A 141863-nucleotide genomic window follows, 5' to 3' on the forward strand; every position below is an offset into this window, starting at 1 on the left:
TGGGCTCTGCCGCCACCTCTTCCTAGCGGTTTCGGGGAGATCATGTGTGACAGGATATGGATAGAAGAATTTAGACTAGCTCCAGGTTGGGGTTGCTACGAGATTGCCTCTCCCTATGGACGAGGAGGAATGGCTCCTGCGTGGGGCCCCCCGCCTTGCGGGAGTGGTCCAGCCCAGAGGCGGCCCTTCCCGGCGGGGGCCGGAATGGTGGCTCCGGCGGCTCCGCCCCTCCCCGCCCCGCCCGGGAATGTGGAGGTTTGGAGGGAGCGCGGTGGGCGGGCCGGAGGGAGGCGCCGAGGCGCCGGGGCCGCGGCGGAGGAGGCGGAGGCGGAGGAGGCCGGCGGCGGCGGGAGTGCCCGGAGCGGCGGCGGTGGGGCAGCGGCGGCGGCGCTCGGCCAGGCTCCCCGCGGTGCGGCCGCTCCGGCGCGGGGCGGCGGGGAGATGCCCACGCAGCGGGACAGCAGCAGCATGTCCCACCCGGGCCCGGGCGGCGGCGGCGGCGGGGGAGGGGGCGGCGGCGGCGGCGGGGACCACGCGCACCAGGTCCGGGTGAAAGCCTACTACAAAGGGTGAGTGAGCGCGGGGGCCGGGGGCCGGGGGCCGGCCGGGGGGCGAGCCGAGCGAGTATCCCGGGGAGTGGAAGCCCCCCGAGGACAGGGGCCGCGGCTCCCTTGCGCCCCTCGAGACTAACGTGGTGTTTACGGAACAGGTTATGTACGACCGGGCCGAGGGGGCGTCCCGGGGAGTGGAAGGCCCCCCCCCAGGGCAGGGGCTGTTTTTGTCATTGCCCCCTCCCCCCCAACGTGGTGTTTACGAACAGGTTAAGTCTGACCCGGCAAAGGGGACATCCAGGGGAGTGGAAGCCCCCCGAGGGCAGCGGCCACTTTTGCCGCCGTGTCCCCCCCCCCCCCCCAGACTAACAGTGCCCTTCACAGAGTGTTGGCTGCTCGGGCCGAGGTCGGCCTGGGCAGAGGGACTTCAGGGGGAGTGGACGCCGCCGGAGGGCAGGGGCTGGCTTTGTCCTTGTGCCCCTCAGAACTTGGCACTTAGAAGTTTGTCTCATTTGGATCCGTTTGGAGGAGATAGAATGTCAATTTCTTGAGTCGATCACGTGACAGACATTTACTCAACACCCACTCTGCGCTTGGGTTAAGAACAGAGGCAAGAGAGGATCCTGCCCGCAAGGAGCTTACACCTCTATTGGGTGGGGGGGGCAACATGCAAAGAAGTATAAGCAAACTAGTTACAGACAGGTTAAATAGGTAATAATCATGGGGGGAAAGCTCTAGACTTAGGAGGGGTCAGGGAGGGCTTCCATAGAAGGGGGGGGTTAGTTTGGACTTAGAGGAGTGGAGAAGTTCTGTGTTCTGTCATTCTGTATCTCTTTGTCAAGAGGCCACGTGGTGTAGATGGTGGGTGGAGCAGGTGGTTACAATCCCCCTACGCCTGACCCATCTCCTTATCCAGATCCAAGAACTTCCTGACTTTTGTGGAATTGAGTGGTCCTCCAGGGATTTGGGGTCAGTGGCCCTGAGTTTGAAGCCAGTTCGTTTTTTTAGGAACTGTGTGACCTTGGTCAGGTCATGTGACCTCTGGGCCTCTAAAATGAAAGGGATTGGACTCCACACTTCTTCTCAGCTCTGGGTTTAGGATGCTGAATTCCCCAGTACCTGGGGTGGAAGTCCTTAATGAGTGTAGGCAGAGACCTCGAATGCTAGAATTTAAGCCTTTCAAGGGTTCGCTTTCCCCCCCTATTGCTGTTGATCCCCTGTGCCTGGCTTATAGGAGATGGACTTGGTCGAGTGATGGAATATGGGGGAACATCTAGAGGACCTTGGCTGCCCAGCCTGCTTCCCTTGGTCTTCCTTTGCTCTCCATATGGGCCCTTGATGAGTTCTTGTTGGGTTGGGTCAACTAAGTCCCAGCAGACAAAGAAAACTTCAGTCTACAGTTAAGGCTTCCCATGCTCCCAGTAAGCTGTTAGGTCCTGGAAGGTCAGCTTGGTCTCGCGTCCTCGGCATCTAGCAACCCTTGAGGGCATTAGAAGGCTCCATGAGTGCTGGTTGGTTTGTCTCCCCTTGGCCTGGCTGAGGGATGCCCTTTTGGGGGAGCTGGAGGTGGCTCTCAGAGGGTCCCCATGGGGCTGTGTGGCCTTGGGGATTGCCTGGATACAGTTGGTGCACAGATAGGCTTTGCTTTGGGCTGGCATGTGGCAGGAGGTTAGAACGAGCCCTGTGAGTTAGGCTGTTTTCCCTTGGCGATAGGCTGCAGGACCGATTGTGGTAAGCTGAAGCAGGCAGGCCTGAAGTCATAAGGAACAAAAGAAAAACCCACCAGGTTACGCAAGTGGCCCTTATCTGGGCACTGCCCATAGAACTTCATTACTGTTTGGGCTGCCAGGGATTTCAGACCAAGCAGTTAATGGTGGGATCTCCCCAAGTTTAGGAGAACGGTTATTTGTGGAGTCCCTCCCTTGCTGGGGTTCTGAGGACCTTGGTTTAGGATGGGAACCCTGCAAGATGAGAAGAAAGCCATCCCACACCTCCTGGCACCGAATGTAACATTCACTTGGGCTTTCCTCCTATCATCACCTTAGCTAATGTTGCCCCATCTCACCCCAGGCGAAAAGAGCTCAAGCCAAGATATTTGATTAAAGGATATTTTAATTTTAGAACTTTTCTTCTCCCCCAAATTGAAGACTTCCAGTTGTTCAGTTGAACAGCTTTCACTCAGTCTTTGTTTTGTGCGGTTGAATGCCCTCTGTGGTGCCGAGACCAGTTTGGGGGTCAGTACGAAGCCTAGGGTTTTCCAAACAAACACCTTAAGCGTGCTTGCTGCCTTACCCAGGCAGAAGTAAGTGGCTTTAGGGGAAAAAAAAAGTTAGACCGTGCTAATGCCTACATTCCTGAATGGATCAGTGAGGATTGTGAATGGTGAGCTTGTAAGGGAGTGGCTGAAGGTGCCTGCCCCTCTTCTCGCCTGTGTCCCCACAAATGGTGATTGCTGTTTTTAGTGATTCTTAATCGAATTACTGGGTTTGTCATTGTATTGGATTTGATGATTTCTTGCCTTTGGAGTTTGTAGGGCTTGGAGTAACTTAGGATCCCGCTGAACAATTCACATTATGCAGCTAGGGGTTTGTAGCTTTGGCCAGAAGTGTGGGTGTTATTTAATGGGCTCTTATTATTAGGGTAGTTTGTGTGATTTTGAGGGTTCTGCAGCCAGCCTTGGCTCCCACGGAGCCCTGTGGGAAAAACATTTTTGTGTGTACGTGTATCAAAATTGAGAAATTGATTTTAAGTGTTTTTATTTAATAAACAGTTATAAAACTCCAGGTTGTGTTTTTTTTTTCTTGGAGGCTTTTTTCCCTTTTTGAAAGAAACAGTGGTGGCTGTACTTAACAACTTAGGTGATTAGTATCCGGTTGGAATTATGATCCCTTATTTTTCTAATCATCAGGGTCAAGAAGGAAACAGCTTATTCGTTCAGGAATGTCTTTGTAAATTCCAGACAGGTTACAAATATGAGTTGTTATTATTAGCCTGTGACTTCCGGTTTTTTCTAAGAACCCCCAAATTGATGCTTTCCTCTTCATTTAAATAATGGTGACTTTTTGCCAAAGTAAGCCAGGAAACCTGGCGATGAACAGGTTTATCCCACCCCAGCTCTAATTGTCATGATTGAAAGCTTCACTCCTGAACATAAGAAGCGTCCTCTCAATTGATCATTTCTCTGCTTCCCGCCCTGACATCAGACCTACTGAGGACTTCATTTTTATTAGCAGTATTCTCAGCCGGAGGTTGTGCTGTGACAGAGCTGCTTGTTGTATTACAGATGAAACTACAATGAGTCACTAAAGGAGTTGGTTAGTAAACAGGTTGGCTAACTAGGACACCTTTGACCTGATTTTCATATTTTGAAAATCCTCTTTACCAGAAGACATTTTATCGGGAGGATGACTAACGCTCATTCTGAGCCCACAGGTTGAGAGATCAATGCCCCCCCCCCAGCCTTTCTTTGTAGCAGCTGGGGTCATTTTGTAAAAAAAGGACCAACAACTCCCCCCCCATGAGAACCCTTAAGTTCCTTTAAATTTGATCTTTGTGAAAATGTGCCCTCTCCAGATAAAGAAACTTAAACCACACACTTAATTTGATTAGTTGTTCTAGTATTTGGGTAGCAGATTGGCTTTTTCCTTTGTTTAAAAAACACTCTGGGAGCTTCTCTTTGGATTTCCTCAGTCATGACTTTGTTAGTTTATAGAAATGGAATAAAAAGTTCTGTGGGTTAGTGAGAGATTAACATCGTGTAAGCTTTTTTATGGTGAGCTCTGGTTTAGTGGGGCAGGGCTTATCAGTTAAATACTTAAGGAATCAAGTAGACTTCGTCATAAAATAAACGGGGGAGGGGGTTACAGAAATGTTTTCCAAAGTGACATTTCTCAGAGTACTATTTATTGAGCCGTCATAATTTTAGAGATTTTACTGTATAAACCAGCATCAAAGAATCAGTAAAACATTGTTGAGTCACTTATTTGTGTTTGAAACTAGCCTCATGGGGAAATATGTAGAATTTTTCTCATAGTTTGCAAGTCTTGGCAAGCCTGTTTTCTGCTGGTGCGTTTGTTTTCTGACTGCTTTAGTAATGGCATTAATGGACAAGAAGTTGTGTCTCTGCTGGGGGTCTCCCAGGCCCTTCTGGACCCTCTTCTGTCTCCCCCTCTCCTGGTGATCTTGATTCTTGGGGTTCCAGGGTGTCACCTCTTTGGACATGACTCTGAGCCTGGGATATCCAGCCTTTGATTCCTCCCTCGCTACTCTCCCTCAAGGTCTGATTCATGGGTAGCTCGAACTTGACATGGCCAGTGCCCCCCTCCTTTCTGCTTAGGGCATTCAGGTTAACCACCGCCGGGTAGCCTTGACTCTCTTAGCTGAACGCTTTCTGTCCTTGGCGAGCAGCTCTGATGGCTGGCCTGTCCGTGACATCGCCTCCCACCTTTCAAAATCACACTATGTTACTTTTAATATATGTATGTTTTGGAGTGCTTGACCCCTCAGTGACCCAAGCAGCCCACTTAGGAGAGAAGATGCCACCTGCATTTGGGGCTCCCCACAAGCTCCTGCCAGCTGGGAAATCATGAGTCTGGTAAAAAACAACAACGGGTCTGTGCTCCCCTCCCCTCCCTTCTCCTTCCAGGGTGTCAGCTCCTTGGGGCCTGGGGCTTGGCTTTGTATCTCTAGGACCTCCCACTGTGCCTTGTTCAGAGTTTGTGATGTTAAAAGAACACACCCAGCACTTAGCCTAGTGCCTGGCACATAGTAGGCACTTAATAACTATTTATCACCAGAACACAACTGAGAAGCAGCCTAACGAGCCATTGCAAAGCTCCCATGAAAGGCCCTCACTCAAAGCCTATTTACTCTTTTTTTTTAATGAGGCAATTGGGGTTAAGTGACTTGCCCAGGGTCACACAGCTAGTAAGTATTAAGTGTCTGAGGCTGGATTTGAACTCAGGTCCTCCTGACTCCAGGGCCGGTGCTCTATCCACTGTGCCACCTAGCTGCCCTACCTATTTACTTTTTTTCAGCCTCTGTTTTGTCCACAGGTTGTGGGTCTCATTCACACCAGACCCTCCATTGAGGGCTCAGCCCCCATGATTCTTATCTAAACTTGGTATCTCTTCCAGAAACTAACTCTCGGCTGTGACAAAAGAGAAATGCTTAATAGATGCTTATTGAATTGGATTTACAAATCCTTTTCCAAGCCTGTAATTAGAAGAAGGGAGTGAGATTCCTCTGTATGTAGGCACAGTGACAACCAAGGAGTAGATGGGAACAACCAACCAACCAACCTCTGGGGCAGAACTATGGGACTAACAGTAGAGAGGCCTAGAAGCCTTTAAAAAAAGTTAAACTGTCATGAAATGGACAAAAATCAATCACTGCATTACAAAAATGGGGCCTGTCGCCTTCAACCCCTGTAGATGCAAGGATGCCTTTGAATGAAGACCCAGTACAAATGTGAAGAGATGCAGAAAGCGGTCCGGCCCCCCCATCCCTCTGGTGGGAGCTCAGGACTCCTGGAATCATCAGAGGTGTGCGCCGGGCGCCTCTCCCATGCCAGGCCTGGTTTGTCCAGTGAGGTCTCTGCTTCTGACTGCCCCCTTACTGAGGAGCTTTGCTTAGGCGGGGGTCTGTGGGGACCCTCTAACCTAGAGCTTCCGAGGCCAGCCTGCTGCCCTTGGAGAGTATGCATCATTCTATACAGGGCGGCCTTGGAGATGGACAAAGTGTTGGTACCTCCCTGCCTGACCAAGGGTCCCTCAGGCCTGCGGAGAGTGGGAGGCCTGACTATGACAGAGCTTGTTCACAGCAGATCGACGGAACTGTATTCAGCACTTAACAAGCCGAGGGCTCGTCCCTGTCTGTGCCCTTCAAGGACCTCTAGCTTCTGATCTGACATGGGTTCCTACAATATACATGGATGGTCACCATCGATGTGGGGAAGTCATCTACTTGAGTGATACCCGGCCTTCCACCCTGCCCAGCACGGCTGTGCCTGAAGGGGGAACTGAGTGCAGGCCTCTCATTTTACAGAAGAGAAAACTGAGCCACTTGTGGTGTGAGTCAAGTCCCAACCAAAATTCTTCTGTTCTACCAGGACCCTCTCCAATCCCCCTTAATTCCAGGCCTTCCCTCTGATTGTTTCCAGTTTATCCTGTGTCTTTTTGTTTCCACTGTTAGACTGGGGGCTCTGAGACAGGGACTGTCTTTTGCCTTTCTCGCTATCCCCAGCACATAGTAAGTGCTTGATAAATGCTTATTGACTGACTGACTGACTGACTGACTGAAGTGACTAGCGGGAGGTTGCACAAGTAGCAGAGAGCAGATTCCACTCCAGGGGCTCTGAGTCCCAGTCCAGGGCCTTTGCACCTGTACCTGCTGCTTTGTGAGTGCTGACGACTCTGGAGAGCCATGGGGAATAGGCCTAGACCTGTAACTTCATGGGCCTATGGGCCACTCAGTGGAGAACACTCCCCCTCCCAGAACAGGCTGCCCCTTCTCCATAACCTCAGGTCTCAGGAGGATTGTCTGGCCCACAGAGCCAGCCCATACCCGGGTGGTGCCAGCTCTGAGGCTGCCCTCACTCTGCTGCCGTGGCAGTCGAAGCAGACCAGGGGCCCTTTAACTCTCGCTTTTCCTCAGCGGGCACAATGTTTGTGTTGGACACAGTTATCTTGGGTGTGGGAGCGGGAGTTCAAGACCAAGTACAGATTTGAAGTGGATCTTTTAAAGTTGAGATTTCAGGTCTGCCCCTGATGCAGACTGGCTGGTTCTTTGAGCTTGAAGGTCCTGAGAAGGTGCCAGCCCTCACTGGGGGGGGGGGGGCTTTCCTCACCTGGAATTTCCCCCCCCCCATGGCCCAGGGTTGGAGGGGGGTGGGTCTGGAGGGTGCTCAACTGGAGCCCTAAAGGAAGCTGGTAGAGAGAGGGGGGTGTTTCACACATGAGGGACCCTCTGTGTCCTTTCTGGGGACGGCAGAGAAGCTTGTTTGGTCAGAAGTAACTCCCAGACAGGTGGGCCTGAGGCTCGGTGAAGGGCTCTCCAAGGCCATCAGGCCCTGCAGCCGGTGTCAGGAGGGTGGGTCAGAGAGGAGAGGGCCTGGGGGCAGGGAGACCACCCACGGTCACATAGTCACATACATAGTGGGTGATTTCCCATTCAAAGAGCACCAGAACCCAAGGCGTGGCCATTAGCCAGGAGAGTGTGGCGACTCTCAGCTTGCCAGCCGTCCCGTCAATAAGAGTGAGAGAGAGGGATGAGGTGCGTCCCAGCTCATGGGGGTGTCCTCTCCCAAAGATGAGACAGCAGCAGTGTTTGGGGGGGAGGTAACAGGTTCTGTTAGGTTGTGGTGAGTCTGAGGTGCTTCCCACTGGGAATGGCCCCTGGGCAGTTAGTGATGCCCGTCTGGGAGTCACCCACATCAATATGAAGGGGGAGCTGAAGAGGTCATTGATTCAATGCCTGCTGTGGACCGGATCTCTGAGAGACAAAAGAGAAGAGGACCTAGGGCCCAAAGGCTTCAAGGCCTGGACCCCAAATAGCCCTGGTGCTCAAGCAGCCTCCCTCCTGCCCCCACGCCCCCTCCCCCACCGATCCGGAAGATCCGTGTAAAATTGTTTGGCCCTCCCTTCACACCATAGAAGAAGTCTTCCGGCTTCACAGAGTTTCTTCTCTTTTTCCTTGAGACCATACAATACTATTCATCTATTGTATGCATTTCTGAGTTTCTAAATTTTCTGTGTAGTCTGCTGGCTTTAGTCTGCCATCTGTGGCTTCCGCAGAGCTCCCCCAAATTTCCCATTCGGTTTCTTATGCTGACCTGCAGTCAAGATCTGGAAGGGATAACTGGAATAATTGCTTGGGTGCCAGGATGGGGAAAGAGACCCCATCCCGCTTTCCCCTCCTCGCTTCTGCATCTTTGTGTGGTTCTGGTGGGGGAGGGGAGGCAGCAGGTCAGCATGTTTGGACTGGAAAGGGTGATTGCTGTTGGGGGTAAGGTATAAAGAAGGCGGCCTTATCTCTCTTCTCTCTTTCTGCCAGCCTATGGTGTATGGAGGTCTTCATTAGATACAGGAAGTGGCCATTGGACCACCCAAGAAACCGGCACGTTCTGGACTTTGCATGGGGATGCTGAAATTGTGGGAGCACTTTTTGGAATGAATGGGGCAATGGGGAGGGAGGAGCTCAGTTTCTGGTTTTTCTACCTTCAACTGTGAGACTGACCCTCTTCAAAACATTTTGTGAATGAAATATTTCTCATTCAGGAGAGAAGTTAGACCATGTTTCAGTAGATCATTTTCACGGAGTTCTTTTTCAAAGAAGTAGCAGAAGAAGGAATGAATCCTTTTAAGGTCAAGAACACAGAACCTAAGCATGTGCCTCTTGAAGTATTTTGAGATTTAATGGGAAAGCTGAAGATTCCTAGTGTTTTGCTCCTTAAGATTGTATTGAGAGGGCTGCTAGGTGGTGCAGTAGATAAAGCACCGGCCCTGGGTTGAGGAAGACCTGAGTTCAAATCTAGCTTCAGATACCAGATACTTACTAGCTGTGTGACCTTGGGCAAGTCACTTAACCTTCATTGCCCCACACACCAAAAAAAGGGGAAAAAAAGATTGTATTGAAATGTGTAATTTTAGGGAGCTTTGTGGCTAAGCACATCTTGATCTGTTTAAGGCCATTGGGAGGCAAAAACATGCGACTGCAGAAGATGGAACCAGAAATCAAAACGGGGGCTTCTTAACCCAGGTAGGGGTTGTGACATTTTTAAATGAATCTTTTCAAACTTCTGGCAACTGTATTTCATTGTTGCTGTTTTTTCCATGAATCCCGAGTCTTTTATTTTCTGTAGATACAAGTACCTGACTCTTGAAAGGGTCCCCAGACTCCTGAAGGGGTGAGCCCCAAAGAAAGTGAAAACCTCGCTTCAGGCAAGCTGCTGGGCAGCTGGGCCTTCTGCCCTTTTGTTCTCATTAAGCCTTAGTTCTCCAACCAGGATCTGGAGATAGTGAAGTGTGTAAACACGGCCTTTTCCAATTACTCAGGGAAAATGTTTATATAAAACCGCCTTGCATGCTTTGGTTCCTGGGCCTTAAGGAACTTCTGGGAGGGAGGGAGGGAGAACACAATGCTGACCTTGTCTCCCCAGCCCTGTTAAGGATGCTGTGAGGAGTCCTTCTCAACCCTGTTTCCCAGCAAATGCATTCTGGCACTTAGATGGTGTTGTGACCCAAAGCATTTGTATACACATATCCTACCTAAGAATCATTTTAATAGCTCCTTTCTTTACACTTAGAAAAGGAAATGGTTGGTTCACGCGCAGTCGTGCTTTGTTTTCTTGGCTTGTAAATGAAAAACTTTAACAAAGAAAAGATTTTTTCTTTGCCCTATGTCCTCTACTGGGCTTCTTCTCTGGATTTTTTGTTTAAACAGGCAAATCATCTCACTCCCTTTTTAATGCCTCATATGAGGACAGGGATTCCTTTTTCCTCTTTCTTATTAAAGAGTCCATTCCTTTTCTCCTCTCTTTATGTGAAGGGTGATTGACAGTAGTTTCCCCTTAAGTGTAAAGAAAACTTAGGACCTTCAGAGCCTTTTTAAAGGGTGGACTACTTTGGGTTTTAGGACTGCAGTGAGATTTGATTTTTTAAAGGGGACCAGTTACAGTGTTTTCATGGGAGGGGGGACACTTCCCTCTCTTGTTCAGTATAAATTAGAGTTATTAATTAAATACCTGTGGTGTGCTTGCTAGTGCACTAGGCAATGGGACAGTGGAGACAAAATGGGAACGCTCATGGGTCACTAAGAGCTAATATTCTTCTTTTGTTTATGTTAATTAAAATTTTTTTGAGTTCCAAATTCTCTCCCTCCCTCCTGCCCGTCTCATACTCTTTGAGAATGCAAGCAGTTCAAAAGGGATACATGACCTAGATGTAAAAGAGAAGTATTACAAGAAGATTTGAAGAACGTGGAACATATCACTTTATCAGACTTATGGTTAGGTGAACAATTTATGAATAAACGAGAGAGAGAACAGTGAAGTATAAAATGGATAATTTAAATTACGTTAAATTAAAAAGTTTTCATACAAATAAAACAAATGTAGCCAAGATCAGAAGGAAAGTAGAAAATTGGGGGGGAAATCTTATGGACAATTTCTCAGATAAAGGTCTCAATCTCAAATATATAAAGAATTTTGTAAAAATCTCTGAGACTATGAGTCATTCCTCAATTGATAAATGGTCAAAGGAAATGAACAGGAAATTTTTGGAAAAAGAAATCAAAACAGTTTATAGTCATGAAAAAATTATATAAATCTAATTATTGATTAGAGAAATGCAAATTAAAACAACCTTGAAATATCATTTTATACCTAACAGATTGGCTAAAATGCTTGAAGGGGAAAGCAACAAATATCGGAGGGGATGTGGAAAAATTGGGGCACTAATTTATTGTTGGTGTAATTGTGAACTGATCCAACCATTTTGAAGAACAATCTGTAATTATGCCTTAGGAGTTATTAAACTGCCTATATACCCTTTAACCCAGTAATACCACTACTAGGTCTATTTCCAAAGATGATTGGGGGAAAAGGAAAACAACCATATGTTCTAAAATATTTATAGTAGCTCTCTTTGGGGTGGCAAAGAACTGGAAATGGGGATGTCTGTTAATTGGGGAATGGCCAAGCAAGTTGTGTATATGATTGTGATGAAATACTACTGTGCTATAAGAAATGACTAAAAAAAATTTAAAAAAATAATAAAAAAAAAAAAGAAATGACTAGCTCAGTGATCTTAGAAAAACATGGAAAGACCTGCATGAAACAATGAAGACCAAAATGAGCAGAACTATAAGAGACTTAACAATAGTTTTAAGAATAACTTTGATAGAATAAGTCATTTTGACTATTATAAATACCCAAACTAACTACAAGAGACATGAAAGAAGTTATCTGCCCTGGTTTCTTATCATGGCTCATAAGTCTACTGGTGGCAAGGTGCCCCGTAAGCAGCTGGCTACGAAGGTTGCCCATAAGAGCGCATTGGCTACTGGGGCTGTGATAGAAGCCTCACTGGTACTGTCCTGGTACCACAGCGCTGCGGGAGATCCAACGTTAGCAGAAGTCGACTGAGCTGCTGATCTGTAAGCTGCCCTTCTAGTGGCTGGTGCTAGAGAAAGAACTGGTAAATAGAAGTATGTATAGAATGATTGTACATCTTATACACATTTATGTCTAATGAATGATAGGCATCTCTAGGGTAGGGGGAGAGGAGGAAAGAAAAAGAAAAGAAATTTATATGATAACTTTATATTTCCAAGGAATAGCAAGTTGCATATAATAGATTTGCAGTTTCATATACATTCATCTTTTAAAAAATTATATTATGGGGGGGCAGCTAGGTGGCGCAGGGGATAGAGTACTGGCCCTGAAGTAAGGAGGACCTGAGTTCAAATGTGACCTCAGACACTTAACACGTACTAGCTGTGTGACCCTAGGCAAGTCACTTAACCCCAATTGCCTCACCCCCCCCAAAAAAAGTTATATTATGGGAATGCTTGTTTTATTCCATAAATTAAAAAATACATAAGTAAAAAAAGAGAAGGCAAGCAATATCAGTTATACATGTGATGTTTTGAAAAATGTTTCCATATTATTCGTGTTGCAAGGAAAAACAATAAAAAGCAAGAAACAAGGTGAAAAAGTGTGTTTCAATCTTTCTCAGAGTTCATCAGTTCTCGCTTCGGAAGTGAATAGCATTTTTCATAGTGGGCCCTTTGGAACTGACTTGGATCATTGTCTTGATCAGAGTAGCTAAGTCTTTCACAATTGATCATCCTTACAATATTGCTTTTATTCTGTACAATATTTTGCTGGTTCTGCTCACTTCACTTCATATGCGTTCATATAAAGCTTGGGTTTTTCTGAAATCATATTGCTTGTCATTTTTTTGTACCATAATGGTATTCCATGACTTATTTGGGCATTCCCTTAGATTTCCAATTTTTCGCCACCACAAAAAAAAAGCTGCTATAAATATTTTTGTCATATAGGTCCATTTCCCTTTTCTTTGATCTCTTTGGAGTACAGAACTAGGAGTGGTATTGCTGGGTTAAAGGTTATGCACAGTTTTATAGCTCTTTAGGCCTATTTCCAAATTGTTCTCCAGAATGGTTGGGCTACGTCTCAACTCTACCAACAGTGCATTACTGTCCCCATTTTTCCATATCCCCTCCAGCATTTATCATTTTCCTTTACTGTCATGTTAGCCAGTCTCATAGGAATCAGGTGGCACCTCAGAGTTGTCTTAATTTTCCTCTGATAAATAGTGATTTAGAGTATTTTTTATGTGACTATTGATAGCTTTGATTTCTTCTTCTGAAAACTTCCCTGTTCACATCCTTTGACCATTTATCATTTGGGGAATGGCTGTTATCTTTATAAATTTTGTGCCATTCCCTATGTACTTGGGTAATGAAGACTTTCTCAGAGACTTGCAGTTTCCTTCTAATTTTGGCTGCATTGGTTTTGTTTCTGCAAAAACTTTTAAATTTCATGTAATCGGAATTATCCATTTTTACTTCGTGATTCTATCTCTTTTGGGGGGGGGCAGGGCAATAAGTGTTAAGTGACTTGCCCAGGGGCACACAGCTAGTAAGTGTCAAGTGTCAGGCTGGATTTGAACTCAGGTCCTCCAGGACTGGGGGTTTATCCACTGTGCCACCTAGCTGCCCTGATCCTATCTCTTGTTTAAACAGATTATAAACTCTTCCCTTATCCATAGATCTGATGGGCAAACTATTCCCTGCTCCACTAATTTACTTGTGATATCAGCCTTTCTGTCTAAATTATGTACCCATTTTGATCCTATCTTGGTATACATTGTGAGATATTGGTTTATAGCTAGTTTCTGCCAGACTTTTCCAGTTTTCCCAGCAGTTTTTGTCAAATAATGGATTTTTGTTCCAAAAGTTTGGACCTTTTGGGTTGATTAAACACTAGATTACTATGGTCATTTGCTACTGTGTGTTGTGTTCCTAATCTATTCCACTGATCCACTACTCTTTTTCAGGCAGTACTAGATTGTTTCAATGATTACCACTTTGTAATACAGTTTGAGATTTGGTATGGCTAGGCCGCTTTCCTTCACATTCTTTTCCATTAATTCCCTTGATTTCTTGACCTTTTGTTAAGAATTTTGTAATTGTTTTCTAGCTCTTTAACATAATTTTTTTTTTTTTGGCGGGGCAATGGGGGTTAAGTGACTTGCCCAGGGTCACACAGCTAGTAAGTGTCAAGTGTCTGAGGCCAGATTTGAACTCAGGTCCTCCTGAATCCAGGGCTGGTGCTTTATCCACTGCGCCACTTAGCTGCCCCAACATAATTTTTTAATAGTTTGATTAGCATGGCACTGAGTAAGTAAATTAAATTAGGTAGAATTGTCATTTTTATTATATTGGCTCAGCCTATCCATGAGCAATTAATATTCCTCCAGTTGTTTAGATGTCTTTATTTGTGTGAAAAGCAATTGTGTTCATAGAGTTACTGGGTTTATCTTGGCAGATAGACTGCCAAGTATTTTATACTCTGCAGTTATTTTAAATGGAATTTCTCTTTCCATCTCTTCCTGCTGGACTTTGTTGGTAACATGTGGAAATGCTGATGATTTATGTGGGTTTATTTTGTATTCTGCAACCAGTTTTTTAGTCGATTCCTTATAGTTCTCTCAGTATACCATTGTATCATCTGCAAAAAGTGATAGTTTTGTTTTCTCATCACCTATTTTTAGTCATTCAGTTTCTTTTTCTTGTCTTATTGCTATAGCTAGCATTTCTAATATGATGTTGAATATTTGTGGTGATCATGGACACCTTTGCTTCACCCCCCGCCCCCGTCTTCATGGGAAGACCTCTATAGGAGCTTACGTTCTTACAGGGGATTTGACATGCACACATATGGCCAGGGACAGAACACGGGTACATGCAAGGCAATCTGGCTGGAGATGGCACTGACCGCTGGGCTGAGGTGGGGAGGTCTCGGAGAGGCCCAGGGAGGAGGTGCTGCTTGAGCTGTGTCCTGAAGACCAGAGGGTCCAGGGTGAGGAGAGGGAGGTGGGAGCCTTTTGTTTGGGGAGGAGGGGTCTGTGCATCGTGCAGAAAGGGGCTGAGTTCTGGCAAGTTCTCAGTGTGAGAAGAGCTTACGTGTGTGTGATGCTTCCGGTGGAGGGCTGAGGTGGCCAGACCTGTGCCTCAGGATCGGGACTCGGATGGATGATTGTGTCATAATATTCTTTTAAGTACCTACTCCGGGGTGCTGGGGATAGACCAAGCCCAAAGAAGTCGTCCCACCCTCAAGGAGCTCTCTTTCAATTTTTATTGACATAAAACCAAAAGACAGCACCGTCATTTCTCAACAGATCCCTCCCCTTCTCCCACTGAAAGAACTCTCCTTATAACAAAGAAGAACAGAACCCAGTACAGCCAAACTGACGGACACATCAGTCAGATCCAGCAATATCTGCGGTGTCCATCCCTTTAGTCCTTCACCTCTGCAAAGAAGAGAAGGAGGAAGATGCCACCCCATTATCTTTGCTGGGTCTTATGATGACACAATGTTCAGTTTTGGGTTCTGTTGCTGTTGGAATAATTACATGTATTGTTTTTCTGGTCCTGTTGACTTCTCTTTGCATCAGTTCATAACAGTTTTCCTAGGTCTCCCTGTAGTCTTCATATTCATCTTTTTTAATAGTCCAGCAATATTCCATCCCATTCACGTATTTCAATTTATTTAGCCAGTCCCCACTTGGAGGACAAAGGATGATGATCCATCAGTGGGGCCATGGAGGGACTGTGAGGTAGGACAGCAGAAGCAACAGAGAGCAGTGGCAGGAGGGCAGGGAGGAGAGTGTCCAGGAGGGACGCGTGCCCGAGAGTCAAGGAGAATGAGGGCCGAGAAAAGGCCGCTTGATTAGCAGGTAGGTGTTGGGATCTTACAGGCTTCTGAGTGTCGCTTCATTGGTAGGTGAGGGGAGGTGCTGAGGGCCTGTGATAACCGTGGCAGAAATGGGGCGTTCTGGCCCACACAGAGCTTCCGTTCTGAGTCACTACCCTCCAAAATACACACAGAATAAATGGGGTGAGGGGGGTATTGGGAAGAGTCAGGATGAAGGGAAATGGGATTTCAAGTGACAAGGAGGTGCACTAAGGTATAGAGGACAGGCAGGGTATGGGCAAGAGATGCCAGCAAGGAGGCCAGGTTGGCTGGGTCTTAGCATAGAGCCTGGCGCAGAGTAGCCACTTGGTGCATTTATTGACTGACTGACTGACCTTAGAGTGAGGGAAAGGGCATAATGTAAAGAAGTAGGAATTAGATGGGGCCAGGCGGTGATCCACCAAACCCAAGAGCTCCCGTCTGATCTTAGAGGCAGCAGCAAGCCGCTGGCATGTGACACTGTCAGACCCTCTCTTTTAGTCACTTTGGGTAGTTTTCTTGTAGGGGACGCTTGATAGGGCCGGGAGACCAATTAGGAGTACGTTGTCTTAGTCCAGGCAAGAGGTGATGAGGAACAGAGATAGGGCTGTCAAGGGAGGAAAGAGAAGGCCATGGATGCCAGAGGTGGTGTGGAGTTAAAAATGACTGAGATTGGATGGACGATTGATTGGCTGTGTGAGGCAAGGGTTAGGGAGGGGTCCAAGATAACGGCAAGGTCGTGAACCTGGGGTCTTCTAAGGCTGATGATCCCTTAACAGAAATAGAAATGTTCAGGGGCGGGTGGTTGGGGAGGGAAGATGATGAGTTCTGTTTGGAGCAGGCCGAGTTTGAGGTACCTATGGGACACCCAGTTTGACATGGCCGTTAGGCAGACAGTTGGAGGCTGGTCAGTGGTGGCCGGCTACACAGTGGTCAGTCACCTCGGGGAGGTCCCCCTGGAGTGCAGTCAGAGGCAGGGAGATTTGAGTGATGAGGAAGAGTGGCCTGGCAGCCAGGGGGACCAGCCAGGCCACAGCCCTGGAAACCCAGGTGGGGGAGAGATTCGGCAGGAGAAGAGCAGTCAGTGTTCTAGGGGCTACAGAGAGGTCAGAGCCTAAGACATCCGGGCACCTGTGGAGAGGGCAGCTTCCGTTGAATGATGAGGTTGGGGGACAGCTAGGTGGCGCAGTGGATAGAGCACCGGCCCTGGAGTCAGGAGTACCTGAGGTCAAATCCGGCCTCAGACACTTAACACTTACTAGCTGTGTGACCCTGGGCAAGTCACTTAACCCCAATTGCCTCACTTTAAAAAAAAAAAAAAAGAAGATGAATGATGAGGTTGGAAGCCAGAACACAGGGTGGAGGAAGCAGGGCCTGGGGCAGCACTCCAGCCTGAGGGAGTGGGAGCTCCTCTTCTGGGACTTGGGAGGGTGAGGGGAGCTCTGCTGGTGTTTAGGGCCTGCAGGGGTGGGGAGAAGAAGGAAGATGAGCCCAAGGAAGCCTGTGCTGGTGCAGAGCAACCCAGCAGAGCAGGCCTCCATGTAGAGGGGCAGGTCTTGCTGAAGAGAAGGGGCCATTTTTCTCCAAGAGCGGAGCGGAGTTTTGAGGAAAACGGGAGGCCAGAAGGACATTGGGATATGTGAGAGGACGTCGGTGTTATACACTGAAGTCTAGAAGGGCAGACACCAGGACGGAGAGATTCTCTGAACCAGACACTCTGGAGTGTCTTCCAACTCTGCCTTTCCTCTGGCCATCCCCCATGCCAGGAATGCCCTCCCCTCCCCTTCTCCCCACCTTCCCCTCCCCCTCCTCGCTGGCAGACAGCTGCTTTTGGGGTCTGGGTCTGGTCATATCTGGATTGAATCTTTTTTTTTTTTTTTTTGCGGGGCAATGAGGGTTAAGTGACTTGCCCAGGGTCACACAACAAGTAAGTATCAAGTATCTGAGGTCTGATTTGAACTCAGGTCCTCCTGAATCCGGGCAGTGCTTTATCCATGGCGCCACTTAGCTGCCCCCTGGAGTGAATCTCAAAGGAGGACATGAAATCCTTGTGAAAAATCATGACCCCATCCCTCCCCAGGCTTCAGCTCCACCAAGATGGCCTTAGGCCTCCCCAGCGCCTTAGACCTGTCCCAGGTCACTGCCCCTGCCAGATGGTGTTGGCAAGAGCTTGGAGGGAGTGACGGGGTAAAATGAAGGTTTGGAGGGGTTAGGTTGTGTTTGGTTTTGAGTGGTGAGATTTTGGGCTGTTTGTAGGCAGTGGCAGAGGAGCTCTGGAGCTGGCCTTCCGAGTGGGTGGGGGTGAATAAGATCCAGGCCCCCCCCCCCCAAAGGACCAGGAAGGGCCTGAGTTTAAAGACTCAGAAACAGGAGGAAGAGAAGTGAGAAGTGGGGGCGATAAAGGGGCCCATGACCCTCTGGTGTCTTCTCTTGTCTCGCCACTTTGGAGGCCGGGAGGGAAGAGGGAAGCATTGGAGTTGTGGCTGTGAAGAAAGTTAATTGGCTGAGAATAAAAACTCTAGTTATGTTTCATTGATTAGAAAACCAAAGGGTGGAGACTATGGTGACAGACCCAGGGTTTGACTCTTGGCTGCTGTTCTTCCTACATTGTAGCTGTTGTAATCTAGTTTAGTAGCTGTTTGTTAAGCACTTTCCCCCCTTCTTTTTTGCTTAAAGCCCTTTGAATAGATTGGTAAAACCACATGCGTGTATTCTTATCGGCCCTTCGAGGTTCCCTGCACAGCGGCCAGCCCAGTCCTGGACCGTGCATCCTGACACTGACTCAGCTTTCTTGGGCCCCATATGGCTCTGTGGTGCACCCACATGCATAGGAGCTCCCAGGCCTTCCTCCCCCAGTTGCTGTCTAGACTTGTACTGCCTTGAACTTAAGATGTTAAGTTTGAATTCATGATTATGTGGCTAATGCATTTCACCTTTGTCCTGATGTCCTGTCATTCAGCGGCTCTATTAGCTCTCCCTCCCAGGTTAGTGTCACCTGCAGACCCGATGAGGCACTGGTAATGACTGCGTTTAGCAGTCATCCATTCACCCACCTGTGCATCTGCTGGGTTGTACTCCTGCAGAAAACTACATCTTAACAGCGTCTCTGTTGCATTGTATTTTTATTTATCTTGTTAAACATTTCCCAGTTACCTTTTACTCTGGTTCCAGGGGGGATTTTGCTGGTCTTGGAGATTCTGACAGCCAAGTTTGGGCATTTCATCCAGCTTCCTGAGCAAACTAGCCCTGGAAGGAGGTGAAGGGATTTATTTGCTCAAGGTCACCCAGAGAGGAAACACACTAGTACTTGAAGATGCAGTGCATTTGACGGGTGACTTAAATTCATTGAGGGAAGTTAAGTGTTCACTTATCTTTTTATTTACCTTGGCCTGATCTGCCTCTTTTCCCCCAGAGGGCCCCCTAAAGCCGGAGGCAGCCTTAGCCGTCCTTACTGGCCTCAACTCTAGCTTCCACCACACAGTTCTTAGAGGAGCGCGCTTGTCCTCCATCACCCATCCTTGGATCTAAGTCAGCGAGGTCCCTGTGCATCCACATTTGTCCTGTCTTTTAGATAGCTTTCTCTTCTGTTTCCTTTGTGTCTTCAGAATTTCATTCTTACAGCTTTCCTTCTTCTCGTGGATTAATTTCCTCTGTGGAATTTTAGTCCATAGGAACTCACCCATCTTTCCTCAAAACTTTCTGAAATCTGCCCTTCAGACAGGGAGGTCTGAGGATCCCTGGCTTTCTTCTCATCCTTTCACAAGGGCTATGATGGAATTATAACTTCCCACCATGTACTTTTCACCCCAATCTCCAGTTTTCCCTTCTTGGTCAGAATCAGACCAGGATGAAATTTCTCCCAGTTGGACCTAAGTCCATTTTTGAAGAATGAAAACTGTCATGAAGGCAAGATAATGAATTTTTAGTGTGGTCTAGTGAAAAGGGTGAGGCGGTGGATAGAGGCCTGAACCTGGAGTCAGGAAGACCTGAGTTCAAACTCAGCCTCAGATACTGACTGTGTGACCCTGGGCAAGTCATTTCACCTCTGTTTGCCTTAATCCTCTGGATAAGGAAATAGCAAACTGCTTTCTTTGCCAAGAAAACCACACGGACAGTGTTGGTGTGCTATAGTCCATAGGGTCATGAAGAATTGGACACGACTAGGAGTAAGAGGGCTGATGTTCGATGTCTGGCTGTGTGACCCTGGGTGAATCCTACACACTCTGTGTCCTCCTGGAGAATGCAGGGTTTGGGCAGGTTCACTGGGTAAGATCCTGTCCAGAGAGGCAGGCACTGTACCCTAATCATGTACTTGGAGTCAGGAAGTTCTGAATTTAATCTTGCCTCAGACACAGATTAGCTGTGTGACCCCAGGCAAGGAATTAACCTCTTTCAGCTTCAGTTTCCTTATCTCTAAAATGGGGCTGTGGGAAAGGTCAAATGAGATCCCGTCAAGTATTTAGCAAACAATAGAAACATGAATTATTGGTTTATTGCCAGGGTGGGATTCTGTTTGAGGGGTGATCTGTTTCCTGCTTTTGTCCATTTCCTCTTCTGGTGGTATGTAAGAGCTTCTTCCTGCCCTCCATCTCCTCCTTTATCCTTGACCCCCTTCCATGCCTCAGTTCCTCCCATGACTCTACCTTCCTGATAGGCAGTGCTTCCTGCCCACTCCCCACCAGTCCTGCAGCCCCTTGCTTCTCCTGCTTCTTTTGAGTAAGAGATATCCTTGAGAGCCGTTTTCACCTGAGTTCAGATCCAGCTTCCAACACTTCCTGGCACTGTGACCCTGGGCAAGTCACTTCCCTTCTGTCTGCCTCAGTTTCCTCCTCTGTAAAACGGGGATCATCGCAGCGCCAACCTCTCAGGGTTGTTCTAAGGATCAGATGAGATCATGTTTGGAAAGTGCTTTGCAGATTTTAAATGCTGTATATAAATGCTGGCTATTGTTATTATCGGCTAATACGATTATTATTTCCTTTACGTGATTGGAGTTCTGGATATTGTGCCGCTCACCTTGTTCTGTCTCCATAGGTATATGAAAGGTTGCCCACGTTTCTTTCCCATCTGTTGCTTTCCAGGGAGTGATCAGACTGGTTCTTCTCACATCCTCCTCTGTGGTTTCCAGAGTGGTCAGGAGCCTCAGCTCAGCAGTCATCACCCCATTCTCCAGCTTCACAAACCTGCCTTCCTCTTCTGCCTCCCACGGGGTTTGGGGACAGCTGTTAGAGACGCTGTAGCTGCCTCGGGGGGCTTTGGTCCTAGGTGGGATTCTCCTCTTTAGCACTGCTTTCTAGGTGCCTGCATTGGGGCCTCTGTGTCATCGAAAGTAGTCAGAGAAATTGAAGGGCCTCACATGAGGGAACTGGGGCCCTTAAGCAATTTGCCCAAGTTTACATGGGCAGTTGTAACAAAAAGAAAAGGTCAGCAAGACTTTAGGGTGTATGGATGGAAATAGGATAAACAGTACTCTTTATTAAAAATTAGTCCGCCTTTGGAATCTTGTGGTCAGTTTGGCGGGGTGCCATTTGAAGAGGTGCATGAAGCTCGAGCCTCCGGGATAGGAGGGGGCTGGGACCCTTGTCACCATGAGAGGGGATACAGAGCAGTGTGCGGCTCACTGAGCACTCCGTGTGTATTCTCTTGTTTGAACCTTAGAATGGCTCTGTGATGTAGGTGTCTTATCTTTTCCATCTCACAGATGGAGAAGCTGAGACACTGGTGAGGTTAAGGGATTTGTCCAAGGTCATAGCCATGATAAGCAGCAGACCTGGAAGGGGGAACCGATAAGTTTTGCCTTCGAGTTCCATGTTCTTTAGATGACACCAGATGGCCTCTGTCACAGAAGGGCCCGGAGGGCTTAGCCTAGAACACAGGAGCCAGAGGCACGTTCTGCACCGCCTTTGTCTGTGTGAGTGGCAGATAGCAGAGAGCAGGCTGTGTTGCAGCAGAGTAAAGAGCCGGTTGTAGAGAGAAGGATTTTGATTTGGTCCCAGGAAGAATTTTCTAACAACGTTAAGTTGTCCTTCATGGGGCTGCCTACCCTCATTGGAAGTGTTCAGCACAATCTGCGTGACTGTGTCTGTCAGAGATCCTCGAATAATAATAGTGAACATTTACATAGCCCTCGGAGGTATGAAAAGGTCTTCCCAGATGTGGAAATTGAGGCAGACCGAGGCCACAGGGTTGCACAGCTGGTGTCTGAGGCCTGAATTCAACTCAAGGCTTCCTGGCTCCAAATCTAGGGACTTACCCACTGTGGCTTCTAAAGAATGTCTGCATTGGGTTGGAGGTTGGACAGAGGCACCTCTGAGCATCCTTTCAGGTCTAAGAACCTGCGGTTAGCTTTTATCATAACTGCAGCGATAAAAGCGGAGCAGGTTCACTAGCAGTCCGAATTGTGCATGTCCTCCACCTCAGGATCCAGAGTGTTGATGTTTTATTGTGAAGTTTACAATCCCTTTCTTTTTTTCCTCAGGGACATCATGATCACACACTTTGAACCGTCTATTTCCTTTGAGGGACTGTGCAGTGAGGTTCGAGACATGTGCTCCTTTGATAACGAGCAGCTCTTCACCATGAAATGGATAGATGAGGAAGGTGAGTGAATCATTGATGGGCAGCAGCATGGATTATGCACCTGCTAAGTGCTGGGGATGCAGATGGAAGCAGAAGCCCCTCCCTGCCCCAAAAGAGCTCCCAGTCTGGTGGGGGAGACGCCAAGCCAGCAGAGACGTGCACGCAAGCTCCCTCTGTCCAGGCTAAATAGGAAACAACAGAGGGAAGGCACCAGAGCTAAGAGGGCTTGGGAAAGGCTTCCCATAGAAGGTGGGGTTTCACTTGGGGCTTAAAAGGAAGCCAGGGAGGGCATCGACTAGAGTGGAGGAGGGAGGGGGCAGCCAGAGAAAAGGCCCAGGTAGAGAGCTGGAACAGCCAGGAGTCCGGTGTCAGGGATCAGAGGGTCTATGTTGGGGGGTAAGGTGTGAGAAGTTCACTGGAAAGGGAGCAGGAGGCCGGGGTTTGAAGGGCTTCGGATGCCAGGCAGAGCAATCAGGTAGGTCTTTAAAAATTTTATTTCTGTCTTTAAATTTTCTCAATTACATGTAAAGATATTTTTTGAGTTCCAAATTTTTCTCCCACCTTTCCTTCCCTCCCCGCTCCTGAGGCCAGCAAGCGATTTGATATAGGTTATACATTAGAATCATGTTAAACATATTTCCACATTAATCAGAACAAAAGGGGAAAAACCGCAAGAAAGAATAACCAAGAACAATAACAAAACAACAAGAAAAGTGAAAATTTTATGCTTCGGTCTGCATTCAGACTCCACAGTTCTCTTTCTGAATGTGGAGAGCATTTTCCACCATCAGTCTTTTGGTGTTGTCTTGGATGGTTGTGTTGCTGAGAAGAATTAAGTCTCTCATAGTTGGTCATCACAAAATGTCATTGATACTGTGTACAATGTTCTCTTGGTTCTGCTCATTTCATTCAGCATCAGTTCATGTAAGTCTTTCCAGGCTTTTCTGAAATCCATCCAGGCAGGGCTTTTTGTATTTGATTTTGGAGGTGATAGAGGACTGACATGGTCAGACCTACACTTTAGGAAAGCCACTGGTGACTGAATGGAGCATGGACTGGACTGGCAGAGACCTGCAGCAGCTGCTGCAGCTGTCCAGGTGCGAGGGGATGGGGCCCTGCACGAGGGACCTATGGGAGAGGCATTGCAAAGGGGAACCGATAGCCCGGGGCAGCAGCTCGGCTATGGGCTGAGAGACAGTGAGGGGGTCCAGGATGACCCCCCTAACCCTTTGTCATAATAGGGAAGGCCGCCTGTTGTTTAAGATGCCTACTGGACATCTGGTTCAATGTGTCTGAAAGGCAGCTGGAGATTTGAGAACGGGTCAGCCCAGAGAGTGAGGCAGGAGAGGTCGATTGGGGAATCGCCAACATTGAGTTTGGGCAGAGCTCCTTGGGACACCTGTGGTGAGAGGCAGCGAGCTGGGAGAGGATCCAGCCAAGGGACGATTAGGCGGGTGGGAGGAGAACTAGGAGAGGCCCGTGTCAGGAAAAGCTAGAGGGAAGAGAGTGTCCAAGAGAAGAAGGTAAAATGATGAAGTTAGAAGCCAGATGGCAAAGGGGTTAAAAAAGAGGGAGAGGAGAGACGGGGGAGGCACCAAGGGCAGGAGAGAGGGCAGCAGGCCAGTGAGTGCAGAAGGCTTGAGCAAGGGCATGTGCAGGCAGGAGGGAATGAATGAGTCGAGAGTGAGAAGCTGAAAATAAGTGGGGGTGATGGAGGAGGCTGTGGGATGGAATGGGATCTCTTGAGCAGGGAGAGAGCTTAGCCCTGGTCAGGAGCAGAGCAACCTTCGTGTCAGTCAGGCGGGGAGGAAGAAGGCATTGGTGCGATGGGAAAGAAGTGGGAAGAGGGAGCTCGCGGAGCCGGCCAGTTGTTGAGTAGAATATGAGGTGGGAATCTCAGCAGAGAGAGGAGGGAGGAAGGGTTGGGAGAGGCGCTGTGGGCAGGCAGGCAGCATTGCCGAGTCCAGGGCCGGTGGTGGCCATGGAACGTTCTTTGTACTGAGGCTGGGCAGGGTACAGCTGGCAATAAGATAAAGGGGGCCTGGGGCTCGAGAAGAGGACAGGGTAGGTTTGGATTGGTTCACCAGAGTGTCAGGCTGGGCTTTGGGGGAGGGAAGGCCGGAGATCGAGGAAAGCCAGCCGGTGAGGGGTGGGTGAGGGGAGCGCGGAGGTGGTGCCTTTGTGGGTGAGGATGAGGTCAGTGCCACGTGACTGTCCAGGTGGGGCACAGGTGGGGCGCAGGTGAGCTGGGTGCTGGGTGCTGGGGGGAGAGTCAGCACGGATGTCTGCCGAAGCCCCCTCTTGAGGGCGAGCGTTGGGGAGGGAAGAGCAATTGTGAGCAAAGGAGCCAAGTTGGGAATCGGAGGTGGCTTTGCTTCGAGTTCAGCATCTGCTGCTTGGGCATGCATACACTGGATGAGAATGAGTGCTTAGGCATGGTTGTGATTTATACATCCATACGTGCACACGCACAGGAAAGTAGAACAGAAATTGGATGCCTTTAATTCTTGGGAATGAAATGAACCAATTTGATTTGTTGGGCAGTAAAGTCCTACTGTGCCAGGGAGCTCCTCATGTCGGGGCAGACGTGACCCATGTCTTCTCCAGACTTGCTGCCTGTGCCAGGCTTGGCCAAGCTGAAAAAGCTTTGGGTGTGGTCCCATTAAAGCCCCACCCGGCTCAGGTTTGAGACATTCCTCTTCAGGCTGGTCACAGAGCAGAAAAGTTTGGGGCCACAGCCAATCTCAGAGACCACATATTGAATTATGTCGAGGGGTTGTGATGTATAGATCTCTGATTGTGGAGGAGTGGCCCCTTGATGCATCCGACATCCTGGGGAACGCTGAAGAAGCTGCTCTGCCAGGATTTTATAAAATGCTTAGATTTAATGTTAGAGAATATTCACTCAGCAGACATTTGTGCATCAGCTATGTGCAGGGTACCAGAGAGAGATACAAACATAACTGAGACACTTCCTGCCCTCAGAGAGTTTAAAGTCAAGGGCTTAAGACATGTCAGTGATGACAGATGTGCATTAGTACAAAAGAAGACTCTGGGAACCACTGACAAGTCTTACAAGTAGAACACTTGGGGAGTTTGAAGGAGAGACCGAGGCAGAAAGAGAGAGGGAGACAGGCGGGGGAAGGAGAGAGAGACTGATGGGGACCAAAGGGGAGAGAGACACACACACACCTGGAAGGAGAGAGGGAGACAGAAGGAGGCTTGAGTGCACTTACAGAAGGTAACTCATCATAGGGAGGAATCAGTTTCCAACCAGAGCCTGGGGGGGGCGCTGCCTCCTCAGAGGCAGGAACCCCGAGAGCTGAGGGGCTCCTCATTCACTTTCCAGCAGTTAACATGGGCTCTAAGTACAGATTGCTTTTCTGCAGTAGTTGAGCATCTCATTGAACAATCTGAAAACTTGTAGTAATCGTAAAGAGAGAATTCCACTTTAAGGAAGCCTCTTATATCTTCAGCCCCATAGAACGGGCTCATTTCTGTCGTTTCTGAGCTGCTGGAAGGCCCCTCCCTCAGGCAGCAGGCATCTATTAAGCACTTTCTGTGTCAGGCCCTGTGCTCCAGGCCACGGGGAGGCCGAGCCGGGCTCAAGCAGGTGGCTGCCCTCTTTTGGCTAATGCAGGAAGCCCATGCCCAGCTGGCCAACACCTCTAATCGAGCCTGTCTCCTGTCAAGTAGATCCCCATCCCAGGGTGAGCCTCCGCACCTTCCTCTCCTTTCGGCCTGCTGGTTTTGCTTAGCCAGCCCCTCGCGGGTCGCCAGGCTGCATTCTGTAGGGGAGGACGTCAGCAGCGGACGGTCTCGTAGGATGATTGTGGGATAAATGGCCGATTTCTCTTTTTCCTAAAGAGGCACTTTAAAATTTCTCAGGGTGTCTGGGGGCGGGGCGGCTAGGCAGGGAATGGTGGCTTTGAGTGTGACTGAGGTTTTTGTGGTCCTTCATTAAAATATTTTAGACTGAAGGATTATGGAGTCCATTCATTTTGGCTTCTTTCTCTGAGTCACAGCCATAATTAAAATAACCTGATCCGTTAGTCAGTCGAATGAAACAGACACTGAAGGGGAGGGCATATGGCGACTTCTCACAGTGCCTGGCATAAGCACAGACTTCACTCTGAAGGTTATAGGGGCTTTGAATATGATGGAACTGGTAGGTTCTGCCCTTCCCAGAAAGTGCTGAATTTGGCAGCTGAGTGGGATTTTGGGTCCTCCCTTCACCCCACCTTCCCTCGATGGGATATTTGTGTGGTTGGAGCAGAAGGCAGGGCCCAGGGCCTCCAGGAAGCACTTCATCATCATGGGGGCCAAGGCTATCCTGGGTTTTCCCTCTGTGTTGGCCTTAGGGTACTTTGTGAAGTTCTTTAACAGTTTTTCCCAAGATGGAGTGGAGGCCCAACTCCTAATTAGAGCAGAAGAGAGGGCTGGAATCGATTTCCCAGGCAGCTCAGAAAGGCTGTTATCAAGAGAAAAGCCAGCCATCTAATTGTGGGACTTCATATTAGAATAAACAGAGAGTTTAACTGTACTTAATCTCTTGAAAATATTTAAGAACATCTGCCTCTGTTTTTTTTTTTTTATTTGAAACGTTCCACAGATTTGTTTTGATGTGCATGTGGAAAAACTGGTTTATTTAATCTAAGCAAACAATTTAGAACAAAAATAACTGATTTTTTTCCCCTTAAGTAAGCATTTATGTGAAAGGATAGTTCTTATTCCCCCCCCCAAAATTTAGTCTTTTAGATCATGCACCACTGAATTCTGACTCGTGATTATATAAACACCATGATGTCATAGAAGTGGCAAAGGACCTTAGTTCCCCGCCCCCCCCCCCATGGAGGAGGAGACAGACCTGTGGCCTGAAGGGACCAGCCCACGGTCACCCAGCAGTCACACCTGGATTCGAAGTGGTTGGAAATCCGGCCGACTTGGCCACGTCTGAACCGAATTCTCCTGATGAAGGCTCCCACGGGAACATATGACTCAGCTTCAGAAAGAGCTGTCTAATAGTCAGGATTGGAACCGCAAGCCCTGGGTTTTGGAGATCTACCGGATGCTAGGGAGATTTTCAGTCTATTCTACACAGATCTCTGACCGTGTAACTGAGGAACATCTAAGAATATCTTCCAGCTAGCCCCCAGTTATTTGGGGGCTCCTCATCGGGTTTAGATGGTAGCCTTTGAGTTTCTTCTGGGTAGCATCGAGCTTTTTAGCTATTCCTGTGTGTGTCCGTGTGTGTGTGTGTCCCAGAGAGTGATCAGGAAAAGAAGGAAGTCCCATTCCAGTCGTTGAGCTGTTCATTAACCACCCCAATGAAAGGTGTGCTAGAGGAAGTAGAAACTATAGATAAGGGGTCTGTGGGTGGGGGGAGGTGTGCATGCATGTGTGTATATGTGCATATGCATTTGTGTGTCTACATATATCATGTTGCATGTGTGTGTGTCTTTTAATCACCCAGAATTTTTCACCTCTTTCTTTTCCCTAACCAGCCATGTCAGGTCAGTTGCCAAGTCTTGTTGATTCCATCTCCACATGTCTCCTGTCCAACCCCTTCTCTATTCACATTGCCACAGCCCTGGTTCAGGGGCTTATCTGGTCGATCATGGTGCCCTCCCAATTAGTCTCCCTATTTCCAGTCTCTTCCCTTTTGGATAATAACAATAATAATAATAATAATAATAATAATAATGAGAGCAGCTGGCATTTATATAGGACCTACTATGAGCCAGGCACTTGCTAAGCATTTTACAAATATTATCTAATTTGAGCCTCATAACAACCGTGGAAAATAGGTGCTGTTGTTATTCCCTATTTTTTAGATGAGGAAACTGAGGCAAACAGAGTGAAGTGACTTTCCCAGGGTCACACAGTATGTCTGAGCTGAGATTTGAACTCTGGTCTTCCTGACCAGTGCTCTAACCACTGCGCCACCTAGTGGTCTGCCCCCATCAGCCCCCTGCTCAGAAAGTTCCAGTGGCTCCCTCTTGCCTTTAAGATAAGGAACAAATTCCTCTATTGGGAATGTCTAATGTCAAGCCGCTTACAGTGTGGCTTCAGGCCGCTTTTCCAGACTTGTTCCACCCAGACTTACTGTCCCTCCCTTACTGAGGCCTCCCTCTCTGCATCCACCAGACCTGGAGGCCTGTGCCTCTTCCTCCAAGGTCAGCCGCAGCTTCCCGTCCAGCTGAGAGGCCTTTCCCAATTTGTTTGTGTGTTTAACTGAGGCCTGTGGAGTCCCCGTAGGAATTCCTTCTGTGCTGTGTGGTCCTGGGGAAGGGTGTGGGCCCTGGCCCCCACAGGTTTTCCTGGTGAGGAAGCCTGCTATCTGGGCACCGCTCCCTGAGGCCCCTCCTGTTCGCTTTTTCTGTGGCCTGCATGTCTCATCTGTGCTCTTGCTGTTCCCCAGCAGAATGGGAGCTGCCCAAGGGCAGGGATGCCTGGCTTGCACTTAGCATAGGGGCCCATAAATGCCGGTTAATTGTTGCTCTTCCTGCTGTCATTGGTGCTGTGGGTATTTTTTAAGCCCCAAGTATATCTTTGCTTCATATACAGCTTGTTGCAGAAATGCTAAGATTACTCTTGACAAGCCATCTTTATTTTTTTCATCTTTATTTGTAATAAATATACTTAACGGGGGCAGCTAGATGGCGCAGTGGTTAAAGCACCAGCCCTGGATTCAGGAGTACCTGAGTTCAAATGCGGCCTCAGACACTTAACACTTACTAGCTGTGTGACCCTGGGCAAGTCACTTAACCCCCATTTCCCTGCAAAAAAAAAAAAAACAACCAAAAAAACCCCCGAAATAAATATACTTAACTCGGTTCTAGAGCTTTAATGTTTGTAAAGTATCTTATCTCCATTATCTCATTTGATCCTCTCAACAACCATTTTACCATTTAATGTGACCATTTACAGATAAGAAAATTGGGGGCAGAGGGGTTATGTAGTTTGCCCAAGGTTAGAGGAAGCTTTGAAGCAGGATCTGAACCCAGGTCTTCCTCATCCTAAGTCTAGTTAGTACCTCATTGGCTGTTGTTTCATAGTAAGGTGGTGTTTTAGAGAATTTGCATACAAACTGATTTCCAAGAAATGGTGTTTTTCCCCACTGACTTCCACTGTAAGGCCTGATCTGTGACTATGGGGAAGAAAAAGGTAAAGCCCCCCTGAGAAAGGCAGCAAGAGTTATTATTCCCCCCTCCCCCCATATCAGATATTAACAGAAGCCTTTTCCCAGATATCCCTGGTTTGGCTGACACATAATTTGTAAAGCCTGTAAGTAACTATTCTCCTTCCCCCTGTTATTGGGCAAGGGAAGGGGGGTGTCCATGTGGAATTGGCTTGACATGTGTATACTCCGCCACCTTAGTGAGTGGCTAGGCCGTCTCAGCCTTCTTCTGGCCTGGAGCTGTGCTTGACCATTGTGCTGCTCAGATCGCTGTGGAAACATGTGAGAAGGGGTGGAAGAGTTTATTTTTTAAGGCTGAAGCTTTTACTAAGCACGTGCTGTGGACTCAGCACCGGGGACCCAAATGGGCACTAGGACAGGCCTGCTCCTGAGGGGCTCCCGTGCTCATGGGGGAGACAGCAGACCGGCAGAGAAATCCCCGGTCTTTAGGGTGTGGTGGCAAAGCCAGGGTCAGGCCATTTCTGCAGAGGAAATCTCCGGTTCTGCTGTTGAGCCGCTGGATGGGGCCCGAGGACTTTGGTAGCAGGACCCAGGAATATGGTCGAGATGCTCAGAAATTCACAGGAGACAGCCCGTGGCTCACGCCTGCTCCAGACTTACCAAGTAGGAGCCACAAGTCAGGCAGCAGGCATCTATTGCGTACTCACTGTGTACAGGCACCATTTTAAGTGCCGGGCATACAGAGAGAAACTGAAACCGTCTCTGCCCTCCTGGAGCTCCCTTTCTGATGGGGGAGACAAAAATGAAAAGTGTCCACATAGAGTGGAGGGAAGGTCCTGTCGGCAAGGAAGACACTGGGGGAAACTGAGCGAGGCCTTGGGGGGAAGGCGGGATTTGGACCGAGTCTCAGGGGAGGTTGAGGTGAGCTAGAGGAGGGGTGGCAGTGTTGAAATGGCAAAGGAACGTGGTCATTTCTGTGCCCAGGGCCTGTGCCCGCCTCAGCAGCCCCGAACATCTTAACAGAGCAGCTTCGGGGATTACAGGATTCCCTCTTACTGTCTCCAATCCAGAGGGGCGTAGTGTGCGTTCTGGCCGTCACCAGGCCTGCTCCTCTGGGCACGAGCATGCGACATACGCCATGTGCAGGATGTGTGTGTTTGCATAGCCCTGTCTCTGTGTGCGTAGAGCTCACAGTTACTCTTAGGCCTTCATCTCGCTACAGGCAGGATGGTTGGTGTGATGCCTGTGGAGATTCATAGCAGCAGGCCCCGGAGCACACAGAAGGATGGGCCGACTTTGTCTGGGATGCCCTCTTATCTCCTCTCCTGCATTCCCTCCTTATCTGCACTTCTCCTTTCATCCCCCCACGCCTTCTTGAAGACCTCTGCTTGCCCCAGTTCTCTTCTCCCCCGCAGAAGTGCCCTACCAGCCCCTAGAATGTTCTTTCCCTCTGTGAAATCCCCCAGAGGTCTGCACCGAGCTCCCCCTCCACCCAAGGAGGCTTTTCACTTTTTATTTTTTGGTGAGGCATTTGGGGTTAAGTGACTTGCCTAGGGTCACACAGCTAGTAAGTGTTAAGTGTCTGAGGCCGGATTTGAACTCAGGTCCTCCTGACTCCAGGGCCAGTGCTCTATCCACTGCGCCACCTAGCTGCCCCTGCCCCATACTTTTTAAGATGAATGTAGGGATTCTGTGAATTTCCACTTTGTAGAACCTGCAGGGAAAGGAAATCTTTTTAGTTGAGCAACTTCCTTTGTTGCCCTTTTGTTCCTTCCCTGTCTCCCCAAAAGAACAGGAGTTGGCTTTGGAAGCACAAACTGCAGACGGTGTGCATCCCCCAGCAATTCTGGAAGTCGGTATTTTTATTCATTAGGGAATTTTGCTTACTCTAGGCAGAGCTGGGGCGTCTTCTGAAGCCTGTGCTAAGGTTCTCACCACTTTCTTTCAGTCTGATTCTTATTACAGAGGGACTGGTGGTTTGAATCCACGCGTGGTTATTTATGTGTGTGTAATTTCCCTCACCTAGGCAAAGGTGGGCCGAGCACTTGCTCGTGAGTGCTCTGAGGCAGCTCAGGTGTGGAGACGAAGTAGGACCACCGTCCCATGACTGCTTTCCCAAATTATTCAGGCATTATCCCAGTGATTCAGAAGTTGACAACATGGCGGTGCACATGGGAGCCAATACCTAGACGGTGACGACTGGATTGAAATGAACATATGGCGGCTTAGGCAAGGGCTGGTTGCGTGGGTGGTGAGTGTCTGGCAGAGAAAGGGCTGACTTCTTTTTCTTTTTTTTTTAAATACTTTTGGAAGGGCTTAATTTATTTCATTACATTAGTATTAACTCCAGTGCCAGTTATTTCCTTTTTTCTTCTAATCTTTTCTCTCTCCTGATCTATTTACCAAAGAGGCACACACACTCATGTTCTTTGAGTTTTTGTTGTTTCTTTTTAAAGATTATTCCCCGGCCACCCCCAGAGCAGGTAAACCCACAGTCCTGTCATGTGCTGAACAAGAATTCTGGACTAAATATCATGTGGGAGAAAATAGGCATAAGGTGACAGTGATGATGCCTCACGTTTACAAAGCACTTCTTTAAAACAACCCCATGGGAGCATCAGTGCAGATAACAACATTGTAGGGATAAGAAAACTGAGGCTCTGAGGGGTATGTGACTTGGCCAGGGTCACCAAGCTAGGACTCAAAATGAGGTCTTCTGTTTCTGCTTCTTTCCCATTATACTGTGTTTCCTGTTTAGGCAGCTGTGTAGGGAGGGAAGGGGGAAATGGAGCCATTTCACCTGAAGATCTGTTCTGGTTCTTTCTTCTCATTTCTTTCTGCTGATGATATTCCTTTGGTTTAATTGTGTATTACAATTCTGTGCACACTTTAGTGGTCTTGCTTTTGAAACATTCTGTTAAGCTAACAGTCATTGTAACATCACTGTTGTGGGGGCCAAATTTAATATATGGAGAGTTAATTGGGTGGCTCACCAAAATATTGGGGTCCTGGAAATAATGAGGGACCTCTAGGTTCAAAGCTCCCTCCCCTCCAAACTGCCTTTTTAGATATTTCTTCCAGACCAATAAGAAAGGAGCCGGAGATTTGGTACCTCTGAGCCATGTGCTTTATGCCAAATCTCCCCATGAAAAGTCTAAGGATCTCTTTCATGGTTTCCCTCCCCCCACCCTTCCCTTCCCTTGCTCCTAAATAAACTATCACCTTGTTCTAACTAAAAAAAAAAAAAAAAAAAAAAGAAAGGAGCCTAACAGCTTCTGTTCCACATATGAATCAGATTTTATTAATGAGAATAAAGTAAACAGCAAAGGTGAAATTAATAAAATCAAAAACAAGGGAATAGGGGAAAGAAATATGGATAACCCTCCTAGCTCTAACATAAGTCTATTCAAAAGAGCAGCGTTCGTATTTTAACTCACCACCTGGGGCTCGTAGCTTCAATGGAAAGAAGAGCTTACAGCCAGACCTGAAGGACTCTGCTGCTGCTGCTGCTGCTGCTGCTGGCTACATCGCTGGTCCGGGAGAGAACTTCAGAAGAGCGTCGAGCTCCCCTCAGCGAGTGTTTCATCTTCCTCCCCCAAAAGGGGAGGTCCTTCAAAAACTGCCCAGGAGAGTGGTTTCTCCTCCTGACCTCAGCGGCACACGTCACTTCAGGGCAGGCCAGGCCAGGCGGAGGCCCTCCGTATGAATAGGCCAAATTCCAATAATCTTAGCACACTGTTTATGTAAAGAGGAAATACAACAATTTCCATTTACAGATAGAGAAACTGAGGAACCTTAACAGTGAAGTGATTTACATAAGGTTGCCCTGTAAGTTAATGACTTGATTAGATTTCCAAATATCTTATTGGCCTCTGATCTTTCTTTAGTCCAGTTGTCACTCAAAATTTGAAAGTCCCCAGATTGCCTATTTTTTGAAACAATTTAATCTTTTTAGATTTCTTTGGGATACGTAGTAGACTTGGATTTGGAGTCAGAAAGACTGGGGTTCAAATTTTACCTTAACACTTAGTAGCTTTGTTACCTCGGGCAAGTCACTTACCCTCTCTGTGCCTCAATGCCTTCATGTGTAAAATGGGGTGATAACAATGCCCACTTCATTCAGTCGTGAGGATTGAACGTGGTTATGGTTTGCAACACGTTTTGCAAAACTTACAGTGTTATGTCAATGCCTGCTACTTTTGTTGCTCCTGCTTTAAATTCCACTGAAAAACGACAGAGACTGAGGATATGAAAACAGCACTGCATGTGTCTGGCAGAGTTAAGCCTAACTTTCAGCTTTTGTCGCATTCATATTTCATAAAAATTGTACAAAGATCCTCTAAACCAAGTCAACACTGGTGTTCAGCGAATTCACTTAAATGTTCAGATGCTGGCAGCACACAAGGTCTCAGGTTGTGTGTTGGGAATACAAATGGGCCCTGCTTTCAGAGAGCCCCAGTTCTGCGCCATGGTATAGCATGGAAACAGGCAGGCAAAGCTGCATTCTGGTTGTAGTGTCAGCTCCTCGAAAACCTTTCAACAGCTGCAAGAAATGCTTCTACCTCTACCCCCTGAGCTCATCTGAGCTGAGCTTTGGAGAAAGCTCCACAGGGGGAGAAGGGAGGGCAGCTTGGACAGATGCCGAGTCCAGTTTGGCTGGAAGGTGAGGGTCTGAAAGCAGACAGTTCTGGACAGGCAGTATTAGAAGGGCTTTCAGTGCCATGCTGATGGGCAGCCTGTAATTGATCTTGGAGATAGGAAGGAGGGGCCGATGCTTTTTTGAGCAGGGAGGGACATAGAAGATGATTTTGGCTGGTTTGGAATAGAGAGAGACTTGAGGCAGTGAGACCGATGAAGGAGGTCTGTCTCCCAGTAGACCTAGTGAGGTGGTGACGGCTTGAACCAGGGCTGTGTCTGTGAGTGCAGAGAAGGGGACAGCTGGGAGAAGCATTATGGGATCCCTTAGGTAGAAGGGGTGAGTGAAGAATCCGGGATGACTCTGAGGCGGTGAACTAGGGTGACGAGGAAGATGGTGGTGCTCGGAAGGCAGAAATCAGGAAGTTTAGAAAAAATCAAGAGTTAGGAGGGGTGTTCGTGCAGTTCATATCTCGAGGAATAGCCTGACAGCCAATTACCAGCTTAAAGTGAACTCTGCAGGTTCACTGAAGAATATAAAATCAGCGAACCATGGACGGTAGCACCAAAGGGGTGCAGGTGCCACTCAGCTCTGTCAGCTGCCCCATTCTCCACTGTTCTGGCCTCAAGAGCCAGTGTGGCCCACACAAGGAGTGGGCGGCCCTGGCCCTGGCCAACACAGTGTAGAGCTGAGCAGTCACTGGTTGTAACCCAGAGGGCAAAAGCAGGGGACTCACAGGGACTTCTGGGGGCCAAGGTGAGTGTGAGAGGGGATAACCTAACACATTTTGGGAAATGTGGCTCCAGGTGAAGGAACAAGATGCTCGAGGCTCCTAGATGATTCAGGAGACACATTTATTTTTCTTGAATACTTTCTCCAAGAAGGAAGAAGGAAGGCGCTGACCACAGAGAGCCCTGAACACTGGGAAACATGAGATGGACAGTGTCTCAAGTTGAATTCTCAATGGGAGTAATTTCTGAATCCACTCTTCATGAATTAGGACATCAGTTGCTACTGATCCATGTGCTCACCTTCTCTGTAAACTGAATGGGAGATGAGGATGAATTGCCTTTGGTGAATCAAGAGGCCCTATCACTGATCCCAAGCTACCCCTTGAAACAAAAATTAATATTTTGACACGCTGGTATTTTTCCAAGTATAGCTCCGAATCACAGAACCCCATGTTCTCCAAAGAAACTGTTTCAGCTGGTATAAAGGCCGGTAGAGAGAGGTCTGATGTCTGTGGCCAGTGAATGAATGCTTGCTCTCAGGGCCTGTCATAAAAGATGCCCAGGGAGAGGAAGATGTGGACCAGCTGTGGCACAAGCAGAGGAGGCACAGATGCCTGTTACCCACAGAATGAATGTTGGCCGGCCTGGAGACAGGCGTCTCTGGGCACTGGGTTGATCCTCTGTGGAAGATTTATGGGGGAGCGGAGACAAGGCTTGCACACGCTACAGAGAAGCCGAGGCCAGTTTGGGATCTGCAACATTGGCTTGGTGAGATCACCGCTAACCAGAAGACTACATTTTCCTGACCTTCTTTTGAAATGAAATTTCTTTAAATTATAAGTGAAGTATATTTAATTTAGTCCTCTTGGTTTTTTGGTTTCTAGTTCCACATTTCTAAAATGAGAGCATTAGACTAGACAGTCACCAAGGCCCCTTTTAGCTTTCCAGTTCTTTGATTTGTTCAATTTGATTTTTTCCTTAAACAGAAGAATATTTGAACATTTTCTCAAACTTTTAGATTTTCTGTCACTCTTTTAAATATGTTTTTCAGTTTCTAACTATAGCTTGTACTTTGGTATTCTGTGTGGGAAGAAGTTTTAAACTTGAGATGGTATGAATATTTTAGGACAGAAATGGAATCTGGTTATGTGTGTGCAATAGAGTCGGAAAAATCTGCTTAACTAGAGCTGCCTAATTCTCTATAAGAAAAAGGGCTCCGTCTGTGTTCCTTGGGGTCAAGATAAGAGAGCTGGTCCAGGGATCCCCTCTGCAACGTCGCCATCCAGTGGTCATCCAGTGGTCATCCAGCCTTTTCCTGGAAGACTCTAGGCCCGGGGAATCCACCCCCTCCCAGGGCAGTATCTTCCATTTTCAGAATATTTTCCCTGTTAGGAAATTGGCCTCCCCGTGACCTCCCACCTCTTGTTTCTCTTTTTCTCAAGTCTAATCCCTTCCTGATAACCCTGTAGGTACTTGAAACAGCTAGCCTGCTCTCCTTAAGTCCTCTCTTCTGCGTATTCGGTACCCCTGGTTCCGTGATTCACCCCCCCCCCAGCACCCTAGTTTCCCTCCTGCTGGTCAGTGTCCTTAAAATATGGCCCCAGAACTACAACCATTGTTCGAGATGTGGGGTGACCAAGGCAGAGAGTAGTAGGACTGCCCCCCACTTCCCCCATGTTCTTAACATTGTTACAGTATCAGACTTGGGAAACAGGCTTCTCCTTAACACATTAATGTCATTTAAAGCAGTGTTTGAGCGCTTAGCCTAGTTCTCAGCACGTAGTCCCTGCTACACAAATGCTTGTTTCTCCTCCTCCCCCTTAAATTCAACTCAGATGTTTATTGAACCACATAACCAGGTAATTATAAGCAAGTCAGTGCCTCTAACATGCAGAACACTGTCTGGGGCTGAGAAGATTGGGATGAAAAACAACTGCTAGTGCTCCAGGAGCTTTCGAGCTAACTAGAGAAATAAGACAGAGATGCACACCAGCACAGTACCAGGTAGAATAACTGTGCTACGGGCACAATGAGGAGGCCAGGTTTGACGTCTGGAGAGTCAAGACTCAGTCCCCACAAAAGGGTGTGGACCTGCTGCTTTGAGGGGCGACCTCTTACAGCTCAGTGGTGTGCAGGTGCACACTCCCCTCGGAATGCCTGCTCCCGGGATCGGGCATGAAGGAGTCGCTCTCTTCTGCAAGTGCGGCCGGTCTCATCTGGGAGGCTTTTCACGTCATTTTTGGTGGTGTGCCACCTGTCAGTGGCAGGATTCCCAAGCCCACAGATACAGTTTGATACCTTTACTTCTGTCCCACAGATGGGCAAGAGAAAAAGAAAGGCTTCCTTGTAGAGGATGTTGGACTTGGAGCCCGATGGTTTGGCTTTCCTTGGACTTCAAAAACAACTTACCGGATACATCGATATTCACTGATTAACTGGCAGTGGGTCAGGAGACTTTAGGAGGGTGCGGGGGAGTGGGGAGCTGCAAGATCCCCGGATTCCAGATCTAGAGCAGAGGTCACCGGGTCCACCCCTCTCATTTTACAGATGCAGACAGAGACTGAGATTAACAGAGTGGGTCACCCAGAGCCACCAAGGGAGCAAATCCAGGATCTTTGACCCCAAAGCTGGGGCACTTTCTCTTCCTGTTAATTCTCAGACTTAGAGCAGGTGCTCTTAGCCTGCAGAGACTCAGGTCCTCCAGATAGGCAGCCAAGTAAAAAGCCTCTTTAAAGTCATCTGAGAGGGCAGCAGGAGGGTTTATTAGGATGGGTGACCACGGAGTAAATGAGACCCATCTTGGGTGGGAGTTAGGGAAACGGGAAGACCCAGAAATATGCTGTGTGAAACACATCCGTGTTTTGGCCCCATGGTTAACGTCCTTACTTCGGACCGAAATGACCCATGGCCTGCCAGTGCTTTAGACTGGCATGAGAAATTGGCAGAAGACTAGGAGAGGGGTCTGTTTGGAAATGCAGTTTCTCTATTAGAGTATTCTGCTTGAAGGGATGTGACCATCCTGCACAAAAGGTGCACCCTGATCCTGTAGCAAGTCAGTCAGCAAGCATTTCTTAAGTGTCCACTGTGTGCCAGACACCACCCTAAGCCTCAAGGCTCTGAAGAAAGGTCAAAGCTGATGGCAGCTTCGGGAGGGGTATGGGGTAAATCAGAGATAATCTCAGAGGCCCCAGGCTTCCAGCAGAAGGCATGACTTTCACTGAGACTTGAAGGAAGGGGGGGGGGGCAGGGTGAGACAGTGGAAAGTTCTAAGGTGAGGGACAGCCAGAGAGAGTGCCAGGAGCCGGGATGGAGGTCAGACTCACAGAACTGTTGGGGGGCTGTGTCACTGGACCACAGAGGATGTGGTAGGGGGTGTAAGGGCTGAGAAACCCGCCAAGGCAGGGGGAGCCAGGGCCTTGATCCTGGAGGAGTTTGTTGAGGAGGTGGGGAGTGTGGTCAGAGCTGTGTCCCAGGAAGATCCCTCTGGCGGTCAAGTGGAGGCTGCGCTGGAGTGGGGAGGGCAGCCCCCGGCTCTCCAAAGCTATCCCAGCAAAGCAGTGGCTCAGAGCGGCTCTGCCATGCCTGCAGACTGGGTACAGCCCTGCAAGCGTGGCACTGATGAGCAGAAGCCGTGGCTTCTGATGGCCTGTGAGGCCCCGTTTTGTGGCTTCTTCCCATAGCGTGAGGGGAGGTAGGGGCTGAGCCATGTTTGGGCTTGATCAGGCCCGAGACGATGTCAGGACACGAGAGCCCTTGGCATCGGGGCTTGAGCCTGTGTTGTTTTGTGAACGTTGCTGTTAAATAGGCCTGGGGGAGAGTCCAGCGTGGAAGAAGGAGCCAGAAGAGGAGGCATCTCCAGGAGGGAACCAGTGGTAACCACACCTGGGCTTAAGAGGAGTTTGCAGCGAGAAGCAGCTGGAGCCTTGGCCTGGACCTGGGCGAGGGGGGTGCAGCTGATCTGTGAGAATGAGGGAGAAGAGGGAGGCAGCAGGGGCATCTCCGCCCTCACCTTACTTGCCCTCCTCAGTCTCCTTCGCTTGGTTTTCATCCAGGTCGTGCCCGCGCCCCGTGGCTGCCCTCCAGGACTCTGGTCTGGGCCAGCTCCTCTCTTCTCCCTCTCAGCTTCCCAGGGTCTCCTTCTCATCTCTGTGCTAATGATTCCCAGGTCTGTGTCCTGAGCCCTAACCTCTGATGAGCTCCGGTCCTGCGTCTCCAGTTGCCTGTCGGACATCTTGAATCAGATGTCCCATAGATCCCTTAAGCCCGCGTTCAACACCGGACGCGCTATCTTTTCTCCCCTCCTCTCCCCTCTTTCTGACTTGGCAGTTATTGGTGAGGACACCATCCTCCTAGACTCCCAGCTTAGGGGCCACCCTGACCCCTCACTCTCTCTCACTCGCCCAGTGTCCAGTCCGTTGCCAGAGCCTGTCAATGTCACCTTCACCACATCTCTCGCGCCTGCCCCCTTCTCCCCTCTGGCATTGACCGCACTGCCTGGACCATCGCAGGGCCTGCTGGTGGGTCTCCTGCCCCAAGTCTGTCCTCACGAGTGGCTCCGGTACCTGTTTGTGCAGAGCCCTTTGCTCATCGTCTCCCCTGCAGCTGATGGGCCTCTGAGGCCTTAAGGCTTAGTGCAGCGTCGGGTACACAGTGGGTACTTAATAAATGCTCACTGACTGACTGACTGCCTGGTGCTCTGCTAGGCTTGGGGATCCACAACCAGAAATGAGGTCATCCCGCTACTCAAGGAGCTTGCCTCCTCTCTGTAGCAGGCGGTGCAGTGCACATGTGGACGTGTAAAACGGATACAAGCTGATTTGGAGCAAGAGGCCCCAGCAGCTGGGGGGGCCCAGCTGGTTTTGAAGGAGACGGAGGTGACCGTGGGAGCCCGTTACAGACCTGGGGCAGGCCCGTGGAGAGAGGGAACATTGGATATGAGGGGGAACAGCGGGCAGGCCAGTTTGACTGGCCAGGAGTGTGCCGGAGAGAGCCATGGAAAGGGGGGTGAGGGGCTGTCAGCGCCAGAGAGGAGCTTAGAGTGGATCCAGAGGCAAAAAGAGAAAGGCCAGAGTCAGACCTAGAGACAGGATCAGGGCTGCTGGAGGGAGTGGCACAGCCGCATCAGAAGTCTTCTTTGTCTTAAAGAACAAGAATCTGCTTTCTCTGCCTGGCTTCCTCGGGAGGCCTCTGGAGAGGCGGTCCGTCATTGCACGGATCACCTCAGATCATTCAAAATGGCTTGTTTTTATAGTACTGTGGTCAGCACTTAAATCAGTGGCCTAGAAGGCTGATGGGAAAGTGCCCTGGTGGTGACCCCTGGGTCACCTTGGTGCTGTCAGCTGGCAAGAACAATTCCATCGAAGAAAGTCCTTGCGTGGCTCAGGGGTTCTCAACCATTGTGTCACGCACCCCCTGGTACTCTGGCCAAGCGTCTGGCCCCTTCTCAGAACAACATTCTTACCTGCCCAAGGGTTACAGAGGAAACCAGGCCTATTGAAATACAGTCAACACAATATTATCAAGCCCGGTTAAGAAGCCATGGTCTAGATAGATGGCGGGACCGAGGGTTATTGATCTGGAGGAGGCCTCAGAAACCATCCAGCCTCACCAGCTCCCTTTACGGATGGAGAAACTGATGCCCAGGGCAGGGACCGTGTGGAAATGGCCCAAGTCTGCGGGCTAACCTTAAGTGAAAGATCAGGGAAAAGCAGAGCCACATGCTCATGGTATATGCCAGTTATGTGGCCGCAGGCATCTTGGGTTTTTCATTTGCTTGCTGTGCTGGCTGTGCACCTCAGATACAAGGGCAAGAGAATGCAGGGTGTTTGATGGTTCTTTTGTATAGACTTATGTGTGAGACTGTGGAGAGAGAGGAATCAGCGGGGTTTAAAAATTCTTTTATATATATATATATATGTATGTATATATATGTATATATATATATATATAAAATCCTGTGTTTATGTATCCTATGAGACACTGGAGAAATAGGAGTCAACGGGGTTTTTTAATTCTTATATGTCAATCTTATATTTGTATATCCTGTGAGACATTGGAGAAATAGGAATCAACGGGGTTTTAAAATTCTTATATATAATCTTGTGTTTGTATATCCTGTGAGATATTGGAGAATTAGAAATCGACGGGGTTTTTAAAAATTGTCTGGCTTGTTTCAAACAGAGAATCCTTTAAATGAGGCATCTCTAGAGAGTCATCCACATGTCAATAATAGTTTTATGTATTTTCAGAGATTAAAAGCTATTTTTCTGAGAGCATCTCTCTTAAGGAAATTGCTTATTACCTATCCTGTTGTCGGTTTTCCCCAATTAACCTTTGCTTTTTGTTTCATCTTTTTAGGAGACCCGTGCACCGTTTCATCTCAGCTGGAGTTAGAGGAAGCCTTTCGGCTCTATGAACTCAACAAAGATTCGGAGCTCTTAATTCACGGTAAAGCAGAATGGGTCATTAGCCACACTGCCAGATTATCGGTCCTCCCTCTTCTCCCTGTTTATCCATAGGCTTCTTTGGCCATTGCAGTTGTTTGCTGCTCTCGTTACAGCAAAGCAAGGCTTTTCCTCCCTCCTCATGACTTAAAACAGCAGTGCTCTGTCTTTCCTCCTCCCTCAGTCCTTCCATGGATCACCTCTTCTTCCCCTCCCAGCCGAATGCCTCCCCTAACACTCAAGGCCCGTCTCTGTGAGCTCCTTTCGTCATCTCAGTACATCTTGACGTCAGCCTCTCCTTCAGTGCAGTCTCTGATGAAGCCTCCTGTTGGAGCCAGCCCCCTACAACTACCCTTGATCCCACCCCCTCCCGATACACTGATTGTTCCCACAGTCATCTCTTTCACCTCGGTCTCTCCCTGTAAGCTGGCCCGTTCTCTGCTGTTTACAGAGATGCCCAAGTCCTCTCCCCCCCCCCCCCATCATCCTTTCTCCTTTTCACAGCCAGAGTTTGAGGGAAAAGCCACCTACTCTCTTTGCTTCAGCTTGCTGTCCTCTCATGTGTCTCCAGGTCTCATCATCCCATGTTGGTGGCTCTTGCCAAAGGTGCCACTGAGCTCTTGTTTGCCAGTTTTAACAGCCTTTTCTCATCCCACCTTCTGGATGTTCTCTGCTGTCCGTGTTGTGAGGCACTGTCTCTCGCTTCTCCTCCCTGTCTCCTGAGCTGGATCATCAGCGGCCCCGCGGGCGTGTGCCCCCCCCCCCAGCTGCCTGAGGCCCTCTCTCCGACCTCGGTGCTCACATGCGTTTGATGCTCCTCTCTCTGCCGATGACCCTCAGGCCCACATTACAAACTCCCTGTTGGACTTTTCGGACTAGATGGTTAGGAGGCATCTCAATGTCCCCAGCCCTCTGCCTCTCCAGACTGCCTGGGGCTCCTCCCTCACCCCACGTGGCCCGTCAGTCAGCAGCTCTCCTGCCTGTGTCCACACCTCCTCCCCCATCTGTCTTTCTGCTCCCGAGACCACCAGCCTCAGCTGGGCTCTCCGGAGCCCCGTGATTCTGCCCAGACTGGCAGGGTTGTTCTCATGCAGAGGATTCTCCTACCCATGATGGCTGGGTGACTCGCGCCCCCTCCACAGCCCGACCCTGATCTTCCTGGGGCGTGACAACGAGCACATTGACCATTTTATGGCTTTACAAATGCTGGCTTAATCTCAGTTTTTGCTCGTTTTGTTGTTTTCTTTCAGTATTCCCATGTGTGCCAGAGAGGCCTGGGATGCCGTGTCCTGGAGAAGATAGTAAGTTGATGTGGGTTTTTTTGGTTTGTTTTTATTTTGTTTTGTTTTGGTGAGGTAGTTGGGGTTACATGACTTGCCTAGGGTCACACAGCTAGTAAGTTTCATGTGTCTGAGGCCGGATTTGAACTCAGGTCCTCCTGATTCCAGGGCTGGTGCTCTATCCACTGCGCTATCTAACTGCCCCTGATGTGTTTTTATAACCTGTTGTGGTATAAAGTGTTATTTATCATGACAACCATGTAAAAACAAAATGAGAGAGGGAGGCCCTTGCAGCAATTTTGAAGTTACTTTGTTTGGATTCAGTGGAACAGTGTTTCCACCTGTTCTTCAGCTTTTAAGAGTCTCCCTTTCCCCTCATCAAGTTCAGGTAACTTTTTTTTTTTTAAATTTAAATTTAAATTTTGAGGGGGGGTAATGAGGGTTAAGTGACTTGCCCAGGGTCACACAGCTAGTGAGTGTCAAGTGTCTGAGGCTGGATTTGAACTCAGGTCCTCTTGAATGCAGGGCCATTGCTTCCTCCATGCTACCACCAGCTGCCCCTCAGGTAACTCTTAGCATGTCTTCCTCATGTCGGGGGACTCTACATACGAGGAGTCCCCTCATACATTCTTTTTATTTTTTAATTTTTTTTTTTTTGCAGGGCAATGGGGGTTAAGTGACTTGCCCAGGGTCACACAGCTAGTAAGTGTCAAGTGTCTGAGGCCGGATTTGAACCCGGGTACTCCTGAATCCAAGGCCGGTGCTTTATCCACTGCGCCACCTAGCCACCCCCATACATTCTTGTAAAACAGAAAAGAACCCGAGGCCGCTTCATTTTCAGTGGGGTCAGAGCTGGGGCTTTTCCTGCAGCCTGAGTTGTGTGTTAACACGACGGGCTGAGCTGTGTGGGTGCGTTGTGTGCGGATGCTGAGTCTCATGTGGTCTGTGTGCAAAATTAAAGAGATTCTGTGACTAAAACCACTGGCTTCCCATGGTGTGTCTGTTTGGGAAGAGAAGAGGAAAGGAGTTTTTAAGTTGGTTGGTTGTATGTGAACTTGAGTGTTGATTTGACTTATATTGAGCTGGATTGGGGAGAAGCTACGAGGGCAGGACAGAGGACGTGGGGAGAAGAGCATAATGGGTGGAAGGCCAGAGAATAAGGACGTTTGCATGGGGATTAAACCAAGGACTTAGAAGGGCCCTGGGTGGACAGACCAGAACCATCCGGCTGAATGGATGGAACAGAGATGTGGCCACTGAGGCCTGCCAATTGTGGCCCAGCATTGGCCCATTCACTGCTCACGAGGGACAGTATAAGGCTGTAGAAAATCACTAAAAACCAAGTGCTTGTCTGACGTTCTGGGTGGCGGGGCAGCTAGGCGGCCCAGTGGATAGAGCACCGACCCTGGAGTCAGGAGGACCTGAGTTCAAATCTGGCCTCAGACACTTAATACTTACTAGCTGTGTGACCCTGAGCAAGTCACTTAACCTTCATTGCCCTGCAAAAAAGAAAGAAAGAAGTTCTGGGGGGTGGGGGTGGGCGGGTGTGATAGTTTAGGGAAGACAGAGCCCCAAGGACCCCACAGGGTCACTCCCCATCAAGGGCTCAAATACCCCGGCTTCAGGAGAAGAGCCTTGCAGGACTGTAGGCCACTATGTTGTTTGAGATGTGAGGTCACAGGGGCTTGGCGACACTCCGAGTCAAAGGGAGAATATCTCATCAGCTGGTGAGGGGGCCTTGAGGACCCAGGCGAACGAGTTGGGACTTAATCTCCAGCAGAAGAGGGATGGTTGTGGGGGGGGGTGTCCTGGGGGGAGGGGGCCACATGAGGGCCTGTGCCTGGGTGGTGGCAGTGGGAACAGAAGGGGGGAGGTGAGAACACTGGAGGTGAAACTGGCCCTTCCTGTGAGCCGACCTGCTGGAAGAAGTGCAGCAGGAGTTCTTGAACATGTTTTTGCAATAGTTGGGTAACTGTGTCATGGTAATTGGCTTCCTTGGCATTGCCCTGTATTTTATTGTGCCCATTTAAAAAGATGATGGTCAAAATGTCCCTAGGCTTCAGCAGACTGCCAGAGGGGCCCGTGACACAAAAACAGTGAGGAGCCTGCCAGTAAAGGACAGGCAGGCAGATAGACAGACAGATGGGCAGAGAGACAGACAGGCAGACAGATGGGCAGACAGGGAGGCAGACAGCGATGGGCAGGGAGACGGGCAGACAGAGAGATATCCAGCTAGAGCATTCATTGAGCTCTTACTGTGTCAGGCAGATAGGAGAGAGAAAAATCCAAAGATTCCTCCAGATGACCACTGTGGATGACGAGGGGCTAGTGCTGCGGTGCAGAGAAATGGTCAGATCAAGAGAAACAGCTGAGGAGGCAGGATGGGAGCCAGGCTTGCCCTCTGAGTCTGTGGTGCCAGGGGTCACTCGGTTTGAGAGGCCCCGGATGCTTTAGGGATATGGGTCTGGAGCTCAGCTCTTGGGAATCATCCACATTGAGGGGCTGGTTGAGGCCAGAGCAGTCTGGGAGAGAAGTGAAGAGGACTCGAGATGGGCTCTAGGGAGGTGTTCACAGCGAGGCCTCACAGAGAGCCGAGGAGGGAGCCTGGGGGGCCGGGGAGGCGGGCGCTTGGCTGGCTTGGCAAGAAAGGCTTTTGCTTCCTCTGTGATGGCCTGGCTAGGTGTCTTTGGAGGAGGCAGTGTTGGGAAGAGAAGCCTGACTACACATCTGCATGAAGGGGCCAATGAGGAAGAGGTGGGGGATGGAGACGGCCGGTCGCAGGTTCTGCAGTAAAGGAGAGGGGAGGGATGGGGCGAATGCTGGGCCTTGTAACCCAGATCAACGGCCAGTACAAGCCCCGTGGAGGAGCAGAGGGAGCACCCAAAATGAGGGTGCTAGGAGAGACTTCCCCGGAAGCAGTCCTGAGCTAAGCTAAGGGACTGGGGAGCCCTTCCAGGCCTTGGGGAGATGAGACTGTTGGTGGATAGGTCTGCAGTGAGATGCTGAACATGCAGGAGTGCAGAGTGTCGCACAGGACGTTGGGGGGCCCGGTTGGCCCTGACTGCATTCGGTGAAGCATTTCTTTTCAGTCCTCAGCTGTTTATCTTCTAACTCCAGACTGGTGCAGGACAGGCCTGCGGGTCATTTTCCAGGCCTGGCCTTCAGCAGGTTGCAGACTTTGTCACTCTCTCATCCTTTTCCTCTTGTATGGACAGAACATTTAAAGGCTGCTCATCAAAGCAGAATTCATAGCCTGTCTCCCACTGTGTCTCTGGTCCGGTCCGAGTCTTCATTTGACCTGGCCATGAACAGATTCCAGGTGATCTGGGAACGTGAATGAGAAAAAAGAAACCACATTTTTCTTTCAAGATAATTGGTTTTCTTTGTAAATCTCTGCATTTAAGAACAGCACTTTGAGGCATCCCTAGGCTTCACCACCCTAGGCCGACCACCCTTGGCATCCATGAGAGACACACACACACACAAAACGGCCTGCAGGAACCCCTGTGTGGAACTCGATCCCTGTGTTCTTGCCATACTTTCCTCTGCGTGTTGTGACCCCAGAGAGCCTGGAGAGTCCTTGTCGTGAGGGTCGCTTGCTAGCACTGTTGATGGCACAGGACCTCCACATTTGAGATACGTGAAGTTACCAAAGAGCGAGGAGACTTTCCAGGGTCATCTGGAGTGTGAGAGAGTGGAACAGGGCATTCACCCCATTCATTGAAAGTCCTTGCCTGGTGTACTAAGAATAAATTAGAAATGAAAGCTGAAAAAAGAATCAACAAGCCTTTTCAATGACCTGTTATGGAGAAGGCGTTGTAGTAGGTACCAGAGATTACAGAGCAGTGAGAAACACGGTGCCTGTCCCCAAGGAGGTGCCATTCTGCTGGGATGCTGTAAGCCAGACAGAAGAGGATGTTGAGGAGAGGGAGCCCTCACAACCCAAGGAATAGGAAAGACGGGTCCTTGGGGGTGGCCCTGAGCTGAGCTGGAGGAGGCTGGGGCCTCGGAGCGAGGGAGAACCCTGGAGGCTGTGAAGGGAGGCCACATGCAGAGAGGTTGGAAGGCAGTCTGGGCCCCACTGAAAGGTTCCTGTTTGAATTGAGGGAGAAGGTGTGTGTATTGGGGGGGTGGGGAGTGACTTGAAGATGTGTGACCGGTAGGTCTGACCGGCTCTCACTCTTCTAGCTCCAGGGCCACTTGGCTTCTCCCAGGATAGACCTGGGCTTGGTGGCTAAAGTGTGAGAGGATTTGCAGAAACAATGAGATTAGGCCTCAGGGTAACGTCAGAGAGACAGGACATATCAAGGATTCGCTTGCCAGAAATAGAGATGAGGGCTTTGTAGCTCTGTGTGTGAGCAGAAATGTCCCCGTGTTCCAGCTGCGGCGGCCACTCCTCAGCGCAACCTCATCCCTGGGTCCCCTTCCTCTCCCCTGCCCCCACCACTGGCTGAGGCTCATCCCGAGCCGGCGTCCTCGGGCTTTGCATCGTCTGCTCAGGTGCTGCAGCAGCCTATCAGCTCTCTGTTCTTGTCCCTTCTCAGAATCCATCTACCGTCGAGGCGCACGCCGCTGGAGGAAGCTCTACTGTGCCAATGGTCACACTTTCCAAGCGAAGCGCTTCAACAGGGTAATGTGGCCTGGGTGGCTCATTGTTGGTTCTGTGACCGCACCTCGTTCCCACTCTCCTTGTGCCATGACATAGCCACTTTTTTTTTTTTAAAGAATAAAATAATAGTTTATTTAGGGGCTGGGGAAAGGAAACCAAGTGAGAAATCCTTGGACTTCCTCTCATAGGGAGAAGGTGTGGCACAGAGCATGGCTCTGAGATACCTGTTGCAAGCAAGAGACAGGCAGACACTTACAGAGGACCGATGGTGGTCCGATGAGGTGATCATCTGATGACACGGTCACTTTGCTTGCAGAGAGAAAGACTCCATCTTGCCCTTTGGTTGAATGTGCAGTGTCTGGCAGAGTCCTTTCTGGTCTATCCCAGAGACTTGTGCACATGTAGACTCTTCCATGAAGGTTCCACATGAACTTTCTAGATGCCACACATCCCTGGGCTTCCGGCTCGGGGATTGAGTGTAAGGGCAATCAATTCACACTTGTAAAGTGGAGTTTCTTAACCTGGGGCACACAGACACCCAAGGTCCCAGTGAAGAGAATTCTTTCAGTGTAGTTGGTTTCCTTTGTAATCTGATACATTTTATTTTATGCTTCTAAGAACATTCTGAGAAAGGGTCCATAGGCGTTGCCAAATTGCCAGAGGTGGGGGGGGGGCCGGTCTATGACACACAAAAGGGGATGGACCTTTGTTTTAAAGAGAAGGCCTTGAGACCCCCACTGCTCTTTGCTGGTGCCCAGGGGGTAGCCGCAGCCCTGATACTTGCCTGGTGGTCAGCTGGAAAGGCAGGGCTTTTGTTTGACCTGGTTGGGGTGGGCTTCAGAGGGCCTCCATGGCTTTCTCTCCCCATGGGCTTTTCACATTCAAGCTGAGCTAGCTCTTCCTGCTGACCCTTCTCTTAGCTGTCCAAGGTGCATAACCAGTACCAAGATGGCGGCCCACTTCCCTTTCATTAAAGGCTCCATCTTTACTTCATTTTATCTCGGACTTCATACGGCATTAGGAAAATCATCGATGGGGGAGGATGTTTCTTTATTGTCGTATGGGAATGTTGATCTTAAAGGAGACTGAGATGAGGAGGAAGGAAGGGAGTCATCCCCGTTCCATGGGGGACCAGCCCTATTTGTCTGAACACTGTTCTCTCCTCCTCTTTAGCGAGCTCACTGTGCAATCTGCACCGACCGAATCTGGGGCCTCGGGCGCCAGGGCTACAAGTGCATCAACTGCAAGCTGCTTGTTCACAAGAAGTGCCACAAGCTTGTCACCATCGAGTGTGGGCGTCATTCCCTGCCCCCGGTAAGATGGTGGCTCCATGCTTTGGGGTGGGGACAGGCCTGGAGGGGTCTCTGGGACCAAAGATAGGTGGGTTAGAGTGGGCTGGTGGGACTCTGTGTGTGTGTGTGTGTGTGTGTGTGTGTGTGTGTGCGCGCGCGCGCATCTGTAGATGCGTAGGGTACATACACTTACACACACACAGCGAGGGGCCACTGGGTCTAGGTTTGAGTGCCCACAGTCATGTTGGCTCATTTATTTTTGGTGGGGCAACAGGGGTTAAGTGACTTGCCCAGGGTCACACAGCTAGTAAGTGTCCAGTGTCTGAGGTCGGATTTGAACTCGGGTCCTCCTGAATCCAGGGCCGGTGCTTTATCCACTGTGCCGCCTAGCTGCCCCCGGTCATGTTGGTTTATGAGAGGGATCTAATTTTTCACAGAGTCTGGAATTTCCAGGTAGGTGTTTATAACTGGGGCCAGAATGAGGAGAAGGTCTCTTTAGGGGGCCTGGCAGCAGGGGCCCTGCCGAGGGAGGCCACGATGCTCCAGCTGAGGCTTGAAGAAGGCCACAAGGTGAGGAAGGAGCTGTGTGCTCCACAGGTGTGGGAGAGGCCAGCGAAGGCCGGGCTTTCCTCTGAGAGTCTGAGCCTCGGTCTCTGGAGGAAGAGAATGCTGGCTGGCTGGGTGGTGTGGTGGGAGGCCTAAGAAGCCGTACACACGGTTCTTACAGAAACCGAGCAGCGTCTGGCTTAGATGTGCTCCCAGCTATGCCAGCCTCAGGTTTTCAGGGCCATTTTTCTTCCTATGGAAGCACCTCGACAAGGGGCTGACAGTGCCGGGAGGGGAGAGCAGAGTTGGGAAGCGAGAACTCTTATGTTGCTACAGTTGGATGAGACTGAAAGTGCTTTCAAGTCCATGGGTTCTCGATCGGAGGGGCCTCAGGGATCATAGAGTCCCACCCCACACTTTACAGGGGAGAAAACTCAGGCCCGGACACTTGAAGGCACTTGCCTAAGGTCACCCAAGTAGCAAGAACTTGGGTCCAAACCCAGGACGCCTGACTCGCTGTCTCCACTCAGCCGGGCAGCCTCCCGAGGGCCGCAGTGAGGGAGTGTGGGGGTTAGCGTGAGGAGGATCAGAGTTTGAATCCTGCCTGGGACACTTGAGTGAGCCTAGGCCAGTCATTTAACCTCTCAGTCTCAGTGTCCTTATCTGTGAAATGGGGATCAGTAGGTCTCCTACATCACAGGCTTGTCAGCAGGATCAGTCGAAGTAGCTGGTGTAAAGATCACCCTCAGTTACCAAAAGCTAGAGTGGGTGTGAAATGAGGAACATTCATTTGTTTTATTCCTTCCTGCTGGTTTTTGTTAAACTTGGGTCTTAAATTCTCGTCAGCCGACAGTTTGGACTGTTAGTCGCTAGTTTGGGGGAGGCTGTTTAAAGTTTCCATTTCCCAGAGAGGGCTTGGGGGCAGTGAGGCTCTGTCACAAGTCCGTGTTGAACGCTGACTTCTTCGACGAGGGCTGGAAATTCTTCATGTGTCCTCTCTCTGATCTCTCAGATGAGCATAACGTCCCCTCATCCTGGGGGTGCCGTCTAGCTTCATTCAGTGACACCTTGTGAAGGTAATAACCCTGCATGGGGTAATCTGGTGTCTCAGCCATATTCTCTCCAGTTTAGTTTTCCTATTCTTTGGCTGCTGGAAATGAGACATTTGTCAGAATGTGAGAAGGTGCGGTCTCTGAACCTGTCGAAATCTTTATCCAGGAACCACTGATGCCTCTGGACCAAACCTCTGTGCACTCAGACCACGTAGAGACAGGTGAGGTGATGCCATTCTCTTTCTCAGGGGCAGAGCTTCCTGAAGAGGGGCTGGGGGAGGGGATTAGCTGTTTGACTTCGTGCTTGGAACACAGTTTCAATAACTTGGAGATTCTCTGTTAGATCGAGAGCCCTAGACCAAGAAGGAACCTTAAGGATCCACTCCCTCATTTTTAGAGCCAGGAGACTGAAGCCAGGGCCATGACCTTGCTTTGGAAGCGTCAGTAGAAGACATTTTTTCTGGTGTACATTATACATGCCCTTAGTCTGTGGGTGGCTGTCACCCCTGGAGAAGGGCATGTGGAACAGGGTCTTGAATTGGGAAGGGACCCAGTAAAGACTATCCATCCCCCTTACCTCTTTTTTTTTTTTTTTTGTGGGGCAATGGGGGTTAAGTGACTTGCCCAAGGTTCCACAGCTAGTAAGTGTTAAGTGTCTGAGGCTGGATTTGAACTCAGGTCCTCCTGACTCCAGGGCCCGTGCTCTATCCACTGTGCCACCTAGCTGCCCCTCTCTCTTACCTCTTGAAGTAGAGTCATCCAAGATGGAGAAGCCCACGTTGACCTCTTTGTAATTTCACACCTTACGCCTTATCCTGCTCTCCAGAGCTAAGGCAGACAAATCCGATCCTTTATTCACATGATAGCCCTCCATGTGCTTGAACACAGTTGACATGCACCCCCAGAGAGTCTCTTCTTCTTCAGGGGTTAGACTTTTCTCAAACGATCCTCTTGTGCTCTGACTGGATGCCATCCAGTTTACCAGTATTCTTCCATCAGGATTCTCCTCCTTGGTCCTGGGAATTCTGCCTCTCCTAACCCAGCCCAAGATGGAGTTCACTTTCTTGGGAATCATACCCCATAGGCCAGTCATTGGGTTTGGGGTCCAAGAAAACCCTCCCATCTTTAGGTCTCTTCCTGAGCCTCTGTTGCTCTCGTCCAGTCATTTTTCAGTCATGTCTGACTCTTCATGATGTCATTTGGGGTTTTCTCAGCAAAGACCCTGGAGGGGTTTGCCATCTCCTTCTCCAGCTCATTTTACAGATGAGGAAACTGAGACTAACAGGGTGAAGTGACTTGCCCAGGGTCACACAGCTAGTCCATGTCTGAGGCCAGATTTGAACTGAGGAAGATGAATCTTCCTGGCTCCAGGACCGACACGCTAACCACTCTGCCACCTAGCTGCTCCTTTGTGAGTCTTAGCTTATTTCAAACCTCATTTTGTTTTTAGATTAAGTCTTTTACCATCAACAAGCATTTATTTTCTCCCCTCTTTTCCTTCCCACTGGAAAAAGAAAAACACTCGCTGTCCATCTTGTTCCCATAAACTGTTTAGCCAAACTGAACCCAAATGATCTCTGTTGAATTTTGTTAGAATCAGCTTCATGTTCTAGCTGGTCGAGGTCCTTTTTTTTATTCTGACTCTGTCCCTTGTTGTGTTGGTTGTCACTCACAGCTTTGCATCTTCTGAACTTCTGGTAAGCGTGCCATCTGTGTCTTTGTCCCAGTCACTGATAAGGAGGGTCAGCCGTGCAGGGGCCAAGCCCTCCTACTGACCCCTCCCAGGGTGACCCAGAGCCCTTTACGACTGCCCCGGGGTCTGGCCAGTTAACCCACTCTGAATCTGGACCCCCATGGGAGCCCTTCTTCAGGGCTCGCCTGAGATCTGCGTGAAGGATCTTTTGTCAACTCTGTCAAAAAAGGAAGTGAAGTTGGTCTGACACAACCTGTTTTTGACACGGCCGCACTGGCCCTCGGTGGCAGCTGTTTCCTTTTGGGGATGCTCATCGGGTCATCGCTTCCTGTTCTAGAGGTTCTAGGAGTTTTCAAGGAATCGGAGTTGAGTTCAGTGACCTGGTTTGCTGACCCAGCTTTGCCGTTTGTGAGCATGGGGACAGGACCTGGCTGTCTCCAGCCTTCTGTGCTATTTCAGAGATGACTGACATGGCCCAGCCTTGACATCAGGCAGCCCCTGGACTGGATTGGGATTGAGTTCATGTGCCGGGAGGCTTCCCTCCTTTGGGGTAGCGAAGTCCCCTCTGTCCCTGGACAAGCCAGCTCATTTTACATTTTCTCCATCCGATTCATCCTAGTTCTGCCTCCCCCTTCCAACGATCTACCTTCAGAGTTGTGTTTAGCTTTCCTCTGGCTTCCCATCATCCTGAGCCTCAGCGGGCCTGCAGCCCTTGTGTCGGGCCGGGCGGCAGGTTGTGTTTACGTACCCTATTTGTCTTCTTAATCAGTGGCCCCCCTTTTCTTCCTCGCTGAAATTGTGTGTTCAGAATGTCAATCTTGAGGGCATCTCATCATCCTGGGCGGGCTTCCCCTTGTAACAGTTTAGTCTAGGGGATCCTCCTTTCCTTCCAGTAAAGCCCCCATCGTTTGCACCCCCCCAGCTGACAGTTCCTCTTTGTTAGTGAGAATCTGACTCAGAGTAGAAGTTCCGCTGCCTGGTTTCTCCACCCCGTTCAGGGATGAAATTATCATCATGACAAGGCAAGAAGCTCTTGGCGCCTCTCCTTTTGGCAGAGAGTCCTCACAGATGTCTTAGAGAGGCAACAAGCCCCGTTCACAGAGGAGACGGGCAGATAGAAAGGGTGAAAATCAGAGCTTGTCGGCATGGTGGGGATCAAGGTTTACCTCACTTACATCTTGAGATTTGGGTCCTTTATGCCTCAGTGACTCGTCACTGTCTTAATCCATTTCTATGGTGTCTTTTTTCCTCTAGTGATTCCATATAACCCTTCAAGTCATGAGAGTTTGGACCATGTCGGGGAAGAAAAGGAGGTAAAAATCACTGAGCCTGTCAGATCTGACAGGTCTGCTACCAGCTTTGGGTGACTGAATGGGGGATCACAGCGTCATCCAAGAGAGCAGGAGCCGGGGGGGGGGCAGAAAGTCTGGGGACCCCGCTGGGGAGACTGGAGGAGGTGGATTCTGGGGCCTTTTCGGCTCCGTAATTACAGGGTGACATCTCTGGGATCAGAGTTCAGAGGTCTTTGCAGAAGACGTCTTCGACTCATGGTTTCCTTCCAGAAGGATGGTGTTTTAGCCACTTGGGCTCATTTAAAAAATGTGTTATTGATGCTTCTGTCATTTCTTAATGACCCCCCACCCCACACACCCCCTTAAGGAGAACTCTCCCTTATGATGAAGAAGAAGTTAAAACGAGCCCACCTTCTGGCTTTTGCTGGTCCCTGGAGCCCAAGAAATGTTGTGTGTGTAGAGAATCTCCATCTTCAGTGGGGTGTGTTGGAGGGGGCTCTCCAGCCATTGCATTTAAAAATGACGATTCCACCAACAGGCGATGAACACTCGGGACAGTGGCAAAGCTTCGTCCAGTCTGGGTCTCCTGGATTTCGATCTGTTGCGTGTAATAGGGAGGGGGAGCTATGCCAAAGTACTGTTGGTGCGACTGAAAAAGACTGAGCGCATTTACGCCATGAAAGTCGTGAAGAAGGAGCTGGTCAATGACGACGAGGTGAGCGGGCTGTGCGGCGAGCGCTTCCCGGCATTACGGTGGAGAGAGCCCCGCCCCGTCAGCACGGGCACTTCATGCTCTTTGTCCCTTGTCCGTCCCACTAGGGATTTGGACCTGTCCTAACCCGCTGGTCCAGTCTGCTGTGCCCTGTCCTGTCCCCAGGGAGCCTCATGCTCCTGTTTAAGCATTTCCTCAGGGCTGCTCTCTGCAGCCCCCTCGGGCCCTTCCCCTCTAGAGGCCTGTGCTTCTGTGATGGATATTTGCAGGGCACTGTTAACTCCTGTAAATAAAGTATGGCTGAGGGGCAGCTAGGTGGCACAGTGGATAAAGCACCGGCCCTGGATTCAGGAGGACCTGAGTTCAAATTCAGCCTCAGACACTTGACACTTACTAGCTGTGTGACCCTGGGCAAGTCACTTAACCCCAATTGCCTCACCAAAAACCAAAACAAAACAAAAAAATAAAGTATGGCTGATTTCCTGACTTTTGTTGAGAACGTTGCCGAGATCGGGGCTCTCAGGCTTTGACTTTGCTCTCCTGTGCTTTATCAGGACATCGATTGGGTGCAGACAGAGAAGCACGTCTTTGAACAGGCATCCAACCACCCCTTCCTTGTGGGCCTGCACTCTTGCTTCCAGACAGAGAGCAGGTGAGAGGCAGGAGGAGGAGGAGGGGGAGGGAGGGTACTGCTTGTGACAGTTCCACACCAGGACAGCCACAGGCTGTGCTGCTGTTGCTGTGCCAGGCACTGGGGCTGACCCGAGGACTGCTCTAGTGTCAGTCCGGGTCTCCAGCATGTTCCTCACGTGGGTCCCTAAAAGTGATCACCCTGTGTGGAGCCCGCCACAATTCAACCGACTGACCTTCAGGCAGCAGGCACGGTCTCTGTCCTATTGTATGCAGAGCCATCCCACTAGGGGGGCCTTTGAAGACCCTCGTGCCCCAATGGGCCTCTGGACCAAAGCTGGAGAGCAGGGTCCCCTAGGAGGGGCCGTGGCCGTAGCAGGAGCTGACAGACATTAGGCTTCTAGACCCTCGGGATGATCCCGGGAATGGAGGGGGCCACATCAGAGGGAGAGACTTCTCTAGGGCTGCCCCTCTCACACCATTGCTGGCGGTTCCTCTAGTCTGTCAGCGAGTTCCCACTGCCTGCCAGGAGCCAAGCGATGCGTTACACATAGGAATAAAAAGCAAAGCTAGCCCCTGCCCACCCAGAGCTCTCGTTTTGATGGGGGAGAAACGACCCGTGCAGCACAGACACAAGATACAGTAGATAGACACGAGATCCAGGTGCTGCCGGCCTAGGTTCCCAGCTCTCAGGCTCGGTTGTCTGTGAAGGGAGAGAAGCACCAGTGGGGCCTCTGGAGGCCTGGCCATGGGCCCCACTTCCTCCCTCCAGCCCCCTCCTCCTCTCCACTGCTCCTGTGGGCAGCCCATGCTAAAGGAGGAGTAAGTGTTTGTATTATCTGGTATTGGAATGAAGGCCTCCTCACACGTTGAAGCTTGAGAGATGCTTTTCTTTTCTAGATTGTTCTTTGTGATCGAGTATGTGAATGGAGGAGACCTCATGTTTCATATGCAGCGACAGAGGAAACTCCCAGAAGAACATGCGAGGTATGTCCCACCAGGGGTGGGAGAGCCTTGAATGTCCCACGCGCTCCTTTGCGGTTCTTGTTGGATGAAACCTAGACTGGCCTAGAGCTCTTAGTTCTGCCTTGATATTTATTAAATCTCTTACCGTACATTCATGTATAGTTTCAAAGGGCTGCTAAGCAAATGAACAGCACAAAGAACATTTTGAGGGAAATTGTTTTCAGGGTCCATTGACAGAACATGCTCATCTTCCACCTTTTTTTGGCGTTCACCCAGGAGGGCCCCTTGTTGGCAGCACTTACCTTCATTTGATGTATATTTTTGAAAGTAATTACAGTACATTTCTATTATTTAAAAAATCCTCCTAAAGCCTGGTCTGCCTCCATGTATTTTTGCATTGACCAGACTTTAAATCAAGGTGGGAAGGTATAGGAGGGGGAGAGATAGATAGTTCTGTCCTCAGTTAATGAACAGGTGGAAACTCCTTTGATCCTCTTGTGTTTTGTAACTTTGGTTTTGTATCCGTTTGGGGAGATTACCTGTATTGACCTTTCTTGAGAACAGGTCGAAGGGCTAGATCGGGGATCAAGAGTGGAGTTTCAGGCCTGGTTCTGCTTTGTATTACTTTGGATAAACCATTTCCTTCCCATCAGTGGCTCAGTTTTTTCTTTTACCATTTGTCAATCAGCAATAATTCCTTTATCTTTTTCTTTACAAGGAAAGCAAAAACCAAATGGATACAGTCTCTAATTAGTGCCATATTTGTAGTATTGTTATCAGTTGTGATAATTTATTTGAATGGAGAATGTCTTGTGGTCATGCTTGCTGGTCTGCCCGTTGGACATCATAAGCTTGGATATCACAACCTTATGCTCAAAATGAGGTAAACTGAGGCATAAAGTCCCAGGCATGATCAGTTTCTTAGTAAAGCCCAAATTTACCAATGAATAGGATCTTAGCTAAGACCCTGGGTCGAGGAATGGTTATCCTTGTTATAGTTGACAAGGGAAACAGAAAACAAAGAACGGGACTTTGTAGGCAGGGAACAAGTTGTGACTGGTTAACCGAGTCCAGCGTCCTAAATGGCTGGATCAGTAGTTCCAGAGCCGAGGTGTGGGGGATTATGTCTACGGCTAGAGATTGGGAATGTGGGGCCGGCAGCCACCCTCTCCTCCTCTGCCAGGACTAAGAAGTGTTCCTTGTTTGTGCCCATCTGCCAGGTCAGAGAGAGTGAACCAGACATCTTTGGAGGGTAGCCTGGTGCAGTCAAGGTACTAGACCAGACTCTCTGGTGTCCGCCTGCTTCCTTCAAGGGCGACAGATTTCCTTGACATGAAAATGGAGCAGTGATTTAAAGAGATCTGGATTCCTAAGCGGAACTCATTACGGGCCAGCTGAATTCTGAACTAAGTTCAGAGACAGAGAACCGTGACTTAGGCAGTTACAGGACAAAATCAATTAACTGTCAATAGGATCAGTTAAAAAAAGACTGAATTAATCTGATTATTTCTACAAGAAGCAGTAACTGATGAATGGTCCTGGGCCCAAATACAGTATTTCCTGCTGGTCTGGGTCTCTTAGGCCCTTTAGCTAATCAAGGATGACCTTTTCTGGGAATGCTGCAGACAATGAACCTAATTAATGATGTTGTTGAGGTCTGTTTCATCTTGAGAGTGTGTCCAGTGAGGGTTAGAGCAAGACTCGGCTGCTTTGCTCTGTTGACAACACGTGAGTGTTTTCCCAGTACTCTAAAAGACCCTGTCTTCGTTCCTCTGTGGGTATGACCTCGACCAACGGCTCTCCTGGCCTCCTTGCCCTAGTGGACAATTTCATCGGTTATCGTGAAAAACGCGGACAGAAAATCACCGATGTGTGCCCTTCCAATTAGGAATTACTTTTCACTGACAGTTGGGTGTGCTTCATTGGAGATCATCACGCGAGTGGCGCAGTAGCCACTCAAGAATGTTCTCCTGTGCTCCTCTGCATATAAACCCGACAGCCCGGCCAGCGTCATAACATAAAGCAGCACATCAGGGCCACCGTGACTGCTGAGCCTTTCTGAACGTAGCTGGGCGGGTCCTTGGACTGCAGACAGACCGCGTGTCACAGCCTGTTTCCCCCAGAGCCTCAGAGAGCCCCGGCTTACAAGCCCAAGCCCAGCTGAGGCACCACACGAGGGCTTTTGGGATACTACATTACCTAACGGCAGAAATGTTTTCTTTTCATTCTCGTTCTGAGAGTCCAGTGTGAATGGCAGATTTTTGTTGGAAGGGTTGGTGGTTTTAGGTCATCCGCTACACTGTTGGAGGTGTGAAAAGATTTCTGTGAATACAGGCTTTAATGAAAAAACAGTATTTTAAGACACTCTGGGGTGCCGACTGTGCTTGCTCGCTGCTTATGCGCCGGACCTGGCATCTGGTCTGAAAGGACTGTTTTACTGTGCTTGAGGTATTTGGCCTCCTGAACAGAGACAAAGAACTTCTAATGTGATCCGAGTGTTAGTGACCTTTGTAAAACAGTGCCGTGTACATGACCTTGCCAGTTAGGCGCTAAGTAACTTAAGGTTTAGCCTACATTTCTTTTGAAGCAAACCAGTGACCTTTTTATCTCATTCTAGATTTTATTCTGCAGAAATAAGTCTAGCACTAAATTACCTTCATGAACGAGGGATAATCTATCGAGACCTGAAGCTGGACAATGTGTTGCTCGATTCCGAAGGACACATTAAGCTCACTGACTACGGCATGTGTAAGGTGAGGGAGAGAGGCGCCTCTTGGGGAGGGAGGCTGCTGGCCCTTCAGAACAGGCGCTGCCTCCACTAACGGCCAGAAAAGGGGAAGGAGACCTGGGGGGGGGGGAGAAGGAGGAGGGGAAATGGCTGCTCCCAGCAAGGTGCTTTCTCCCCAGCATTCCAGAGGGCGCAGTGTATGGCTCAGCTCTCTTTCTTCTTTTTTTTAAAATGCCGCCTCATCCCTGAGGGTCACAAGCAGCCTGGATGTTTCCCAGAAAGGAGCGGAGCCCCTGAGAGTTCAGTGAAGCTTTAGGTGCATGTGTTTTGGTCTGGACTCCAGTACACAAGGGGTGTGTGTGACCCCTCTGGTCTTTCAGTTTTTAAGAGTCTGCTCTTTCCAGCCCCAACTAAGGATGACCGACCGTTACCCCTTGTTCATGGGGCTCCTAGCAGTGAGCTTTGCCTGGTCAGGAGGGGTGAGAAGCATGTGCACTGTCTTCTTGACTGAACTCAGTGCCGGCCACAAGGTCTTGTGGGCAAAGTCGGCCTTATTTAAGTGTTGACACTAAGCCACGGTGTTGTGTGGGCCTGAAAGGATTTTTAAGCCCTTTTATTGCTATCTGTGTAACTGTTGCTCTGCACAGGGGAAGGACATCTCTCTTGAGCCCTTTTCCCATATATTTCACATCTTTGGAGAGAAGCTTTTTTTTTTCCTTCTTAAAGTGACTCTCAAGCCTTTTGGATCCCTTTGTGCCATTTAAAAATATGTGTGTGTGTATACACACACACACACACACACACACACACACACTTATACATATATGGCACACATTGTAACATTTTTTTTAATGCCCAGAGCAGGACAAAGCACAGACAATCAGCAGAGTATACACTTGTTTAAAAAAGCATGCAGCATGAAATAGAGATTACAGTTTCATGTAGAATCCTCATTTTGTGTTTTCTGTGTGTGGGGAAATGTTCTTTTGGGGGATTTTTAGTTCAGAATTTTTAAACTGTTAAATATGGCGTTTTTCTCAGGAAGTTTTAAATTTCATTTCTTTAGAAGAGAAATTACAAGAATAAAAGGGACCTGTTAAAACTACCTTTTGTCTTTGTTCAGAAGAGGGTTTTTTGGTTTCTATTTATATGAGAAAATTACTTTGGAGAAATTCTGTGACCTTCAGGTGACCCAGATGAAAAGGAAATTTTTATTTGCTTGCTCCTCACGTAAAGGGATTCCCTTTGGATTCCAGAACCTGGCCTAGTGGCATTTGAAGCTGGTCCTCAATGTCATGGCAGACAAGCTGGCCCAGCCAGCAAGGAGCATTACCTAGCAAGCTTAGACCTTCAGGAGAATGAAAAGCACCTCCTGTCCCACCCCCAAACAAAAAACTCCTATCTGAAGATGCGAGGCCAGTGATAGGAGAGAAGCAGCATGATGCCTTTGGCTAGATGTTAATGTTGGATGAATTTATTTGTCTTGTAACAGGTTTTTTGGAAATCAGAAACACTTTGTGAAGTACTTTCACAGCTTTCTTCCAGAAATATTCCCCGTTACTTTCTTCAGGTTTTCCACTGGCTGGTTTAACATTGTGTAGATTTGTCTGGTGGATGGAGGGCCCCTGCTATGAGTTCATCTAAGCTGGCTCTGAGTCTGCATTGGAAACGTTTCATAAACAATTTTGAGTCACGACTTTCAGACACAAAATAGAGTCATGCCTCTCTAGGTGGTTTGTCCTCACGTTTTGTAGGCTTTCTGTTGAGGTGATAAAGGCTTCATGACAGACTTCCCACAGCATCATGGGAGAACCCTTTGTGGCTCCTCCAAGCTGCTTACAAGAAGGCTGCGGTGTCTGGCCTCGGGGAAATGACTGGTGGTTTCCTTAGGTCATGTGTCTTGTAGTCCCAGTGGGTGCCTGTGTAGAATGACTGTTCTAGTGGAATTCACGCAACCTCATCACATGGGCATGAATGTCTAGAACACGGCATTTGTGGGATACAGTTTTTTGGCATAGTTTGCCATTAGGGGGTGCAAAGTAATAAAGTCAGATCTTTTTGAAGAGGTGGCTTTTGTCATAATTGACCCACTCCTAAACAGAAAATAGTGAAGATATGTTCTTTAAGCTGTGTACGTATGAAAGCTATCAGGGGCATTTAAAAAAGTACTAGCATTATATTCTTTTTAAAAAAATAATTATTTTATTTTATTGGCTTTCATCCATTCAGTATTCAGAAGGGAAATCACATTTTAGATAGCTACTATTTATTCTAGTTAGACAGGGTGGTGTAATAGAAGGGGCGTTGGAGCAAGGGAGACCTGAAGTTGAATCTCTGTTCACACTGGCTGTGTGGCCCTGAGGGTTAAGTGACTTCCTTAAGTGTCAAGTGTCTGAGGCCGGATTTGAACTCAGGTCCTCCTGTTTCCAGGGCTGGTGTTCTAGCCACTGTGCCACCTCGCTGCCCCAACAGGGTGACATTCTTCAGCATTTGCTAAACAGTTGCTATATGTGAGGCACTTGACATTTAAAGATAAAAGTGAGCCAGGCCCTGTCTTCAAGGAGTTCACAGGCTCATCAGAGGAGAATAATCCATAAACATACCAGCCAACCTGAATACGTACAAAGCAAATATAAGGGGCGGGGGAGGCTCTCAAAAGGAGATGGTGCTTGAACTTAGCATTGAAGGAAGCTGGGGAATCTTAGAGGCACAAGTTGGGAAGGAGGAGGGTCGTGAGTGGCGGGCCACAAGTGGACTGGCCCGGCTGAACACAGAGTGTGGGCAGAGGATGAATGGCCCAAGTCTGGAGTGCTTGGCTTCTGAGTTAACCCTTATCTGACCAGGGCTGGACTTAGAAGGTTGAGATGGGCCATGCAGTTGGAAAACAACACTTAGGGCCTCTGTGACCCTGCTTTTCTACCTTTTTTCTTTGAAGGAAGGATTGAGGCCAGGAGACACAACCAGTACTTTCTGTGGCACTCCCAATTACATTGCTCCTGAAATTTTACGAGGAGAAGATTATGGTAATAAACAGTTGCTGTTTTTGTTTGTTTGTTTGCCTAGGCAGTGGATGGGCTAACTCTTGACTCCGTTAAAAATAAAAAGTGATGATCTTCTGTTTTAGGCATTTACTTGAGATTTTTCCAGTGTTTTAATATTGATCTTATTAGAAAAAATGTACATAGGGAAATGCAGTTAACATCCCCAGTGCCTGGCTATATTAGCCACGAGAAGGGCAGGGAAATGTAGCGAGGTTCTTGGATCCATCTGCCTGTAGCTAAAGACCTGGAAGGGGGAGACCGGAGGTGCCCCGGTGCTTCGCATGGAGGATGCTCATTCGGTGGTGGGAACATTCACCAGGGATACTTGAGCCCTGAAGGAAAAGCCTGGTCATGCTCTGCCCTTTCCTTCTGTTGGGCACCTTTGGCTCCTGGTCTATGTGACAGTGATCCCTGGCTGCCCAGCAGATGCCCAAGGGAACGCTGAGTTAAGAGTGACGTGGCCCTTCAGGGACATTCCATCCGTGACCTAAGAAGCCAGTCCTGGGATCTCTCCCCCAGGCAGAAACATTGTTCCATGAAGTATTATTTTATCCTTAGATAGAGTTTTCATTATCTTAGGACCTGAGCTTATCTCTAAGAATTTAATCTCTGGAGTTAGGGAGATTTGTAATATTCATTTTCTGAAAGTTACTCCCTTGAATAGATTTTCAGGAATGTATCTTTGTATTCAACAAGACTTTTTGGTGACTTTTTGTGATGAAGTTTGCAGTGCATTTAGAAGACCATTTAGTGCATAATACATGTATTTATTAGGTGATAGAGACTGAGGGACGCTGGTGGCTTTTCTTTTTCTTCATTAATTCAAACCTCTATTTTGCAGGGTTCAGTGTGGACTGGTGGGCGCTTGGCGTGCTGATGTTTGAGATGATGGCGGGAAGGTCTCCCTTTGATATTGTTGGGAGCTCTGATAACCCTGATCAGAACACAGAGGATTATCTCTTTCAAGGTGATTTCCAGTCAGTCAGCAAACATCAGGCATTTACTGTGGGCCAGACACTGGTCAGTGCTGAGGATGCAAAGAAAGGCCAAAAGAAAGTTTTGTTTGCTCTTCCTGAGACTAGTCTTTACTGAGACCCAGATAAGAACCCTGGGGCATTTCTCGGAGGAGCTTGGCTGTTGTGTCATTTCTGGCAGGCAGAAAACAGGCCCTGTAAATGTTACCTTGACTTAATTTTTTTTTAAGTATATGTACTTATTTGGGGGGGTGGAAATGAGGCAATTGGGGTTAAGTGACTTGCCCAGGGTCACACAGCTAGTAAGTGTCAAGTGTCTGAGACTGGATTTGAACTGAGGTTCTCCTCAATCCAGGGCTGGTGCTCTGTGCCACCTAGCTGCACCGCCCCCCCCCCCCCACCCGACTTAATTTGTAAAGTGTCTGTATGCCTTGGTGCATTTGGTGGTCCCCCAAAGGAGCAGTGGGGTATTTTGAGGATAGCTTGGCCAGTGTCTGGGGAGAGAATTCAGTAACCAAAGATGATCTGGTCAGGAGCCCCAGAAGAAGATAGAGAAAAGGGGGTACAAAGCCCAGAAATCCAGGGGTGCTGGGAGAGAGGCGGAAACAGATAGTTTCTATAACAGAATAGGAACAAGACCTGGAGCCCATAAAAGGAACCAAACAAAGGGTTTTCATTTGTGACCTTTGGAGCACCTTCTGGAACTTAACTGTCAACATTTATTAGTCACCTACTGTGTGCTGGGCACCATGTGGAGTGCAAAAGACAGTCCCTGCCTTTAAAGAGCTCACAGTCTAATGGGGGAGACAAGGTGCAAATAGGGACAAAGTAAGCTAGATTTAGGATCAGTAGGAGATAATTAACCAAGGGAAGGCACTAGAATGAAGAGGGGTTGGGACAAGCCTCCCGGAGAAGGGGGAGTTTTAAGGAAGCCAGGGAGGTTGGTGGGCAGAGCACTATTCAAGGCATGGGGGATAGCTCAGGAGGATGCCTGGAGCTGGGAGACAGACAGTCTCCTTAGTGAAACAGAAGATCAGTGTCACTGGATAGAAGGCCCTGTGTCAGAGACTAAGGTCTGAGCCCACTAGACAGGTAGGAGGGGGAGCTTATGAAGCACTTGGAATGCCACACGGAGCCGGCCACTAGAGGCCATTGGGTAGGAGGGTGATGTGATCAGATCTGAGCTTTGGGAAAGCCACTCCAGTGACTGAATGGAGGACGGGCTGGAGTGGGCAGAGACTTGAAGCAGGCAGGACCCCCCAGCAGCCATCATAGCTCAGTGGGGTGTGATGATAAGGGCCTGCCCCAGGTTGGGGGCAGTGTCAGAGGAGAGAAGGGGGCATACTGGGGGATGTCACAGAGCTGAGATCAACAGGTTGTGACGACAGCTTGGATATGATGGGGTGGGGGGGAGATGGGGGATCCAAGATGGCCCCTAGGTTGGGAGCGTGAGGGGTGGGAGGGTGGTGCTGTCTTCTACGGTAACAGGAAAGGTTGGGGTGGGGGAGGGTTTGGGGAAAGAGTTCAGTTTTAGACATAATGAGTTTAAGGTCTCCTGGACTTCCAAGTTGAAGATGCAAGATTGGAGGTCAGCAGAGACATGGGAGTTTTTTAAAGTTAAGCAACTCTTTAAAATGGGCATCTGATCTCTCCACTGTTTTCCTTTCTAGTGATTTTGGAAAAGCAAATTCGAATACCCCGCTCTCTCTCGGTCAAAGCTGCGAGTGTTCTGAAGAGTTTTCTGAATAAAGTAAGAGCTGGTGTCTGGGGGTATCTCCTGCTCAGCTGTACTTCTGGGAGATGGCGCTCCCAAGCAAGGGCCCCTGGCACTCAACACATCCAGATGTGCAGCTGTCTCTTAGTTTTCCTTCATTCTGAACTCAGTGGTTACGTGACTCTGCTTAATTAAACCTTTCATTTATTGCCTTTATTCCCCCCAGTGGGTGAGGTAAGATGAGGTTGCTTTATACATAAACGTCATCTAGAAAGCAGCTTCCCCACCTCCCTTCACCCCCAGGTCTGTGTTTGAAGTCACTGTGGAGCAGTAGGGAAGGGCATCAGTTCCACAAGCAGTGGCTATCCAGGGCCCACTTGGTGGATGACTGTATGGGAGATACTGAAAGAAATAGGGAAGAAAGCTTGAGCGGGTCCCCTCCTGGGGAAGCAGGGCTTGCACAGAGGATTAATCATGTTCAATTACAGTGCAAGGCAAGAGGTGATTTAAGAGCCAGATTGGGGGATTAGTACAGTAAGTGCTAGGGGAACTCAGTGACCAGTTAGGAGAAATTAAGTGCTCTCTTTGACCATGAGGCTGGAAGCTTGAGGTCCATCCCCCCCACCCATTGCCAGTGTCTTAAAGGGACAGGGCAGAGAGGGGCCTGGCATGGAGCCCTCCTCCAAGGTAACACCACATGGCAGTGTCAGAATCAAGTGGGATGCACACCTTCCAGAGGAAATAGCTCAACTTGAGACTTAATTGTTAACACAGACGGTGAGAGGTGTTAATATGCAAATTTTAAAATGACTTTCACCAGAAAGAAAAATGAGAACATGTCCTCATTCCCAGTAGTGAAGTGGCCAAGGCTTCTCGAGCCTCTGCAGCCACGGGCCATCAGCCACAAGGGGGAAAGACTGTTTTCTTATGACTCCTTTACATGGTAACCAGGCTCACTGCAGGTCCAGGTGTATCAAGCCTAATTATAAAGCCGGGCTTGGAATGAAGTTAGAACCAGACCTAAGCAGATGATACTGTTGGGGTTCGAGTAGCTTTGGACTGTTCAGAGCCAGCATTCCTCCTTAACCCGCATGACCTATTGGGCTGGGCAGGGGGTGGATCACGGAGCATCGACACACGGCGTTTTTCTTTTTAGCCTGGTGGCATTAATTCTGCAGCCTCTCCCTCACGCCGGGCCTTCATTTAATACGTTGATCATTCCTTCAACTCTAGGACCCAAAGGAGCGTTTGGGCTGTCATCCTCAGACGGGGTTCGCTGACATTCAGGGACACCCGTTCTTCCGCAACGTTGATTGGGATATGGTACGGAGACAGGCTTTGCTGTTGTTCCCTTTTGGCTTTGCATCACACTTGCTTCTGGAAGTCCCCTTGGTCCCTATAGTATGTGGCTGTGCCGACTCTTTCGATGGATGGATAGAGCACATGTGCCAGGCACCACCCAAGACGGTCCCTACTCTCAAGGAGTATGGGGAGCTGGAAAGTAGGAGAGGAGGAGGGAAGGGCCCATTTTTCTTGCTGAGGCGTCCAGAGCAGGAGTCGGACTGAGAGGGAGATGAGCTTGGCTGGGACCCTCCATCCACCTGACCTCACCCATCCAGAGAGCGGAGTCATCCCAAGGGAGACCAGGCAGCTGGTGGGGAGATGCCTTCTAGGCTTCTTCACCCGCTGTGCCATCTCCCCAGTCTCAGAAGGGCCAGCCTGGAGGCCCAAGGCAGTGCCCACACCCTAATAATCCAGGACGGTTTTTAGAACTAGCCTTCCTCCCTCATTGCCTCCTTGTGGCCTGGAGGTGACCCCAGCTTCCTAAAGTTTCTGTCGAGGAACACAGAGTCTGGCTGATGGATGCGGTTAAGCAGTCAAGGCTTGGGCCGGACAGGCTAGATCACCATTCTCTCAGGACCCACCTAGCTCAGTTGGAGAAGTTTTATCTCTCAGTTGGCTACTTGAATGAAGCTGATGAGTTTTGGGGCTAGAGTAATTTCCAAACACCGTCTAAGCTAGAGAGGTCAAACTCAGCTTTGGTGGAGGGATCGATTGTCCCAGGGATGAAATGGCGTATCCTTGGTGTGTGACTATGTAGATGTATGTTACATGCATAGGTATCTGTGTGCATATCTATGTATGTGACTATATATACAGGGTATGTGTCAGAGTGGATATGTCTGTGTAGGTATCGGGATAGTATAGGAACTAAGCTAGAAGGAACATAAGATTTTGGCCTGGAGCCGGCCTCAGATTGGTCAACATAGGCCTATCAAGGGAGCATTCTGTTTCGAGGCCAGGCCTGAGCTCTGAAATTGAGACTAAGAAGACAGAGTGAGGTCATGGGCTAAATTTGTTTTTTTATCAATTTGTCTCTCGTTTCACTTGTCTTTTTAGATGGAGCAAAAGCAGGTGGTACCTCCCTTCAAGCCGAATATTTCAGGGGAATTTGGTTTGGACAACTTCGATTCCCAGTTCACTAATGAACCTGTCCAGCTCACTCCAGATGATGAGTAAGTAGCGGCCTGTTAACAACACTTATCAACTCTCAGTGTAGGGAGAGATCATTTTTAGCCTTAGGAAGTTTGGGAAGTAGAGTATCTGGATCCAAAGATTCCCTTAGAACAGAAACCTCAGCTGTGATACCTTTCTGTCCCAGCCTTTGGGCCTCTTTCCTTCAAATCCTGTGACTCCAGGCTGGAACTCTGGACAGAGAAGCCCATCGAATTCTCTCATTGTATGCTAGAAGGTTCCGGGAATATTCTTAAATATGGGGCTGGTGGGAGGGGTAGACAGACAGAGAGACAGACCCCTTTGACAATCTGGGGAAGCCCATAGATCAGTTATGTTATTGAAAAGAAAGGTCTTTCTTTTTTCTTCATCCAAGGTCAGAGCCCCAAGGGAAGCCCCCTCATCAAGGGATTTCTGTTCCTTACACCATTGTAGGTGATGCCTGTGCATTTCACAGGCCTCGCTTTTGTAGTTTTTTCCTCCTGTGTAGTTTTTCTATACCTTGTTTACCAGTTTATTGTCTTAATTAGTTTATGGCTACCGATCCCAAAATACGTAATGGATTTCTCTTCCCACAGTGACATTGTGAAGAAGATTGACCAGTCTGAATTTGAGGGCTTCGAGTATATCAACCCCCTCTTAATGTCTGCAGAAGAGTGTGTCTGATGGGCTTCCTTCCTTTTGCCTGTGTTGTCCCATAATGCATGGATAAACAAGTTACCAGTTTGGATGCAACCATATAGAATAAGCTGAGCATTTTCCATTTGCCATCTATTGTGGCACACTCGGTATCAGTTATCCCTGATTGTAATGACCAAATGATCATATTTAAGTTCAACTGCAAGAAAAAACCAGAAACCCATTCCGGAGACTCGGGGATTCCTGGATGGATGGAGTTGTAACCTAGCAGACAGCTGCTGGAGTTTAGGGGGTGCTGGAGTAGTGGTGGCCCTCATATAGCTTGCTAAAGGCAGCCAAGTCTCCTCTTGGTTTAAAAGAAACACTTGTCCTGCTTTGAAAGAGGACCTGGCTCGTGGCAGTCAGACACACTGTGAAATGGCATCGTCTCAGCCTCTCGGAGTGACGTTAGTCACCGGCAGCAGCGATGGTGCTGGCGGTGGGGAAGCCTTTCGCTGTGGGAGGAGTAAAATGGCTTCGAAATACCCTCTCCTGTCCTTTATCTCTAGGTGTTCCGTTTTATGTTTCTGACTTGTCACTTTACGACAGTCCTTAAATCTGTGGGTCTAAGAAAGATGCTGCTTCCTTATCTCTCCAGAACACTAGACACACTCCAGTAAGCCGTCAGTCAGTGGGCTTCGAGGCCCGCTTTGTTGGGGTCCTGAGGGAAGAGGGAGTGCACTTCCCAGACTTTTGGCCAGAAAGATACATATACCTGAGGCATCAGTTCATGAGGATGCAGAGGAGCTAGGCTACAACCAAGGGAAGGCAGATAGAAAAAGTAAGTGGTTGATGTTGGGGACGGTAGAAGATAATACTTCTTTTTCCCCCCAAGGGAAAAATTCCACAGTTGGGTTTGTTTTTTTTTTGATTCAGTGACAGTTTCTTTGAGGCAGTTGGAAGAGCAAGGAGAAATGCCTCTGTTTCCAAACTTGCAAAGACTTTACTTTTAGCTGGTGGAATTGGCATACATTGAAAAACAAATCCTTTGCAACTTGTAGAGGAGACACTATCTTCCAACTGAGGCAGCTTAATTAGAGTTTTCTTGAGAATTAGCATATGAATACTTGCCGATTTTTCTCCATGAAATCTTCCATGAGATCCGAGAAAAATGATTATAATAAACGTTAGAGAAAACTGGCCATTATTCTGGCCCACTCTGGATTTTATAAACTCTTATTATGTAGATAACAGATATAATATAGAGTAAGAAGGCACACTCTTTAAGCTATTTTTGAATAAATATTAATATGTTTGAGAAATTTATTGGCCGAATAAATGCCAAAAGCATCATCCTTTCATTATTTTTTGAGAGTGTAATTTGGAAGCTGGAATAACTCCATGCATCGAAATTGCCTATACATTCCCAACCTTATTAAAAATTTAATTGTGGGAAGGCAGTCAGATGTGGTCCTAAATTCAGAATGACTTTAAGCAATCGGTCCTATACATTTTACGAATTTTTCTTCTCCTCTTTTCTTCTTTAGAAGCCATATAGCATTAGAGATATGCTTTCACTCAGTCCCATTGTCTCTTTATTTTTCCTATGCCCAGCCTGCATGGAGAAATTCCAAGAAAACGAAATTATGATCTAAAGGTAGCTTTTTTGTTTTTTTTTTAAATTAGGTAGTTAAAAATCTAAAATGAGTTTTGAAGATCTCGAGGGTTTGTCCTAGGTCATCGATGGGGAAATCTGTCGTCGGAAGGTGGTGTGATGGCCTTGAGCTCAGAGTGGTGATGCTTCCTCTGCCCCTAGGGTGGTCTTTGTCTTTGTCCCGTGACCTGATTTCAGAAATGCTGTTGGGTACAACATGGCTGGGGCCAGAAGCGCAGTTACTGTTTTCATCCGCTAATTTAAAGGCACACGAGTGATCAGAGTCTTCATTTTGACATGTCTGCACAAAACGGAGCCGTTTCCTACCAGTCGTATGACAGGCAATGGGCATTTTTCTGTGCTATGGCTTTAACCTCCAGGGGGGCCTTTTGTTTTAATCTCATTTTTTAAAATGAATAAGATGTGTAAATTTTATACAGATCGCCGTCGCAAATACGTTCTCATTTATTTTTGCTTTTCCACAACCTTTTAAGTGCCGTGCCAATTTTTTTTTTTAAACCTTTTGGTGTCAAGGCTGTCTCAAAATTATTCAGCAGGGATATCAGGCATTGGACAGTCAGAGTAGTTGGAATTTGGGGTTTCTAGGAACTAAGATTTGTTTTTCATAAGCATGACGTGTTTGTGGGGCGACCTCATTTTATTTGTGTGAAGACTGGACTCCAGCGACTCTGCTTGTTCAGTACTAATGCAATCGACATGTTTTCTTTCATGTGAAATACTCAAATATCCTGTAATCTGTATTTGTGCACCTTTTTTTTTACTTTGTCTTTAAATAAAATGTTTATAATAGTCCTCAGTCCAGTGGGTTGTGTTTGATTGTTTTTGTCATTTTAGCATCATTTAAAGAGTTCTGTGTGAATATCAGAGAATTGTCTAGTGTTCTGTCAAGGAAAGTTAAATGTGGAATTTTGTGTTCCCCTCATGTATCTATAAGGTCCTGATTGAATGATCCCTCTGGTAGTCAAGCAAGTTTCCCAATATAATTTCAACTCTTCTTAACATCCATTATTTCTGCTAGTATGTGAGGTCCATTTATTATGCTTGATGAACGCTTGGTTCGGGCAGATGAGGTTGCCATACCTGTTCCCCAGTTGCCCCTGGGAGGCCTGTATGTCCAGAGAGCACACTCCTGTCCTGGAACAGTGGAGGGAGGGAGGTCACCAAAGTGCAGAGCCCTCCTAGCACCCACACCATCCCTTTCTCTCCCCCAGGGTTCTGAGGTGGCCGTTCATCAGCCGCCATCATCAAACCCCCAGATGCCCCTGAGAATGGTGTTGAGGGAGGAAGGTGCTTACCTGGAGCTCCCAAGAATTGCAAGTCATTACAGCGGTCGTGTCCCAGCTTGAAGTCGAGCTCTGACGTCTGTACCGTAGCCGAAAGTTCAGGGATAGGGCTAGACGGTGTCAAGCCAGCTAACTTTGTTTTGAACCATGAACCTTTCAGAGTGGCTGATAGTCCCTTGGAGTTCTGCCTTGTGTCTTCCTTAGGAGACTCGAGTCTTGTGGAATCAGAAGACACCCATACAAGCACCCTTGCCCTCACCAAGTTATATTTAAATGACTGCTTGCCAAGAGCTATGAAACTAACTAACAATAAGGGCCTAGCCCCACTGCTCACAATCTAGACTGGACAACAGTCAGGAGCAGGCGCCCTGAGAAGAGAGAGAGAGAACTGTGCCATACCCCAGGCAAGATGCAGGGGCGAAAACCAAGTGTCTTAAAATACACATTCTGTGCAAGATTCTAGGTCTGTTCTCTGTGCCAAGAAATGGGAATTGGGCTTGGATGGGTATGGGAGAAAAACTGTCAAGTGTCTGCCCTTAAATTAGGTCTTGGGCAGAAATATCTTTACAGCAATAGTATCACTGGACACTGTGCAGCTGCTTATCCATTTGAGTTTAATAATGAGTATTTTTAATGATGCTTTTTTCACCTGAAGAAAGCAAAAGGATTGTGGATTTTTAAAAAAATACCAATTTCCATCTTGAGTCTGCATAAATCTTGATGTAAAATATCTCACAATTTTGGGATCCAGCCAGAAGTGTTTCCTAGTACAAGCGCCTTCAATTAAGAGGTTTTAGGGTGTTCTCAGCGGTTGTCTTCAGTGCTCTGGCTGAGCCAATGCAGACTTTACCCGGTAGAGACCACGGGAAGGTTCCTGCCCCATCTTTGAAAGCTGAGATGTTTCTGACACTTCCAGGACAGGGCAGTCCTGGGTCCCTGCTGGTCGTAACCTATGAAAGACTGAGCAGACTTGAATTCCCGTGATCTAAATTATCTGTGGTCTGTAATTTGAGCCAGGTTCTGTGGGGCTACCCAGTGGTTCTTACATTATGCATAATTTGGCTAGAACTAAACTCATGTAAATGTAATTAACCCCTATTTAAAAAAAACAACAACTTTTTTTTACCCTGATTTTACATCATCTGAGAAGACATAAAATGTGAAAAGAATAATAAGTGTGTCTAGAGCTAATGGCTACTCTCTCAGCCCCAGACTCTAAACAAAGCAGCCAGCAATGGATTTCCAAAAAGGCACAACTGTGGACTTTTGTTCATCCACCCGGGAGCCTAAAACTAATTTCTTACTGATCGAATCCCAGTATACCAAAGCTCTGTTGGTTTTTTTGTTGTTGTTGTTGTTGCTGTACTATTGCATTTTGCAAATGTGATTATTTTAACATTTAAAAAATTAAAATCAAGAATGTAAAGGGTATCTGCTATGTAGCCAGTTGGGAATTTTGCAGGATTTTGCAGATGAATACCAGAAAGAAAATCCTCTAGGACACTAAGTAGAATGGATCCCCCTTTGGAGGACCTATGAGAAACTGCACAAGAATTTCATGAGGTCAGAGGTGTTCTGAAGGGGTTATGGTTTGTACTGGTGGAAGGATCACCAGATCCTCTTGAAGCAAGTTATGATGCTAATAATAGCTAACATTTGCATAAGGTTTGCAAGACTCCTTACAGATAGCATGTGAGGCTGGTGCTGTTATTACCCCATTTTGCAGATGACAAAAGTAAGGGTTACTTACACAGAAAGTTCCTCCTAAAGGAATCTCCATCCTTGGAAAAGGGACAGTTTATTTGTTTTTTTGGGTTTTTTTAAGCTGGCCTTAAAATGCCCTGCATTTTATCATGGATCCCCATTACAAATAGTTGTGTTTCAGGGGCAGCTTAGGTGGCACAATGGATAAAGCACCAGCCCTGGATTCAAGAGGACCTGAGTTCAAATTCGGCCTCAGACACTTGACACTAGCTGTGGGATCCTGGACAAGTCACTTAACCCTCATTGCCCTGCATAAAACAAAACAAAAAACAAATAATTGTGTTTTCCCAGGTGGCAGACTGGGGGAGGGTGGAGGTAGAGGTGACTGAGCTATGGGTTTAAGTCATTTACCATGAAACTCCCATCTCAGACTGTGCCAGTGGTTGTGTCACAACCACGGGGGGGGGGGGGGGCAACGTAGCTGTATTGGAAGCTGCCTGTCAACTGGCAACAAAGTATAGCATGTGAATGTAATGTGATATTGCGCCATTAAAAAATGATGAGGGGGCAGCTAGGTGGTGCAGTGGATAGAGCACTGCCCCTGGAGTCAGGAGGACCTGACTTCAAATGTGGCCTCAGACATTTAACCCTTACTAGCTGTGTGACCCTAGGCAAGTCACTTAACCCCAATTGCCTCACACACACACAAAATTTTTTTTAATTAAAAAAAAAAAAAGAAATGATGAGAATACTTTGAGAGGAACCCTCTGAACTGACGCAGAGTGGAGTGAACAGGACCTAAATAATGTCTCCATGGGCAACCACGCTGTTAGGAACTGATCAATTTAATTATTCTTCATTCCAGGGGGCTGAGGATGAAGCCGGCTACCCCCCTGACTTAGAGGTGATGGACTGGAGGTGCAGAAGGGTGCATGGTCAATGTGGGATTTTGTTTGATATTTGCGTATTTTTACAAGTGCCTTTTTTTTTTTTAACTGGGGACAGGTGAGGGGGGTGGGGCAAGGTTCCTTTTCCCTCTCCCCTAAAAGAGAAGAGAACAGGAGGCCACACAAGCCACAGATAAGCAGGATACCTTTGAAAGTTATATGTTGTATTTATATTAAGTACTTTAGAATAAAAGAAAGATTTAGGTAACGGCGATTTGTACAGTCCTCTCCTGTTCTGCAATATCTAGGGAGATGCTCACTTTATTTGGCGTTAATGTCAGAATACATACAAAATTGGGGCAGCTAGGTGGCGCAGTGGTTAGAGCACCGGCCCTGGAGTCAGGAGTACCTGAGTTCAAATCCGGCCTCAGACACTTAACATACACTTACTAGCGGTGTGACCCTGGGCAAGTCACTTAACCCCAATTGCCTCACTAAAAAAAAAAAAAAAAAAAAAAAGAATACATACAAAATTAATTGTTTCTAGAAAAGTTAACGTCTTCGGATTTGGAGACTTGGGGCCTGGATTCAAAGCCTTGGGTGTAAGTCCTATAGATCTCTTTCTGGGCCTCTCTTTCCTCCTCAGTAAATGGAGGAGACTGGGTCCTGACTCAGATCCTGTCTATGGTCACGGCCAGGGCAGCAAGGGACCAGATCGACCAGCTTTGGCCTCCCAGTGCCACACGAGGGAGGGAATGTGGCTCAGACTAGGGCAAGCCTGGAGTCGCAATAGGGCAAGATCTAAACCAGGTGCTGACACTGGCTCTGTGACCCAGGACAGTTGCTGTTCTGGGCCTCAGCTTCTTTGTAAAGTTACCTGGTTGGATTCTCAGGTCCTTTCCACCTCCCAATCTGTGATCCTACAAGCAGCTTTGGGAGTGATCCCCACGCTGCCCTTTTCAATAATGTGAACTTTCAAATTTACAGATTGGGTAAAAATATGACGTCTGTCACCTGAATCCCATCCACCTGAAACATTTTGAGTGGGAGTCTCCATCTGGTATTGTGACCTTGGGCTCTTCTTTCTTCACATTTCAAATCTCAGGTCTCGGTTTCCTTCTCTCTCAAACTCTCTGGTCTCTGATCTCTGAGGCTGTGAATCCTCTTCTGCCCCCACATATAGCTTAAAAAACCCCTTCATCATCTTCAGCCGTGACTGCGGGCTCCAGGTGATACACTTCTGATTATGATGGCATGGTCATCTGGCTTCTCTAAGATCTGGGGGCCGTGTTGGGAGAGGTAGCTGGACTTGCAGGAGACCGGGGAATGGACTCAAGACTCGGGCTGGGCCTGCCCCTGGCTCAGCATCTAGGGAGGGCCATCACACATCGCTCAGGGAGGCTTTCCAAGAGAGCTGGCCTTTCACAGAGTCAGGGGGGCAGCAGTTGGATGGGAGGGCAGAACTGACCCTGGCATGGTCCCACTCTGCAGGGAGCAGCCACACATACTCAGTGAAGCCTGGGACTGAAACTGCCTCCCTCCTCTGTCTCACCGTGAGTCAGAGCCAAGGCTCTGTGACTTATTATCTCTATGACCTTGGGTGAGTGACTGTATGTCTCTGGGCCCAGCTCCCTTTTATTTTTTTTTTCAAACAAAATGAGAGAATTGCAAGAGATGATTCCTAAAAGTCCTCTTTAGCTCTAAATCCTACAAGAGAAAACCAAGAAACAGGTAGTGTAAATATCCCCATTTTATACTTGAAGAAACAGTTCAGAGATTGAATGGGTTATCCCCAAATCACCCAACTTGAAAGTGGTAGAGTTGGGTCTTGAACCAGGTATCACTTACCTCTGCTGTCTCTCTAGATTATATATTATTTTCTAGAGTGCTAGCTTAGTGTGTTTGGTGGAGAGCTTCAGAGTAGCTATGTAACCCCGGGGCAAATAACTAGACCTCTCTGTGTTCTAGGAGGTTCTCTGAGACTGAGGAACAGAGAAGCCGCTGACCTGCATTGGTGGAGGGAGTTTCCCCACCTGGAAGGTCCCTATATCAATAAAATCACAAGCTCCATTCCAATTCTGGTGCCTATCCCCTGTCTGACTGCTATAAACACCTTTCTAAAAATTTTCTTTTATTATGAACTTGAGAAATATTAACAAATATGAACTCTTCCATAGAAAAGAACAGAAAAAGGCTTACATATGAAACTACAATCTCTATTACATAAAGCTTGTTTTTTGTCTGATGTTACTACCAGTTCTCAAATTTGCCCTTTTTATACATCATCTGCCATTTGTTTTCATGGTGCTCAGTAAAATGAGACAGAAACCATATGGAAACCCCCAAAGATTTTATTTATTTGTTTGCTTGTTCATTCATTCATTCATTCATCCATTCATCCATCCATTTAAATCATTTATTTTGGAAAAAAAATCTTCCCCCTTCATACTGTTAGAACTTATAATAGTTCTATTCATTCTCCTTGCAAAATTCCCAAGTTCCAGGTAGTCATGTACTTGACTACCCCAAACAAGGGCTTGTACAGTAAGTGCTGAGCACCATCCAACAACCTCACACATTTCCTTTCACAGGTTTTTCGTTAAACAGCTATTTTTGATTTGTTGTGTTGTTGATTCCACTTGATAATCTGGAGGTTGTAACGTCGTAGTAAGGATGCAACTGGGAGGTACAAAATCTACCCTCTTTTTAAAGCACTGAAACACTGGTGGTGTTCCCATTTGGAAATCTGAAAAAGCCTATGCCACATGATTTATAGTGTTGGGAATGGGATGGAGCATTTTACTACCAGTGGACAGGTTTTTAATAAGGCCAAAGAATACCAGATAGTTGTTACATTTGGCCAAACTAATATCTTTCTACCTGTCTAAAATTAGAGGTTTATGATGCACATAACATTCTAGTCTCGGTCAGAGAGGTCACATTCCTGTTAGGTGACTGAGGCAGTCACATATGTTCAGTCCATATCATATAGAGCTAGATGATACAGCTTCTTATTGTACACGTGAGGAACTGAGGCTTAGCTAGTGACTTGCTGTGGGTTACAGGGCTTGTAAGTGTCTGGGGCAGATTCTGAACTCTGGCTTTCCTGCCTCCAGTGCCCTGGCTGCTACATCAATTAGCTGCCTCTTTTAAGCACCTCTAGAGCAGAGATGCTTAACCTTTTGGAAGAATGTGGATGGTTTCTATAGTATGATAAACATTAAGCATGTACTATGTTCTAGGCATTGGGGATACAAATAAGAAACTCCCTGCCTTCAAGGAGTTTATATTCTTTTTTTTTTTTTTTTTTTGGTGAGGCAATTGGGATTAAGTGACTTGCCCAGGGTCACACAGCTAGTAAGTGTTAAGTGTCTGAGGCCAGATTTGAACTCAGGTCCTTCTGAATCCAGGGCCGGTGCTCTATCCACTGCACCACCTAGCTGCCCCCATGAGCTTATATTCTAATGGGAGAAGACAACGAGTGGGGAGATACTAGGTACCCTGGCATGGGGGACATAAAGATGATGGTGAGCAGCTGCTGGCAAATGAAGAGATGGCTGGCATTTTGAACCCTCTATCAAGGGAGACTGTGGGAGAAATATTTTGCTCTGCCTTTCAGCCTTCCAATCAGAGAGGCAGAAGCAATTGAGGTACTGATGAGGTGTGAGACCCAAAGGTGAAGTAACTTCCGTGATGAGGACTTTCCTGGTGATGAGCTTATTGGGAGTGAGGAAGTGGGATGGGCATTTTGATGATGGTAAGTTTCCTTCCTTCCTTCCTTCCTTCCTTCCTTCCTTCCTTCCTTCCTTCCTTCCTTCCTTCCTTCCTTCCTTCCTTCCTTCCTTCCTTCCTTCCTTCCTTCCTTCCTTCCTTCCTTCCTTCCTTCCTTCCTTCCTTCCTTCCAACTTGCAAAGCACTTTGCTGTACTTTTAAAGCACTCTATATAATGAAGATATGGAGAGAGTCAGAAAAGTGTTGGAGATGGCAAACACTGTACAACACTCTAAGGAAATAAAATTGACCACGTCTTCAGCAACTGATGACTGACCTGTGAGCTGTTTCTGAATCTGATGTCTCTGTGCAGTCAGACCACCACCTAGTTAATAGGAAACATCAAAATCAACAACGAATTCAAAGAAAGGCTAGAGATGGGAAGGTCACACACAGTGAATAATTATTACAGGAGACAACATTCAGGAAAGAAATCAGTCAATCAAACGATTATCAAACACCTATTCTGTACCAGGGACTGAGTTAAGAGCTGAATGATAAAACCCATGATCTCAAATACCTATCTACAAATGTATAAAGAATGGGTAATAAACAAGGTGAACCAAAAAGTCCTAACCAAATGATTAATTTGATCTCAGAAGTATCATTGAGGCTTAGTGAGATGAGACCCATGAGCACAATATTGCTTGGAAAAAATGTACCTTTTCCTTTTTTTTTTTTGTGGGGCAATGAGGGTTAAGTGACTTGTCCAGGGTCACACAGGTAGTAAGTGTCAAGTGTCTGAGGTAAGTATACCTTTTTCAAAATGAATAAGCAAGATATTAACCCTGTTTGCCTTAGTTTTCTTATTTGTAAAATGAGCTGGAGAAGGAAATGACAAACCACTCCAGAATCTTTGCCAAGAAAACCCCAAATGGAGTCACAAAAAGTTGGACACAACTGAAAGAATTGAACAACAATAACAACAACAACAACAACAACAACAAGTTAGAGAAAAGAAAGGCAGGAAGGTGGGATTGGGTGGGGGGAACACTGTGATAGAATGGCATTGATAAAAAAAAAGATGCATCTGAATGAAAATTGGAGGAAGGAGAAATAGAAGTAAAGTCAACAGAATAAACTACAGATCACCTGGACAGAAGGAGGAAATAGATGATGCATTTGGGGAGGGGAAGAAAGATTATAAACTTGACCCAGAGGCATAAAATATATTAGTGATGGGGCTTTAAAAACCAAAGGAGATACTATTTTTTAAAAAATAAATTTGCCTAAGTAATAGTTTTCTCATAAAAAATGTGAAGGTGGGGCAGCTAGGTGGTGCAGTGGATAAAGCACCAGCCCTGGATTCAGGAGGACCTGAGTTCAAATCCGACCTCAGACACTTCCTGGCTATGTGACCCTGGGCAAGTCACTTAACCCTCATTGCCCCACAAAAAACCAAAAACAAACAAAAATGTGAAGGTATTGGTGAAGTTTACCTGTATCCTGGTGATTCCCACCAACATGATAGAACTGTTTGCTGAGGTAGAAATGGTAGGAAGGTACCATTCTATCTTAGAATTTGTGGTACAGAAGAGAAAAATCCCAGGCATAATTATAACTGGCTCCCTTTATGAGAGATCAAATTTCAGAGTTCAGAGAGAGGCTGGGTAGAATTCCAGGGACTAAAATTCTACAAGAGATTTCCTTCCATCCCAGGAAAGATGGAAAGCTCTTGAGTGAACTTCAGAAGTTACAAAGAGAAATTGAGGAACATGAGGGAATAAAGGGATAGGGTTTTGTTTTGTTTTGTTTTGTTTTTTAGTGAGGCAATTGGGGTTAAGTGACTTACCCAGGGTCACACAGCTAGTAAGTGTTAAGTGTCTGAGGCCAGATTTGAACTCAGGTACTCCTGAATTCAGGGCCAGTGCTCTATCCACTGCACCCCAGGGGTAGTTTATCTAAAGGAACCAAAGGTGATGAATAAAGAACTTACCAACCAACCAAGATTTTTAAAAGGTATGTACAGGGTGCAGCTAGGTGGCTCAGTGAATAAAACATCAGCCCTGGATTCAGGAGGACCTGAGTTCAAATCCAGCCTCAGACACTTAACAATCACTAAGCTGTGTGACCCTGGGCAAGTCACTTAATCCCAATTGCCTCACCAAAAAAAAAAAAAAAAAGATTGAGCATGATTGGGAAAGGCTTCTTGCAGAAGGTAAGATTTTAGGTGAGACCTGAAGGAAGTTGGGGAGGCAGAGGTGAGGAGAGAGAGAGAGCCTTCCAGGCCTATGAAGAGTGTCATGTGGGAGGAAGACTGAGAGGGCCAGTCACTGGATCAGAGAATGCTCAGAGATGAGAAGGGGAGCAAGGTAGAGGATGACTGGAAAGGTAGGGAGGGGATCCTGTGGACAGCAGGGAGCTACTGGGACTTTTTGAATAGAATGACATGGTCAGACCCTCACTTGAGGACGATTATTTTGATTGTCGGATGGAGCATGGTTTGGAGCAGGGAGAGGCTTCAGGAGGGGAGGTCAATCGTTGTCTATTTCAGTAGTCCAGGTATGAGATGATGAGGGCCCATACTAGTGTGATAGTGTCAGAGAAGGGAGAATGAATATAGGAGAGATGTTATGAAGGCAGAACCAGCGGAACTTGGCAACTCATTTATTAAAGAAGGTGAGAAAGAGTGAGAAGCTGAGGATGACACGTAGGTTGTGAGCCTGGGTGATTGGGAGGATGGTGATGCCTCAACAGTAGTAAGGAATAAGGAATAATTAGGAATAAGGGAAGGGTTAGGGGAAGAAAATTAGTTCCGTTTGGGATCTACTGAGTTTAAGATATCTATAGGACATCCATTCTAACTTGCCCAACAGGCAAGAGTGAGGGTCAAGAGAGAGGTTGCGGCTAGATAAATAGAGCTGAGAATCATTTGCATAGAGATGATAACAGATTTCATGGGAGCTGGTAAAAATAAAATTGTTTTTTAACTATGTTGGGGAAAGAAAAGGATCGAAGAAAGAATAGGGTCCCTGTGCAAGGTGGATAAAATGATGCTAATTTAAAGATGGAGATTCTCAATTCTTAATTTGCTTTTGCTTTCTCTTCCCTCAATTGCTATTTGTTCCTCCCCCACCTTGGTGAATCAGCTTTCCATCCCAACTTCTACAAGAAGTCTTTCCCAATATCTCTTCATTCTAGTGCCTTCCCTCTCTTAATTATTACTTATTTATCCTGTATATAGCTTGTTTGTACATATTTTTTTTCTTGGTGTCTCTCCCCATTAGACTCTGAACTCCTTGTGGGCAGGGACTGTCTTTTGCCTCTTTGTATCTCCAGTGCTTAGCACTAAAGGTAAGGGGTAAAAGAACAAGCATTTATATAGTACCTACTATGTGCAAGGCACTGTGCTAAATGCTTTACAAATATGCACTAAAATGGGCAGAACAAAAATGGCTTATAGGGAGTCGATACCCAAGATAAATACTGTTGAGTTGTCTGACTCTTTGTGATCCCATTTGGGATTTCCTGGGCAAAGATACTGGAGTGATTTGCCATTTCCTTCTATGGCTCATTTTACAGATAAGGAAACTGAGGTAAACAGGGTTAAGTGACTCGCCCAGGGTCACATAGCTAGTGTCTGAGGCTGGATGTGAACTCAGGTTCCCCTGACTCCAGCCCTAGTGCTCTATCTACTGTGCTATCTAACTTCCCCACCCATGATAAATAGGGAGTTAGTAATAGGGCACCTGGCTGCCCCTGTTAAGTTCAAGTCAGCAGGATGTGACAAACTACGGACTGAATGAATTTAATGAACCTCTGCTTTTAAAAGTTCACAGAGAACCAAGAAGGCATAGGACCAAAGAAAGACAAGTGCTGTCCTAGTTTTCATAAAAGCGAAGAGGATGGCACCTACAAACTAGAAGTCAGTAAGTTTAACTTTGATTCTGGTCATAATTCCAGAGCATACTATTCAAAGGACGGTCAGTGAACATCTAGAAACGAGAGCTGTGATCAGGTGGCCTCAACATGAATCAAGGATACCAAACTAAGCTCATTTTCATTTCTGACCAGTAGGTCAGAGGAATGTGATGAAGATAATTTAATCAGGTTTCAGAAAAGTATTTGACAAAGTCTTTCAGGAAGGTCTTGTGAGAAAGATGGTAGGTTGACGGCATAAAGTTAGGACTTGAAACTGGTTGGATGCCTGGACCCAAAGAGTGATTAGTCATAGTTTGATGTCAACCTGGAAAGTCTCCAGCGAGGCTTGATTCTGGGCTGTTTAATAGTTTTTATGAGTGGCATGGCCAAAGGCATAAATGGCGTGTTTATCAAATGTTTAGAAGAAACTAAGCTGGGAAGAATAGATATTATTTTGGATGACAAAAGCTGGACCCCAAAAGATTGTGGCAAGCTAAAGCAATGGGCTGAATCTTAATAGGGATAGACAGAAAATCTTACGTGTGGATTCAAAAAACAACTAGAAAAGAACAAGATGGGGAAAGTGTGGTTGGACAACAGCTTAGCTGAAAAGGGGGGGGGGCTCAGGGTTTCCAAAGAACTACAAAGTCAATATGAGTTAACTGTATTAAGTGCCAGCCAAAAACAGGTAATGGGCTCTTTAGAGAAGCATTATCCCCAGAGCTAGGGAGGCTGCCATCCTCTTGTATTCTGTCTTGCCAGAGCACACCCAGAGTGTGGTGTTCAGTTCTGGGGACCACTTTTTAAGAAGGACATAGGCTGATAGGCTGGAGAATGTGGAGTGGAAGCAACCGGAATGGAGAAGAAGAGATAGGATCACATTTCAAAAACTGGAAGGGGATCTGAGAGACCATCGATGCCAGCTCCTCATTTTACATATGAGGAAACAGGCCCAGAGAAGAAAAGCAACTTGCAGGGAGTGGAATGACAACATAGTTCCAAGACTCCGAGTTCAGTTCTCTCTCCATCGTTTCTCAAGATCACATCCCATGAGGATCAGCTGATGGAACTGGGAATGTATAACCTGGAGAAGACAGGATCAGGGTGAAGAAACATGGTAGCTGTTCTAAGAAGCACTCTTCTGCTTGGCCACAGAGGACAAAACTAGTAGTGATGGGTGAAAGTTAAAAAGAGGTAGATCTAGGCTTGATGTTAGGAAAGACCAATGGTAGAGAGGTCCAAAAGGGGAGTGGGCTCTGCTTGGAATTCAGCTGGGTTACCTCTCCTTTGAATAAAGTTTGAACAATCTCTCATTTGGTATGTTAGAAAGGAGACTCTTTTCAGAGGACTGGATGGCCTCTCGGGGCCGCTTAAGAGCCTGAAATTCTGTGAACATGAATGTAAGTTTAATGCTTTCATGTTGGCAATCAGATCATGGGAAAGAATGGAGGTGGAATTCCCTGGGGAATCTTAGGGAAACTGAGTTAGGAAAGCTCATGAGGTTGTGACTTCCCACACAGGTCTTGCACATAGCAAGGACTTAATAACTGAATTGGGTGATAGAGATTGAGGGAAGACGGGAAAGCCTCTCTTGGGCACTGATTTTGGGCCATGAAACTGTGAAAGGGGGAAATTAATTTAGAGAAGTTTCCTCCCAAGGGCTGATTCCAGAGAAGTTGCTGAGTCAGGATAGATGGCTATGAGAAGACATACTGCTGTAAAACAGAGTTTAGGGTCCAGATCCCAGACTGGAATGCCCCAAGGAGGAATTCACCAATGGATTCCTCTTCCCCCAGCAGAAAGGCATCCTCTCTACTGATTTGTGTCTTTCCAATGGATGGGTCCCACTCTTCCTTTTGTCAGAGGTATTCCTGTCCATGGCTTCCCTCTCCTAGTTAGACAATGAGTAACTTCAAGTCAGTTACCATGCCTTTATCCTCAGTCTGATAGTTTGGTATCTCAGCCATCTGGCTCCAACCTGACCTTTCTGGGGCAAATTCTTACTCCTCCCTCATTCTGAGTTCTAGGCAAATCAATGGCATAAACTGTTCTCTGATCTCAGCGTTTTACCTCCTGACCCCCAGCATTTGCATTTTATCCCCTTTGCCTGGAATGCAAGCCCTCCTTGTTCCTGCCTTATTCATTTCACTATCCCCCACAGGTGCTGCTTTGTGGAGCTTTTTGTCCTCCTTCCCCCCTCCCAATTGCAAGCCATCTCTCCCTCCCTCAAGTTTCCCTAGTCTGGCTCTCTTGCTCCTGAGACATTCTGCTGTGAGGTAGGCACCTTTCCTGTCCAAGCTATCTGACTCCAAGCACCTTGAGATCCTGTTCTTTTGTTTTTCATACTTGCATCCCTAGGGCTGAGCACGGGTACATTGCCCAAGGAGGCCTTGGTTGGAATGGATTATTCACTGCAACTTCCCACAAGGTTCAGTGTAATTATTTACATATGGGGAGGCACTCGATAAATATTGGGTGAATTCAATTCCAATGAAGTGAGGATGAAGTAGGAAGAGGAATTGATTATGTCCCCTAAACCCAATCCACATGTAGGGTGATTTTTGCTAAGTGAAAGTAAGGAGAGTACTTCAGAGCATAACTGGATTTTGCCCCAAGACACCCATTTTGGTGGTTGGGGGAGGGCTTGGGGGTGATTCCATCACTCTGGGTGCTGCTGATAAGGCTTCCTCTGTTCAGCTATTACACTGAGAAGCTGCCCCTGCTTACCCAAGTAGGCCATTGCTATTGCCCTCTCATCCCCCCACCTCCACCAGCATGACTCAGCTGACTTGAACAAACCCAGCAGTGGTAGCAGGCTCCCCTGGGGTGCCCCCTGGGTCCCTGCCATCGTCTCTTCCATCCTCCTGCCCCAGGTATTGGAATTCCTGGTCAAGGGCTCCAGTGTACTTACTGTTCACATCTCCCAAATCTCCGTACACTGTAACACAGAGGATTTGCACTCCTAACACCTGCCTGTGTCTGCCGTGCTTCAGAGGATACCCAAGGGGGGCAGGGAATGGCCATCTGCCCCACCATTACTCCCCAAGGTCCTTAGGGACCTGCCATCTGCCTCGATGCTGTCCCTAAGTGCTGCCTGGCCTTTCCACACCATTAACCAAACAGAAACAGGAGCCCTCGTTGTATCTCCTCCGATTGGAACACCAGCTCCTTGAGGAAGGAACTGTCTCAATTTTAGATTTGTTTCTCCAGCACTTAGCACACAGTAAGTGCTTAATAACTGCTTTTATCTTCCCTTCTATGGATCGGGAGCAAGATGGCAGCAGGTCATGGAGACTGGGAGTCGGGTCTGAGTCTCTGGTGACTCAGAGGGTAGCCCTGCAGAGAACAGGCTCAGCAATGGAGCAGGGCACTCCCCCAAGGCCGGGGGTTCTCTATGGGTCTGGTGCCAAGTGATCAAGTGCTCACCACTGTCCAAGGTCGGGGTAAGGCATGAAGCCAGACCAGGCAGCGAGGAGCCAGGGTAGTCTGAGATTGGAAAATCTTTATGGAGTGAAAGAATGAGCCCAAGAGACCCCAAGTAAGCCATGTGGAGAGCAGACAGGAGGAGACAGCAACAAGGATTTGGTCATTTTAAGACCTAGACTAAGAGGAAACTTTAGGATTACATTTATTTTGGCTTCCCTCTCTCTCTCTCTCTCTCTCTCTTTTTGCTGGGCAATGAGGGTTAAGTGACTTGCCCAGGGTCACACAGCTAGTAAGTGTCAAGTGTCTGAGGCTGGATTTGAACTCAGGTCCTCCTGAATCCAAGGCCGGTGCTTTATCCACTGCGCCACCTAGCTGCCCCCAAGAGGAAACCTTAGGGATTTCCTAGTCCACCTTCCCCCTGCAATTCAATTAAAAGAAAAACCTCATATGAACAGTACTTACATCAGCAAACACAAACATCTCTATTGGCAAAGAAAAACTGAAAAAAAAAAAAAGACTGAATTGAAACAATGAATCTCTATTGCACTCTACTTGGTTTTCTAAAAAATACATATTAAATGTAACACAGTATTACCCGCCCTTCCCTGTTTGTTGGTATCATTTTCTGTACTTCCTCCTGTCTCTTCCGGGCATTTTTCACATGTTTCATAGATGTTCTTCTTTTTCTTCTTACCTCCGTCCATTTGTCAAAGTTGGCTGGGAGGGCAAGGGAAGGGAAACAAATTGGCCTTGACACGGAGGCAGAACTTTGGCCCAGCGAACTTTCCTGTAAGCCCCAGGACATGGAAAGGTGAGAATCTGAAGACTAGAGGGAGTCTGGCCAGAGTAGGTAGGCAGATGAGGCAAAGAGAAGGCTGTGGTAATGGATTCGCCCATTGCAAAGGGAAGCAGTGAATCTTAGTGACCAGAAGCTGGCCGCTAAGCCAGGAACACCTGGGTCCAGGTCATCCCTCTGGCACATGAGGGCTGGATGACCCTGGGCGAGTCACATAACCTTTGGACTCTGACACCTTGTCTCTGAAATTACTGTGCATTTATACTGTATACATCTTGCGAGTACTTTGTTGTTTTCATGTCTCCCCCAATCGATTTGAGCTCTTTGGAGATAGGGGCTGGTTTTTTTGTCCTTCTTTGTTTTGTTTTGTTTTGTTTTGGTTTGGTTTTTTTGTTTGTTTTTTTAGGGAAAGACCCTCACTCCAGTTTCTTTTATTTATTTATTTGTTTGTCTGTTTGTTTATTTATTTATTTTTTGCGGGGCAATGGGGGTTAAGTGACTTGCCCAGGGTCACACAGCTAGTAAGTGTCAAGTGTCTGAGGCTGGATTTGAACTCAGGTCCTCCTGAATCCAGGACCAGTGCTTTATCCACTGCGCCACCTAGCCGCCCCCTTTTGTCCTTCTTTGTGACCCTTCGCTCAGGACCTGACATGTAGGTGCTTAATAGATGCTTATTGTTGTGGCTGATCATGTCGCTGTGGTGGATGAGGAGGAGGAGAAGGAAGAGATGAAGAGGGTACATTCCAGGCATGGGAGACAGCCTCAGGCCAAGAGTTGGGAAATGGGGCGATGAGTTCATGAAACAGCCAGACTGGCTCACTAGCTATTTCCTGAAACGCTCACTATCTCCAGGCAACTGTCTTAAGTTATAGAAAAAGAAGATGCTGTCCTGCACTGGTAGAGGGAATTCCCTCACCATGAAAGCAGACTGGAAAGTTGGGTGAGAACCAGTTGATGGAGGGAGTTAAGTACCAGGCTGAGCAGTCTGCATTTTATCATAGGGTCATCGAAGGTTTTTGAGAGAATGTTGGGAGGTAGGGGTGGGGGAGTGGGTGGAGAAGGCAATAAGGTCAGGTCTGTGTTTTGAGAATGTCGATGGATGGGTTGGAGAGGGGAGAGATTGGAGGCAAGAACATTAAGGAAGATACTATTGTAATAGTCCAGGAATGAGGTGATAAGAGCCTGACTTGGGGCAGAGGCATTGGAAGTGGAGAGAAGCGAGGTAGATGTAAGAGATATGGAGGACATAAGGTCAACAAACCTTTACCACAAATTGGATGTGAGGATGAGGTAAGGGAAAGTTCTGAGACTGAGAACCTTGTGAGTGGGAACATTTCAGTTGTAGACTGTTTTGATGCCATCTTGTTCCTCTTGACTCACTCAATGCTCTTTCTCTGGGTTCTCATCTCTAGTCACTCATTCTTGGTCTTCTTTGAAGGATGATCAGTCATCTCCCACCCACCAAGTGGAGGCCTCCCCAGAGCCTCTGCTCTGGACCCTCTTCTTTTCCTCTGCTTTCTCCTTTGATGATCTCATCCGTTTCCGTAGGTTCAACTATCATCTCTATGCATTTTTCCAAATTGATATATAATCTTTTTTTTTTGTAACAGGGCAATGGGGGGTTAAGTGACTTGCCCAGGGTCACACAGCTAGTGTCAAGTGTCTGAGGTTAGATTTGAACTCAGGTACTCCTGAATCCAGGGCCAGTGCTCTATCCACTGTGCCACCTAGCTGTCCCTGATATATATAATCTTAACCTTCTTCTGAGTCTTATTTTACCAATGGTCCGATAGCTATCTCTATCAGGATTTCTTATAGGCACTTCAAACTTAATATGTTTATAACAGAAATTAGGTTTTCTCCTAGATGTGTTGCGTCTCAAAACCGATTAATATTAATGGCACTACCATTTTTCCAGTCATTCAAGCTTGCAACCTTGGAGTTATCCTTGACTCAGTGGATGGTGGTGCCTTTGACAGAAATAGGAAAGATTTTTTAGGGGGATAGGGAAAAGAACGATAATGAGTTCTATCTGGGCCATGTTGAGTTTGAGATGCCTATGGAATGTCCATTGGTGATACTGTTGGTCAATAAACATTGATAAGTGCCTATAATATGTACTAGGCAGTGAGCTAAGTACTGGGGATACAAAGAAAGGTAAAAGACATTCCCTGCAGGGGGCAGCCAGGTGGCAGCTAGGTAGCACAGTGGATAAAGCACTGGCCCTGGATTCAGGAAGACCTGAGTTCAAATATGGCCCCAGACACTTGACATTCACTAGCTGTGTGACCCTGGGCAAGTCACTTAACCCTCATTGCCCTGGAAAAAAAAAAGACATTTCCTGCTTTCAAGAAAGGAGCACACAGTCTAATGGGGCAGACACCCATGTACAAACAAGCTATATACAGGATCAATTGGAAATAATTAACAGAGGGAAGGCATTAGAATTAAGGGGGATCAGAAAAGGCTTCCAGTAGAAGGTGAGATTTTAGCCTTGACTTGAAGAAAGTCAGGGAAGCCAGAAGTCAGAGACTGCAATTTAGGAGAGTCTAAGGATTCACAGATTTGGGAATCATGTGCATAAAGATAATTTAATCCATGAAAGCCAACAAGCTCACCAAAGGAGAGAGTAGAGAAAGAAAAGAAGACCCAACACAGAAACTGAGAGGGAGCATCTACATTTGCTGGGGTTGGAGTGAGGGGGTGAAGACGACCTTATCAAGGAGACTGAGAACCAACATATTGGAAGCAAGACAGCCAGGAGAAAGCAGTGCTGCACGAGCTGAGAGCTCCCAAATGATATTCAAGCAGTTGGTCATTCACATGTTACTGTCTCCCAAGTTAGTTTTCAGTGAGCCTTTCATAAATAGGCACCATCCCAGATTGAAAGGAAGAATGTTTCCAAACGTACCACGTAAACCCATTTACAGAGTTGTAGATTTAGAACTGGGAAAGATGAACAGGTCAACACTCCTCCTTTGCAGCTCAGGGAAGATAATTAGAACTGACCATGGTCCTCTTGCTCTGGATTTAATGTACTTTTTCCTTTTCTTTAAATTAAATCTCATTTTTTATTCTGAATTTTTAAACACCAGAAGAGCGAACATTTCCAAATAAAGAGCTGAAATCATACTGCTCACTTTTATGTTTTTTTAGAGTATGGGATAAATTCCACAAATTACTTTTTTTTTTAAATTTTTTTAGTGACTTGGGTTAAGTGACTTGCCCAGGGTCACACAGCTAGTAAGTGTTAAGGGTCTGAGGCCAGATTTGAACTCAGGTACTCCTGACTCCAGGGTCAGTGCTCTATCCACTGTGCCACCTAGCTGCCCCCACAAATTACTTTTGTTTTTGTTTTTGTTTTGTTTTTGTTTTTGTGGGGCAATGGAGGTTAAGTGACTTGCCCAGGGTCACACAGCTAGTAAGTGTCAAGTGTCTGAGGCCAGATTTGAACTCAGGTCCTCCTGAATCCAGGGCCAGTGCTCTATCCACTGCGCCACCTAGCTGCCCCCACAAATTACTTTTAAAACTGCTGATTATCTGTGCTTCCTTCTTAACTTCCTCCTGTTCTCTTCTGTGCATTTTTTAAAAAAAGGCTTCAATGACTTTCTTTGTTCTGTCATTAATTTCCCATCATGCTTTCCCTACTGCGCCCCATGAGCATTATACTTTTGCCCACAGAGACAATATTATACCTGGTTAGTCTCTCATACCTCTTGCAAAAGCCTATTGGTGACTAGGTATTGTAGTTGGAATCCAGTCCTGTCCAAGTAATATTATAGAAAACATTATTATTATTAGAATATGTTATTACAGGGTGCTCAGGGAGAACTAGCACCTCTGCTTTGAGGGCTGCCAAGCCTTTTTCAGGACTGCTCATCTACTTTTGGTGTCCACCTGATTCACCCAACTCTGACTTGTGGGTCCAAGTAACACGTGGAGTAGCCACACACCTGTAAACTGTCTTGGCAGATGGACTAAACCAAGTTGAGGGTAACTGATAGGCCTCAAACCCGTTAGTGAGTTAAGGAATATCTACCACAAACATGTGAAGACTTCTCTTGGCAGAATGGGCAGATGAAGACCATCTGTTCCAAAGGCCGCAAAGTCGTTGGCTGAAGCAGGCGTCGTGGATTGCTTAGTGCTTGGTCAGACATGGAAGATGCCAAGTTCATCCACTGCATCTTGGGTCATCACCAGTAGTCTTGACTTTTGTCCTGCCATTGGACTTCAGTGACCCAGGAAGAGAGAGTGAGGCTGACTACTTTGTGCAGCTCTGCCTCACCTAAATCCAATTCATGCACCCGTCAATATACCATCCCACGATATCATTGGTTCTCTTTGAAAATGAAGGACAAACAACAACATTATTATATATAGGTTATATTATATAGATATACATATAGATATAATAGGACCTACCTACCATGTATAATAATGTTTCTCCAACATCTCCAGAGATCCCAAACTATCAGAAATAAATCATGGTCTCTACCCCTCTACAGGGGGAGCAGGGGCTGCCTTCCTCAGTCCTAACTTTGTCAGGTCATCCCAAATCCAAAACACTGTTGGAGACTGGAACAGAAGAATGGTTGGTGGGGGCTGCTTCTGGGGTAAGGAAGATCAGTTCTGGGATGGGGCAGGCAAAAAACAGAGATGGAGGGGGCGGGGTGGATGGGTAAGGTTGTCAGGGGCCAAATGTCATAAAGTTTCAGTCTGCCAAAAAACTGAAGCCAACTTCTGAGTCATGTGGGGAACAATATGGAAGGCTAGACATTTTTTTTGATTCCCTAGGACTTTTCAAATCTCTATAAAATAGAAATTATGCACCAGAGATAAAACAATTTCAATTGTCTCCATGCCTAGTATACCCAGAAGTTAAAAAAAAAGGTTTAAAAAAACAAAAGAAAACCCAACTACCATAAACTGACACTTATTGTCCCTGAGCTCACTCAGCACCCTCTCTCCATCCTCCCCATGCTATCAGCAGCAAAGCTACACTAATAAACCCAACAATATCACACGGCTTATAACACAACCCACCCTAACACCCTGGTCCCCACTCTCTTTTTCCAGTGCCATGGAGACCCTGGCTCCAAGCTTTTGACAATTGGCCTGACTGTGACAAATAGCCAGGAGGTCACAACCCTTGAGGAACAAAAGGCTACTGGGGGCCACCACCCTGTAGCATCAGTGCTGCAAAGCTGTGAATTGCTGGTGCTGGGGCAAAGGTGTGTGTGTGTGTGTGTGTGTGTGTGTGTGAGAGAGAGAGAGAGAGAGAGAGAGAGAGAGAGAGAGAGAGAGAGAGAGAGAGAGAGAGAGAGATCAAGAAAGCATATTGATCAGGAGAAAGACTTTCAAATACAAAGGAAAGGACATTTGAATAACACAAGGGTATTCTGTACCCATTAAGGTCCAGCTTGTCAAGCTTTTTTCACATTGCAAATTCCTAGTTGTCTCCCTCTCCCAGCTTTGTGTCACCTCTACTTTCTTTACTTTTTAAAAAAAAATTTTTTGTGAGGCAAGTGGGGTTAAGTGACTTGCCCAGGGTCACATAGCTAGTAAGTATCAAATGTCTGAGGCTGGATTTGAACTCAGGTCCTCCTGAATCCAGGGCTGGTGCTCTATCCACTGCCCTACCTAGCTGCCCCTTCATCTCTACTTTCTTCCACAAAGCTGATAAAAATATAGAAGAGATAGTGCCAAGAACAAAGTGAGCCCTGGGACCTATGACTAGAAATTTCCATGCTGATCTCAATCTAACTCCTTACTTTCGGGGCTCAGGCATTTAACTAGTTATACCTTAAGTAACTGCATTGTCACCCAACTGATATCTCCCCATTTTTCCACAGGGATATTGTGAGAGAATATCAAACAACTTGCTCAAATCCAGAACTCCCATGTCAATGACATTCACCTGACCTGCTAGTCTAATACTCATCTAGAAGCAGTCTTAGTACATGTAGTGAACAGAGCTAGCTGGCCTTGAAGCCAGGAAGCCACAAATTCAGGTCCAGCCTCTGACATACCATCTGTGTGATGCCTGACCTCAAATCACCTAACCTGTTGGTTCTCCAGGCCAGGGGTGTCAAATATGCAGCCCCTGGTCCCCTTGTGGCCAGCAACACACCCCAGGGTGGCCAGAACTAGATGAAAATGGAGTTGGGAAATATTTAACAAAAGAAATAAAAATACAATAGAACCCAGATGAGGTTAATATGTAATTTTCTTAAGGGAAGGGCCACCTGTTTTGATTTGTTCTTGACACCACTGCTCTAAGCAATTCCCCAGCACCAGGATTTCTCATTCACTTAATTTTTAATTTTTAATTTTTTAGTGAGGCAATTGGGGTTAAGTGACTTGCCCAGGGTCACACAGCTAGTAAGTGTTAAGTGTCTGAGGCCAGATTTGAACTCAGGTACTCCTGACTCCAGGGCCAGTGCTCTATCCACTGCGCCACCTAGCTGCCCCAAAACTGGGATTTCTCAAACTTCAATGAAATCACAGATCTGGGCCCTATACCTCACTCTTCCCAGAGTTCCCTCCTATTACATCCCTTAGGGGGCACAGACAAAGATCTGAAAATTTGAGAAAGAGTTGAGAACAGCTGTGGTTAGCCATTACTAACAAAATCTTTAAGTAATTCATTGAAACTTTGAAGTGCAGGAATTTCACCAAGTAAAAACTAAGTTATTAGGAAACAAATCTATTGGAATAGTGATGATGATTGATGATGGTGATGATATAGGAGGGAGAGTAATGGGCAGACGTCTGCAGCATAATTCCTTAGTCATGGGGAGCAAGGGACCAACCAGGAATAGACCTTCACAAAGGGACAAAACTTTACATGCTCAGTTGCTTCTGATCAATAAATCAACAAACATTCATTAAGTGCCTACTACGTGCTAGTCACTGTGCTAAGTGCTGGGGATGCAAAAAGAGGTAAAAGATAGTTCTTGCTCTCAAGGAGCTTACTATCTAACGAGGGAGACAACCAGGAGGCCAGTGTCACAGGGTCTGGTATGTGATGGGAAGTAAGGTGTAAGAAAACTGGGAAGTTAGGAGGGGGCTAGGCTGTGAAGGGCTCTGAAAGCCAAACGGAACATTTTGTCTTTGATCCTGGAGATGCTGGAGTTTATCGGGTCAGGAGGTGACATGATCAGATCTGAGCCACTCTAGTGGCTGAACAGAACATGGACTGCAGTGAGTGGGGAGAGACTGGAGGCAGGCGGATCCCTCAGCGGCTATTGCAGTTGTCCAGGTGTGAGAGGATGAGCGTCTGAACCAGGGTGAAGGCAATGTCAGAGGAGAGAAGGAGGTGCAGTCCAGAGATGCTGCAAAGGTAAAATCGATAGCCCTTGGCAACAGTTTGGGTAGTGGGGGGGACAGTCCAGGATGACTCCGAGGTTGCCAGCCTAAAGGATGGGAGGATATTGGTACCCTCTACAGCAATAGGGAAGGCAGGAGAGGAAAGGGGGTTTAGCTGCGATTGTTTAGTTGATTAATCGTGTCCATGACCCCATTTGGGGTTTTCTTGGCAAAGATACTGGACTAGTTTGCCATTTCCTCCTCCAGCTCATTTTACACATGAGAAAACTGGGGCAAACTGGGTTAAGTGACTTGCCCAGGGTCACACAGGTAGTAAGCTTGAGAGGCTGAATTTGAATCCAGGTCTTTCTAACTAAGCATTCAGAACTTTCTACACAAGGCCACAGTCCTTTGATAATAATTCAGCGAGTTGCTGTGTTGCAATTAATTTTTTTTTCTTTTTTTGCGGGGCAATGAGGGTTAAGTCACTTGTCCAGGGTCACACAGCTAGTAAGTGTCAAATGTCTGAGGCCGGATCATTTTTTTTTAAAAGGCTTTTTTTGTTTGTTTCTTTTTGGATTGTTTTTTTTCTTTAGTGAGGCAATTGGGGTTAAGTGACTTGCCCAGGGTCACACAGCTAGTAAGTGTTAAGTGTCTGAGGCTGGATTTGAACTCAGGTCCTCCTGAATCCAGGGCCAGGGCTCTATTCACTGCACCACCTAGCTGCCCCCGGATCATTTTTTTTTTTTTTTTTTGCGGGGCAATTGGGGTTAAGTGACTTGCCCAGTGTCACACAGCTAGTAAGTGTCTGAGGCCGGATTTGAACTCAGGTACTCCTGACTCCAGGGCCGGTGCTCTATCCACTGCGCCATCTAGCTGCCCCGGATCATTTTTTTTAAAGGAAGAACAAGAGAACGTCATTCCATAGGGTGAAGTGCACAGGTGTCTTCTTCTACCATGATTTGAGGGAAATATTTGAATCGTTTTAGGAAATCCTATGATTATAGGAAAACGGGCACCAAATCAGCCTCATATGCAGCACAGGCCTGGCCACTGAATTTGGTTAGGAGGCAAGGCGTGCATCAGGAACTATATAGATTTACCAGAATAGGAGAAACGTGTCCCGACCTGCTGGTCTCCCACCCCTGCATTCCTCAGACCTTGAGCGTCTGAGGACACAACCCCCACCTATAGGTCAGGCTCCACCCTAAGCTCCGAGACTGATCCTATCCTCCGGCAGGGGAATAGGAAGAGCCGGGTTCAGTAGTTCAGCGGTGAGTCAATCTTTACTGCCGAGCCTGTTTTGGCTGTGGAAAAACCAGTGAATTGGCAATCAGAAGACCTTGGTGAAATTCCAGCCCTGCTCCTCACCATCTGGATGGCTTCAGGCAGCTCACTTCAATCATCTGAGTCTCACATCTAGTAAATAAGGTGGTTGGACAAGAAAACCTTCAGCAGGATTCTTAACCTGGGATCCAGGAAACTATTTTAAAAGACATTTTGAAAACTATGTTTCATTATAATTGGCTTCCCCCACAATCTTATGGATTTCATTTTGTGTATTGCAAAACATTATTGTCCATTGACTTTTTTTCCCCCTGGGGGCAATGAGGGTTAAGTGACTTGCCCAGGGTCACACAGCTAGTGTCAAGTGTCTGAGGTCTGATTTGAACTCAGGTCCTCCTGAATCCAGGGCCAGTGCTTTATTCACTGCACCACCTAGCTGCCCCTGCAAAACATTATTATGAGAAGAGGTCTAGATGTTTCACCAGAAGGCCAGAATGCAAGACCCACAAAAAAGTTAGTTCTCTTCTACAATTCCAGCCTCTTGTGTGATTCCACATTCTTTCCTTGTACTTCAGGTCCTCTATAACTGACCACTCACTTTGTTTTTCCAGGACTCTGAGGCCCTAAACCCCCGAGCCCCAAGAACTGAGTTTCTTGTTTCTAATTCCTCTGACTCCTCGTGCCCCGGTCCTTGTTACCTACTGCCCCACCTTGCCGGTGAACAAATCCCTTGCCTGACTGGACCTTTGATCACCTGTGCCACACTTAATTAGGTTGATAACCTGGATCTTGGACTTGGTTTGGAACTTTGGCAAACACTATATCCATGACTGCAATAAAAGAAAAGAAAATAATACTCTACGTTGATTAAACTGGTTTGTTCTAATGACCAATTTCCGTCCTGGAAGACTGGTGTTGAAATACACCGCCCTCCTCTTCATTGAGAGGTGGAGGCCACAGTTGTAGAACATAGAATGTTGTCTGTGCTATCAGAGGGGATCTCCTCTTGAGGATAGCTCTGTTGGGTGCTTTCTACCCCTCCCCCCTTTTTCTACAAGGTCAGGGGAGAAGAGAGGCTTAAGAACAAACAGCTAAAAAGGCAATCTTTAAAAAGAAGAAGAGGCTTAATTACCCTTTCCCTGTGTCCTACTTTAGGATTCGAGTCCTTTCATGTTTGCCTCTTAGGGAACCCACACTGGACCTTGAAGTCTTCTGCTAAGGTGAACCCTGCTGCCTCTGCAGACAGCCAGTTCCACTGACATTGCATTCCATGTTGGCACAGCTCAAAATGATGGGGAGGTTTTCCTTACATTACCTGTTTCTCTGTAACTTCCATTCATCACTTGCTCCTAGCCCTGCTCTCAGAGGCCAAGCAGTTCAAGACAAATCTCTACAATGCTTCAGCTACAATGCTGTGTTACTCATTCTGTTACCTTGGGGTTTCTGGGCCCCCCTGTCCTGTTTGCCTTCTTTGGGGTGTTCTCACACCTGTCAAAGCCTTTCGTAAACGTTTAGTGCTCAGAAGGGGAATGCTTTGCTTCAGAGGTGTTTGAACAAGGGGAGAGTACAATGGGATCATCACTTCCCCTCTTCAGAGCCCCAGACCTATTCCAATGGCCCTTATTGGCTTTCACGGTATCCTCCCACTTGGCATAGTGCCCGACATATAGTTAGGGCTTAATAAATGCTTGTTGACTGCCTGACTGGGTGACTGGTTGGTTGGTTGCCAAGTTTTGCTGTTGACTTTAGTATCCAACACTAGGGCTATATTCAGCCCACAACACTCCTTTAGCAGCTAGATGGCACAGTGAATAGAGCGCAGGACTTCGAGTCAGGAAGACTTGAATTCAAATCTAGCCTCAGACACTTACTAGCTGTGCGACCCTGGGCAAATCTCTTAATCTGTTTGCCTCAGTTTCCTCAACAGTAAAGTACCTTATAATGTTGTCATAAGGATCAAATGAGATATTTGTAAAGTGCTTTTCATGACATCTGGTAGATAGTAGGTTCTATATAAGTGCTTACTCCCTTCTCTTTCCCAAGTGCAGCCCCAACTGATTAAAATAATTGGGAAATACTTAACAGAAAATAAGATACAATAAAACCTAGAGAATATTATATGTAGCCTGCACAGACCCCTCAATCTTTTTCAGACATCTATTCTATGTCCTGGATAATAGGACTTTTGCATTTACTTTATAAGTTTACATGTGCAGGCTTAACCTTTTTTTAAAAAATAAAAGTATTTTATTATTTTCCAGTTACATGTAGAGATAGTTTTCAACTTTTGTTTTTATAATATTTCCAATTTCCAATTTTCCTCCCTCCCTTTCCTCCCCCACCCCAGACAGCAGGTAATCTGATATAGGTTATATATATATATATAATATAATTATATATATAATAACATTAAACATATTTCTGCATTAGTCATGTTATAAGAGAAGAATCAGAGCAAAAAGGAAAAACCTCAAAAAAGAAAAACAACAGCACCAAAAACAAAAATAGTATGGTTCAATCAGCATCCATATTCCACAGTTCTTTTTTTTCTCCTAGATTTAGAGAGCCTTTTCCATTATGAGTCCTTTGGAACTTTCTTGTACCGTTGTATTGGTGAGAAGAATCTAGTCTATCATAGTTGATCAACACATAGTGTTGATGATACTGTGTACAATGTTCTTCTGGTTCTGCTCATCTCACTCATCATCAGTTCATGCAAGTCCTTCCAGGTTTCTCTGAACTCCTCCTGCTCATTGTTTCCTACAGCACAATAGAATTCCATTACATTCATATACCACAACTTGTTCAGCCATTCCCCAATGGATGCAGACTTAACCTTTAGAAGCAATCTCTTCACCTCTCAAATAAACTTGAGTTTGCAACGTGGTCGACCTGTTCCCAGGTGACTGTGATGCCTTCAACAACCACATGGTTCAAGTCCTGAAAACTTAAGAGCTAGGCCTGGTTGAGGTGGAAATAAACATAATTTCCTCGTAAAATCAAGAGTCTTAAACATGTTTTAGGGTCTTCTTGGGCAAAATGACTATTATGGAAATGTTTTACATGACTGCACATGTATAAACTAGATTGGACTGCTTACTGTCTCAGGGAGAGGGGAAGGGAGGGATACAATTTATCCACTGCACCACCTACCTGCTCAAGAGGAGGGATACAATTTAGAATTCAAAACTTTTTTTGAAATGTTTAAAAAATTGTCTTAATATATAATTGAGGGGAAAATAAAATATTATATTAAATTTTTTCCCAATAAGTAAGAAAAATGTTTTAGGCTCCACCAAATTCCTCTTTTGATGTCTCATCACAGTTATCTGGGGTTTCCAATGTCCATTCTAACAAATACAAATGCTAGGAGCTGGGAGAGACCCAGTGACAAACTGTTTGCTGTCCAAGGACCAAGCTAATCACACAGGGCAAAGCTCATCCCCAGAGCAGGAGATTAATTGCCAGGCTATCATGATTGATGACAGGTAAAAAGGGCCAATGCCCTCTGATGCCCTCTGTCCCATCTGGTCCCCTTCTTGCCTCCACAGTGAAAGCAGCGAAGTAGTTGAAAAGGATCAAGGGTGCTAAGAATGCCATAGGTCTTAGACTAGCAAACAGGAATAGTTGATCCTCTTAATCTGAATCTCTTTCTCAATAACTGGTAGTAGAGGAACAGAACCACACCCATGTTGACATTCTTCCCAAAATAAAAGCAGGAGATGTAAAGCTGTAGATAAATAGAATGATGGACAGCACCTTCTCTTCCTTACACAAAGGAAATGAGAAATGCCATTTCATGGAACACTTGTCTGGAAAGACAGCCAGGTGGAGAAGAAGTGCATAGAGTTCTGGGCTTGGAGTCACTCAGGAAAACCTGACCTCCAATCCCATCTCAGACACTTACTGTGTGGCCCTGGCCAAGTCATTTAACCTCTCCCAGGTTCAGATTCCTTCTCTGTAAAGAAAATGAGGGAGTTGGACTCCTGGACTCTAGGGGCCCTTCCAACTTGAAATCAATGATTCTGTGGTCTCATCTTGCAGGACTCAAAATGAGTTTAAGCCAACAGACTGACATGGAGGTAATTGCGGCTTATACACACCTATGTCTGGTGGAAAGAACATCTACTTAACAAGGAGGCAGAGAATTTCTACCAGAGAACATAAGATCCTCCGTACTAAGCCAACACATATCTTGATACTTCTGTAGTGTGAAGGTAGGAAGATGGTGAAAATGCTAATGGAAAACACGGTCATCTTAGGATCAAAAAATCAGAGAATGAAAGCTTGTGGCCTGCTCCAAAAGAACCTGTGCCTCATGAATCTTTTTTTTTTTTTTAATAAAATTGTCAGAAGACATTGGCCATGGTTAGAAGTAAAGAATATCACTGGAACAGAAAGTGAAATCAACTATGCTTTAGCATACAGGAAATGTTTGGTTTCAAGATGGGGGTCATTTCAGAAGCAGTGGTTTGGTGTAGCTAGAATAGTGAATTATTGGCTCACTAGAAAAAAGGGCAAAAGCTGAGAGGCAGAATAAAAAGACCAAATCAGGAGAAAGAATATTTATGACTAGAGAACACTGTATGTCATCAATCAACAAGCACTTATTAAATGCCTACTGTGTACCAGGTACCCTGCTAAGCACTGGACCCATGATTTCATCGATATAGAGAATTCTTGGTTGAGGAGTTGCTAATAGCTTATCAATGTAGGTAGGCATCTTTTCTGAAGTTCAAGTTTTACAGAGATGTTTTGAGCACTGAGAGGTTAAGTAGCCTGCCTAAGGTCACACAGCCCAGCCCAGGATGTGTCAGAGGTGGAAACTGAAACCAGGTCTTCATAGTTCCAAGGATAGCTCTCTAACTACATCATGGGTGCCTCTTATTGAGGCTACAAATATAATGACAGCAACCTCAACTCAACATGTGTAAATAAGCTATCGACTCTTTTTTTATTTTGTTTTGGTTTTGTCTTTGGTTTTTTTTTGCGGGGCAATGGGGGTTAAGTGACTTGCCCAGGGTCACACAGCTAGTAAGTGTCAAGTGTCTGAGGCCGGATTTGAACTCAGGTACTCCTGAATCCAGGGCCGGTGCTTTATCCACTGCGCCACCTAGCTGCCCCCAGCTATCGACTCTTAAAACTGAAAAAGAGGCCAAGTATAAAGACATTGAATTTATCACTCTTCCTTTGAGAAGTTTAACTAATGTTAATCAGTCACCAAAATGAGGAGGCCAAAATAGCCTAGAAATCACAGCAGGCACCAAGCTGAAAGACAGGACAATCACACAAGCACATCTACAAAGGAATAAAGAAGAAAGTGGCAGGATACCATAAATACAATTTCACATAACACTAAAAGAGAAAAAATAAGACTTGGCATGAAACCCAATTAAACTAAACCACCTTGAAAATATCTATATATGAAATTAGAAAGAGGACAAGAAATGGACAAGAAGTAGAACAGATTTGTCAGTATTTCTATGTAATCTACTAATAATCTAGTACTTTAAAAAACCCACAGTTTTATTTAAAGTTTTGAGTCCCAAATTCTATCCCTCCTTCTCCAACCCCTCCCTTAGGTAGTAAACAGATATAGGTTATACATGTGCAATTATTAGTCATTTTGTATAAGAAGATTAGAATAAAAGGGAAAAAATGAAAGAAAGTAAAAAATAGCATGCTTCAGTCTGTGTTCAGTCAACATCAGTTTTTTATTTGGAGGTGGATAGTATGCTTCATCAATAGTCCTTTGGGACTGTCTTGGATCATTGCATTGCCAAGAATAGCTAAGTCATTCACAGTTCTTCATGGAACAATACTGTTACTGTGCACAGTATTCTCCTGGTTCTGCTCACTTCACTCAGCATCAGTCTACTTAAGTCTTTCCATGTTTTTCTGAAGTCATCCTGCTTGTCATTTCTTATAGCACAATAATATTCCATGACAATCATATACAACAACTTTTTTTAGCCATTCCCCAATTGATGGACATCCCTTTGATTTCCAATTTTTAGCCACCACAAAAAGAGCTGCTATAAATTCTTTTGTACATATAGGTCCTCCTCCCCCTCCCCTTTTTGGGATCTCTTTGGGATATAAATCTGGCAGTGGTATGGCTGGAGCAAAGAGTATGCACAGTTCTACAGCCCTTTGACCCTAGTTCTAAATTGCTCTCCAGAAGGGTTGAATCAGTTCACAACTCCACTAATAGTGAATTAGAGTCTCAGTTTTCCCACATCTCCTCCAACATCCAACATTTTCTTTTCTTTTTTGGTCATGTTAGTCATTCTGATAGGTGTGAGGTGGTACCTCAGAGTTGTTTTAATTTGTATTTCTTTGACCAATTGTGATTTAGAGCATTTTTCATACGATTGTAGATAGCTTTTATTTCTTTGTCTGAAAACTGCCTGTTCATATCCGTTGACCATTTATTAATTGGGGAGTGACTTGTATTTTTTATAAATTTGACTCAGTTCTTTACATATTTGAGAATGAGGCCTTTATCAGAAATACTTGTAAAAATTCTTTCCCAATTTTCTGCTTTTCTTATTATTTTGGTTGCATTGATTTTATTTGTGCAGAAGGTTTTACATTTTATATAATGAAAATTGTCTATTTTATATTTTGTAATGCTCACTATATCTTCTTTGATCCTAAATTCTTCCTCTCTTCATAAATCTGACAAACTATTCCACACTCTCTTAATTTGCTTATGGTATCCACCTTTATGTGTAAATCATGTTCCCATTTTGACTTTATTTTGATGTAAAATGTGAGATGCTGGTCTATAACTAATTTCTGTCATACTGTTTTCTGCTTTTCCCAACAGCTTTTGTCAAATAATGAACTTTCATCCCCAAAGCTTGGGTCTTTGGGTTTATCAAACACTGGAATAATTTAGTACTTTTTCTAATCTTCTATCATCAGTGATGATAATGGAACTACCACATCTGGATCCTACCCACTTGGAACCCAATATATTACATAAGAAAGGGTCAAGAAATTGCTAAGAGGAGCTCCATCTGACCAAACACGGAAAGAATCTACTCTTCAAGCAAAACAATTTTTAAAAGCACAAAAGGATCTATGCTTGAGATATCTCAGAGAGGGGAAGATTCTAAAAGATTGAAGAGATTCATGGAAGGTATCATTTAAAAATTAATTGTAGATTCACCCCTTCATATTAATAGATAAGGTAACTGAGGCCCAGAAAAGATACGTTAGGTTGACAAGGTCACACAAGTAAGGTGGGATTTGAAACAATGATCTCTGACTGCTAGGTCTCAGGACCCCAGGCCCAGGCTACCACCCTCAGAGTCCTGTTAAAGTTATATCTCTCTTCTGAGGCCCACCTGTCCCTCCCTCACAGTTCTCATCTCCCGTGGAGGAAACCCGTCCATGACTTCTCTTCCTGTGTAGTTCTTGTCCTGCTGTCTTGGAAATCCTCCATGGTGTATCTAGCCAATGAGCCGAAGGCCTTCCTCTCAATCTTTGAAAACTTGTGGTTGCTGGTGGAACCCTCAGATTGTCTGTCTCATGTTTTCTAATCTCCCCACACCAGTAGCCCATCTCCTTTTCAGATCATACATTGAGGTCATCTTGGTGAATATGCTATCTCTTACTCAGGACCACCATGCATGAGAACTCTACTACCCTTTGGGATGTGGCTATGATGATACTGTACCATGAGCTCAACCAAGAGTTTCCTCTTAGATAATACCTCTGAGCTATTTCCTCCCTCTTTGGGTGTGTCTGTCTCAAAGGTCACAAGGCCTGACATTGTCGTTGATATTGTTTATCCATGTGGCTGAGACCCAAAGAACACATTTCCATGCTGGTGGGCTGTTCCTCTTCTTCCCAAAGCCAAGCCATTGGAAGTTTAAGGACAAGCTGAAAACCCATGAAGCAATGACTAGTGAGCTAAATTGTGGTAGCCCATTAGTGACAATACTCTACTGTCTGTTATTCAGGTCACTGGCAGGTGGTGTCTGTCTTCCAACTAACCTTTGCTGAAATTCTTTCCCCCATTTCCCCTTTTTTCCCTTTTCGCATTTTCCTTCCTGCCCCCTCGACCTTCATTATTTTCCCAGAGTAATGCAAAGTGGGTGCTGAAAAGACACCCAAGGCGCCTAGCTGCAGTTGCCTTTCTCACTCCCTGGTGACCTTGGATCTACTCTCTATGTATCTTGCATATATTTATCTCCATACACGTTGTCAATCCTGTCGCAAGGTAAATTCCTTAAGAATGGGGATTGGGTTTTTTTGGTTGGTATCTCCAGAACAAAATGCCTGAAACACAGCAAGTGGCTAACAAATGCTTATTGATCAAGTTGGTTGGAATAGGCTGGAAGGTACATATAGGCTCAGATGGCCGGGCATAAAAATGTGAAAAGGGGGGCAGCTAGGTGGCTCAGTAGATAGAGCACCGGCCCTGGATTCAGGAGGACCTAAATTCAAATGCAGCCTCAGACACTTGGCTCTTATTAGCTGTGTGACCCTGGGCAAGTCACTTAACCCCCATTCCCCCCCCCAAAAAAAAAGTGAAAAGAAGAGTGTTCACAGAAAACAGATTAGAGTAAAATGTGGAAACTTTGTGGCACTCGGATCCTCAAGGTTATTCTAGTCTTGGACACCACTGACTGTCTCTTCCCTAACCCCATTTCTTTGCTTTCCCTTTGGAGCCCCATTTCTGATTTGGACATTCTCTCTTTGGACCTTTCAGCTCTGTATCCCTTATCTCTCGCTACCAACTATGGCCTATTGCACATCCATTGGTCCTTTCATGAGCAGGAAAACCTAACTAGGGAGGCTTCAACCTGGATTAGAGGACACATTCAGCTTTAATTTATGAGAGGCCTAATCCCAGTCCCCCTATGCTCAGGGCAGAAAAGAGCTATATGACCAGAAAAGAAAAGATGGGCTGATGATACAGTGAGTGTGGCAGATAACCAACAGACATCCCGAGTGCTAGAATGTTAGCAATTATGTTTTTAAAAAAAATTATTGTGGCTACTGTATTTTATAAATTAATGGCTACTTACATATTAATGATTATTATACAAGTTTTGGCAATAATCATTTATTATTAATTAATATTACCTATCAGTAAAGTATTGACCACATGTTACCACCATACCAAGAAAGAGAGAGGCCAGAGAGAGGGGCAAGAGAGTGCAAAGAGGTCGACCCTGGCATGGCCAAGGGTTTTATCCTCTTTAGATAGAGGCGGGTCATTATAGATCGACCTAAGCTAATTAGTTAGTATCATTCAGTTCCATTGATTGACACGACTTGGGGGTGGTCAAAGTTAAAATGAACTCTACTGATGACATCAGAGAAAGAGTATGCAAAAGACCCTCACTGAAGGGCAAAGTCTAATACCCAGGTATGCTTCTTCACTGAGCTAGACAAAAGAATCTATCTCCATTTCTTTTGTTCCCTTGGGCTCATCCCAGGTAAGAATTTTCTAGAGTGAGGGAAAGAAAGCATTAGAGCTGATCTCTGGGTCTCTCCTAGAAATCTTTTTTTTTTTTTTTTTGGCGGGACAATGAGGGTTAAGTGACTTGCCCAGGGTCACACAGCTAGTAAGTGTCAAGTGTCTGAGGCCGTATTTGAACTCAGATCCTCCTGAATCCAGGGCTGGTGCTTTATCCACTACGCCACCTAGCTGCCCCCTGAAATCCATTATTAATAATTATTTTTTCACACAATGCAGTGAACAATAAGAGACCTAGAAGGGCCTCAGCATGTTGGATGGTCATCCTGTGGAAAGTTGATAGGAGGAAGTGAGTAAGAGTAACAGGGGATGAGCAGGCATGTCTAGGTTTTGAGTTACAACTTTGGAAGGATTCTCCATGTTAATAAGACCAAAGAGCCACCAAAGTTTCCAAGTGTCATGGTGGAAGGCATCAAAGGAATAGGTCTAAACCCTTCCTGCTGACCTACCATGGTAGGGCTCATTGAAGCCCACACATGTGTAGTCCAGAGTCAAGAATGTTGATGACCAAGGGAAGAGAACAATGAGGAACTGGGTGAGAGACAGATCAGGTTCTAGACAAGGTTCTTAGATTTTAGTCCCCTTTGGCAGTCTGGGGAAGCCTAGACACTCCTCAGAATAATGCATACTATAAAAGAAATAGGATGGGGGGTGTCCAATAAGGCAAGAAAATGGAAGATTAGGGTTTGGAAGCCTAATGTTTAACTTTATCCTCTATCCCCAGTGATATTAAAATAGTTACCCACATATTAAAAAAAATTCCAGGTTCCTAGACCCCATGTTTAGAATTCCTGCCTAGGGAAAAGCAGAAACAGCAGATAGGAAATGTGATCAGGAACCCAGGGGGTTAGAGTCAGGTTACTGACCCCAAGTCAGGAACCCCAGGGGACTAGAGTCATTAGCTAATATGTTATAGTCACTGTGATAGGGGAAGTCAGGCTCCTAGGCCATAGAGAAAAAGAGTCAATAAGAATGGCAAATTGCTAGAATAAAAAACAACCAGAGCTCCCCAAATTCTTGTCTGCATTTGCTAATATTTCTTCCTTTCCTCATAAAGGAAAGAAAAAAGCATTATTTTTAATAATAAAAGTATTTTATTATTTTCCAGTTACATGTAAAGATAGTTTTCAACATTTGTTGTCATAAGATATTTTTTGTTTGTTTGTTTGTTTGTTTTTTTAATGAGGCAATTGGGTTAAGTGACTTGCCCAGGGTCACACAGCTAGTAAGTGTCAAGTGTCTGAGGCTGGATTTGAACTCAGGTACTCCTGAATCTAGGGCTGGTGCTTTATCCACTGAGCCACCTAGCCACCCCAAGATTTTTTCTTTTTTTTGGTGAGGCAATTGGGGTTAAGTAACTTGCTCAGGGTCACACAGCTAGTAAGTGTTAAGTGTCTGAGGCCAGATTTGAACTCAGGTCTGCCTGACTCCAGGGCTGGTGCTCTATCCACTGCGCCACTTGGATGCTCCTGTTTTCACAAGATTTTTAGTTCCAAATATTTTCCCTCCGTCCCTTTCCTCACCCCTCCCCAAGACAGAAAGTGATCTGATATAGATTATATATGTACAATCACATTAAACATATTTCTGCATTAGTCATGTTGTGAAAGAAGAATCAGAACAAAAGGGAAAAAGAAAAAAGCATTATTAATCATTAGCTAATGTCAGCCAGGCAGAGGCTATGGAATTGTGATCTGACTTGATGGAGGGAACAAAGTGGGAACAGTATTGAAATTTGAAGTCTGTAATTCCTGGCTCTGACACTTCCTAGCTGTTTGAAGATGGGCTCTCATTTAATATCTCTGAACTTTATCTTTTAAAAAACGGGAATAATAATACATTATTTACTTCACAGGATTATGTGGGAAAGGTTTGTAAATCTTAAATCACTTTATAAATAGTTTATTATGATTTTAACAAATCACAAGTGTGTGACTATCTATCTTTCTGTCCTCTATCTCCTACCCCCATTCCCCATTCCCTACCCCCAACCCCCCCCTGCCCAATTTCCATAATTTCTTGTTCTGGTAACTAACTGATAAAATCAATATTATTGGAAAGAGCATGTTCTTCAACTGCCCTGGGTTGGGGGTGCCACTCTCCATTTTCCTGCGATTCCTTAGACCAAAACTCCCTCCTGGGCCACCATTGCCTTAGATGCAGGGGTCGGGGGTGTGGGGGGGTGATATGCTGCTGAATGTTTAACAACTAGGATCTCCCAGGGCGAAAATAAGAACAGACATACTTTTTTGTTTTGTTTTGTTTTTTGTTTTTTGTAATTTGTTTTTGCAGGGCAATGATGGTTAAGTGACTTGCCCAGGGTCACACAGGTAGTTAAGCGTCAAGTGCCTGAGGCTGGATTTGAACTCAGGTCCTCTGGAATCCAAGGCCAGTGCTTTATCCACTGTGTCACCTAGCTGCCCCCCAGACATACTTTTCAGTTTACTTTGCATCATTAACATTTTCTCCATCTTTTAAAAATGTGGACAATCAACAAAACAATGAATCAAGCCTGAACTGTAGCATTTGTTGATTTCCAAGAGAGAAATGATCACACTGAAAATCGAACAGTCTGGTATGCGCTGGGCTGCCTCCAGCACACCCCTGCCTCTCTGTGTCGCCTCAGCATTAGGGATTATCTCCGCTTTGTATCTGGGCTTGGCAGATGCTTAATAAATGTTACTGGATCCCTTGGCTTTTGTTTGCTTTGAGATTGACACTCCCTGTCTCACCCAGGCTGGGGTCATTCAAGGACTGATCCCAATAATGATCCACACAGGGGGAGGCAGAAGGCTTTACCGTGTGGGTGCCAGACTCAGTTCGCATATCCTCTTTGGGTAGTCAAGTGGCATGGTGAGTAGAACACTGGGCCTGGAATAAGGAAGACTGACTTCGAATCCAGCCTCCGACACTTAGGATCTGTGTAACCTTGGCTAAGTCACAACCTTTGTCTGCTCAGTTTGCTCAGCTGTAAATCAAATGTTATACTATTTGTATGGTGCTTAGAATAGTGCCCGGCTCACAGCTGATATTGCTTGTCCTTCATTTTGGAAGAGGATCAATGACATCATGGGCAATGTCTTGATTGGTGTGCGAATTGGATTCAAGCAAGGCAGAGTTGAACCAAGTCATGAGCCTCGCTCTTCCAGAGTCGATGAAGTCCGGTGGCAGGACAAAAGTCAGTATGACTGCTGATGGCCTGGCATGCAGTGAATGACCATGGCACCTTTGATGTCTGACCAAGCTCTCAGGGCTGCACAGGGCCCGCTTCAGCCGCCCTTGTGGCCACTGGAACAAATTGTTCTCATCCACCCATTCTGCAGGGGGACGTCTGTACATGCTTGGGGTAGACACCCCCTAACTCATCAACAGGTTTGAGGCCTATCAGTTCCCCTCAACCTGGTTTAGCCTGTCTGCTGAGACAGGTTTATCAGGGTGTGGCTGACTGTGCATGCTACAACTTCTCTGAACCACAGGTGGGAGAGTCAGATGGCAGGTGGACACCAAGGATGGATGAGCAGCCCTGAAAAGGGCTCAGCAAGCCCTCACACCGGAGGTGCTCGTCTTTCTGAACACTCCTCACACCGGCGCATAGTAGGTATTTAATAAAATGTTTGTTTCCTTCCTTCAGCCCTAGCTTCAGCCACCTCATATCAAGGGTTAGAGAATGTGTTGACACACCTGGCCCCTTCCTTCTGTTTCTACTCTAAAACTGCCATCTTTAGCCCTACAATTTAGGGCAACACCTCCCTTTATACATTACACTTTTTAGAAAAACTGATCAGAAAACAAATTTCAATAAATTCCATTTTCCATCTGCTTTATTCCCCAAACCAACGCCCTCTCTTGTTTTTTCTTTTGAATATCTTGCTGTAAAAATTTTTGCCAACGAAAGAGTTAAGATGATGGACGTCCCAGTCTTACGGTGTCCCAGAAGAGGTCTCGCCATTGCTCTATCCTCCTTTATAGGTATCAGCAATGACCACGGAACTCCCCAACAAGGTCATACTCAGTCAGAATTGCTGGGGGTGGCAGCCCAGTATAGAAATGGAAATGCAGCCTCCAAGTAAGGGAGTCCCAGCATTGACATAGCCTGGCTGTGTAAACCTGGATAAGGCTTATTACCTCTCAATGTCCAAGACTGTAAGTTGCAAAGAAAGTGCCCATCTGCTCTGGTAGAGAAGATTTCCTGACTGGAAGTTCTCTGTATCAATGAAATCATGGGTCTGGTAAAAACCAAACCAAGCCAGGTGATTTAATAAATTCCAACCTGGGAATGCCTTACATTTGAAAATTCTGGCTCTGTACGCCACTTCCTCAATTTTGTCATTTAAAAATTTGTTTCAGCTTAAAATGAGAGAGATCTGGAGAGGCCCTGCCTCAAGCAAATTTGCTTGTCAGTGGTAGTGATTAATTAGCCTGCAGAACAGGTAGCAGAAAGAGGAGAGAAGGTGCTTCTGGTCCCTTCCTGACAGTCCTGGAAATAGAATGAGTCCTCAGGGCGTACCCCATGGCCCACTTAGGTTCCAGCCCTTTGAGATAGGAAACAACTCTTTGTTCCTAGGGAGGGGTCTGTGATGGCGCTGGACATAAGCAAGTCAACCTTTAATCTTAAAGATTCCTAGAAGGAAAGAATTAGCACCACAACTAACAGACTTATAAAGGAACAGGAGACAGCATACAGAAAGAACTTCAGAGTCAGAAGACCTGTGTTCAAATCCCAGCTCTGTCACTTATCTTTCTATTACCTCCCCCTCCCCCCAATTTGGATATAAACTTGTTTTGAGGAGGGATTGTCTTATTCCTTGTATTTATATTCTGAGCACCTCTGTGGCCAAGGTCAACCAATCCACAAATCTGTATTGTCTCTACTTGTTGATTGATTGGCCTCGAACAAGTCCTAAACTCTCCGGGACTCAGTTTCCTCCTTTAGAAAATGAGGATCTAAATGAGGTGACCTTTGGGAATGTCCTTTCTAAGTCTAAATTGATTACAATTTTGTATATGGTGTAAAAACAAGAATGGGCGGATTACCCAGGTTAGTGCATTCACAGATTCATTGAAGTCATATCTGTATGTATCTGGATTTCCTGTTTGCCAAGCACTAGCTTGGCATAGAAGGTCTAGCCTTGGACTCAGGAAGACCTGGGTTCAAATTCTGACTCTGCTATGTATGTAGACAAATCACTTAACCTGTTGGTCTCCCAGGCAAATCTTTGAGGTGAGACACATCTTCATTAGTAGAGGAAGTTTCCATACCAGGAGTTCACAGCACTGATGAAATCACAGGTCTAAGACCCTTTCTCCCATTCCCAAAGAAAATCTAGCTACCTATTTGAATCACTGTAACCAATTTCTCAAATAAACATATCAGAATCTGTACATCTGGTTGAATATTATCCCCTTTAAAGTAGCTAGTTTTAATAATGCTGCAGTTACTCAAAAGCTCCTTGGAATTCCTTTGGAATGCAGATCTTGTTCGGGCCTTCTGGGTAGCCAGGCACGATTGTTGATGGTTTGTTCCTATAACCTGAGGCTATTATACCTGTTTATCAATGACTTTAATAGATAAAGGCACTGAGGCCTGCTTATCATTTTTGTAGATGGGAGAGATAACTAACATCTTGGAAGGCAAAAGATTTGGGCCAGTGGAATTTGGGGCCAAGTCTAATAAGATGGTATTGAATACAAATGAATTTGGTCTTCTTGGGTTCAAAAAGTCGACCTCACTGGCATGAGATCCATGGCTCTCTAGCAGTTTGTCTGAAGCAGATTTGGGGGTTAGAGTATATGATGAATTCAATATGAATCAGTGGTTAAGCACGACAGCCCCAAATGCTCATTTAATCTTGGCTTGCCGCGAGAAGGTTGGTTATTGTACAGAAAAATGGGAAACTACAGCCCAGCCCTATCTGGCTCTCACCAGACTCCATATCAACTCCCTTTCAATTCTGACAGCCTGGCATTCTGTCCTTGTTGGGACTCAGCTGCAGGTTGTGGCTTCCAGGGTTCTGCTGGTCCCTCTCAGTGTCAGCAGGAGCAGATGTTAGATTGACTTTTTCTGAGTTAGGAGACATCACACTTCACTGGTCACATGCTTTTTTTCTTGGTCTCCCATTAACTAGTTGTATGTACACCAAGACTTTTTGCCCCGGAGGAAGAGGATGAAGGAAGGCAGTGAATGGAGTGTAGCTGATCTAGGGAACCATCTATCTGACTCCTAACCCTCTTCTTGCTGCAACCTAAATAAAGTCCAGGACACCCAAGGCCCTGAAAATTTACTGAGCCCCAGTTGCTAGAAATCCTTCTCCGTTTTCTCTTTTGTCCAGGCTTATTGAAGTGTAGATTTTTTGCTAGGTAGTGCAATGAATGGATAGAGCACTAGACCTAGAGTCAAGGAAACCTGAGTTCAAATCCGACCTCAGACACTTCCTGGCTGTGTGACCTTGGGCAAGTCACTTAACCCTGGTTGCCTCAGTTTTCTCCTCTGTAAAATGAGCTAGTGAAGGAAATGGCAAGCCACTCTGGTATCTGTGAAACAGAAGCAGGGGACTGGGAAGTGTGCTTCCCAACATGGGTCAGAGTCAGCTTAGCCTGTCCAAATCAGGACCAGTTCTTTAGAATCTCTATTCTCACTGCCCTTGTTCTTCATCTTCCTGACCCCAAGGAGCATGTTTTCTGTCCAGAACCTCCTTTGGTAGGAGTGAAAGCATATCAAGATACAGGACCTATGCTTTCTGTGCTATCTGATTTTTTCCCCCTTGAAACTCCCTCCATAACTGCTGCGAAGGAGTCTGGTTCTGGTTCACCGTCTGACTGAGTTCCAGGAGAGACCGTTTAAGATCCTCCAAGCCTTGCACATGGGAAGGTTTTACTCATTGGCAGCTGGATGGCTGTCAAACAGAGGACTGAAGCTCGGTGGGGGATTGTGCTCATATGTGGCCTCTTGTAGATATTTTTAACAGTACTTGAACAGTCCTATTCAAAACAAGAGCCTGAGAGGTAGGGAAAAAGTCTATAAACTGTGAAGAGGCATGGCATTTCTGAATTCAATCCAATCCCACAAGCATTCATTCATTCATTCATCTACCTCTCTTCCTCTCTCTGCATCTATCTCTATCATCCATCTACCTCTCTGTCTCTGTTTATCTCCCTTTCTTTGTATCTATCTATCTATCTATCTATCTATCTATCTATCTATCTATCTATCTATCTATCTATCATCTATCTATCTATCCCTCTGTCTCTGTTTATCTCCCTCTCTTTGTATCTATCATCTATCCATCCATCCATCCATCCATCCATCCATCCATCTATCTATCTATCTATCTATCTATCTATCTATCTATCTATCTATCTATCTATCTATCTATCTATCTATCTATCCCTCTGTCTCTGTTTATCCACCTCTCTCTGTATTTATCTCTTTATCATCTATCTGTCTGTCTATCTACCTCCCTTTGTATCTGTCTTTCTGTCTGTCTGTCTATCTATCTATCTATCATGTATCTAGCTAATTCTGTCTATCTGCCTCTATCTATATCTCTTTGCCTCTATCTATCCATTTATCTCTACCTCTATCCATCTCTATTAATCTACCCCTATCTGTATCTATCTCTTTATCTATCAAATGTCTATCTACCTATATATCTCTTTTTGATTATCTACCCCTCTCTACCTGCCTCTATCTCTGTATCTATTTCTTTATTTCTCTATTATCCATGTACCTCTCTGTATCCATCCATCTGTCCATCCATCCATCATCTATCGATCCATCCATCCATTTATCTCTATTCATTAATTAATTTATATTGATCTCTTCTGTTTTTGTGCTACTTTTATTTCTCAGTATGTCCCTCTGGGGAATATATATATATATATATATATATATATATATATATATATATATATATATATATATGTGTGTGTGTGTGTATATATATATATATATATTCCTCTGGGGAAGAGAGACAGTTCTTATAGCAAAGAATAACAAAGAAAGAGGCAAAAAAGCAGTTCTGCAAAAATGATTAATTCTTCAATTGAGTCTCTCAGTGTAGGTTGTGCTCCACACCCACAGTCCTCCACCTCTGCAAAACAGAGAGGGAGGTGTATGCCCCTATTTATTCTTCTGGGCCAAGTTTCACCAAGCATTTATTTATTTATTTATTTTTAGTGAGGCAATTGGGGTTAAGTGACTTGCCCAGGGTCACACAGCTAGCAAGTGTTAAGTGTCTGAGGCCAGATTTGAACTCAGGTCCTCCTGACTCCAGGGCCAGTGCTCTATCCACTTCACCAAGCATTTATTAAGTGCCTAATTTTTGTCAGGCACTGTGTTAAGTGCTGGGCATACAAAGGCCAAAAAAAGAGGTTCTGTCCTCAACCTAGTTATATCCTTAAATTCTACTTGAGTAGTTTTGGTGAGAGAACAACACGCATTCAGATTAGTCAATACAAGATGTAGAGAGAGTAAAAAGTAAATAAGGTACCAGTTGGTACCTTAATCCTTCAGAGGACACTTTCTTTTAGTGAAGCAGACCGCATGGGAGTGAGCCTTTAATATTGGAATGATATAAAAAGAAAGCTGTTGTTTGGGAATAATAATTATACTAGATAATATTTTATAGCACTTCAAGGGGCTGTGAAACACTTTACAAATAGCACCTCATTGGATCCTCACAACAACCCTGGGAGATAGGTGCTATTGTTTTCCCCTTTTCACAGATGAGGAAACTGAGGTAGGCAGGGGTTAAATAATTTGCCCAGGATCACATGGCTAGTTAAGGATCTGAGGCCGGATTTGAAGTCAGGTCTCTCCTGCCTCTAAGTCCAGTCTATCCACTACGCCACATTGCCTCCCTCCCAAAGGTATACAAAAAGCTCATGTCACTAGGACCTAGTCTTTGAGGGGAAAGTGCCGGGTAGTTTAGACAGTAATGTAGGACTGAGGCCTGTCTGCTGTACCCATAGCTACCTAGAGGAAAGAATCTAGTTCCTCAGTAACAGCCCTGCTAATTATAGATAAGCAGCGTCTGGGTGGTAGGAGCTTTATGTAGATTTGCTGTGACAGGAGCCCCATTTGTACTAGTTAACAATTTTGGTTGTTGAAAATCAGCCTAGTGTTGTCCTATCTTAAAATGAAAAATTATGGTTTTTCAGAGAGGGCCAGGGGGTGGGGGTAAGGGGCTTCCCAGGAAGTTGCAATTTGCCAAAATAATATTACTTAGTGAAGCATGGTGTGTCGGTTGAGAGAGTGCTTAACTTCAACCTGGTTTGGAAGGCTGCCTTTAGCATTTGCTAGTTGAGTGACCTCGGGCAAGTAAAGGGGATAATCCCTCTACTAACTAGATTCTCCTTTGGATCTGTGAGCTCATTGATTGAAATGAGTATGATTATGTTGGCTGTTGATATGACCTATCCATGAGCCTGTTCATGTGCTGTGACTCTGCTCCATGCCCTCCTCAAAGTTCTCCACAATGGGTCCACCCAACAGGTTCAACATCTTCCTGGCTTTCTCCTGTACCAGAAAAGCCCTCTGGCCAGCCACCCATCATCTTAGAGTTGGACCTGCAGTCAGGAAGACCTGAGTTCAAATCCTGCCTCAGACACTTATTAACTATGTGATGCTAGGCAAGTCATTTAACCTCTCTATGCTTCGGCTTCCTCATAAGCTAAATGGTATTATTAAGAGCACCAATCTCACAGAGTTGTGAGGATCAAATGAAATAACCTATATAAAACTCTTTGTAAAACTGAGAGTAATGCCTACATGCTAGATATTGTCATTATCATTAATTCAGAATCAGGATGGCCCTGGTTTAAAATTCTGCCCCTGACACTTGCTAGCTATGTGATCTGAGGCAACTTATTTGAGCCTTAATTTCTGTATCTGTCGGATGGACTTATTTGAGCTTTAATTTCTGTATCTGTCGGATGGGAGTAAGTAGAACTCTAGTAGTTGTATCACAGTACTGTAGTGCAGGTTATGTCAAAAACACTTTGCAAATCTCAAAGTCAGCTATTATTATGTCAATTATTACTATTATTAGAGAGGGGGCATGTCATGGTGGTGGAGTGCTGGGTTCAAATCACTTAACCTCTTAGCACCTTGGCAGCTCACTAAGACTGTGAGCTACAAATGGGTTTAGATCTGTCTAGGTAGAAAGTGTTACCACACTAATGAAATCAAAAGCCATTCATATATGATCATTGTTACTGCCACTATAAATTTTCTGTGACTAATTACAACATTTGAACATGGGAGGAAATATTAGTTTTTTTAGACTATAAGCTCACACTTCATTTTTTTTTGTATATAATAAGGACATAAATAAAATGTTAGGTAACTACCAATTTATAAAAATACAACAACCCTGGGGGCAGCTAGGTGGCAAAGTGGATAAAGCACCACCCCTGGATTCAGGTGGACCTGAATTCAAATCCGACCTCAGACACTTGATACTTACTAGCTGTGTGACCCTGGGCAAGTCACTTAACCCTCATTGCCCTGCAAAATCAAAAACAAAAACCAACAGCAACCCCAAACCCCAAAGCCTCCATCTTTCTAAATTATATTTCTTTCCTGCAGTTGTGTGAATTAAATATTAACGAGTCATTTTAGCTCATTGCCAGGGCTCTGACATTCTGGCACAGCCTCACTGACTATCTTGTCTCTTGAGATCCCCAAGCTTGGCTGACATCAAATGGGGGGATTGATATAAGACACAGGACTGGACTTTGGCAGGGGAAAGAGCAGAGGCCAAAAGGTAGAAACAGCTTCCCCCTTCTGGTCAGAGATCTGTTACTTGGTGGGTTTGAGGGGGGTGGGGCTGATTTCTGAAGCCTTTGAACATTACCCTTTCTGGTGATGAAGTGCAAGGCAGGCTGATGCTCCATGGAGCCAGGAACACTAGAAACAGTAATCTTGATTGAATGGGAGCCTGTGAAAGCAGAAAAGACCAGCTGGAGAAAGTCCTACCCTCAGCCTAGTATTTAGCCACAGCTAAGATGATTTCCTTCCTGCCTGGGGGTGTGGTGTGGGGGACAATGAAGGTCTATTATAAGACACTGAACTTCTGGTTTAACTCATTCTCATCCAAGGGCTGTGGCTGTGAGACTGAAGAGGGCCATCGACCAGCCTACAGACAATTAACCCAAGGGGTTGTTTGTTTATTTTGGGTTTTGTCTTTGAGGGTTGGAAGGCAAAGACAGCAGGACATTAAGCTTTGCATACCTGTTTGTTGCTTTTCATATTAAACGTTTTTAAAATAATAAAGTTTTTTTTTAGTAGGGTAGATGCCATTCTGTCCCTTAGTATTTCCAGTTTCTCATCTTTTAGCGGAAAGCTTTTTTTCCTAAAAAAAACAACAACAAATTTTAAACTCATTTTTAATCTACTTGGTGTCACTCAACTTGACCTTGAGTCAGAGTCAGGACTAAAGTATCACATTGGGTTTTAAAATGAAGGGTTGTGGCCAGGAGGTGGGGCACAGATATGTTTAAGATACATTCTGATTGACACATTTGGTCCTGACCCGTAATTTCATTCAGACAGGGAAGTCCCTGCAGCAATATAGATGGGCACCTCATCTGTAACTCACAGTCTTGGAAAGTTGCTTTGCATACAGATTAAATGCCTTGTTGTATGATTATAGAGCTAGTAAATTTCAGGGAAGGATTTGAATCCAAGTCTTCCTGACTTTAAGACTGATGACCCTTTATCCAATATATGGACTTGCCTACTATGTTTCAGGGTTTGTGCTAAGTACTGAGGATATAAAGCGAGGTCAAAGATAGTAATCCCTACTCTCAGAGCCCAGCCTTACCATAAAGTCTGAAGTAAGGAAGTAGACTGAAAGAATATGCAAAAAAAAAAAATTATCCTACCATAAAGAGCTATTATTGTTACATGGACACTCAAGACAGAAATCCTGAAGAAAAGAATGACCCTGAAATACTTAAAGGCAAACCTCAAAGAAAAATACAGCTTGGGCACAAGTTTATCTGGAATTCCTGGAAGAGATAGAACAAGAGTTTTTTTTAAGGGTGAAAAAATATTTTAAAAAATTAAACGAGAGGGGCAACTAGGTGGCGCAATGGATAGAGCGCCGGCCCTGGATTCAGGAGGACCTGAGTTCAAATCTGTCTCAGACATTTAACAATTACTAGCTGTGTGACCCTGGGCAAGTCATTTAACTCCAATCGCCTCACCCCCCAAAAAACAAACAAAAAAATTAAATGAGAGTGTTAGAGAAAAATTTGGACAAGAAATGAATAATGTGGAAGAAAAAATTGGAAAGGGAATTAATAGCTTGGCCCAAGAGGTATACAACCTTACCCAAGCAACAAACTTACTGAAAATTTAAAAAAATAGAAGATAATGACCCAACAAGATAATAAGAAATAGTAAAAGTCAAAAGACTTATAAATAAAACCTGAAGAGAATGTAAAGTTTCTCATAACAAAGATAACTGACCTGGAAAACCAATTAAGGAGAGATAGTTTAAGAATCATTAGAACACCTGAAAGCCATGACAAAAAAGAGCCTAGAGATCATATTTTAAGAAATCATAAAAGAAAACAGTTGAAATCAGAGGAAAAGTTGGAAATAAAAAGAAGCCTTGGGTTACTTCCTGAAAGAAACCCTAAAATGAAAACCCTATAACCATTCTAGCCAAAATCCCTTTGTCCCTTCAAGGTCAAAGAAAAAATGTTGCCAATAGCCAGAAAGAAAGAATTCAAGTACTAAGGAGGCACAGTGGAGATCATATATGGTTTAGCAGCCACCACTATAAAGGAACAGAGAACTTGGAATGTGATACTGCAGAAAGCAAAGACTATAGGCTTATAGCTAGGAATAACTTACCCAGCAAAATTCGGTATAATCATACAGGTGAAAAAAGATCTTTAATGCAATAGATGGATTGCAAACATTCTTGATTTAAAACCACAGTAACAACCATCAAAAAATACCCCCCAAAACCCAGAGCTGCTAAGAAACTTTGAAGTACAAACACAAGAGTAATGGAAATAAAAAGGTTAACATAAGTGGATAATCATAAAGGACTGAACAAAGATAAACTGTTTACATTCTAGTATGGGAAGATGATCTGCATGTCCCTTCAAAACCCTGTCAGCATTAGGGGTCATAGAGGAACTTTAGATAAAGGGCCAGGCAGTGGTTCTCTTATGTTTTGATGATTTTAAAAGAAGAATGGAAAGGAAAAGAAGAATACACTAAGGGGTGGGGGAAGAAGGAGAGCAAAGTTAGAGAAATTTATCTTAAATAATTTAGATAGGCAAGTAAAAGTCTATACAAACCAGGAAGAAGGGGTGAACTTACTCTTATATGAACTGTTGAAAGAAGAGAGAATGGAATAAACATTTAATTTAAATAAAGAATATTTAATTTAAATAATATTTAATATAAATAACATATACAAATGCTTAATCAAATAAACAAACAAAATGCTTACTATGTTCCAGACACTGTGCTAAGAACTTTGAAAATGTTATCTCATTTGATCCTCACAACAACCCCGAGAGGTAGGAACTATTATTATCCTCATTTTACAAATGAGAAAACTGAGGACAAAAGAGTTTAAGTAACTTGTTCAGGATCAATCAGCTAGTAAATATCTGAAGTCAAATCTGAATGCAGGTCTTCCTGATTCCAAGTGCAGCATTCTATCCCCTACGCCACTTAGCTGCCTCTAAAGGGAAGAGAAATACACACACATATATACATATATACATATACACATACATGAACATGTACATATACATGTATATACACACACACAATTGGGTACATAAATACATTTCACTGAAAAGAAAGGGAAGGATAGAGAAAATAAGAGGGAAGGCAAATTAAGGTAGAGATTATTATTATTTTTTTTTTTAGTGAGGCAATTGGGGTTAAGTGACTTGCCCAGGGTCACACAGCTAGTAAGTGTTAAGTGTCTGAGGCTGGATTTGAACTCAGGTAGTCCTGAATCCAGGGCCGGTGCTCTATCCACTGTGCCACCTAGCTGTCCCATGTAGAGATTAATTTTAAGCAAAACAATCTATGACTAAGAATGTACAAAAATGTAATAATAATAGTTTACATTTATATAGTTCTTATTACATGCCAGGTATTGTGCTAAGCATTTTACAATTATTATTTCACTTCATCTGTACAATAACCCTGGCAGGTAGGTCCTATTATTATTCCCATTTTATAGATGAGGAAACTAAAGCAAACTGAGGTTAACTAACTCGCCCAAGGGCACACAGCTAGTAGTGTCTGAGGCCATATTTGAATTCAGGGCTTCCTGACCCCCAGCTGGGCTCTCAGTTCACTGTACCAGCTAGGTGCCCTAGTGATGATTTTTGTGGTAGCAAAGAATTGACAACTGGATGAGTTGGGGTGGAGGGAATACCCATCAATTTCAGAAAAACTGAACAAGTTATGGTATGTGAATGTACTATAAGACATGATAAAGGAGATAGTTTCAGAGAAACCTGGAAAGACTAGTATGAACTGATACAGAGTGAAGTGGGCTGAACCAAGAGGATGATCTATTCAGTAACGATGATAATGTAAAGACAAACAACTTTGAAAGACTCAGAAGTCTGATAAACACAACAACCAACCATGATTCCAGAGATTCATGGTGAGACATGATACATACCCCTTTGACAGAGAAGTGACTGACTCAGCATGCAGATTGAGACATATTTATTTTTGGGGCATGGTCAATGTGGAAATTTGTTTTGCTTGACTCAACACATTTGTAACAGGAGTTTTGTGTTTCTTTCTTCCTCAGTAGGGGAGAGGGGAGAGGCAGAAGGAAGAGAAGGCAGATTTTCACTGACCAAAAAAAAAAAAATAATTGAAAAAAAAAAAGAAAAAGGAAAAAAAGAAAATACCTTTTATTTAATCAATCAATAAACATTTATTAGACACATACTATGTGCCAGCCTCTGCTAAGCGTTGGAGGTACAAAAAGAGGCAAAAGACAGTCCTTGCCTTCAGGGAGCTTACAATCTAATGGGGGAGAAATGCAACTGAAATAGAATGCTTTTTTTGTTTGTTTTTTGTTTTGGCGAGGCAATTGGGGTCAAGTGACTCGCCCAGGGTCACACAGCTAGTAAGTGTCAAGTGTCTGAGGCCGGATTTGAACTCAGGTCCTCCTGAATCCAGGGCCGGTGCTCTATCGACTGTGCCGCCTAGCTGCCCCTAGAATGTTTTTAAAAAGATGATTATTTATTAAATCTCACAACAACCCTTTTCATATTTAGAATTTTGGCAGCTGGATGAATAAGTACATATAGACATGGTATTTACTTTTTTTTTTTTAGTAAAAAAATCACTTAACACAATTTAACATGAGGCAATTTTAAGTGAGATTCTTACCTTTCCTCCTCCCAGCCTCCTCTCTCTCCTCCCCACCCCAATCCAGACACCCTAGAAATGCAGCTAAATCATTTCACTCACCCACTCACTGAGCAAAAGAAAAGCATCACCCAGTACTTGTTATATATCAGGAAAGCCACACATTAGTGAAGCTTTTCTCTCATCTCCTCCTCCGGCAGAGCGTGGCCTCAATGGAGTGAGGAGGGAGGGGGCGGCGGGCGGTGATCCCTGAAGGGTGTGAGCTGGGATTGTTCTGGGTCCCTCTTTGCTTTCCTCCTGTCCCCTCTGCCCCACATTGTCTCTGGTTTGGCAGCCAGTAACCAAATCATCTTGAGCCCTTCTGTGGATAGATACAGGACAGCTTGAGGATACCCAAATGTGAATATGTAGCATTTATACAGCATTTTTCATCTGCGAAGTGCCTTATAAACATTAACTAATTAAGAGGAACAACACCCTACAAGGTATTTAGCAGGATGTAAAAATGAAAAATCTACAGGCAAGCCAGTCAGGCTGCATAAATTATGAACCGTTAAGTAAACATGACCTGAAAATCATCACGACTTCTTGTCAAAATTGTCTTTAAAGATGGACAAGAAGCTCAAGCCAATTAAACAAGCCTTTATTAAGCCCCTGTTATGTGCAAAGGGACCTCTCCATTGATACTCAGCTTCATTTCTTCCAATTGCAATGATCGATGACTTGCAGCCAAATAGCATCCCTGATAAAATATTGGTATTAAATATACATGTATATAGTTATATAAATGATCTATAAATACATGCATATAGGTTTTTTAATTGAATTTCATTTTTATTTTCAGTTCTAAGTTCTCTCTAGCCCCTCCTCTCCCCTCCCCCACCCATTGAAAAAGTAAGAAATGCAGCACCCATTATACATATGAATTCACACACAAAACATTTCTTCATTAGCCACATTGATATATCTTTTAAATATATTATACGGGACATATTTTAACACGAATATTCTACCAGTGACATGATTGTTTTTGTGTTTGTATGTGTGCATGGAAATAATCAGATTGATTCTGTATCATCTTGAATTGATCTTATTTACAGTTAATTGATTGCCCTGTAACTGCCCAAGGCATGATTCTTTGTCCCTGAACTTAGTTCAGAATTCAGCTGTCCAGTAATAAGTTAAGTTTAGAAATCCATTTCTCTTGTTAATCACTGTTCTATTCTTGTGTCAAGGAAATCTGTTACCCTTGAAGTAGGCAGGTAGATACCAGGGAGTCTGGTACACCACCAAGCTTCAAGTATGTCTGGTTTGTTATCCAGAGAAGTCTTGGTTCATTATTTTTAACCTGGCAGGTGGACTCAAAGAGCGAATACTTCTTAGTCAGGGGAGGGAATGAGGGGGTTGTAACTAGCCCCTCATTCCCAGTTTCCAACTAAACATGTCCTGTGCATCTGTTTTTTGTTCTCTTGTACTTCCCTAAACTATTGAAAGGCTAGTAAGCCCTACCTTATGGTCTTTGGTCATTGGGAGAGGCCACTGACCCAATTTATTTGTTACTGCTAATTTAACTAATAAACTGATCATGCTCAGACCATTGTCTCTCAGTTTACCTTTAATTTTCTTTCTTTCTTTCTTTTTTTTAGTGAGGCAATTGGGGTTAAGTGACTTTGCCCAGGGTCACACAGCTAGTAAGTGTTAAGTGTCTGAGGCTGGATTTGAACTCAGGTCCTCCTGAATCCAGGGCCGGTGCTCTATCCACGGCATCATCTAGCTGCCCCCTACCTTTAATTTTCAAATGTAACTTTAAGGAAAAGTTTGCGGTCATTAAAAGAACTTGGAGCAGGCTTTAACACATTACAAATAAGGACTTATGAAGAAATAGAATAAAGTATGGCATCAAAGAAATGTATAAGCAAAGAAGATGAGTTATTTATACCAAAATATTCATGGCAGCTCCGCCCCCCTGCCCCCTCCACAATCCAGCTTTTTTTGTGTGTGTGTTAGCAGATAATCAGAAACAAAGTAGACGCTTGTAGATTGGGGGAATCGTAATGAATTGTGGTCCACCAATGTAATGGAATATTATTGTAATCTAAACAACAAATATCAATTCAGAGAAACATAGGAAAATATATGAACTGATGCAGAGTGAATTAAGCAATCAATCAACAAACATTTAATAATTACTTATTAGGTACTTATAGTAATAGTAGAAGCATCCTGGAGTGGTAGGTAGAAAGTTGGTCTGGGAACCAGAAAGACCTGGGTTCTAATCCTACCTCTGCCAAATACTAGCTGTGTGACCCTGGGAAGTCACAACCTCTCAGTGTACTAGGCACCTCTCTAAGATTTAAGTTGAAGAAAGGGATTGGTTTATGTTGATAGAGGGAGTTTCTTACCTAGAACTCCCCACACCAATGAAATTACAAGTCCATTCCCTGTCCCTGTCCCTGTCCCTGTCCTTGTCCCTAATGTCAGGAACTATGCTAAATGAAAGGGACACAAAGACAAAAGTGACACTATCCCTATCCTCAAGGGGCTTACATTTGAGGGCAGGCCACATGTACATATATAAGCACAACAAGGAAAAAAACATACCCAATGACTACAATAAAACAAAATGGAAAACTGTTATCCTCAGGCCAAATTTGACCTTGGAGAAGAGATGAGAAATTGTGTCTCCTTCCCTTCATTGTGGGTGTGGAAGGGTGCCTGTTACCCCAGGGATAACAGCTAATGCTGCTAATGCTGGCAAACTCAGCCAGTGTGTGGCAGGTTTTGCTAGACTCCTTAAAAAAACCCTCTTTGTTATAAGAAAAGGCACACAGGTTGGGGAGGGATTAGAAAAGATTTCGATGCAAAGAAGGTGGTTGGTCCCATGTTTTGAGCAAGAGATAACTGATGAACAGTCCATGATCTTCATTAGAACCCATGTGATATCAGAAGAAATTGAGGAAAGCCCCTAACATGTTGGGTATGCCCCCTGTGGCAAATATCTGGATGACATGGATAAGGACCACACGAGATGGGCTTGCAAACAGTATAATTGAAGGAAATACCCACTGATGAGATCCCGTGTTCATTGGAATATTGGAATATTTGAGTACATTTAAAGCATTTATATAATACACATATATGTGTGTGTGTGTGTGTGTGTGTGTGTGTGTTTGAATATCTTCAAAGCCTTTTCCTAGACATAGAAATATAATAACAAGGAAACAGCTTTCCTGAGGGTCATTTTCTACCTGAACAGAGCCTCTTTTCTCTCTCTGTCTCTCTCGGTCTCTCTGTCTGTCTCTGTATCTGTCTCTGTTTCTCTTTATTCTCTCTCTCTGTCTCTGTCTCTCATTCTCTGTTTCTGTCTGTCTCTGTCTTTGTGTGTGTGTGTGTATGTGTGTGAGGGAGCCCTGGGGCAGTCAGTCTGGGGAAGCCTATGACCTCTTCAGAATAATGTTTGAATAATGTCTTTACATGTATGAAACAAAATACATGATTACAAAGGATACCAGTTGTACTGAAATACAACTATTAAAATATTTTTGGAAAAAGTTCACAGCCCCTCAGGTAAAGAAGCCTCCTACCGGGGGATACAGCACATGCAAAAATAAATACAAAGTAATTTTTAAAAAATACAAAGTAATTTAAGGCAAAAGGACAAAAACCAGAGGAAATAACAGAGAAGGCTTTGGAGAAAAGGTGGTGCTTGAGCAGAGCCTTGAAGGGAGATAAGGAGGAGAAGAGGAAATAAGAAGGACGCAGGGAATGGCTTGTATGAATGTACAGAGGTTGGAACAGTTACAAGTATAATTTGGCTAATACATAGAGGGCATATGTATGTGGGGTCAGGGTAAGGGGATGGATGGAGACGAGCCTATAAAGGTAGTTTGGAGCCAGACTGCAGAGGCCCTTTTTAGGTAGAGGCAAGAGGGAGCCATCGAAAGCTTTTGAGCAGGGTTGTGCTCCTTAGAAAGATTATTTTTGGCAGCTGCATACGTGTGATGGATTGGAGTTGGGAAAGATTAGAAACAGGAAGAACAATTAGGAAGTTATTATAATAGCCCAGGCTGGAGGTAATGAGAATATGAATTGGGGCTATGGTAATGTGAGTGAAGAGGGGTAGAAGGATGTGGGAGAGATGCTATGGAGGTTGAATCAATAAGGCTGGGCAATTGATTAAATGTGGGAGGTGGATGAGAAGAAAGACTCCAGGATGACTCATTGACACACACTCAGGTTTTAAGGCAGGAGATGATGCAGAGAGCTCAAGATGGATGAGCCTTCTGGAAAGGACATTGGATTTAGCCATGCAAGGTCATCACAGAGAGAGCAATTTCAGACATTTGATGGTAAGATACTGAGAAATGAGTGGGGCTTCAGTGGAGACAAGGAGAATAGACAATTTTAGGAGTTTTGTGATAAAAGGCAGGAGCAATCTAAGGTGATAACTTGAGGGGATGGGAAGCTCAAGGGAAGGGTTGATTTTTACAAATATATATTTTATTTTCCCCCAATTACATATTAAAACAATTTTTTAACATTTAGGGTTTTTTTTTGAGTTCCAAATTCTATCCCTTCCTTCCTTTTTTCTTTTTTTTTTCTTCCTTTTTTCTTTTTTTTTTCCTTCCTTTTTTCTTACCCTCCCTCTCTGAGATGATTAGCAACCAGATATAGGCTATCCGTGTGCAATCATGTAAAACATTTCCACACTCTTTTTTTTTTTTTTAACAATTGCATTTTGTGTTTGTGTGTGTGAGGCAATTGGGGTTAAGTGACTTGCCCAGGGTCACACAGCTAGTAAGTGTTAAGTGTCTGAGCCCGGATTTTAACTCAGGTCCTCCTGACTCCAGGGCTGGTGCTCTATCTACTGTGCCACCTAGCTGCCCCCTCCACAGTCATTTTTGTCCAAGAAGACTTGAATATAAGAAAAAGAATGAAAGAAAAAAACTGAAAATAGCATGTGTCAGTCTTTATTCAGAAAATATCACTTTTTTCTCTGGAGTAGGCTTTATCACTAGTCCTTTGGGATTGGCTTGGATCACTGTATTGCTGAGAATAGCTAAATCATTCACATTTCTTCATCATATAATATTGCTGTTACTGTGTACAACGTTCTCCTGGTTCTGCTCACTTCACTTTGCATGAATTCATGTAATTCTTTATGGGTTTTTCTAAAACCATCCTGCTTGTCATTTTTATAGTACAAAAAATATTCCATCATGATCATATAGCTTGTTTAGCCATTCCCCAATTGATGGGCATCCAATTCTTAGCCAAAGAGTTGTTTGTTTGTTTGTTTTTTCTTTTTTTGGCAGGGCAATAAGGGTTAAGTGACTTGTCCAGGGTCACACAGCTAGTAAGTGTCAAGTGTCTGAGGCCAGATTTGAACTCAGGTCCTCCTGAATCCAGGGCCAGTGCTTTATCCACTATGCCACCTAGCTGCCCCCGAATTGGTTTTTTTTTCATAAAGGATAGGGAGACCCAGGCATATTTGTAGGCAACAAATAGAAAGGGAGAGATTGAAGATAAGTGAGAGGAAGGGAATAATCATTGGGGAAGGATCCTAGAACAGTTGGGAAGGGCTGGGATCATGGACAAAAGTAGAGAGGTTGGACCATCAAGGAAAACAAACTGTCCCAGAGATTGGAGCAGAGGAGAAGAGTATAAATGAATGAGTATAGGGACTTTGAGATGTGGACTAGGGGAGCTGAGAGAGCACCAGTGCATGGTCTTGATTTTCTCAGTAAGCAAAGAGATGGGCTCTTCTGCTGAGAAAACAGGGAATGGGGAAGGGATAGGGGGCACAGGGAAACAGCAAAAAGGGAAGGGGGAGGTGGCAGAAGAGCTACTTCCTCAAAGTAGACTTCTCTACCATTCAGTCAGGAAATAATGACCATCGGGGCAGCCAAGTGAAACAGTGTTTAGAGGGCCAGCAAGAGTTAAAAATCCGGTCTTGGGGGGCAGCTAGGTGACACAGTGGATAGAGCACCAGCCCTGGAGTCAGGAGTACCTGAGTTCAAATCCAGCCTCAGACACTAAACACTTACTAGCTGTGTGACCCTGGGCAAGTCACTTAACCCCAATTGCCTCACTAAAAAACAAAACAAAACAAAACAAAAAATCCGGTCTTGGGCCCAGGATCCTAGGAAGTCACTTAACCCTGATTGCCTCCAAAAAAAGAAAAAAGAAAAAAGAAAAGAATGACAGTTGTCACGCAGCAAGGAGGGCCTAGTTGTAATTAGATAGCATGAATTTGTAGTAGGCCCAATCTACACAATCGCTTCCCTCCCCTCTCTAGAGACATCGTGTCCAAAGCCTCATGAACCGCATTGTTTCAGAGAAACTTCCCCCACCCCTCCCAGTTCCTGATGTCCTAATTGGTGACTGTCCCTCCCAGGCCACTATTTCAGGAAAGTCTGAGTCTCCATTCTTCATTTCACTCTCCACTCTCTGGACTTCTCTTTTACAGCCTTGCCATTCTCCTGGGTGGGTTGTCTCCCATTAGGATGTAAGCTTAAGGGCAGAAACTCCCTTTGCTTTTTTTTTTTTTATTCGGAATAGAATTTTCTTTTCCAAAATATATGTAAAAACAAAATTTTAACATCAATTTTTGCATTTGTATGCCTAGAACTTAGCATTATGTCTGGCACTTAGTAAGTACTTACTGTTCTTTCATCCATCCATCCATCCATCCATCCATCCATCCATCCATCCATCCATCCATCCATCCATCCATCGTGAGATTTCTTTCAGAGAGGTTCAGCAGCATGAAGTTAGGAATAGAAAAGAGAGGGAGGGGGGAAGCTAGGTGGCACAGTAGATAAAGCATCGGCCCTGGATTCAGGAGGACCTGAGTTCAAATCCAGCCTCAGACACTTGACTCTTACTAGCTGTGTGACCCTGGGCAAGTAATTTAACCCTCATTGCCCTGCAAAAAGAAAAAAGAAAAAAAAGAAAAGAAAAAAGAAAAGAGACAAGGAGAGGAAGGAGCAAGCATTTATTTGGAGTCTATCATGTGCCAGGCACTGTTGCTATCTCATTTGATCCTCATAACAAGGAGTGAGGCTGCTGCTATTACAGCCATCTTACAGTTGAGGAAATTGAATGACTTTTCTAGGGTCACACAACTAGTAAGTGTCTGAAGCCATATTTGAATTAAGGTCCTGTACTTCATCCATTGTACTACCAACTGCCTCTAAAGTAATTGTTACAAGGATTAGGGGACAGTCAAGTTTGATGGTTGATAGAATGCCTATACAGGGGCTGGAGTTCATAGTGAGACCAAGAATAGGCTTTGGAGCAGTGAAGATGGAAAGATTTGAAAGGGGGATATCAGAGTTAGGGATTATAGAACACTCATGGATCATTTGGTCAAGTTCAAGCAGTTAGGAAGTATTGGGTCTGTGCTAAATGCTGTCCTAGGTGTGGGTCACACAAAGGTCCAAATAGAACAGTGACTGCCTTGAGGAACCGACATTCTGCTGGGAGAGAACAGCATGTGCCTGTGTAAATATGTGCAAAACATATACAAAGTCAATCCAAGGGAATGTGAGGAGAAGGCACTGTTGGCTGGGGAGGATAGGCTTCATATAAAAGGTGGCTCTTGAGCTAGGCTTTGAAGGAAGCAAAGGCTTCTAAGAGATGGAGGTGAGAAGGAATTGTATTCTAGGCATTGGGCACTGTCAGTACAAAGCCATGGAGGTGGGAGATGGCAAGACCTCAAGGGTGGACACCCCTGTGGGTGACTGAAATTGAATGAAAATGTAGGTATTTACTATGTGCAAGGCACTGTGCTAAGTGCCCAAAGAAAAATATGGTCCCTGCTCTCAATGAGTTTATATTATAAGGAGGCAGTATGACTTTTAAATAACTGCAGATTCACTATGCCTGTCAGTAACTATGCAGATTCCCTATGTCTGCAGTGTAAATGAGAGGTAATCTCAGAGATAAGGCACTAGCAGTGAGGGTGGTGTTTGAGGAGGGCTAGGGCTGTGGCTGGTAAAGGTTTCTCGCCTTGTGGGATTTGAGCTGGGTCTTAACTGAGCTCAGGGAAACCAGGAGGCTGAGATGAGGAGGGAGAACATTCCAGACATGGGGGACAGCCAATAAAAAGGTGTAGAGATAGGATGGGGAGTATTGAATACAAGGAACAACAAGGACCTGGACAGCAGAATAGATGGAAGGGAGCAAGATTTAAGAAGATTAGAAAAGTAGGAAGGGATGAAGTTATGATGAGTTTTAAAAGCCAACATAGAGGATTTTATATTTGATCCTGGAGGTAATAGGGAGCCACTGAGGTTTAGGAGAGGTGATGACATTGTCAGACCTACACTTTAGGAAAATCACTTTGGCAGTTAAGTGGAAGATGGAACAAAATGAGGAAAGACTTGAGGCAGGACATCCAATGGATCTGTTCAAGATTTCTGATGGATGCATGTCCCATTTGGCACAAGTCCTTTTCTGCTTCTGGCTTGCAATCTCTACAAAGATACTGGTCAAGAGTATCCCAGTGGGGTTGTGATTAAGTTTTGGATATCCCACCTGCATGAAGGAAATGCTCTCCTTAGCCAATAAAGAAGCTTCAGGGGTCTATTTGTGCTAGAATGACCCCAGAGAGTAGAAAATCAATTTGGTGTTTAATTAAGCTGCTACTAATCGAATTCACATAAAGGAATTGTGGTCACTGAAAACAATGTGCTGAGAGATTTGACAGTGCACAGTTGAATTACTCCAAAGGGCAGTCAAGCATTTGCCTGGTGACCTGGGGGTGAGGGGAACATGCCCTTTTTACACTTTCAGGAGTGGGGGAAGGGAGTAGCACTAGCCTGTGCTGGCTGAAAACTCTCCTTGGTCTGATATTGTGGATAACTGCCTATCTGCTTTGTTGAAGTTGTCTGGGCTTAGGGCAGCATCACAGGATATTGTGTGGCATAAAATGAACAACCTTGCTTTGCATTTGAGATGAGTTTAGTCCCATCTTAATTCCATGATTTTAGATCTGGATTGAAAGGTTAACTTTCTTTTTTTCTTTTTTTTTTCTTTTTTTTTTCTTTTTTTTTTCTTTTTTGTGCGGCAAAGAGGTTAAGTGACTTGCCCAAGGTCATACAGCTAGTGTCAAGTATCTGAGGCTATATTTGAACTCAGGTCCTCCTGAGCCACTTAGCTGCCCTAAGAGGTTCACTTTCATGAGAAGCTTGGGAGTCAGGACCAGGTCTCAGTCAGAGAGACCCCCATTCATAAGACACTGGGAAGATTAGGTTCTCTCACCTCTTTTGCCTTTAGATCCCAACTCTCACCACAGAAGAAATGCCCACCTGACGGAGACAAAGGTCTGGTTTATTTTGTAGTCCTTGGGACACCTTTAGTCTGGCTAACCAAAGAATCAAGCCAACTGCTAAGGGGCCTCCAGAGACTCTCTGGGGTCCTCAGAACCCAGAGGTCATGTGGACACCCTGGGCCAGATCACCCTGGATGATGATAACTATGGCATAGCATTGGATCCTTTCAGAACCTCTGGCTCAGCTGGCCCCTGTAACAACAACCTGCTCTATTCAACTCTGTCAACCAACAGAGAAATCTGATGCCTGGTCAGGTTTTATAGCCTTGAAATGATTATGTCAATCCAGTTGGCAAAGAAAGAAGAGAGAGACTCAGAAGATTCCAATTCCAGTCCCATTCTATTCTGATCTTGCTTGACCTGATGCAAATCACTTAATCTGGCTGAGTCTCAGTTTCCTTGTCTGGAAAACCAGAGACATAGATCAGGTGAGGTGTAAGGTTCTATCCAACTCTTACAGTCTTTGGGGCTGTAAAATCCATCTCCTCACCCCCACAATATTCCCTTCCAGCAGATAACCATGTGGATTCAGTGATAAGAGTTGATCCACTCTAGGTATCAATCAGTACAGGAAGTACATTCCAGGGTAGGGTTTCGGAAGTGCCCTGCTCCAGACTGGCCTGTGGCCACCTCAATTGGCTCCAAAGTGCATCCTGTACACTGTCTAGGCAAGATGGCAATGGGTGGGGACTCAGAAATGTAATATCATACTTCTACCTGGCTGACACCAAAATTGCCCTCGGTCTTGGGAAAGAATGAAGAGTGCTGGGAAAAAGGGGAAGCCCAATCTCCCTTTTCTTCTCAGTGATGAGTTATAGATTCAGAGGGACTTAGGATAACAGATTCCAAACTGGAAGGAACCTAAGAGTACAACCTCCCCCCACCCCCACTCCCATTTTATAGATGGGGAAACTGAGGCACAGAATGGTTTAGTAACTTTTCCAGCTAGAAAATCCAGTTCCTGCTCTCCAGGAGCTAGTAAATATCTAAGGTGTGAACTTAGTTCTCCCCAACTCCCAATTCTGCATCTCTATTCACTATGTCACACTCTAAATAGATTCATAGATTTAGAGGTGAAAAGGACATTTGAGGTTGTCTAGTTCAACTTCCTCTCCTGTAGGGGAAGTGACTTGCCCAAGATCCCAGAGGTGGAGGAACAAGGATTCAGAACCAAGCTCTCTAAATCCAAATCTAGTATTTTTCCCCACTGTATTCTGCTGCCTCCCTCTTCAAAGTCAATGACAAAATATCCCCGAGACAGTCCGTTAGAAAGTACAGCAATGCCTCTAAATGCAGAAGAAATGCCCACGAGCAGCATGTCTATGACCCTAGCACTCCTTTGATTTTTTTTTGTGCCAGCTTTTTGAATGAAGGTCTACCAGGCACAAATTCCAGCACCTTGGGCATTACTTATGCAATGACTACAATATGTAGTCAGTGGACATTTATTAAGTGCCTACTATGTACCAGGCACTGGGCTACCTGCTGAGGATACAACAAAAGGCACAAGACAGTCCCTGACCTCAAAGGACTTCCAGTCTAATGGAAGAAACACCATGTAAACAGCTATATACAAAGAAGTCACATGTTGGATAAACTGGAAATAGTCAATAGAGGGAAGGCCCTGGAATTAAGGGGGATTGGCAGAGAATTCTTGTAGTAGGTAGAGTTTTAGCTAGGACTCCAAGGAAGCTAGCAGGCAGAGAGAAGGGAGAGTATTCCAGGTATGGTGAGCAAGCACCATGGGAGGAATATGGGAGCATCAATGGCCTGGTGGAATGGAAGGAGCTTTGACGCAGAGGACCTGGGCTCAAATCCTGCTGCTGACCTTTACTTCCTGTGTGATCTTTGGCAAATCATTTACCCTCCCTGGGCCTCAGATATAAAAACCTTTGAGGTTTTTGTTTTTTTAAAGCTAATAGCTAAGATTTACATAGTGCATACTCTGCGCCAGACGTTGTACTAAACACTTGACAAATATTATCTCATTTGATCTTCACAATCATCCTGAGGGGTAAGTGCTATTATTATTATTTCTATCTTACAGATGAGGAAACTGAAGTAGACAGAGCTTATGTGACTTTCCCAGGATCACATGGAGAGAAAGTGCCTGGGGTAGGATTTGAACTCAGGTCCTCTAGACTTCCTGACTTCCAGTGTTCCTTCCACTGAGCCACCTAACTGCTCCAATGCTCTCTGTCCTTCAGGAGATTATAATTTAATCGGATAAAGGAAGCATCTATCTATGGAAATAGTGATAAGCCCTCTATATATCACAGAAATTCAGAAAGAGAGATAATTTTGGATCTTAATAGTTAGGGGGCTTAAGGGAAAAGGAGATTTTGAGCCTTATATTGAAGAAAGAGTGAGATTTGGATAATCAGAAATGGGAGGGGAATAATTTACACTTTCCATTCTGGTAAGGCATGATTAAATGGACAGGGTGCTGAATCTGGAATCAAGAAGATCTGGATTCAAATCCATGGTCAAAAACTTGCTTGGCTATGTGACCATAACAGGTCACTTCATCTAAGTCTCAGTTTCATCATTTATAAAATGAAGATATTGGACTTGAGGAATAAATCTATGATCCTATTTACTTTGAAGTGGTCAATAAGGAGTCCAACCTTCATTTTCTGAAGCTTTGAGGTCCTAAAAATAGGTGTGCCTTGAAAACCATGCCCACTTGAATAGAAGTGGGGTTCTTTCCTTGTGGCCAAGGACAGGAAAATCCATGTAAAACCAAAACAGGCATACTTGCTCCAATCTCACTTACCTCTATGCCTATTCATAAGCTTTTCCCCATGCCTGGATTGAACTCCCTCCTCACCTCCATATTATAGGATTGCTAGCTTCTTTCAAGACTCTCAGATCATGTCATTTCTTAGGGGGCAAACTTTATAGTTCCCCTTAGTGGTTAGTTTTCTTTCTCTCCTCCTCAGATTATGTTGTTTTCCTCTTCCTATAGAAAGTAAGCTCCTTGAAGGCTGGGAGTAATTTTTGGTTTTGTCATTGTAACCTATCCCCAAGACCTAATACAATGACTTGCCTGTGTTCATTCAGTTGTTTTCAGTTGTGTCCAGCTCTTCATGACCCCGTTTGGGAGTTTCGTGGCAAAGATGCTGGAATCGTTTGTCATTTCCTTCTCTGGCTCATTTTATACTTGAGGCAACTGAGGCAAACAGGGTTAAGTGACTTGCCAGGGTCACACAGCTAGTAAGTATGTGAGGCCAGATTTGAACTCAGGAAGATGGGTCTTCCTGACTCTAGGCCACCTAGCTGCCCAGACTTGTACATCGAAGGTGCTTACCACATGCTAGTTGGATTTGATTAGGTAAGTAAACCGCTGAACATCATTCGAGGTTGTAATGTAAAGCACTGGATACTAAACAACTATTTAAAATACATTTGGATTAACCAACGTACCCCCTTTTCAGCTTTGTAGATGACACACTGCACAATAGATCAGATTTGATTGATGCCTTCTTTTTACCCAACTGCCCTTGATTTTGTTTTTAAATTAGGGATGGCTTTCTAAGGAGGAAAGAAGAAAAAGATGTTCAGAAGTGGAGATGATGCGAAAATAAAATAAAAATCAAAACCATCAAGAAAAATTAAGAATATGAAAATAACAAACATATTTTAGTACTCATAATACGAGAGATATGTTTTTCAGGATCCTAAAGTTGGTCATTTGGAATAATAGTTTAATATGGAGTACTTAATCACATAACCTCCCACTGCTCTAAGGAACTCAAAGACTACAAATTGCAGAGAAGAAGTACAGACTGGCATTGATAGAGGGAACCTTACAGCCAGGAAGTTCCTTTTACTAGTGCAATCCCTACCTTTGTCCCTATCATGGAGTATAATGCTAGATTCTGATCATGGTGGAAGGTGACATTTAGTCACTGGTAGATAAAGCTGGCGCCCCAAGCAGGCAAAATCCCTTGTGCATACTCCTATGACTAGGCTCTTCTTGACCAATCCTCTCTTGTCCTACATATAACTTTTTCTTTTTCAAAAAAAAATTTCACTTTCTTTTCTGAAAATGGTGTAATAGAATATTTATTTTATTTGTTTTGAAATTAATAAAATATGTAGAAAAAGTGGCACAAACTTATCCCAGAGAGTAAGTGACTAGGCAGCATGAAGAGAATATTACATAGAGCTTTATTTGACAAGCTGAATTATTTTAAAAATCAACAGAGTGTCTGAAGGAATTCCAGAGTAGTAATTTCAGGATCGTTCACATTTATATGAGTCTTTAATGATCCCAGGTGGTTTCTGTTAAGACTACCCTGCCTATGTAAAGAAAATTTATGAGAAATTTAAGCCTTCTGCTTTTGGTAACCAAGACACACTCATTTCTCATCGAGGCCAATTCTTTTGGATTTAAAAATTCTGCCCTCTGAAACTCCAGACACTATTTGACTTCATTGATAGTCCCTATTTCCCTGGACTGTCAATCAAAGAAATGTGTTGATTAACTACATACTCCAATTAACTGATGGCTGCCTTGGTTTGGAAAGAAGCCTAAATGGATGATAGGTGGGTTCTGTTCCATTAATGGATAAAACCTTTTTTGTTTTCCTAAAGAAGTTTCATATTTCTCTTGGCTGAGACCCAAATAAACCTGCTCCAGAGCCTGAAGGTCAATGAGATCTTAATAGATCACTTATTTATAAAAGAAAGTACACATATCAGTTCAGGTTTCATACAGGTGCCCAAACATTAAAATTGTTTCTTGGGGGCCGAGGGGACCCGGAAACACACTTGGAAAGAACTGATGCTGAAATAGACAGATTGGGCTGTACTCCTTGTTTGCTAACGAAGCAGAGTGGAGGCGACTGAGTTTTTAGCCCCCAGCATTTTTCTTGATAAATGCATTCTGGTTTTTATTTGCACCAAACAACTCTGTGTCTCTCACTACCAGAATCCCTGGAGACTCTGAGACTCAAGTTATGAAATCTGTGGGTGCAGTCTTTAAGCGATAAGCAAATTGTATTTTCCATTGTTCCCTGGGAGGCGATATAAAGTTCATTTCAACGCTTTGGCTAGATTTTTAGGACTGTGGTAAGAAATCATTCATTTCTGGTTAGTTCTTCTGGATAAAACTTTCTAAATTTACCCAGGTCTGTCCTTTGAAATTGTATGTTTTGTGCCTCGGCCTTCAGCAACTTAGGGTCACCTCCTCATTACAATGAGCTAATGGAATAATAAGGGATTAGAAGCTGTGCTTTCTTTTATGCCTCCAACAGTTATCTGGAAGAAGGCTATGTCTTCAATCACTGGATCATTTGCTTTATTGGAGATGGGGTCTGAGAGAGCCTCACATTCAGTGCTTTTTGGTTTGCCGAAGGGACTCAGAAACACAATCTCTCCTGACACTGAGGTCAGGTTCATTTGCTTCTAATTCCAGCTCTACCAGACTCCATGGTTGTTTGGCAGGAATAACCTGAACTCTGTTGGCCTCAATTTTTTCTTTTAGCAAAATAGGAGAAAGCTTGTCCCTGCTAGGAATACATTGACCCTGCTGTTGGGTGATAGACAGAATGTCTGCAAAGCTCTCTGAGTTGTTTGGTTGAAAGGAACAACTCTGCCAGTGCAAAGTACAGCACGAGTAAGGCAATGTCCCCGTAGACTTTAGGTTGGGCAGCTCACAGTCTGGTGGTATCACAAGGCCAGATCTCGTGCCTGATACGGTTATTGTGCAGGAAAGTATGTAGACTGGAGAAAACAAACCGATTCTCTTAGGAAACTGTTGGGGGCGGGATTAAAAGAGGGAATGGTGATGACAATGTCAAAAAGAGAAGGAAAGAGAAGCACCCACATCCAAAGAAAAGGAAACAGACTAATTCAAAAGTAAAACTAGGCTGTTCTCTGAAAAGAAAGTTCTAAGAACACACGTTAGAATGGAAGTGATAGCCCCAGCCTGGGGGAAACTTTAACAGACGTTTTCTCAGTAAAGTCAGTTCTATAACATGACCTTTCCCCTTCCTTATCCTCCCCCTCATCTCTTGTCTCTCTTGTTTTTTGCCTCCCTTCCTCCCTCCCTCTTTCACTTTCCATTTCATAGAGATCGAGGTTAAAATTAACTTTCTTTTGTCACAATCATATCAACTAGAAACAGGAATGCTTTCTGTCATTCCTGTAGACAGCAGGCAGAGGGAACTGGTTAATTGTTTCCTTGGTATCTAATTCTTGGAAACACTAGGGGTAGAGAGTGTTGGACTTGGAGTGAGGAACACCTGAGTTCAAATTCTGCTCCAGACTTATTCAGCATGTAGCTTAAGTTTTCTCATTTTTAAAACAGGGGTAATACACTTCTAGTACCTACTTCTCAGGGTTGTTGTGAGATTCAAAGGATGTAACATACATATAGAAAATGCTTTGATAATCTTAAGGCACTATATAAATGTATATTATTAGTATGCAATAATGTACAGAAAATGCTTTGGAAACCATAAAGTACTATAGAACGGTGAAGCATTCTTGTTACTGTCGTCCCATTTGAGGCATTAAAAATGGAAGTAGGGACTTGTTATAGTCATTTGCATGTTGTCTCCTCTCAGACTTGGGAGCTCCTTGAGAATAGGGACTTTCTTTGCTTTCTTTGTTTCCCTAATGCTTGGCACAGTGCTTGACACACAGTAAGTGCTTCATAAATGTTTGTTGCCTTGATTGAAGCTAATCCATTTGGTAACCATATCTGAAGAAGGTATCACCAAGATGGGGTATTACCTTCCCAAGGACAGCGAACATCGCAGGCAGGGTGATTCAGCTTAATATGACATCAGAAATGCAATGCACATGAGAAAAAAAAAGGCAAGTAAGAAGAGGGAATGTAGAGTGAGGAAAGGGTTAAAGAGCAGTGAATAAATGGGGACAAGGAACAAGGTTGAAAGTTAGTTACAAGGAAGAGAAGAGCTGGACAGGGACATGCTTAGTGGAAATTCTTGGAACTGAGAGACTGAGAAACATTTCAATTTCAGCAAACAGCTTTTAAAAACATGTAAGGGAGGAGATTGACCAGGGGACTTCCCTCTACCCCCCTTTCTCATCACTTTGAACATATCTCTCTCTCTAGAGGGTATGGATGTGTGGACATGTGTCTTAAGCACCTTGCTAAGAGGACAATTGGTCCTGGGGATCTTATTAGCCATCAGAGCCTGGGACTGCTCCCAAAGTGACTGGCTGTCTGGTGCTTGGAAGATCACAGCATTATCTTAAGAGTTGCCTCTTGCCCAACCTATAAAGGAGAGTGACAGACTACTCAGCTCCTTTCAGTCCTTTTTTTGGGCTTTTTCAGGAATTTTACTCCCCAGGGTGCAATGTTGGGTAGGAGGCACATTTCTCCCTTCTTTCCCCCTTATGAGCAGTGGGTGACTTGCCAACATCAAAACTTGCTTTTCCCATACCAAGAGCTTGGCCATGGATGGATTTCCTCGGGAAGCACTTGGCTAAGTTCAATACATTATTCTGAACCTCAACTGAGGGTGTGCTGGAGCCAATTCTACCTGGCTCTCTTGTTAACTTTTCAGAGTGAGCATTTACACCTTGGAGACCAGCAAATGCTAGTAATCAGGGCTTGATTTACTCTTTTGTTAATTGTCTAAAGTCAAAAAAGTGATGGAGACAATATTAATAATGCAGATTAAATTCAAAAGTATATTGCACAGGTAAGAAATGATGAGCAAGTGAATTTCAGAGAAACCTGGAAGGACTTACATGAACTGATGCTGAGTGAGATGAGCAGAACCAGGAGAACATTGCACACAGTATCAACAACATTATGTGTTGATCAGCTGTGATAGATGTGACTCTTCTCAGCAATACAATGGTCCAAGATAGTTCCAAAGGACTCATGATGGAAAATGTTCTCCAAATCCAGAAAAAAAGAACTATGGAATCTAGATGCAGATTGAACCATACTATTTTTATTTTTTTTCTTTTCTGAGGTTTTTCCTTTTTGCTCTGATCCTTCTTTCACAGCAGGACTAATGCAGAAATATGTCTAATGTGATGTACATTAGATAACCTATATCAGATTGCTTGCTGTCTTGGGGAGGAGGGAGGGAGGGGAGGGAGGGAGAAAACTTTGAAACTAGAAATCTTATAAAAACAAATGTTGAAAACTGTCTCCACATGTAACTGAAAAATAATAAAATACTTTAATGAAAAAAAAGTATATTGCACAGTACTTTACCCCTTCCCAGGAGAGCTTATTGTCACACATTTACCAGCCCACCATTGACCCCAATCTCCTTTACAGAAGATGTCAATGATTTCCATCTCCTATGCAACATAATTCTAGGATCTAGCCTTGTAGTGAGAGAAGAGAGATTTCCTGAGCAGTGCCAACCTAAGGGTTTGCCTTTGGAGTTATCCCCAAGGAAGGAAAATGGCCAAGAAAGTCCTGTGTAGAGTCAGGAGGGCATCCTGGAGAGGAATGGAGGCTTAGTTACGCAGGGCATCCTCCTTGAAATGGAGGTCTGGGAAGAACTAGACAATCAGAGGGAGAGGTGGAAGGGACCTTTCTTTTTCTTTTCTTTTCTTTCTTTCTTTTTTTTTTTTTAAAAAGAATTTATTATTTATTTATTTTAAACATTCATTAAAAAAATTTTTTTTTGAGTTCTGAATTCTCTGCCTCTTTCGGGCCCCTCCTCTATCCATTGAGAAGGCAAGCAGTAAATATCAATTATACATGTGAAATCATGTAAAACGTTTCCATAATAGCAATGTCGCAAAAGGAAAAGCAAGAAAAGTAAAGAAAGTGAAAGAAAAATTATGCTTCAATCTGCACTCAGCTTGATCAGTTCTCTTTCTGGAGGTGGATAGTATTTTTTTAAACCACTCTTTGGACTTGTCTTGGATCATTGTATTGATCAGAGTAGCTAAGTCTTTCATAGTTGATCATCATGCAATATTGCTGTTTCTGTGTACGATGTTCTTCTGGTTCTGCTCACTTCACTTTGTATCAGTTCATATACATCTTCTGAAACCATCCTGCTCATCATTTCTTTTTTTTTTTTTTTTAGTGAGACAATTGGGGTTAAGTGACTTGCCCAGGGTCACACAGCTAGTAAGTGTTAAGTGTCTGAGGTCAGATTTGAACTCAGGTACTCCTGACTCCAGGGCCAGTGCTCTATCCACTGCACCACCTAGCCACCCCCTGCTCATCATTTCTTATAGCACAATAGTACTCCATCACAATCATATGCCACAACTTGTTCAGTCATTCCTCAATTGATGGGTATCTCTTCAATTTCCAATTCTTTGTTACCACAAAAGGCTGCTATAAATATTTTTGTATATATAGATCCTTGTCCTTTTCCTTTGATCTCTTTGGGACACAGACCTAGTAGTGGTACTGCTGGGTCAAAGGGTATGCATGGTTTTATAGTCCTTTGGAGATAGTTCCAAATTGTTCTCCAGAATGGTTGGAGCAGTTCACAGCTCCGCCAACAGTGCATGTGTCCCAATTTTTCTATATCCCCTCCAACATTTTTCATTTTCCTTTTCTATCATATTAGCCAATCTGATAGGTGTGAGGTGGTATCTCAGAGTTGTTTTAATGTGCATTTCTCTAATCAATAGTGATTTAGAGCATTTCTTCACATGACTACAGAGGTTTGATTTCTTCTTCTGAAAACTGCCTGTCCATATCTATACGTTTGCCAATTTTTCAATTGGGAAATGGTTGTCATTTTTTTTTAATAAATTTGACTCAATTCCCTACATATTTGAGAAATGATACTTTTACCAGAGAAACTTGCCGTGAATTTTTTTTTCTCAGTTTCCAACTTTCCTGACAGAAGATACTTTCAATGTGAGAAGTAGTCTAGGGTTGAAGTGAGAGTCAGGAGTGCAGGCTTGAGAAGAATGGAGAGAGAGAGACAGAGAAGAGAGACAGATACAGACACAGACAGACAGAGAGACAGAAAGACAGAGAAACAGAGACACACAGACACAGAGACAAACAGAGAGACAGAGAAACAGAGAGAAAGGGAGAACGAAAGAGAGGAGAGAGAGGACAGAGACATAGTAAGAGTATTGAGAGAGAGAGAGGTCTAAACATTGTGCTTTTTAGAGAAAGAAGAGAATCATTCACATTGCCTATGAATCTCAAGGAGCAGTGAAGGGGACTCCTGACATGGGGAAGCAAGGCACCTGGACCTTGTCACACACAGTGCCACCCTCCCCCACCCAAATTACAGGCAGTGATTCAGACAGTGAGTGGGAGGGCCACTGTTGGCTTAGTATCCCCCAAAGAGGATTGTCTTTCAGGAGAAGCTTATGGAATCTGAGCATTGCATGGGTTTTCTGTGACTGCTTATAAGTTCCTATACATCCTTTGAGTGCTTTTGGCATTTTGGTCTTCTTCATTTTCCGCCTGATTTTTTTATTGTCAGTTTGAGTGCTTGTATTAGAGTCAGAGAGCCTTTCACCCAGATCTGGGTGGATTTGGATATAGGTTAAGCTTATTTGGAGATTTTTCTGGAAAGAGCTCCATGTGGGGTCATAATGAACCAAAGAAGGAAAATGACCCTTTTGGGTCAGTGCCCAGGATTGGACCTGATCCATGTGAACCCAAAGGCTTTGAGGAACCCTGGGCCATCAGCCACACACACACACACACACACACACACACACACACACACACACACACACACACCCCAAACAAAAACTTAAAATGAAAACTTTTCTTTTGTAAAATAGAAATGGGTTACACAAAGAGAAACCTACAGTGGAAAATGACGGCAAGGATGGTTTTGCAAGGACAATATCTTTAACATTTTATATACAGGCAAGATGGGACTACCTTCATAAAACAGATCCCATCTGAAGCAAGATATTAAGTACGTAAGGGTGATGAAGAGTTCAGGGTACTTAGTACTGAGAGGCAGGTAGTAGTAGAAAGAGTTTAGCAAGACATAGGTTCAAATACTGTCTCTGATACTTAGTAACATCTGACCTTGAGTAAGTCTCTGAACAAAATCTCAGAGTAGGGAGGGACCCCAGAGGCCTCTTGGGAAAGTGAAAGTGAACTCAAGTTAAATGCCAGTGAGTTTGTCTTTGCCTTCCCCATAATTCTAATAATGTTGCATAAAGCTCATGTATTGGCAAGTTGCTTTATGACCTTTTTTATTATACATATGTGTATATGTATAATAAATATGTATATATATAGACATACATATATATATATTATATATATAGACACACAGAAGAGATCGAAATAGAGCTATAGAGAGAATAAAGGAATCCAGATTGCAAAGAGTTGATTCGTGAGCAGGAGGTGAAAAAGCAGAGGGGTTGGGAGTAGAGAACTTTTTCTACAAATTTGGCTTTGATAGGGAAAAGAGCTACAGTTTGAGATGATGTAAACGGAAGAAAAAAAATACCTTTCATTGATGCTCTTTTCTTCCTTTTTATCATAATTATTTCTGTTAATAAAATAAACTCTGCACTGAAACCCCTTTTATACCACCCCAAAAAAGAATTAAGCAAAGACAAACAAATTCCCTAGAGTGAATGCATCTGATAAAGTATGTCATTCTGACTCAGTAGAAACTCATTTCTCCCATGATGAGGGAAGCTGTTTCATTTTCCATTCTCTAAAACCATCATGGGGGGAGTGAGGTCCACATCCTAACCCTTGCACCACTATGTAAATTGGGCAACTTTTTCCATAAAAAGGTAGCATCCTTAGGACTGACTTGGCTTGGTGGTTCACATGATTTCCCAGTCACCTGAGTAAAAGAGGCCAACCAGTGAACTGACCTGAGAGCCTTCCTTTTAGTGCTACTTTTGTTTGCATTGTGGTAATCATTGTGTATATAGGGTTTTTGTTATTTTGTTTGTTTTTGGTTCTGCTTATTTCATTCTGAATCACACATTTTTCAATGGAGCTGTGATTTCATCATGGTGAGAGTTTCCTCTAAGACCTGCAGATCTCAAACCATTTATGCCTGCTCACTCTACGTTCTCCTAAAAGTTTCCCATAGAAGGACCACCCAATGTGCTGGGTGCCTTCTTTGATTGGCATGTTGGCCATCTATCTGTCATCCCTTGCGACAAACTCATCTTTTTCTGTCATACAATCTTCGTTATATGTTGTAGCCTGTTCACACTCATTGCATACCTCTCTGTTGCCCTCTCCGTGTTGCCCATCTTAAGTTCATCAGAGGCAGTGCCATTCAGCAACACCTGTACAATGTTAGTACTGAAAAGATGGGCCTTTGATATTATGGGAAGCTTAGGGGAGAGTAAAAATGCTTTGTAATTTTCTGGAAGCAATCCAGGCTCATTTCCCCTCCTTTTCTAATTCTGGGCCTAGTTCACTGTCCATCTTTTTGTCTATTCTTTACACACACACACACACACACACACACACACACACACACACACACACACACACACACACACACATGCATGGATATCTTTACTATCCAAATATGAGAGTTGCCTAAATAGAATTCTAGGGCTTTGTCCCAACTTGTGCTGGCAAATCAGGTCCTAGAGTGGGGTTAAATGTCCCCGCAGATTCTCAAGGTAATACTGAGGGGTTTGGGGTATCTTTCAAATGCTATTGGTTCAAGCCCCCATTCTGATGCATTCTCTCCAATATCAATTGCCAGTTACAGTTGACATCTGATCTGTATTATTCATTGGACCAGCTACTGGGGCCTCATTATCTATTTAACCAGTTATTGCCTCAATATCATTGTTAAGCAATTAACAGAAGACAAGAAACTATCATGGAATACCTACGTGTCCTCTGAAATGGCAATTGGGGCTTGCCATTCCAGAGCCCCATCACATGCGGGGAAGGACATGGGAAGGGAATAAGCATTTATATGACTTACTACATTCCAGGCACTGTGCTAAGTGCTTTACAAATGGTATTTCATTTGATCCCCACACAGCCCTGCAAAGTAGATAATGACATTATCATTCCCATTTTATAGCTGAGGAAGCTGAGGCAAACAGAGGTTAAATGAGTTACCAATGGTCTCAGAGCTACTAAGTATCTAAGGGTAGATTTGAACTCAGCTCTTCCTGATTCCAGGCCCAGTGCTTTATCCACTGAACCATCTAGCTGACTGGGTCTTCATTGGCCAGTGCTCCCATTATGCTGATAATAGACATCCTCCATCCATTTGAATAATTTCTTTTTTTTTTAATAAAGTATTTTATTTTTTTCCTGTTACATGTAAAGATAGTTCTCAACTTTTGTTTATACAAGCTTTCCAATTTCAGATTTTTCTCCCTCCCTCCCCCATTTGAATAATTTCATAAAAGTCTCCCCACATTTCTCTGAATTCTTCAAATACATAATTTATTAATGCATAGTAACATTTCATTATCTTCACCTACCAAGTTTTTGTTTTGTTTTGAAGGCATTTGCCAATCAGTGGGTCCCTCCTTTGTTTCTAGTTCCACATTAAGGTTTTTTATGGATTAGGGAATTATAGGCATGTTTGTAGACAGCAGGGAAAGAGCCAGGACCACATAGCTAGTGATCATCAGAGCCAGGATTCAAGCCAGATGTCTCTTAACTCAAAGACGAATTCTCCTTCAATTCAATTAATTCTACTTTTTGGATCTTGACTCTGTCATCCAAAATGTTTGCTGTATCTCCAGCTCATTCTAGTTATCACTTCACCTAAGTAATTTATAAAAGGCTGGCTGTCACAAGACCAAAGACTCATTTTCCTAGATCCAGGATGATTATATCTGTCCCTTAGGGTTCCAACAGTACCCTGAGAGGGTGGAGATTCCTCTTTTCCAGTGCCATTGACTTGAGCCCCTACCAGTTCTGTTTGGTGCCTAATCCCACAGCCATTTAATATCAATTAGGTTTTTGTTGTTGTTGTTGTGTTGTGTTGTTTTGTTTTGTTTTTTTAGTGAGGCAATTGGGGTTAAGTGACTTGCCCAGGGTCACACAGCTAGTAAGTGTTAAGTGTCTGAGGCCGGATTTGAACTCGGGTCCTCCTGACTCCAGGGCCGGTGCTCTATCCACTGCACCGCCTAGCTGCCCCAATATCAATTAGTTTTTATAAAAATATATTTACTTTGAAGATATAGTGAGAATAAAAATACAAACATGTTTCTCCAACAGCTCCAGGGCATACTCTCTTTCTTTCTTTCTTAATTGAGCAGTGAGGATTAAGTGACTTGCCCAGGGTCACACAGCTAGTAAGTGTCAAGTGTCTGAGGCTGGATTCAAACTCAGGTCCCCCTGAATCCAGGGCCTGTGCTTTATCCAGTGCATCACCTAGCTGCCCCTGTTCTATGTTGGTTTCTGAGGAGAATGGGCTCATACATATCCCATTTTCCACATAGCATCAGTACCATCGTTGTTGTTGAGTTATATCTGACTCTGTGACCCCATTTCGGGTTTTCTCGATAAAGATAATGGAGTGGTTTGCCATTTCCTTCTTCAGCTCATTTTACACATGGGGCCAACTGAGGTAAACAGGGTTAAGTGACTTGCTTAGGGTCACATAGCTAGTAAGTCTCTGAGGCTAGATTTGAACTCAGGTCTTCCTGACTCCTGGCTTAGTGCTCTATCTGGTATGCCTCCTAGCTGCCCACCCTCATGTTTATATCTAAATCAATCAATCAGTAAGCAATTATTAATCACCTACTATATGCCAAGTACTGCGCTAAGTGCTGGGGATACAAAAAGAAGCAAAAGACAGTCCCTGCCTACAAAGAGCTCACAATTTAATGGGGGAGAAAACATGCAAACCATTCTATACAAAACTAGCTATATACAGAATAAATAAGGAATACTTCAGAGAAGGAAGGACCACAATTAAGAGGGTTTGGGAAAGGCTCCTTGTAGGAGATGGGGTTTTAGTTGAGACTTACAGGAAGCCAGGAAAGTCAGTAGTTGGAGTGAATGAGGGAGAGCAT

The 141863-nt window shown here is 45.2% G+C and overlaps 1 protein-coding gene across 1 annotated transcript; it reads left to right on the top strand.

Annotated features, from left to right (window-relative positions):
- The first annotated feature begins 418 nt into the window (after positions 1-418).
- PRKCI (protein kinase C iota) lies at positions 419-69189 on the top strand. The gene is made up of 18 exons (XM_043995629.1): positions 419-569; positions 22010-22131; positions 40976-41065; positions 42312-42362; positions 46886-46971; positions 48124-48264; positions 50007-50061; positions 52788-52846; positions 53364-53540; positions 54092-54189; positions 55068-55154; positions 57751-57886; positions 60797-60884; positions 61744-61869; positions 63547-63626; positions 64824-64913; positions 65991-66106; positions 66683-69189. The coding sequence occupies exons 1-18, from the start codon at positions 442-444 to the stop codon at positions 66768-66770; spliced, it is 1818 nt and encodes a 605-aa protein (XP_043851564.1). The 5' UTR covers positions 419-441; the 3' UTR covers positions 66771-69189.
- The last annotated feature ends 72674 nt before the right edge of the window (positions 69190-141863 follow it).

The sequence above is a fragment of the Dromiciops gliroides genome, chromosome 3, assembly GCF_019393635.1.
Source record: "Dromiciops gliroides isolate mDroGli1 chromosome 3, mDroGli1.pri, whole genome shotgun sequence".
NCBI classification, from domain to species: Eukaryota; Metazoa; Chordata; class Mammalia; order Microbiotheria; family Microbiotheriidae; genus Dromiciops; species Dromiciops gliroides.

What these genes read in the sequence shown, in the direction of transcription:
- PRKCI (XM_043995629.1), top strand. Translation starts at nt 442, where the DNA reads ATGCCCACGCAGCGGGACAGCAGCAGCATGTCCCACCCGGGCCCGGGC. An exon ending in GAAATGGATAGATGAGGAAG is followed by an intron (nt 22,132 to 40,975) that starts GTGAGTGAATCA and finishes TCATCTTTTTAG; the next exon opens with GAGACCCGTGCACCGTTTCA. An exon ending in ATGTCGGGGAAGAAAAGGAG is followed by an intron (nt 52,847 to 53,363) that starts GTAAAAATCACT and finishes TTCCACCAACAG; the next exon opens with GCGATGAACACTCGGGACAG.